The following is a 121,896-nucleotide window of genomic DNA, read 5'->3' on the forward strand; positions in this document are numbered from 1 at the left end:
GCTTGACTTAAATAGGCTGAGAGTTTGGATGGTTGGTTGAAGGTGACAAAACAAGAACTTTTAATTCTGAATTTCTCATTTTTTGAGACGGGTCTTGCTGTATTTCCCAGGCTGGCCTCATACTCTCCATTCTCCTGCATCAGCATCTCAGTAGCTGAGATTATAGGCATTTGCCACCACCATGCCCTGCTAAATCTAGTTTTCTGGCTCCTGGTACATCACATATTTAAAACAAGACAATGCTATTCTAGATGTTTTTAAAATTCTAAATCCAGTTTGCCATCTTGAGTTTGTTAACATGTTTAGAAATTACTTTAGGAAACTTGACTAAGTTATACTAATTTGCTTACATATTAAAGTCCAGGATATCAAAATGTACCCATGTATTATGCCATGTATCTCTTCTCCCCATTACTTTGTATTTTAAGGTTCATAAAGTAGACTCTGATATAGCAGTAGTCATATTTTAAAAGTTCAAAGAATTTGTTGAATTAAAAGATGGTTCCAATGGAAATATTTTTGTTTGCCATTATATTCACATCAAAAAAATGACACATTTAGACATAGAGGATTTAGTCTTTCTCTACCTTTTTTTTTTTAAACCTGTTTACTGAACTGCTTGATAATTGGAAGACACAAAAATTATTTTAGGTGATAATCACAACCTTTTAAAGATTTTTTTTCCTCTTTATAAAAGCTTTTTTTTTTTTTGGTTGTAGATGGACACAATACTTATTATTATTGTTGTTATCATTATTATTTATGTGGTGCTGAGGATCAAACCCAGTGACCCATATGTGCAAGGCAAGAGTTCTACCACTGAGCCACAACCTCAGCCCAATAAGAGCTTTTTAAGACCAAAATGCTTCTCCCTTTTGACTATAAAAAAGCATGTCCTTCTTTTTAATTGTATTAGGTTTGTTTTTTAATGGTTCTATTTAATCTGTTTTTTATTGTGCTTACAAACCTGAGGTCCTCTGTTTAAGCTAACTTATGTTTTCTTCCTTAGATATCTGCAGCGATTATATTTGGAAATACTGTATATCTGAACACTTAAATGTGTGTGAGTGCAAGCAGTTTTACCTTTAGCTCTTGTTTTCCTGTTTAGATAACAAATCTCACTTTCCTTGTGTGCTTGCACTATAGGTTTGGGACTGACAATAGCTGACTAACATGTCCTGAGCTGTGAGAGGGCATAGCAAGAAGGCCTTCATGCGGTAATGACCCTTTTCAGAGACAATGGTCATCATGGATTATGCGTTTCCAATTATTTGTTCATTTATTTATTTTCTACATAACTAAATTAGAAACCTCACTGCTTCATGGCAGTTGGTTTGCTATTGCTTCCAGTTTTATTAGGGCTTCATTTTTATATTACAGCTGTTAAAAAGATAACCTTTAGACAGAAATTGTCTGAAATAGTTCATATGTAGCTAGGTTACAGTGCTAGGTATGATGTGTGCAAATGTATCCACAGAAATATGTACTTAGTAGGTATGTGGAATGTAAATTAAGTCCTTTGTTCCACATAGTTTAGTAGTATAAGGTGCTTTTTCATATTATTACCTGAGTGAGATCAGTTCCCTTTATGCCCGTGAGGCTGCAGGATTTGTTCTCACCTGCATGTATACACTAAGCCCAAATATTTTGCAATGTGTCATTCATTACCAGGTTAGGATACAAAATTGAAAGTTTTCTGTTAGAATTTTTTTGTATTTGATTCCAAAGATGGTAATGTGTTTTTTTAGTATTCATGTTTGTGTTGAAATGCCTTTTTTTTCTTTTTGCTTTTTTATTTTTTATTTTTTGACCATTAGGGTATCTTTTGTGTTTCATAGGACCTAGATGTGAAGGCTGGTGGAGGCTGTGTGATGACCATTGGAGAAATGCTGCGGTCTTTTCTCACAAAACTGGAGTGGTTTTCTACCCTGTTTCCAAGAATTCCAGTTCCAGTTCAGAAGAATATTGATCAACAGATTAAAACGCGACCTAGAAAAATCAAGAAAGATGGAAAGGAAGGTGCTGAGGAGATAGACAGACATGTTGAACGCAGACGTTCAAGGTAGACGTAACAAATTGTAAATTTATTCCTTTTTATTAGGGATTGAATCCAGGGATGCTCTACTACTAAGCTACATCCCCAGCTTTTGGTATTTTTTTATTTTTAAGTTGCCACGGCTGGCTTGAACTTTTAGTCTTCCTGCCTTAGCTTCCCAAGAAGCTGGGATTGTTGTAGACGTATATCACTACACCCAGAGTTTTGTTTTGTTTTTACGCAGTCTTGGGAATTAAACCTAGGATCTTGACTATGCTAGACAGTGCTGTCCCACTGAATTACATTCTCAGTCCTTATAATACGTTTTATTCATTGGAATTTCCTTCTTCCTTCTCCATTTCTTAGATCTCCAAGGAGATCACTGAGTCCACGGAGGTCCCCAAGAAGATCAAGAAGTAGAAGTCATCATCGTGAGGGCCATGGGTCTTCTAGTTTTGACAGAGAATTAGAAAGAGAAAAAGAGCGCCAACGACTAGAGCGTGAAGCCAAAGAAAGAGAGAAAGAAAGGCGAAGATCCCGAAGTATTGATCGGGGGTTAGATCGAAGGCGTAGTAGTAGGAGTAGGGAAAGACACAGAAGTCGCAGTCGAAGTCGTGATAGAAAAGGGGATAGAAGGGACAGGGATCGGGAAAGAGAGAAAGAAAATGAGAGGGGTAGAAGACGAGATCGAGACTATGATAAGGAAAGAGGGAATGACAGAGAAAAGGAGAGGGAAAGATCAAGAGAACGGTCCAAGGAACAGAGAAGTAGGGGTGAGGTAGAAGAGAAGAAACATAAAGAAGACAAAGATGATAGGCGGCATAGAGATGACAAAAAAGATTCCAAGAAAGAGAAAAAACATAGTAGAAGTAGAAGCAGAGAAAGGAAACATAGAAGTAGAAGTAGAAGTAGAAATGCAGGGAAACGAAGTAGAAGCAGAAGCAAAGAGAAATCAAGTAAACATAAAAATGAAAGTAAAGAAAAATCAAACAAACGAAGTAGAAGTGGCAGTCAAGGAAGAACTGAAAGTGTTGAAAAATCAAAAAAACGGGAACATAGCCCCAGCAAAGAAAAACCTAGAAAACGTAGCAGAAGCAAAGAACGTTCTCACAAACGGGATCATGGCGATAGTAAGGACCAGTCAGAAAAACATGATCATCAGAGGAGCCAAAGTGTAGAACAAGAGAGCCAAGAAAAACAACATAAAAACAAAGATGAGACTGTGTGAAAAATTTTGTAAAAGTGGATCACATTGAATCCTATAAATGTTTGATTAAATCTGCTTTTTTTCCCCCCCGAGTTCAGATTGTGCAGTAGTTATGCACTCTTCAAGCTCCCTGTAGGCTGCATTTTCATTTCTTCTTTTGTGTAGGGAAGTGCCTTTGTAATCCCATTTATTGCATTGATGTTTTCACCCAGTTGTTGAGTTTGATACATGATGCACAAGATTGTTCTTGCATTTTTATTGTTTGTTTTTAAAATGTACAGTCTGTACATATGTCCTAAAAATGTTTTAATTCCTTTGGCATGGTTGCCATGTTGGTTAAATTTGTATAAGGCAATAAACTGCCACTAATTCTATTTTTGTTTTGTAGGTGTGGGATTATGGTTTGTGTACTGAAGTTAGCATGGCTGTGCTTTTCGTAATAGGATGCTAAAGACTTTGGGAATGGATCTTGGATATCTTATAGGAGAATTGTGTGCTTTCAATGTACATGAAGGCAGCAGTTGTAGGATTAACATTCTTGTCCACTGTACATTATCTTGGAAGACTTGTTAATATGTTATACTTAATTATTCTCCACAGTTAACTTTAGAGAGAATTTATGAGAGGTTAGTTTCTGATGCAGAGGTTTAAATTAGGCTGTGATTTGATCAAAAGTCCTTTTAGCATTCTACCTCAAAGGGACACTGTTAGTATGCCTAAAATTTATTCACTTAATTTTCCTTTTTTATTTGGGGGGAAAAAAAACAACATGACATGTAATCTTTTTTCCTTGAATTCTTTCTCAGATTTTTAAAGTACTATATTAAAGAAAAAATTAATGTCTAAAGCCTAGCATTCTTGCAGCAACCCTATACTAACTTGTAATTGGGAGAGGGTGGGGCAGATGAGTAGAGAAACAGATTCAAGCTCAAGCTTCCAAAGCATTTTTATAAGTGGAAAAATACTTAAGTTATGAAACAGCTTGATATAGTGTCCTTTTTTAAAAATTTAAAACTTTTTTTATCAATAATGAAGATTGCTATTTGAGTTTTTAAACAATCTAGAACGGAGAAGTATTAAAAGTAATGCTGTGCTGCATTATTTAAGACTATCAGCAAATTATTTGATAGATTGTTCTTATGACTTGTATTCTGATTACAAAGAACATCACGAGTGGAATAAATACTGGATTAAATCCTTTATCCTGGGTGTTGGCTTTTCCCCCATTTGTTAACATTTTTTAAAGGTATTTTTGTTGTGGAAATTGATAAAATGTCAATAGAGTTACACTTTGTGCAGAGAGAGATCTTAGTGCCCAGACAACAAGTGGATTTTAAAGAAACTCAGGGACATGTGATAGTTATCCTCAAAGTAACGGCAGTTCCCTTTCAGTGGATGTTATGTGTCACTGAGATGATCTTTTGATTGATTAATTTGTTCCACATAAAGTGTTTATTGAAATAATTTCATTTGGATTTTAAGTATCACTTTAAAATATGAACTTAAAGGACATTTTTATAAGACAGCCCATCTACTTCTTTTTAGAACAGAAAATAGAGGCCCAAAGTGATAGGCTTCATCAGTGCCAGGACTAAGAGTATTCCTGACAAGTCTAGTGATCTTTCTGTACACATACCAACATTTTTTATAACCCACTGGTTATATTGGCTAACTGAAGGGTGCTCAGAGCCACCTTGTGATAGTGTTAAGTTGAACGAACAAGTCCGCTTGGAAGAGCCTTCCCTAGCCAGGCATGGTAGTGTTCATATACTTTGGAAGCAGAGGTCAGAGGATCTCTAGTTCAAGGCCGGTTTTGGCAATTATAGGGAAACCCTATCAAAAATGACTGGGGATGTAACTTTGAGAGCACCAATGGGTTCAGTCCCCAGTATTGTGAAACAGAAAAGATGTTCCATATGTGGGTTTGTGCCTAATTTAAGAAAACTAAATGAAGGAATTAGCTATAAAAATCCTGTTTGGGGTCAGGGGTTGGTACTGGAGACTGAACCCAGAGGCATTCTACCTCTGGATCTACATCCCCAGTCAGTTTTGGAGACAAAAAGAGTTTCACCAAGTTGTGATCCTCCTGAGTAGCTGGGAATATAGGTGTGTGCCACCACTTCCAGCTTTCCCCCTTCCCCCAAGAGTATCAAACATACTAGTATAGATAACCTAGAAATTAGAAAAACCTACTTTTGAGTAATGAAAGCCATTAGGGTTACCTTAAATTGAAAATTGGTTTTCTAGTATACCTAAATTCCAGTGCTATTCCTTTGGATATAATTTCACTTGAAGTGTTCAGTGGTATATTTTAAGTAAGTAAAACGTGAAAAGTATTTCAAATGAAGATGAAAGTACTACCATAACCTGCATTTTTTATTTTGATTTTTAATGTAATTTTGCTTTTGAGGAACATTTTGGTACGTGTAAGATCATCTAAGTACTAGTTAATGCCAAGCATATGCGTGTTTTGTTTGGAGAGTGGCTTCCTAAGACTGTGAGAGAGCTCCATCATTTCTTGCAACATGAGATCAAGTTTGAAAAGATTTTAAAGCTTAGTATAACTAGAAGCCTCCATCCAGTTTTTGTATACACCTGAAATGATTTTACCTTTCCATGTATTAATCTTGGCATCTGTTTTTTAGTGTTCCATTTGCAATTAAGCCCTATACATGGGTTAGAATATTATCAATCAAAATTTTAATATAAAGTGTCCATTTTAATGCCATTTAATTTATAACCATTTGAGTCTGGTTTAGTTTTAGTTTGTTGTAAGGCAATGATTGTGTGTGTGTGTGGGGGGGGGTTGGGATCAAACTCAGGACCTTGCTGGGCCAGTACTTTCCAACTGAGCTGTATCTCAGCTCCAATTACAGGACCTCTTAATTGGAGCTGATTTTATGGGGAAGGAAATGCTTCCCGAAAGTCTCTGCAATTTCTCCTCCTGGTATTCCATCTTTAAAAATTCCACAGAGCTTTGCAAATACTTCCAAAATGACATTTTTCACTTTAGGATCATTGTCTATCAACATTTGTTATAGTTGGGAACATGACAGCATGAATATAATCAACTGAAAATGTTAGCATTGTAGCTAACTTAAAATCCATTTCATTCCTCGGCATCTAGTCACATTGTGGGTCTGGGGTTGTTACTAGGGATTGAATTCGCGTGTCTCACAGTTAAGGCAAATTCTCTTCTATTGAGCCACATACCCAGCTTTTTATTTTCTGGGATGGTCTTCCTAAATTGCCCAGACTAGCCTTGAATTTGTAATGCTCCTGCCTCAGCTTCATAAGTACTGAGAATATAGCCATGCACCACCACTCCTAGCAAGAGAAAATCTCCATTAAGTAATATTTACTGTTAAGTAATAATTAAGTTCACAGGTAAAATGTATTTAGATGTATAGGGGAGTGCTATTTCAGCCTATTGCAAAAGTGAGTTGAAAGCATTTTATGTGTCTTAGAAGCTGTGAGATTTTGTCACAAGGATTGAGACACACACATATATACATACATGTATGTATATATTGTAAGGTAATCCTCACATAAACTTCCCTGATCCGTAGTTGCCTTTAAATTGTACCAATCTTCAAGTTGATTTTCCATGGTTTGTGTTCTGGCCATCTCCCCCCCCGCCCCGACCCCCAACTCTTTCTTTTTAAGTACTGACAATTGAACCCAGGGGTACTTCACCACTGAGCTATATCACCAGCCCTTTATTTTTTGAGACTGTCTTGCTAAGTTGCTTAGGGCCTTGCTAAATTGCTGAGGCTGGCTTTGAACTTGCAATAGCTCTTTCTGCCTCAGTTTCCTGAGCCACTGGGATTACAGGCATTTGCAACTGCATTTAACCTGGCTGACCATATGAGTGCCACCTCATTAGGCTGGATGGTGACCTCTGATTTAGTCGAATAAAGGGATCAACCAAAAAAGTTTGCTGAGAATTATATAAGAGAATCAGTCTGTTCCCTCCAGTTTTTTTAAATTCAATATTTATTATTTATTTTTAAATATTTACTTTTTAGTTTTTTTTTAAGGTGGATACAATATTTTATTTTTATGTGGTGCTGAGGAGTGAACCCAGTGCCTCACGCATGCCAGGAAAGCATGCTACCACTTGAGCCACATCCCTAACCCCTATGTATTTATTGAGATGCCAAGGATCAAACCCAGTAGCTCACCTGTGCTAGGGAAGCGCTTTATCATTGAGCTTCATTCTAAAGCCGAATTATTTATTTCTTGGGTCATTGGAATTAGTCATTTCTACCCCCCACTCCCCCCACACACACAAATGGCATCAGCCCTGACCCCTAATATCTGAAATATAACTAAATGAAAACAATGTTTCAAGTCACCAGTATCCTGAATTTTCAACTACCAATAGAAGATATTTCTGAAGTGCTTGACTTATCCAATCAGTCCAGATAATACTGGTTTGGTGAACTTATTTTTTTCTGAAGTATTCCATATCTGATCCAAGTCCTGGGAATGGAGTTATGCTACAGCTTATTCAGGAACAGTCAGTTATTGGTTTGTGCACAAGTGTTATACTGTTGTATTTTTTATTTTCCTCAGTACTAGGGATTGAACCAACGGCCTCACATACTAGGCAAGCACTCTACCACTGAACTATCAATTTTTATTGGCTTCACCCAAAAAATTTATATCTACTCTTCATGACCCTGCTTTGTGATTCTGGGGCTGAGCCTTTTAAATATTTCTCCTTTGCTAGCTGGCATAATGTTAGGCTTGTTGGCAGAGGATGCTTGAGGGATGCTGCAAAAGGAAGGAGCTCTGGTTCCATGGTTTTATTGCATCTGCATTGTGTAGCGACCAGTATGTCATCCAGTGGTACTCATCCAACAAATTTCAGTGGCATTTCATTGAAGGAAGCAAGGGGAGTTCCTAGCAAATCTACAGGTTGTCCTGCTGGTGCTCCAGCAAGTATCTTCCCAGTGAATCTAAAGCAGCATTCCAATGGGAAGTGTCGTGTCTAGTTTTATTGACATTCCTGTATCTCTAGTCCCAGCCTTCAGTATCTCAGCAAATGGAAGGCCACAGCTGCACTCTCTCCAGAATTTTCTTTACTCTTAGTAATAAATCTGTTACTGATTAAGAATTCATTATGTCAAATGTCCCTTGTTGGAATTACTGTATTTTCTGAATACTGATCGAACCCTAAAATATATTATTAAGATGATTGGTATTAAGATGATACCAATAATATGAGTACCACCTCATGAGGTTGGATGGTGACCCCTGATTTAGTCTAATATAAAGGGATCAACCAAGAAAGTTTGCTGAGAATTATATAAGAGAATCAGTCTGTTCCCTCCAGTTTTTTAAAATTAATTAATTAGTTAATTAATTTAATGAGGTGCCAAGGATCGAACCCAGTAGCTCACCTTTGCTAGGGAAGCACTCTATCACTGAACTATAATCCAAGCCCTCCCCTTCTGTTTTGACTAAGAATAAGTAAGAATTGACTGGTCCTTAGAAGCCCAAACCAGACTTGCATAGTTGTGGTTTAAGGATGGCCATGTGAAAGAGATACCATGATGCTTAAGTCACTGTACTTGAAGCTGCCTGGCTTCCTGATGGTTTTCTAGTTTAGTCTAGTTTTGTTTTGTTTTCCAGTCTGGTTAAGTGAAAATTCTTACAATTTCTTTATTTTCCTTAAGATGACCTGAGTTTCTCTTCCTTGGAACTAGGAGCCAAACTCTAATTTCTCTATTATAATCATCAGGAATACCTGATCAGTGAGATTCTTCCTGATATTTTCCTGAGACTGAAGGGGCTTTTTGTTGTTGATTGTTTGTTATTGTTTGTTTTTAATTTTCAGACAGGATCTGACAAGGTTGGTCTCCCACTTGTGACCCTCCTGCTTCAGCCGCCCAAGTCACTGTAATTATAGGCATGAACCATGTGACTCTGAGATTGAAATTTTATCTATCTTCAGCACCAGTATCATCCACTTGATTTGACTTAACAAGTCAAAAACAACTTTAGCTGCAATTCCTTTTCCTTGGCAGAAATGATCTGCCCATGGGCAGAAGAGAGATGCAGGAGTGTGATGGAAGACAACAGTATGAATCAGGGCCACTAAAAATCATGTAGTTTTCCATTTTTTTCTTGGACAATCAATCCTACTCCACATTCCTTCTGTATTTTTAACACACACACACACACACACACACGCCCCCAACTACCACCATTAGTACTGGGAATCAAATTCAGGGTCTCTAGAATGCAAGGCAAGCACTCTACCACTGAGCTACACCTCCAGCCCCTCTGCATTTGGGTGTGGAGGGGTGGTTCTGGGGACTGAACCATATCCCTGGTCCTTTTCATTTTTAAATCAGGTCTTGCTGAGTTGCTGAAGCTGGCCTCAAACTTATGATTCTCCTGCCTCAGCCTCCCAAACTGGTGAGAATACAGGCATGTGCTGCTGCACCCAGCTGCCATAATTCTCAATGATTTCAATCTCTCTAATACTCAGGCCTCTCAAAGTTTTTTCTGGTGCGAGGGATTGAACCCAGGAGCACTCAACACCTGAGCCACATCCTCAGCTCTTTTTCTATTTTAAGACAGAGTCTCACTAGGTTGCTTATAGCCTCGCTAAGTTGCTGAGTCTGGCTTCAAAACTTCATGCCCCCCAAGCCGCTGGGATTACAGGTGTGTGCCACAGCAGTACCCACATGCCTCTGAATTTCTTGATCCTCTGTCCTCCAGTGGTATTTTTTCCTCCACCAACCCTCAGCTGCCAATTCCTATGGTATCATCACAGAATCGGCCATTTTCAATAACTGAAACTTTTCCATATTTTCCATTTTAAACATCCCATTCTCTTATCACCAACTCCTATTTTTCCTGCTTACAATATCTTGTCCAACAATTTTTGGGGTCTTTCAGTCTACTGCCCCTGCTGCTCTCCACTGCAACCCCCTCAGCCTCCACTTACAAGTCTCACTTCCTTGCTAGTTTAGTTTCCACTGTCCAATATTATAAATCACTTCCTTGTAAACATTCTCAACTCCCTCATTGCATTCTCTCTCTATCACACTTGTCTAATAATATCCCCAATCCAACTTACATATGACTCTTAGCCTACTCTGTGCTTGCACACAAATGAACATGACTAGAGAAAGGACAATCATGCAGACTGGCATCTTTTTAAATTCTTGACCATAACCTCCATGGTGACCTGTTGAAGGTGCAGCAAAGGTAGCAATGGGAGAGAATACAATGAGTCTAGGATTCTGTCTTTCAGGTTACAGTATATACTATAAGTCAATAAGCATTATGTGGTGTTGTCTCCCTCAAAAAGGGTCCTGGAACAAAGGGTGAATGTGAATGCAGAGGTGGCCCTGTTTACCATCATTCCCAATGACCCACTTAAGAGACCTGAGCTCCCACCTCTCTAACTCTGGACTCCGTGAACAGACAGTGAAGTGTTCCTTGAATCTTGTATCCTAAGTGTGTTTCTGGCATTTCCTTCATCTCAGCCCTATGGGTACCATGGTACATCACCCAGATATCTCTTCCAGAGTTATCCTGAACTTAGGCAAGGAGCACTGGTATTCTTTCACCCATTAACCACTGGATGTGACTGCCCCAGAGGGGTGTGATTTTGAGCAAGGACCCTCTCATCAGCCAAGGGCAAGTTAGAGAGAGACATTGGCAGTCACCAATGTTCCCTGCAGTTGGGGTGATGAGTGCTCATACTGTTCTAACCTTTCCCTTTGCCCTTCCTCTTCCCTCTACCTGTCATACTCCTTCCTAGATTTTCCAAAGGACTCCCTCCCTCCCTTCCTTAGGGCCTATGTCCTGCTTGCCAGAGAGGTCTTCCCTGCTGATGTATGTAAATTAGCGCACTCTCCCTCCATATTCTCTCCTGTCTTTCTGCTCTATTTTTCTTCATGTCTTTCTACTCTATTTTTCTTCATGACACTTAGCAACACCTGATAAATTGTATTACTGCAGCTGCTTACTTTGGTCTTCCTCTACTAAAGTTTATGCTCCATTGAGTGTAGGACTCTGGTTTGTTTATTTATTTATTTTTTTTAAAGAGAGAGAGAGAATTTTTAATATTTACTTTTTAGTTTTTTAGTTTTCGGCGGACACAACATCTTTGTTTGTATGTGGTGCTGAGGATCGAACCCAGGCCGCACGCATGCCAGGCGAGCGCGCTAACGTTTGAGCCACATCCCCAGCCCATATCTTCCATTCTTAAGAGTTTTCTCTTGCACTTCTACATTCCCTTCTTCCCACCCTTTTCCATTTCCAGGCAACCATTGATTTGCTTTCTGATTCTGAATAGTTTGCATTTTCTAGAAATGTATATAAGTATATCAAGCCATCTGTATTCTTTTTTTGTTTGGCTTCTTTCATTCAGTATAATAGTGCTTTATTTTATTTATTTATTTATTTATTTTTTGTACTGTGATTGAGCTCAGGGATGCTTTTTCACTGAGCTACATCCACAGCCCTTTTTATTTATTTATTTATTTGGGGGGATTGAACTCAGGGGCACTCGGCTACTGAGCCACATCCCCAGCCCTATTTTGTATTTTAAGTAGAGATGGTCTCACTGAGTTGCTTAGTGCCTTGCTTTTGCTGAGGCTGGCTTTGAACTCAGCAATCCTCCTGCCTTAGCCTCCCAAGCCAATGGGATTACAGGCATGCACACCATGCCCCATAATTTTTTAAGATAAGATCTCTCTAAGTTGCTTAGGGCTTTTCTAAATTGATGGGCTGGCCTCAAATTTAGAACCTCCTGCCTTGGGCTCCTAAATCGCTGGGATTACAGGTGTTCACCACCACAGCTTAGTTCATACCTCCTCCTCCTCCTCCTCCTCTTTCTTCTCCTCCTCCTCCTCCTCCTCCTCCTTCTTTTTTTTTTTTTTTTTTTTTTGACAAATATTCCATTTGTTGATCATTTATCTTGATTGTCAAACATTTGGTTTGGTTTTGGTTTGCTTGTAGTTTGGGACTGTTAAAAATAATACTGCTGTGAATATACATGGTTTTCCATTTTGTTTTGTTTTTGCCGATTGAATCTAGGGCCTCAGGCATGCTAGGCAAGTGCTATACCACTTAGCTACACTTCAGCCCTTTTTGTGTTTGTTTTTTTTTTTTTTTTTGAGTCAGGATCTCACCTCTTTGTTCAGGCTAGCCTTGAACTTGTGATCCTCCTGCTTTAGCCTCCTGAGTCACTGGCTTTACATGTGTGCACCACACCTGGCTCAATTTATCAATTTTTAAAGTGAATCAATGCTTTCAGTGTTGTATTTAGGAAATCACTGCTTAACCTGAAGTCACAAAGATTTTCTTCTATTTTTTCTTCCACATTTCATAGTTTTTAGCATTATATTTAGGTTTATGATACACTTTGATTAATTTTTTTTTTTTTTTTTTTTTGAGACAGGGTTTTCCCTATATTCAGGCTGGTCTCAACTTGTGGGCTCAAATGATCCTGCTCCAGCTGGTACCACAGCATACACGACTACGCCCAACAGTTAATTTTATTTATTTATTTATTAATATTTATTTATTTATTTTAGTTTTTGTCGGACACAACATCCCTGTTTGTATGTGGTGCTGAGGATCGAACCCGAGTGGTACACATGCCAGGCGAGTGCGCCACCACTTGAGTCACATCCCCGCCCATGAGTTAATTTTATAATATGGGGTGATGTATGGATCAAAATCCATGTTTTGTTTTGTTTTTGTTTTTGTTTCTGGTGATTGAACTCAAGTACTTGAGAATGAAACACCACTATGAGTCAGCCTCCTTATATCAGAGAAAATATTCGGCATTTGTTTTTTTGGGATTGGTTAACTTCACATAGCATTATCTTCTCTAACGCCATCCATTTACCTGCAAATGCTATGATTTTATTCTCTTCTAATGCTGAGTAAAATTCCATTGTGTATATGTGCCACATTTTTTTTTATCCATTCATCCACTGAAGGGCATTTAGGTTGGCTCCACAGTTTAGCTATTGTGAATTGTGCTGCTATAAACATTGATGAGGGGGAATATGGTAGGAATAGATAAATTCTAGATAGGGAAGAGGGGTGGGAGGGAAAGGGAGGGGGCAGGAGATTAGCAAAGGTGGTGGAATGTGATGGACATCATTATCCAAAATACATGTATGAAGAATCGAATTGGGTGTCAACATACTTTATATATAAACAGAGATATGAAAAATTGTGGTATATATGTGTAATAAGAATTGTAATGCAAAAAAATAAAGTACATGTATTGGCATGAACATCCTCTATATACAAAGATATGAAAAATTGTACTCTATATGTGTAATAAGAATTGTAATGCATTCCGCTGTCATGTATTTAAAAAAATAAAATCAATAAAACTAAAAAAAAAATGGTTGTCCAATTTTTCCAGCACCATTTGTTGAAAAAGTGTATATTTCTCCTTTCATTTATGAAGAAAACCAAAATAAACCCTCTAGTTTCACTTGCTCTTTTCTGGGGGGTGGGGGTGGGTGTGGGGGTGGTATTGGGATTGAATCTAGGGACACTTTACCACTGAGCTACATCCCCACCCCTTTTAAGATTGGGTTTCACTAAGTTGCTTAGGGCCTTGCTAAGTTGCTGAGGTTGGCCTCAAATTTGCAATCCTCCTGCCTCAGCCTCCTGATCCGCTGTGATTACAGGCATTTGCCACTGTGCCCAGCTTCACTTGTTTTTAATTGACTTAAAAATCAGTAATTTTGGAGGTCACATAGCTGGCAGTACATTATTAGTCTCCCACTAACTCTGCTGTAGATAACCCTTCTGATGTGGGTGTTATGGTAATAACAGTTGCCTAGGTTACTCTCCAGGGACATGAGACTTCTTTTACTGAAAACATGGATCCTTCACTTGGGCCTACAGATATCCCATGTGCGACTGACATGAGGTGGAAAGGCTTGGCATCTCAGTCTTCATATGGAGTCTATCTCCTTTGTTTCTTAAACTTTTGGATCAGATTCTACTCAGTTCTGCCTGTGGACCTGTTGAACATATGAAAAATGTTTTGTCCAAAATTATAATACAGGGTTAACTTGACCTCAGCTTGTCTAGCTCCTCTCAACTACCATAAGCAAAACCACCAGACCGTGAAAGGAGTAAGAAAATGTGGCGCTCCAGTTCCTAGAAGGTCACCATCCTAACTGAGAAGACGAGAATATTTCTTCCTTTTATTAGTCCGTCCCTCTGATTAGTCCGACCCTATATCTATCTGTAACTCCCTCAGTCCCCTGAAGTCAGGAAAATGATTTATGAACAAAGTTCCCTCTCTCCATTCTTAGGTTACTGAATAAAGACTTTCTCCCAAAGACATCATCCCTTAGACATTGTTTTTTTCCGTGGGATGAATGAACCTCCAAACCTGAGTTCTGGAACATTTTTGGAATGACTTTGCACCTCTGTTGAAAGTCAGTGTATGGGTCTATTATTGGATTCTCTGTTCCACTGACCAATTTGTCTATCTTAATGCCAATACCATCTTGTCTTAATTACTGGAGCTTTATAATACATCTTGAGGTTAAAGAGGATAAATCCAGTCCCTTTCAACCTATCTTTGTTAGAAGCAGAGATCAGACAGATTACTTTTTGGTTTGTTAGGCATGTGTGGTGCTGAGGATTGAACTCAGGGCTTGTATGTGCTAGGTGAACAAAAGCACTGAGCAACTCTCCCAGTGACGATGAATTTTAATCCCAGCCCAACAATTTAATACTTGTGTGACAGGAAACTCAGTTAATGATGCTTATTATTTATTCATGCACTTGTCTTTTGCTAGAATTAAAAATTACAGTACTTAGATTTAATGCTAATTATTATTAAAAACCCAAATTGAGCTGGTGTTGTAGCTCAGTGGTAGAGTGCTTGCCTGGCACGTGTGAGGCACTGGGTTTGATCCTCAGCACCATATAAAAATAAATAAAATAAAGGTATTGTGTCCATCTACAACTGGAAAGTATTTTAAAAAAAAATTTTTTTAAACTAGTTAGAGTTATTAATGGAATAATGACTTATGTGAAATGATTTTTATTTATTTTTTAGTTATCGGTGGACACAACATCTTTGTATGTGGTGCTGAGGATCGAACCCGGGCCGCACGCATTCCGGGCAAGCGCGCTACCGCTTGAGCCACATCCCAGCCCTTTTTTAAAAAATTTAACTGGGAAGATGGCTTTGGAAATAAAAGGTACTAGGATGGCAGGATGGCACTGGAGATGGGAAAATTTAATATGCTCAGCCGAGTCCTTTCACTATCTTTTCCAGGACATGCTCCTGCCCTTTCATCTTCTTATTTTATTATTATTATTAAAAAAATTTTGAGACAGGATCTCACTAAGTTGCTGACTTTGAACTTGAGATCCTTCTGTTTCATATTCCTGAGATTACAGGCATGGGTAACCACACCCAGCTATTATTTTATTTTATATTTATTTATTTATATTGATTTTTTAAAAATACACAACAGCAGAATGCATTACAATTCTTATTACACATATATACCACAATTTTTCATATCTCTGTTTGTATATAAAGTAGGTTGACACCCAATCTGTGTCTTCATACATGTACTTTGGATAATGGTGTCCATCACATTCCACCATCCTTGCTAATCCCCTGCCCCCTCCCACCCCTCTGCTCTATCTAGAATTCCTCTATTCCTCCCATGCTCCCCCTCCTTACCCCACTAGAGTCAGCCTCCTTGTATCAGAGAAAACATTTGGCATTTGATTTTGGGGATTGGCTAACTTCACTTACTATTATCTTCTCCAATGCCATCCATTTACCTGCAAATGCCATGATTTTATTCTTTTTTATTGCTGAGTAAAATTCCATTGTGTATATATACCCCATTTTTTTTTAATCCATTAATCCACTGAAGGGCATCTAGTTCGGCTCCACAGTTTAGCTATTGTGAATTGTGCTGCTGTAAACATTGATGTGGGTGTGTCCCTGTAGTATGCTGTTTTTAAGTCCTTTGGGTATAGTCCGAGAAGAGGAATAGCTGGGTCAAATGGTGGTTCCATTCCCAGATTTCCAAGGAAATTCTATGCTGCTTTCCATATTGGCTGGACCAATTTGCAGTCCCACCAGCAATGTATGAGTGTTCCTTTTCCCCCACATCCTCACCAACACTTATTGTTGTTTGTCTTCATATTTATTTATTTATTATTTATTTATTTTGGTGGTACTAGAGCTTGAACCCAGGGGTGCTATATCTACTGAGCTAGATCCCCGTCCCTTTTTATTTATTTATTTATTTTTAATTTTTGAGACACTGTCCCACTCAATTTTCCCAAGTTTCCTTGAATTTGTGTCAGCATGGTGGCACACACCTATAATCCCAGCTACTCAGGAGTCTGAGGCAGGAAGATCACAAATTTCAGGCCACCCTGGGCAATTTTGCGAGACCTACAAAATAAAAAGACAAAAAAAAAAAAAAAAGTAAAAGGTCTGGAGGTGTAGTTTAGTGGTAGAGTACCCATGGCTGAGTTCAATCCCCAGTTTAAAATAAAAATAAAATGATCATTCCACCATATCAGTAATTTTCTGTACAATTTGTAAACTTTTACTTAGAAAAAAAATTTTTTTTGAAGAAAAAGGACAGCATTCTACATATTACCTTGAAACTAAGGTTACAAAAGCTATTCAGTCTGCTTGGTGTGGCTTTTTCCAACACTCTTTTTTCAGTCTTTGCAATACTTGTCCCTGCCAGTCTCCAACTGTCCCTGGTTACAGGTGAGTGCCACACTGAAGGGGAGGGGCAGCTTCCCAGGGTCTATTCCCAGCATCACAGCCCCACATCGGAGTGCCTTACTGTGGTGCTGCCCTCCTGGGGGCCAAAAAGGACCCTGATTACTGTGTTTTGTGTCATGTGAGTGCTATGCCCAACAGGATGGCTGGTGGATGGAAGAAATGTTTGTTTTTGATTGGATTCAGTCTCATCTGTCTTAAACCGGTGAGTTCACCTTCCGACTACCTGCAGCTATTTAGAGAAAACAGAAACACATTCATTATCTTTCTCTTTCTTTGAAGGGCCAGGGATTGGGGGAGACAGAAATTGAAACACTTAAGGATCATTCCAAGATTGTATATGTTTGTATATTGGAAACTTAATGTGATACATTGGAGAAAATAAACAAGATTATCATTTTATTTTAAGAACAAAGATTTTTGAAAAATCTGTCATTGACTTCTGACTCAGTTCAATAGGCAGATTCAATGGAAAAAATGAAATAGTAATGCGATATGCTCCCAGCCTCGAAATTCTACTCAGGATTGCTTTGTGGTAGGTTTGAGCGCTGGGAAGAGTTGCGCAGATAAATACTTATGTGGATTGAAAAATGCTCACGTGATGTATAGAAATATGATTAATTTATTTCTGATTTATGTTTTTCATTTCCCAAAATGATGTTTTTTCTTCATGGTTCTAATTTTCTAAAATTTCCTTTTCAGGTTGTTTCAGCCAAAACAGGTAAAATTTTCTGACATGCAAATTTCCCTCCTCATGTTTGATTTTTATTGTCATTATTGATTCGTGGGCTACCCTGAAGTATAAAGGTTATGCTGACAAAAGAATCCAACGTTTTCTGAACATTACATTGGGTGAAAACTATCTCTCAGGTGCTGGGGAGACAATAACTGGTAAGACAAATAAATGGATCAAACTTAAAAGACAAGACCTTATAAGGTATTCTTTTTTGAGTACTGTACTGTGTACAGGCATGTAGCAAAATGCATTTTCTCATAAACAGCCATGAGCAAAATATTACAGTGATCATCATTCTAGCCAAAGAAATAAAAATCTACAATAGAGAAGATCTAATTTATGTACGTTTCTTATTTGTCTTCTGGGAAATTAGAAAAGAAAATTAGAAATGTTGTACTTGATTAAAATTTCAAGATCCCCTACTTTAATCAAAAGGAACTTTATACTTCTAAAATTGCATGTTTAAATATAGACAATGGTAACTCAAAGCTGAAAAAGGGATTTCTTTTGAAAAGATTACATCAAGCTGGTGTGATGGGCCTGCGCCGGAAATCCCAGTGACTTGAGAGTCTGAGGTAGGAGCAAGTTTGAGGCCAGTCTGGGCAACTTGGTGAGACTCTGTCTCAAAAAAATAAAATAAAATAAAAATATTTAATCACCATTTTTCTTAATATTTATTTTTTAGTTTTCGGCGGACACAACATCTTTGTTTGTATGTGGTGCTGAGGATCGAACTCGGGCCACACGCATGCCAGGCGAGCGCGCTACCGCTTGAGCCACATCCCCAGCCCAAATAAAAAGATTTAATCACCATTTTTCTTGAATAATTGACTGACGGCAAAAATAATTTCTCTAAAAGCATATCTTGGCTTATCCATTCCAGAAATCTAAGTCCCCAGGGTGGAAACTTACGTTTAGTAAGAGTTAGCTTATCTGTAGGAACAATATAACATCAACTATATGAGCAGTAAATTCTCATAGTGAGGTCCTTAACAACTTAGCAAGACCCTGTCTCAAAATGAAAAATAAAAAGGGATGATGGGCTGGGGTTGTGGCTCCAGAGGGAGAGCACTTGCCTAGCATGAGTGAGGCACTGAGTTCGATCCTCAGTACCACATAAAGAAAAATAAAGACATTGTGTCCACCTATAACTAAAAAATAAATATTAAAAAAAGGGATGAGAGTGTAGCTCAGCAGTAGAGCTACACTCTACTGGGTTCTACCCTGGGTTCACTCCCAGTACCGTTTAAAAAAATTATTATGGCCTGATTTATTATTTCTTACTCACCTTATACTTGAGAAGCATTTAAGATTGATCAGGAAGCCATGGGAAAGACCGGCCACATTCAAAATGATTTTTAAATTTTTTCTACTTATTTCTTTATTTTGTTTGTGGTGAGATCTCACAGTATTGTCCAGGCTGGCCTTGAGTTCCTGGTCTCAAGTTATCCCCCTGACTCTGCCTCCTAGGTAACTGGGACTATAGGCATGTGCCACTGGGCTTAGCTTATACGCGAATTTTTTTTTTTTTTTAAAGAAAAACTGGTCTTGTGGATAACAAAATCTAGCTTTGCTGTCTCTTACAAGGTCCCAGCACACCTAGGACATACTGAGTCGTAAGAAATGGCTCACTTTTAGTCATCAAGTATCCACCCTATTCAAGAGAAACAGCGACTCAGACTAAGATACTCATGGTGCTGTTAATCGATCGATTCTGGCTTTTCAATAGATGGGATATGTTTGATTTGTACTGTACAAAAGGCTTCATCTTGGGTATGTGTGTTCTGATTTCATTTGGGTTCTAGGATCAGCTATTTATTTATGTGTGTCTGGGGCCTCTGGGCTAATTTAGATTTCTGAGTTGGTAGAATGAACAGATGATGAGAATCAAAGGGTTTCATTTCTGACTGATCAGAGTGGTTAGATGCACATCCAGGGAACAGAGTTTTCTCTTTCATCCATCCAGTAAAGTAGGCTAAACATAAAAGCAAGAAAGAGCGAGGATTGTTGCTACTTTATAGAGCCCAACAGCTGTCACTCAAGCTCCTCAGCCACCCCACTTAGAATGTGGAAAGGGTTGAAGAGTGGAACTCTCATAATTTCTATCAGCAGTCTTTAATAATAATAAGAATATGAACCTTTTCTCAATCACATGGAAAGTACTCTTAAAAAGGCAGCTTCAATACCATCTCCCTGCTGGGCTGGAGGTGTGACTCAGGAGTCGAGTCCTTACCTAGCATGTGTCAGGCCCTGGGTTCCATCATGAACTCTAGAAATCTAAAATCCAGGCTGGAAATTTATGTTTAGTGGGATTTAACTTATCTGGAGAACAATATTTATCAACTATATCAGCAATGAGCTCTCAGAGTGACTCAACATAAACTAGAACAGTGCTTACTATTTTTATTATGACATAGAAAAGGAAGTAGAATTAAGACAATTGTAAAATTTGATATGAGACTAGAGCTAAGCCATAAAATTTTACAAAGTCCATGCATATAGGTTTTAAAAAAGTATTACCTCCTGATATTATAATTATATAAGCCATGAACTCTGGGACTACAGGCATGTGCCACTTTTCTCAGCTTATAAATGATTTTTTAAAATATCTGTTCTTTGGGTAACAAAGTCTAGCCCTGTTGTCTCTTATAGAAAAAAAGAAAGAAAGAAAAGACTAGATCTATACAACTGGAATGCCCCCCCCCCAGAGACCCCATCCCTTCTGCCAAACAAATGTCCCCAGAGGCTGGACCCATCTCACCAGGACTTGCCACACCAGGACTGGGCACTCAGACTCATTCCCTCCACAGCTGGTGTTCTCTCCACTTGCTCCTTGCGTCAGGCGAACCAACCACTGAGATACTTGAGTTCTCCCACTCAGATTGTTTAAAAATTTTTTTTTAATTGTAGATGGCACAATGCCATTTTTTTTTTAATATGATGCTGAGGGTCAAACCTAGTGCCTCACATGTGGTAGGCAAGAGCTCTACCACTGAGCCACAACCTCACCCCCAGGTTCAGAGTTGTTTTTTTTGTTGTTGTTGTTGTTGTTTTTTGGGCGGGGTTCAGAAGTTTTGATCTGCTTTCATGGACAGTGCTGCTCAGAGTCTGTTGAGCACCAACTGTAAAACAGGCAACCAATGTCCAGCCTTTGCTTGTCCCAGACTCCCTAGAATCTCAGTGTCTATGGCACCCTCACTGTGTGTCAGTGTCATGGTCTGGCTTTTCCAAATGCATCACAACATCCCTAATCTTTTTATTATTATTATTATTATTTATTTATTTATTTTGAGACAAAATCTCCCTAAATTGCTGAGGGTCTTTCTCTGTTGCAGAGGCTGACCTCATACTTGTGATCCTCCTGCCTCAACCTCCTAAATCACTTGGATTACAGGTGTGCGCAACCGCACCCAGTTCTTAATTTAACAGGGCGAGTTGTGTAGAGTCCTCAGATCCCACAGTAGTCTCTGACATGCTAGCCTTTTATATCCACTCTATGAATTCACTGTCAGGCCTCCTATGTCTGCGGCTGGTTTGATCATCATTTCCCCAGGAAATTGAGTCCATTCCAATGGGCAGGACTGGCTGCCATAAGAGAGAAGATAAACTGTGGGGACAGGGGCAACAAGAATTAAGAGACACCAGAAAATCAGAGAAAAGGAGGCACAGACCACAGGAAAAATGACTGGAGGAGGAGAAGTGGGATGTGTGGGGGATTGAGTGAAAGGAGGACCCCCTAATGGGGCTTCTTACTTTTCAGGATTGGGAGGGGACAGAGGTCCTTCCTACAGAATCAGCTTCTACTGGCAAATGGCTACGAGGTCTCCATCTTCTGCCAGCATATTTAACTGTCATGATTTTCTTTCAATGGCAGAAGAGACAGCCCTGGGTGATGTCCCAGGAATGTCTGGCTAGTGCACAGTGGAGACTTTGTTCGTTTTCAACATGGTTATTTCTGAGGTGCTGCCAAAACCGACTCTGGGTCATTGGTAAAGAAAGAAAGGTTGTCTGTATCATGCACATAGAGATTTGGCTGGAGGGAAAGGGGAAGAGTTGATACCGGCTATCACTTGTCTGTATTTATTCTTTCTCCTTGCCCTTTAGTTTTGCTTGTTTATTTTGCCATTTGGTTTTGAATTTGACATATTGTGACGTTGTATATCAAATGGGGTATATTAAACATAAAGAGCCAAGATTCGGCTTCAAATGGAAAGCCCAGCTATGGCCAGGTATAATGGCATACACCTGTAATCCCAGCAACAGGTGAGGCTGAGGCAAGTTAGAGTCTAGCCTGGACCACTTAGTGAGACTGTCTCAAAAAGAAAAAGGAGGAGGAGGAGGAGGAAGAGGAGGAGGAGGAGAAAGAGGAGGAAGGGGGACTGGGCACTCTGTGGTAGAGTGGCCCTGGGTTCAACCCTCAATACTACAATTAACTAGTTAATTAAAATCCAGTTAATGTTCTTATTTATGACTTTATTTCCACTTGGATCTCCTACATCCCAAACGTTTTTGCGTCTGTGGATTTGGTAAAGGGGTAAGTATGGTTACTGTTCTATGTCTCCTATCCCATACCCAAAATATAGGAATGCCTTGTGTAAGCTCAGGATGCAAACATTTACATCCCATGGCAAACCATGGCCAGGCCCACAGAAGAAGGGACCACAGCATCACATTTTTATGCTGAGACAGATTTTTTTTTAATTAATTAATTAATTTTATGGTGCTGAAGATTGAACCCAGTGCCTCACACATGCTAGGCAAGCGCTGTACCATGGAGCCACTACCCCAGCCCAAGACAAATGTTTTGATAGAGAAAAGGAGAATAAAGTTTTCTATTTTACGTAAAAGAATCTGGAAATGGTTATACTCCTGTGTTAGGAACATACTATGAAGTTACCATAACAAAGGACTCAATACTCCCTCTTTCCTCCGTGAGAATGAATGCCAGTGGGGACATGGGCAGAGTGCATAAGTGACACGACAGCCACCAGAGAGCTGGAGACGGAGGTGGTTCCAGCTGGAAGCAGTGGAGCCAGTTTCAGGACTGGGAGGGAACATCAATGGCCAAGCATCCTGGGAAAGTCTCCTTTCAGAGCTCTACCCACAATCACTTCCCATGCTTATTTAACTTATTTAAAAGGGCAAGTGGTACATGTCTGTAATCCCAGTGACTCTGGAGGCTGAAGCCGGAGGACTGCAAATTTGAGGCCAGCCTTATCAATTTAGCTAGGCCCTAAGCAATGTAGAGAGAGATATGTCTCAAAATAAAAAAATAAATAAATAAATAAAAAGGATTGGGGTTGTAGCTCAGTGGTGAAGTGCTCCCAGGTTCAATCCTCAGTACAAAAAATGAAATAAAAAATAAGTACAACTGGGGGTGGGGGTGGGGGGACTCTGAAATTTCGTCCCTGAGTGAGAGGTTTGAGCTTCTGCTCTCTTCTGGCGAACAACCGTAGCTTTCTTTCTCTCTGTCTTATCATGATCTGGAAAATGAGAGCAAAGCTTATGTATAAAGGATGGCATAAGAATGATTTAGTTTGAAGAGGAAAATGATGAAAGAAGTGACCCTTCCAGATATCCTGGCTAATGTACAACTTAAAAATCTCTTTCAGCTCCCCAAATACCCACTATTGATCAAGCATATTCAAAAATCAGCAACAGTATCACTGTGGAATGGGCTACAGTGCCAGGGGCCACCAGTTACCTGCTCACAGCTGAAGATGGGGACACAGTCATTGAAACCATGGTGGCCAATTCCCCAGGCACTGTAACAGGCCTGAAGGCTGCGACCTTGTACCAAATCACCATCAGATCCATCAGTGCTGCTGGCAGAAGCCAGGCATCACCTCCAAAGCAGGCAAAGACAGGTAGCTGATGCTCATCCTCTGTGACCTGTGACCTGGATCAATTATAATGATGCTGCAAATGCACAAGGCAGTTTGGTGTCACATGGGTGCCACAATTCAGGGCCCAGAAGTGAAAATCACCAAATGATATTTTCTGGCAACTCAGGTGTCTGTGGAGGAGGTGGTATTTAAATGCCTCATGTTTTTGCTTTGAACATAAAGCCCTTCTGGACATCTTTAAATGTATCCCTGCTTTTACATATCTGAAAAGAAGTTCTATTTTTAACTGTACTGAATAAAGGATACATACAAGGCAAAGAGAGATCAGTAGAGGAAAGGGATTGGGGGACTGGAGGAGGGAAAGGTGGGTGGAAGTGCCAGGAAGTGATTGGCCAGTTTATATTGTTTTGTAGTATGCATGCATGAAAATGTAACAAGTTCCATCATTACTGTACATCAATTAAATTTGCGCAACTATAATGCACCAAATTAAAAAAAAAAGAATACGTAGAAGGGTTTTTCCACATTTTAACCACATGGTATACCTGTTAACAAAAACAGTTGAAGTTTGCCATCAGCATTATTTACACTTATTTGATAAAGTTGTTCCTAGGCATATTTCTAAAAAGTTGTGTGCACATTGAAATGGTATAAATCATCATTTTTATAATTGATTTATATTATGATTATAGGAATATTTGTCTAATTTCTGGCCAACTTCCCGCTGAAAGTAGTGTCTAATATTTAAAGTTTTCCTTTGTCTCTGCCACATCATTTATGATTAATACACACTTAGATAGTGATTATTTAAGGGAACTCTATAATTAATAACTTTATAAATCAAATAATTATAAGATGAAAATCAATCTCAATAGATAATCAACCTGAACTTACTTATTCCTAAATAATTTGAATTATCCTCTATTGGACTTTTAAACACAAATGCAGTTTTTCATTTTGCTTTTGTCTCCTTAGTGTTGGCTGCACCAATTCTGGAAGTAAGCTCTCCAAGTCCAGACTCTATCCTTGTGCAGTGGGAAGCTGTATATATGGCAATCGGATTCTCTGTGTCCATTATGCAAGCCAATGGCTTAGGTAGAATTTGGAAGGAGAATACTACAAATACCTCCTTGACCTTCAGCAGTCTAGATGCCGGGACTCTCTACACCATAAAAGCCTATGCATGGAACGCTAATGGAATCCCTGGGGATGACTCCACCTGCAATCAGAGAACAAGTAAGGACTTCTCAGCTCAGCCTCAAACAATCTCATTTTTGATTAATGAGGGGGGCTGTGAATTGCAACCATCAAGAGCAATGTTAAGTGATAAGTACAGAGCAGCTGGCAGCAGCTGTTTAAATTTATTATGAAGTTATTTATAGTGCCTTGACTATTCCTCCGTGGCAGTTTAAATGCTTACTGCATGGATAAAGAAATGCTGCAGAGAATACAAGGAGCATGGCAGCTTCCCCTCTGAAATCCAACTCAGTTGCTGCATATGCATTTGATATCACGATTTTTGTTAGGTTTACCAATCGCCCCTTGTCTCTTCCTGAGTTCAGCGATAGTCTAGACAAAAAGAATTGGGCCAAACAGGAATTCATTTCTTCAACAGACATTCAGTGAGCATATGCTGGCTTCAGTGCAGAGATACAGCAGCAAACAAGACAGAGTTCCTGCTGTCCTGGTGCTTCATGCTGTGACAGATGTGTTTCCCAAAGGCCTCCACCTAGGCCTGAGGCTAACACGTGCTTCCCACCACCTCTCCTCTAGTTGTAGGCAGAGAAGCTGCATTGCCGGGTGCAGGTTGTGTTCTCTCACCATCCCCACCCCAGGGACACCTGGCTGGGGGAATGCAGTTTAATAACTGCAAATCCAAACGGAACTGCTGGGATGAGCCAGAAGAATGAGAGGGTGGGAGGGGGGAGGGGGAGAGAGGGAGAGAGAATATGACAGTTGAATATGACAGTTTTCTTCTCTTGAGTAAGCTATCTGCTGGCAATATGACCTAAATAGATGCCAGACTCGCACCAACCAGATTAACAGGATTAGCTGTTATATCCCTTGGGGGAGGACCAGGAAAGATTAGGAAGAAACCAGAAATGTTCTCTTTAGTTTTTGGAGGGGAATGATCTATGGCCAAGACAGAAATGTAGAGAGAAGAATTTGCCTTGCATACTACTTCTCTAGGAGAAACCATAGCAAGTAGCCCCAAGGTGATTTGTGATGGGCTTGGTGAGTCAGGATATTTGTGACAAACAGCCTAGGCTAGCTGGTTTGCTTGCTTGCTTCCTTGCCCCCCACACCGCATCCCCCCCACCGCACCACCCACCCTCATCTTCCCACAAAAAATTATTGAGGGTTCACTCTGAGCTGGGCAGAACCTAGCTGATGGGAATACAACATCAAATAAAGCATGCTCCCACTCAAAGATATGATTATATCTAAAGATGCATAAATCCACAGTCATGGTTCTGTGTAACAAGTGCTTTGATGGAGTCACACAAACACAGTGTGGCACAGGAGAGAGCATCTGTATCAGGTTGGGGGACTGAGAGAGCCATCTGGTTTCTTTCAGGCCTTCTCCTTTACTTGTTTCCCCATGTTTTGAAAAGTCTTAGAGCCCAGCGAGGTGGTGCACTCCTATAATCCCAGAGGCTCTTCAGGCTGAGGAGGAGGATCACGAGTTCAAAAGCCAGTCTCAGCAACTTAGCGAGGCACTTAGCAACTCAACAAGACCCTGTCTCTAATAAAATATTTTTTAAAAAGGGCTGAGGATGTGGCTCAATGTTTAAGTTCCCTTGTGTTCAATCCCTAGTACCAAAAATAAATAAAGTTTTAAGAGTTTGAATTTAGCCTCTGTATTAGATTGCTAGGGCTGCTGTCACCAAGTGCCTCAAATAAGCTGGCTTAAACAATAGAAATTGATTGTTTCACAATTGTGGAAGCAAAGTCTGAAGTCTAGGTGTTGGCAGGGTTGGTTTTTTTTTTTTTTTTTTCTTAAACCAAGGATTGAACGCAGGGGTTCAATTGAATCACTGAGCCACATTCCTAGCCATTTTTATTGTTATTTTGAGATAGTGAGGCCCTAAGTTGCTGAGACTGGCTTTGAATTTGCGATATTCCTGCCTCAGCCTCACTGGGATAACAGGCAAGTGCTATCCTGCCCAGTTAGGGTTGGTTCCTTTTGAGGGCTATGAGGGAAGAATCTGCTCAGAACATTTTCCTTGGCCTGTGAGTGTGCATGTCTTTGTCTGGATCTCTTTTCATAAGAACATCAGCCATATGTGGGCACCTTGGCACACTTATAATTCCAGTGACTCAGGAGGCTGAAGCAGGAAGATCACAAGTTTGAGGCCAGCCTGGGCAACTTATCGAGACCCTCTCTCAAAATAAAAACTGTTGGGGATGTGGCTTAATGGTAAAGTGTCCCTGGGTTCAATTCCTAGTACTAAAAAATAAACATAGAGATATAAATATACCTGAAGAGCTGGGGACATGGTTCAGTGGTACAGTATCACATAGCATACTAGGCCCTGGGTTTGAGGTAGTAGTGGGGGAAACATTGATCCTATTGAATTAGATCCTATCCTATGACCCTATTTCCAAATAAGGTCACAGTCTTGATGGCACTAGGGATTAGGATTTTGACGTACATGTTTTGGGAGGAATGACTTCAACCCGTAACAGTTTCCCACTATCCTACCTATTTTTCCTAGTTCTCCCATATCCCTTATGGGAACTACATTGTCCTAAACTTCTGTAGGGTACAGTTAACAGCCTTTGGCCTAGCACTACCTACCCCAAAGCAGACCTTCCTTTGTAGATGAGTTGACCCTGCAGTGGGGGAAAGGGACCTGTGGAGATGACCTATAAGGGAAACACAGCAGGTACCTGTCTTGTGGAGAACGAGTTGGGTCCCCATGTCCTCAAATAGGGTCTTTCCTGTACTCCAGATGTGACCAGAGGATGCTATCCCTGCTCAAGTTCTGCTGGGTGGTCTTCATTACAGTACAGATTCCAAAGGTGATCCGAAGCCAGTTTCTCTCCCCACTTGGCCCAGTGGACATATGTCCCCCAACTTTTTTAACAGGATAGCCCAGAAGAAAAGGAGGCATATTTATAATATAGGGGAAAGTACTTGGGAGACACTGAGAGTGTGTAAGGTGTCATCGCTCTCTATATTTTCCTTCCTTCCCTTTAATTTACAAAGGAGGGGCTGGGGATGTGGCTCAAGCGGTAGTGTGCTCGCCTGGCATGCGTGCGGCCCGGGTTCGATCCTCAGCACCACATACAAAGATGTTGTGTCCGCTGAAAACTAAATATAAATAAATAAATATTAAAAAAAAAAAAGATACAAAGGAAATGTTTGCTCCTCCAGAAACAATTGTGACTAGCACGGGTCAAAAATAATGAAGGGATATGTTTGCTTCATCAATCAGTAACAAAATATATGGCCTATCATGTAATGATAACATACTCATATGGCACTTTTAATTCTTCATATTTATTTTTGGGGTGCTTGGGATTGAACCCAGAACCTTACAGTGCTAAGCGCATACTCTATCACCAAGCTATATCCACAGTGCCCCCATTTATAATCTCATTTTATTCTATAATCACTTGCAGTTTTTGTTTGTTTTTGAAGTCCTGGGGATTGAACCCAGGGCCTCATACATGCTCGGCAGATGCTCTACCACATCCTGAGACCCCTTTCCCCACCATATTTATTATTGGTGCATTACAATTTTACATAACGGTGGGAATCATTACATATCTGTTTATGCATACAATATAACAATACAATTTGGCCAAAGTCATTCCCCAGTATTTCTCTTTTTCTTCCTCTTCTTCTTCCTTCTGCTTCCTTCCCTCTATTCTACAGGTCTCCCTTCAATTTCCATGAGAACCCCTGCCATTGTTCTTCTCTTTTTTCTACTCTAGCTTCCACAAATGAGAGAACACAAAAGACCCTTGGTTTTCTGAGTTTGGCTTTTTTTGCATAACATAATGTTCTCAAGTTTCATCCATTTTCCTGCAAAATGACTTAATTTCATTCTTCTTATGGCTGAATAAAACTTCATTTTGTGTATATATCACATTTTCTTTATCTAATCATCACTGATGAACACCTAGTCCATCCCCTTCTTAAATTTTGTTTTCTGACAGGGTTTTGATAAGTTGCCCAGGCTGGTCTAGAACTTGAGAGCCTCCTGCCTCAGCCTCTCAAGTAGCTGGGATTACAGGCCTGTGCTGCCACACCTGGCTACTTGTTAAATAGTATATTCATATATGCATGCATGCATGAAAGTATATTTTTTGCACCTGTATAGACACTGATCTTATTATATCCATTTTGTAGATGTGAAAAAAAATTAACAAATAGTTGAAATAATATGGCCAGGGTCACATAGATATATGAGTTCACATAGTTAATGGCAGATGTGTTACCAGTTCCCAGGTATCCAAAATCCCAATTTTACGCTTTAATGCTTGTATTTATCCAACTATTGGTGTACTTTATTATCCACTGAGCTCCTTAACATTGTTAGGCTACGTCTCATTTGGCTTAAGGTGGTTATAAAATCTTAATTGTTTTTCAAAAACATAGGTCCTCGTGCTCCTGCCAACATTCAAGTCTCTTTTGACAGTGGGGCTCTGAAGGCATCTGTTTCATGGACACCGACAGAAGGAGCCTTCAACTATACTGTGATGGCTTTGAGTGGTTCTTCTGAGCGGAGCTGCAGTACAACTTTCAGTTCCTGCAGCATCTCTTCCCTCCAGTGTGGAACTGAGTACCTGATTTCCGTTTTAGCAAGTAATGATGCTGGATCTAGCAAGTCCTCTTCAGCAGGGACCCTGAAGACAGGTATGTAAACAAGAGTGAGAACCCTGCAGGGCTGGCAAGTCAAAGTCCCTGACAATATTCCAGAACACTCTGGAAGCAGTCAAAACCAAAGCCTGGTCTAAATGAAAGCATTGAGTTGGACATTCTCATGAGTTTGAATAACGTGGATAGGGAAACCCGATTTTGTGAATTTTGAAAAAGCACTGCTTTGAATATGTGGAGGCCTGGCTTTTATTCTAGATCTTCCATTAGTTAGTTTTTTTCATTTTTATTATTTTATTTTTGAGGCAGAATCTTGCTGTATTGCTCAGGCTGGCTGAATTCTTGGGCTCAAGTGACCATCCTGTCTCCGCTTTCTGGCTTCGTCTTCATTTTTAAAGAAGATCCAATTGGAGGGATTTTGTTTTTGTTTTTGTTTGGTACTGGAGATTACCCAGGAGTGTTTTGCCACTGAGCTACATTCTCACCCCTTTTTATTTTGAGACTTTTGAGACAAGATCTTGTTAAGTTGCCTAGAGCCTTATTAAGTTGCTTAGGCTGTCCTTAAACTTGAAATCCTCCTGCTCCAGCTTCCCAAATCATTGGGATTATAGGCATGTGTCACTGGGCCTGGACAGCTGGAGTTATACACATAGCTCTAAATGTGAAGTACAGACAACTGTCTCTTATTGACATTAAGTTTCATGACAGAGACTTGGTGGGAGATTTTTTTTTTCTTTTGGTACCAGAGATTAAACATTCAACCACGTTCAACCAGAGGCATTCAACCATTGAGCTACATCCCCACCTTTTTTTTTTTTATATTTTATTTCCCTGAGTTGCTTATGACCTTGATAAATTGCTAAGGCTGGCTTTGACCTTGTGGTCCTCCTGCCTCAGCCTCCCAAGGTGGGAGATATTTTTTTTTTAATGTTTTTTTTTTTTCTATATTTATTTTTTAGTTCTCGGCGGACACAACATCTTTGTTGGTATGTGGTGCTGAGGATCGAACCCGGGCCGCACGCATGCCAGGAGAGCGCGCTACCGCTTGAGCCACATCCCCAGCCCAAGGGGAGATATTTTTAAAGATGAAGATATTTCTAGTTCTGAACCCAAGTAGCTGGTTTATAGGCCTGGGTCACCATGCACAGCAAAATCCCCGTATTTTAAAATGACTACCAAACTCTGGTGGCCCATTATTTCTCTCATATAATGAGAGAATGTGAATAGGTCTTTGTGTCTTTGTGGTTTGCTGTAGCATAGACTTTTGTTCTCTAAGGAAAATCTTCTAATGTTTCTGGTACATAATTTTTCATATTGTACACCAAATTCAATCTATTACAAAACTTATAGTTGCTGATTTGGGTTGTCCTTGGATAATTGCAAAGATGCAAAAAAAAAAATCTCCTGCAATAGTCTTACAACTGGTTATTATTGATTACTTCTTAGTGGCTTGTGCACCTGGAAGAGTGATGATCCAAGAAGATCCCCCTGGCCATCTGTCTGTGGCTTGGTCCAATGTAGATCTGGGTGATTACTACGTGGCTTTTGTGAAGAGTGATGATGGCTGGGAAGTACACTGTAATACATCCACCACCCAGTGCAGCTTCTTATCTGAGTGTGGCTTCACTTACTTTATTAGTGTTTTTGCCTATAACAAGGCAGGGCAGAGTCCTTTGGGTGATGTATTCAATTATACAACAGGTAAGTCACATTTGATGTTTGTAAAGGGAGTCTGAGTTCACTAAACTCAGCAGCAGAGTAGGTCACCACCTGGGAGTCATTCTAGAGCCAGGAATGCAAAATGAATGTTTTGTTTCATTCTTCCCAGACTAGGAAAATTTTACTTTGTGAACCCAAACTTTACAAAAATGCAAGGTTAGCTAGGTGTAGCACTCCATGCCTGTAATCTCAGGGACTTAGATTGCAAGTTCTAGGCCAGACTTGCCTGGGCAACTTAGCCAGATCCTGAAAAGCATATAGCTCTAGCATGCTCTGAAAGTTGAATCGTCCACAAAGATCTAGTTACTGTTCAGGCCTGGATGCTGAAGAGGATGCAGCTCTCCATTTGAGGAGTTTACTCTGTTTCTGGGACCAGAGAGACAGATGTAATAGCCAAGATGCTACATGGTTTGGAGGGCTTTGGAGTACAACACCTGGTTTTAAGTTCTAACTCGACCATGCCAAGGGACGATGATGTCTACCTTGCTACTTCCTTAGTATCCTTCACTAAAAGTGGGACAAATAACAATAACATAAATGTGAAAAGGACTTTGTATGTAATAAAGCAGAATACAAATATTTTCATGATCATGATTATTACCATGACTACTCTCCTCCACTAGGCTTGGAATTTGTATTGGGCATAGATTATGTTTTATTTATCTGTCACCAGTGCTTATCATAGTGTGATCAGCATAGGGGAGATGCTCAATTTTTGAAGAATGAATGGAGTGACTTGGAATTAATTAACTATATTTACAAATAAGAATAATATAGTTATATAAAGTATTTGCTTGATTATAAAAAATTTTACCAGTTTGAGGGGTCCAAATAATTGGTGCTTTGGGAATTTGGAATTTGAAGTAAGCGGCTATCATTAAGGTTCAAGAACACAGGAGGGACTTCCAAAAGGAGTGGCCTTGAGCTGGAGTTTAGAATGGATGGAATGTAGGTGGGGCAAGAACTTCTCAGAGAAACCCCAATCCTAGTTAGACATTTGTTAGGCAGGCTTTTTAAGGTCTCTTCTAAGATTTACTAATACAATCATGCTCCGCTCTCCCACACCCCAGCTTTATCCGGTTTAGTGTCTGGAAAGAGTGATAGCATCTGAGAAGTTAGGATGATGACTTTGTTAGGCAGAAGAGGGAAAGGCTTTCTTGTAGGGGGTTCACAGTCTTCAAGGCTCTTGTAGTGAGAGCACAAAATAGACAGAGTATTGAGAGGTCTGATATGTGTGGAGGGGGGGACATCTGAATATTACAGCTTGTAATGACCTTCAATGTCATACTGAGAATTTATCCTATATGCAGTGAGAGTTAGGCCAAAGTTGGAACTGAATGCATAACTTATTATTATTATTATCATCATCATCAACCCATCATCATTATTAATTTATTTTTTGGTACCAGGAATCGAATCCAGTGGTGCTTAGCCACTGAGCCACAATTCCCAGCCCTTTTTATTTTTTTATTTTGAGACAAGATCTGACTAAGTTGCTTAGGGCCTTGCTATATTGTGGTAGCTGGCCTCAAACTTGTGATCCCCCTGCCTCAGCCTCCGAGTCACTGGGATTACAGGCATGTGCCACTGTGCCTGGCCATGTAACTGATTTTTTTTTTAAATATTATTTTTAGTTGTTGATAGATCTTTATTTTTATTTACTTATTTATATGTGGTGCTGAGAATCAAACCCAGTGCCTCACACATGCTAGGCAAGTACTCTACTGTTGAGCTACAACTCCAGCCCCCATGTAACTGATTTTTGAGCACACACACAAAAAAAATGGGTCTCTTTTCTCTCTTGAAATTATAGAACCCATAACAATATGGGGCACTGATTGAGCAGTGAAGGAGATTTTGTTCTTGGCCAGAAATAGAAGTGGGGGATAAACTCACAAATCAAGTTCTCATCCCTTGGGGGTCAGGAAGTTATAGGGTAAAAGAAATGAGGAGGAGGAATACTCGTGTCTTTTATTCTGAGGTTAGAGGTTGTCTAGTGGTCCCTCTGACAGCCAGCTTAGATGATCCAACTGGTGTTTCAGCCAGTCCTGCTGAAGAGGAATTTCTGGCCTTCAGAAAAGAAAGGCTAGAGCATGGTAAAAATTCTGTTAGGTCACCCAGCAGAACAGGACTGGGGTGGGGTAGATGACAAACATACCTGTCGGAGGATATTGCAGTAGTGTAGGAGTATGGTGACAAAGGCTGTGGCCTTGAGGAAGTCAGGCCACCCAGGACCCTCTCTGGTGGCATTGCTCCTGCATTGACCTCATTCCCTCTGGGCTCCTACTTTCAGCTCCCTGTTGTCCTAGTGACATTAACCCAGTGCTGGTGTCCAGCGAGAGAGTAGAGATGGTCTGGTCTCCTGTCCGTGGTGCCGAACTCTACGAAACCAAGGCTGTGGCTGGGTCCAACGTGGTAGAGTGCAACGACACTGCCCCTGCTTGCACTCTCTCAGCTCTGGAGTGTGACACCAAGTACAGCATCACAGTATATTCCTTCAGTGAAGTCCGGGGCATCAATATGTCATGCCGTTCACGCTTTATCACCACAGGTATGGGAGAGCTATACTTTCGTTCACTGCAGCTGTGTGCCTCAGAACAGCCACTCAGCAAGACCTAAAATCCCACTAACCACTATTTGTAGGGACCAGTAGAATTCCTAACTGTATTAAGGAGAGATGGAAGAGAAAGTGGAAGAGGAAGGTGGAGGAAAGGAAACAAAAGGAGACCACAGGGAGAGAAGGTTTTGCCAATGACTATCTCCGCCATTCAGTTCTTTCTGCCTTTGAGGGACGTGTCTGTCCATACACCCATGGTGTACAAGGGCTTGTCTTACTTTTGATTTCAGAATTAAAAATGCTCTTAAACCTCTTCCAGTTGATTCTACACTCTAAAAACCCAATACCTTATGTCAATGTCAACAGTTTTCCACACAAAGTCTCTAGAAATTTGGTCTATGTGAAAGATATTTTTGAAAACTATGATGATGTTGTTGTTGGTGGTGGTGGTAGTGGTGGTGGTGGTGGGGTATGTGTGTGTGGGGGGGGGGGGGATTGAATCCTGGGGTCTCTACCACTGAGCTACATCCCCAGCTCTTTTTATTCTTTATTTTGAGGTGTAGTCTCATTAAGTTGCTGAGGTTGGCCTTGAACTTGGGATCCTCCTGCCTCATCCCAAATCACTGGAATTACAGTGTGTGCTATGCTCAGCCTGTTAATTTTACTTGGGGTGGGGGGGAATCCTATTTTTTTTTTCTAGTACCAGGTATTGAACCCAGAAGAACTTAACCAATGAGCCACATCCCCAGCCTTCTTTATATTTTATCTTGAGACAGGGTCTCACTAAGTTTCTTAGAGCTTTGCTAAGTTGCTGGGGTTGGCCTTGAACTGTGATCCTCCTGCCTCAGCCTCCGGAGACACTGGGATCATAGGAGTGTTCCGCAGTGCCTGGCAAAAAATTAATTTTAGACTAAATAACACATGTATCCCCTTTTCATTCCCCCAACAGGGAGGCTGGAACCCAGGGGGCACTCTACCACTGAGCTACATCCCCAGCTCTTTTTATTTTTTATTTTGAGACTGAGTCTCATTAAGTTTCTTAGGCTGGCCTTGAACTTGTTGTTCTTCTGCCTCAGCCTCCCAAATCAATGGGATTATAGGCCTGTACCACCAGACCCAGTCCACTTGTGACACTTTTGACTCAAGCTGTTTCAGTTAATAATTTTAAATTTCTAGGTCCTTGCAGTCCTGAAATAATAAATATTTCCAAGGATGCCTTCTCCATGATTCATGTGCACTGGCGATCCACCAACGACGATGCCACTTACACAGTGACTGCCCAGGGGGAGAAGGGACTGTATCAATGCAGCAGCACAGGAGAGTCCTGTACCCTGGGAGACCTGCCCTGTGGCTCAGTGTTCTCCGTCACTGCTGTGGCGGAAACACAGGCAGGATGGAGTCTGCCCAGCTACAGCATGCCCCTGGAAACAGGTATGTAGCAACCACCAGCTCAAATGCTGACTTCAGGAGGTCTCTAGGACATGTTTTAAGACATGGACTTTATTTTCTACCCTACATGTGGTGTAAATGCAGTACACTTAGAACTCTTTTCAAGAGTCCCAGACTTTAAAAATCAAACTTTCAACATTTTATATGCTCTGTAAAAATATCATCAAAAGACTCTAGAATCATCTTACATTGGCATCAAAGGAGCAATGCATTGACTCTACAGAAACATTTATTAGAATTTATATTCTCTCCAGGTACAATCTGTCAAAACAGCTAACAAGTAACCAAATGAACTGATTTATTTTTTGTCTCTTTAGTTGGGCTCTTTTATATCTTTCTCTAAAAAATGCTTTCTGAGTTTCAGTTACCTTATCAGTAAGAGGGGGATAATAGCCTTAGATGGTTGTGTGAATTAAATTAATGGTGCAGAGCACTTAGCATATGACCTAATCAAAGTAAAATCTCCATAAAAGGAAAGTGCTATTGCTGGGCACAGCAGCACAGACCTGTAATCTCAGCAACTCAGTAGGCAGAGGCGGAAGGATCACAAGTTCAAGGTCAGCCTAAGTAACTTAGTGAGACCCTATCTCAAAATAAAATATAAAAAAGGCTGAAGACGTAACTCAGTAGTAAAGTGCCCCTGAATTCTATCCCAGTACAAAAGAAGAAAGTTTCTATGTCTTATATAAAGGGTCTCTGAAAAATTGAAAAATTGAGATGGCATGGTATCTTAGGAGGCTAAGAAATCAAGTTTTTTTTTTTTTTTTTTTTTTTTTTTAATTTCAGGGCATGGGGGGTGGTGTTTGTGCCTGGGATCAAATCTTAGGTAAGTGCTCTACCACGGAGCCATAACCCCAGTGCAGGAAATCAAGTTTTTATATCAGTAATGTACTACAAAGTGCTCAGGAAAAGCAAAATACATTTTCTTGCAAATGCTATAAGATGTTATATTGGGAGAAGAGGTGAATGGATCCGTTGCTTTGCAGTCTATATCTAGAATTTTTCATGTTGAGGAACAAAAAGGATTATTCTGAAAGAAAAGGGAAAACCTCACACTAATCACAGCCTGTTAGTGCTCTGCATTCTTGGGGAAAGTACTCATTACAAAGAATTGATGTTACAAGAGGTAACAGAGGGTGTGACCCATGGAAAATTTTGGTTAATAATAGTAAGCTTGAGAAATTTAAGATATTGAGTGAAATGCAGACAAAGTACAATTATTAGTTGTTTTTCACAAAATCATCTTCAGTGGAAATGAAACCTAATTCTTTCTCTCTTTCCCCACTTAAGTGCCATGCTGTCCAACTGGTATGACTGTAACTCAGGTCACCCAATCAGTAATCAATGTGAGCTGGGCTATTGGGATGGCAGCTCAAACCTACGTGACAGTTCTGGAATCACACATTGGACAGTCTAAGTGTCATACCCATCAAAGTCACTGCCTCCTGGGGTGCATCACATGTGGCATCAACTACACAGTAGCATTAAAAGCAATTAGTGCCACTGGGTTGACTGCAGACTGTGCCTACCAAAGTTATTCCTCTAGTAAGTGAATTCTTTTTTTAAAAAAATTTATACAATTTATATAAATCAATGGTGCTCAGCAAGATAAAATAAATATGTGTCTATGATGTATTAATGATTCATTGGCTATTCTGATTATTCAATTTCTACTTAAGTTTCCAGGGGTATTCATTATTGTTATAGAGAGGGAATATTTTTATACAAGAACTATGCTTGTAGTGCAGTTTACATTTTGTAAATTTCTGGGGGAAAATGAAATAAGAATCTCTTATTGACTGGGATTAATCTGAGTTTCTCTTCCCATTCTGCCTCTCTTCTTTATTTTGAATGATACACAGATATCAATGAACTCAAATACCACACTATAGTAAGTAAATAAATTCTCAATTCTACAACTGAAGTATCAGTGAGGACTCAGCACTTCCAGGGCCAGGCACAACCCTTCCTTCTCATTTAAAAAGATGCTGCATCCCCCCCCCCCCCGCCCCCGTTTGCATTATAAATGCAGATTACTTTCTAAAATGTTTATAGTTTCCCCTTGACCTCAGAGCTTCAGATGCTTCTGTGGGTAGTTGGTGAATCGCCTCTCCTGCTGACCACTTCAGGTGCATGTTTGCTGAAGGAATGACATATTTTTATGACACAAAGACTTGCAGCTGAAAGTAACTCAGGATGGCAGAGTTTTCAGAATGCAGTAGATCATACATTCTATTTGGTTTGCATTATTTTCTTATTTTCTATTATGCTACCACCTCTCTCTCTTCTAAACCACTCTAGCTCCTCCCAGGATTTTTTTATTTCGACAGGCTAAGAGAGCAAAGATATCTGTCTACTGACAATTTTGTTCCTTATCATCAGAAGGACCAAACCATCAGGGAATAACAGGGGGAAGTAAAAATGGGGCAGGACTAGCAAATTAAGATTCATAATTCACTTAAGTGGCTGCTTGGAAAGAAAACTCTTTGAAAAACTCCTGAGGATGCCTTCCTGGCCTGAGAAAAAAAAAGAGTACCATGATCAATTAGTTATGTCTGCCTGGGGCATGGGATAGGAAGGTTGAAATGTAATTTTTGCATCCCAGAGATAATAGAAAAAGTCTTCAACTTGGAGTCTACATTAAACATGATTTCTGATAAGCTGTGTTGGCCTTATCTTCCAGGCATCCTCACTGGTAAGAAAAAATAAAAATTAGCCAGGCACAGTGGCACACAACTGTAATCCCAGCTGTTCAGGAGTCTGAGGCAGGAAGATTGCAAGTTCGAGGCCAGCCTCAGCAACTTATGAGACCCTGTTTCTATAAAACAATAAAAAGGGATAGAGATGTGGCTCAGTGGTTAAGTGCCCCTGGGTTCAATCCCTGATAAATAATAATAATAATAATAATAATTATAATAATAATAATAATAGTATTATTCTAGCTTATTCCTCAAAGTTGTTTTGAGAATCAAATCATAATATGAAAGCATGTGCAGTATGCTTCAATTTATGTTAGCTGGATTATACTTTGTTTTGACCGTCTTCCATTAATTTCATTAATTAGTTTTGGAAATATGGCCCATTGCTTATCTTCACACCTGAAAAAAATCCTTTTGAAGAATAAATCAAATGAGACTGCTTATCTGTAACAACTTTTAAAAAACATACAATAGTCTCTTTATTTAGTTATTGAGGACTATCATCTAAGGTGTGGCCTGCTCAAGGATTTTAAGAAAAGATCAAAAAAGTACCTAATCAGCTTAGCATGGATAAAATGTGGACCAACCAACCTGGCTACCAGCCTGTCATGTAAGTGGCTGCTCCCAAAGTGTCATGCCACTCAGCTCAGCAAAATAGTGTTTTTCAACTAGAGATGAATGCACTGAATTATATTTAAACTTTGTCCCACTAAAATCAAATGAAACTGGGACCCATTATCTTGACAGGGATCTTAATAGGATTCTGTGCATTTGACTCATAGTTTGAGTCATGTACAATACAGCATATCTCTGCCAAGTGTGGAACTTTTTGAATCACCATTGTTCTATGTTAAAAATTTATACCCCATACCACCCTCACACACAGATTTCTGATCATGTGGCTCAGCATTAAAAGAACTTCGACATCCCTTCAAATCTTGCTCTATTCTAGTCAGTAACTAATCATATTATTTGGAATAGTTTACTTGCATTTTTTTCCCCTGAGTAATAAAGGCCATGTTTGTGTGTGAAGATAGAATAAGTGACTTTGTATTTAACTTTATCCTACAGATGCCTGCTGCCCTTTGGGGGTGAAATTATATAGGCTGGGGCCTAATGGCATCCGGATCTACTGGCAAGCCTCCAGGGGTTCTGCCAACTACAGCACTGACCTCTATGGCTCCAAAGGCATTTTCACATGCACCCCAAGTGCTGGCTTGAGTTTTTGTGATGTTACTGAAATACCCTGCGGGGATGTATATACTGTGGTGGTCTCACCGGTTGCTGAAACAGGACTGAAGCTTACTTTTTGCCCCAAAAAAATATATTCAGGTAAAGCAAGTTATGACCCCTTATTGAACCCTCAACTCAGATCTGTGAATCATTTGCTACCTGTGAAATTTCTACACGCTTCAAGGGACCCCCAAGCAATTTTTGGAATTGTGGTCTTATTATTATTCAATTTGAAGTGCTCTTCCCTTCTCAGTTCCTGCCTTACTCTTCAGGGAAAACACCAGATGCTTGTTGCTTAAATAGTAAAGAAAATTCAAAAAGATTTAAGATTAGGGGATAATTTTAACATGGTCTTAGAGATGAGGCTAGATACCCTGGTATGTTGAAAATTAAGAAACTTGAACTTTCAATTGCACAGATTGAGAATTATGACTGAGGAAAAGTTGGAAGATCAGGAAAAAAATGAATTTATAAGTTGTAAACTAGGTTTGGATATATGAGTGGGCAGACAATCTGATCACAAAATGTGGCAATCAGTGATGCCATCATTTCCACCCTCATTGGTGGAAAAACATTACAATTCTCCAGCTCTGTGTTCCAGCAAACTCTGCTACCTTGCCCAGGGCACAGTCATATATTTTTCACACATTTCTAGAAGAAAAGAAAAGAAATGATGAAGCCCAGGCTTCACAGGCAAAAACAAGACGAGGAATAAATGGTTCCCAAACCTTTACTGATACCCAGAATTCAAATTTTCCAATTAAAAGTAGGTGGTGACAAGAAGTCTGAGATGGCTCCTGGTGATGGAACAAGGCCAGCTCCTCCTGAAAGGGTGTTCTCACTGTCCTTGGATGTCACGCTCTGATTCCTTGTTTTTTCATTATCTTTTCCCCAAGACAAGCTGGCCCAAGGCAGGGAAGAGATAGGAACAGGTTCTTGGGGTAAGGGTGAGCTCTTAGGAAGAGGAGCCTACAGCTCAATAACAATACTTCATCGATTTGAATAATGATTTACAGTTTATCGAGTGTTTTCACATTCCATATCTCAGTGAATGATCAAAATGTTCCTAAGAGGTTCAATGGATTTTATTGTCTCCAATTATTAAACGAGGAAACCGGTGCACAGGCTACTGAAGCTTCATCTGCAACCCTTCTCTTTTCCTAATCTCTAAATCCATCTTCACATATTTTTAATTTGTTTAGGGTTTAACACCTTTTTTTATTCTGAGTCAGGGTCTCGTTCTGTTCCCTAAGTTGCCCTCAAATTCCTGGGCCCAACTGATCCTCCTGCTGAAGCCTTCTGAGTGCTGGGACTACAAGGATGTTCCTGGCCCAGTTGTCTTATGATTCACTATCTTAAAAAGGTTTTTCATTGCTCCGTGGGATGAAATCTGATCCTCTAAGCATGGTGTTCAAGATCTTTCATGCTCTTTTCCTTATCTGTCTATGTATCTTCATTGTCCAGTAGTAATTTAATGTGAATCATTAATGAAAATTTAAAATTTTCTAGTAGCCACATTGAGAAAGTAAAATGAAACAGGTAAAATTAATAATGCATTTTAGTTAAGCCAATGTGTCTGAAATATTCCAATATCTAATCAATGTGAAAATTAAGATATTTTACCTTTTTTATAAATCTGGTGTATATTTTATGCATATAGCACATCTCAGTTCAGATTAGCCACATTTCCAGTACTCAATAGCTATGTGGTAGGTAGCTACTATTTGGGTAGGCTCATTCCCCAGCACCCCTCCTGAGAGGATTCCCTTTTTTTTTTAAATGTTTTATTAGTTATTGATGGACCTTTATTTATTTATTTGTGGTGCTGAGAATCGAACCCAGTGTCTCACACATGCGAGGCAAGTGCTCTACCACTGAGCCACAACCCCCAGCCCCTCCTCCTGAGAGGATTCTAGTCTCTAGTCTTATGGCATGGAATCATTCACACATATGGACCATGCTATATCATGTTTCTGAGTAAATGCAGTACTCTTCTTTTTGTGCAGAAGAGCATTCTATTCCATCCCCATCCAGAAAACAGTCCAAATTTTCTGTTGACCTTCTCCACTTCTCCTAGGCCAAGTTAGTGTTGTCCCTTTCTCCTTTATGACCTCAAGACACCCTTTACCACAGCATATAACTGTGATTTGAATGTGTGTCATATCCCTTAATAAATGATCTCTCTGACTCTTAGTACTTACTTAGCATATAACTGTTGCTCAATATGTTTTAAATTAAAAAAAGAATGAACAAGCCAATTGATGCACCCATGATCACACAGCTAAGTGAATGAGTAATGAAAGCCTTTTGTTTTTTATTTTGTTTTCCTGATCCAGGCTTGCAAGTCAACCCTTAGAGACTCAACTCCTCTGATGGCTTGTTAGCTGCCAGAAGTCCTTGTTAGAACTCTTTGGTGGGGTGTCATCTCAAGCCTGCTGCCATTTCACCTTAATAAGGACCTAGACTCTGGTTAGGAAATTCACCTTTTCTCAGTCTTTCTGGAAAGAAAAAAAAAAACCAAAAAAACAAGTTTCCACGTTTATTGCAATATCAGTGATGCCTTATTCTGATAATCAGGACAGTATCATAAATGAAGTAATAAATACTGAGTGCTTTGTGCCAAGAACAATACTTTATGTGTATTAATTCCATTAACCCTTATAATAAACCTGTGAGGTTGGCATTCTTATTCTTATTCACTTTATTGATAAACTGAGACACTTGCACACACAAACTGAAGTGACTTGCCCAAGGTCATACTGCTAATAGGTGTCTCCTCTTATCATCCAAATTTCTTCTTATTCATTTTTTGGTTCACTTTCCTCTTATTTTTTCTTAACTTATATCTTTTTTAAAATTTACATCTTCTTAAATACACCAAGGAATGTATTTTCAGTGTTTGTGTTTTTATTTACAGTAACCTGCTCTGGAAGTACCCTTGGAATGGGTAAGTCATTTTTCTCATGGATAAAACAGAAAGAACTTGTTGTTATTGCATTTGGGTCACTTAATGAAATCAGGGTCAAAGGTGATGCTCCAATTAGTTAGGCAAACGATTTCTTTCTTTGATGCAAGAGTGTCCTGCCCTCCCCTCCCATCACATTTTCTTTCCCATTATACTGCCCTTCGGGTTCCACCAATTGAAATAAATTCCTTTGGATTCTGGACTCTGAAGTCTTCTGGGGTCCCCCAGAAAAACGCAAAAGTTTTTTGGAGGGTCTGCTCCTTAATCTCTCCTACTTTAAAAGATTGTTCTCTTCCCTGCTGTACATTGGAATCCTTGGAGGGCTTAACATTAACTGATGCCTGGGCTCTATTCCTAGAAAGTCTGATTCAATTGGTAGGAAGTGGAGGCTGGGCAGCAGGACTTTTTTCCTTCAGTACTGGGAGTTGAACCTAAGAGCACTTTACCTACTGAGCTGCATCCTCAGGCCTTTTTGTTATTTAAAAATTTTGAGGCAGGGTCTTGCTAAATTGCTGAGACTCTTGCTAAATTGCTGAGGTTGGCCTCAAACTTGTGATCCTGCTGCCTCAGCTTCCCAAATTGCTGGAGTTAAAGGCATGTATTATTGTGCCCAGCTGGATATCAGAATTTTTAAAAGCTTCTTAAGTGATTCTAAAGTGTAGTCAAGACTGAGAACTGCTGCTTTAGAGCAGTTTTTGTTTTTGTTTTTTGGTACTGGAGATGGAACCCAGGGGTGCTTTCTCACTGAGCTACATTCCCAGCCCTTGTTTTAATTGTTTTGAGACAGGGTCTTGCTAAGTTGCTTAGGGCCTTACCAAGTTGCTGAAACTGGTCTTGAATTTGCAACTTTCTTGCTTCGGCCTCCTGAGTTTGACGAGCATGCACCACTGTGCCCAGCTTTCTCAAACTTTTATGTATACAAATCACCTTGGCCTTGTTAAAGTCAGATTCTGGTTTGTTAGGTATGGAAGGGTGCAAGACTTTGCATTGCTAACAAAATTCAGGGCATTCTGGTGATACCCAAGCTAACTGTTCTGACAGCACTTTTAGTCATCAGATGGGAATTTGTTAATAGCCTGCAGAGAGCTAGGATGTTTTGCATGGGTGGTATCCCCAGTGGAGAAAAGGAGATGTTGAAAGGGAGTTGGAATAAAGACAACCCTCAGTGCCTTTACACTTTTGCTCAGGGCTGATGCTGTTTAGGACATTTTGGTTGCCCCCATGAAGTTACTCTTGGGTAGGACAGTGGAGATGATCACACACACACAGTCCTGGGCGCTGGCCTAGTAGGTAACCTAAACTGCTTCATGAGGAATCTTTGCCACACTCCTCTAGGGAACAGCTTGCCGTGGGACCTTAGGAAAACCCCTCAGGGAATATAATCAATTCCAAAATACAAATTCTCCTGATCCCAGTCAGATAGGGCTGGCTTCAGAGGGTGTAAGTGGAAATGAAGCCTCCCTGTCAACAAGCAACAAAGGACAGCTTCCCAGTGGTGGTCAACTCCCCACCCAACACCTTCCACTGCCAGGGCCTGGGTGGTCCAGAGTCTCTCTCCATTGCCTGTCCTCTGCCTGGCCTCCTTTTCTTCTCCCAGCCCATTGCTTCTCTGAGCACAGCAGTGCACATAGTTTCCAATTCCTGACCCACCTGCAGGTCTAAAATAAGCACAATCCCTATTAATTTTTCAAGACTTTTTGTTTCCCATAGTTAGAGAGAAACAGGCCTTGCTTAGTGAAAACAAATTGAGGAAACATCTAGTTATAAGAAATTGCTTTAGGGGTTGTGGATGTAGCTCATTAATAGAGCATGTGCTTACCATGTGCAAGGCCCTGGGTTCAATTCCTAGCGCATCCACAGGAAAAAAAAAAAAAAAAAAAAAAAAAGCTGGGCACAGTGGTACATACCTGTAATCCCAACCACTGGGAGGATGGCAAGTTCAAGGCCAGCCTGAACAATTTAGTAAGGCCCTAAGCAACTTAATAAGAACCTATCCCAAAATAAAAAATAAAAAGGGCTAGGGATGTAGCTCAGTGGTACTGGGGATTGGGTTCAATCCCCAGTGCAGCAAAATGCAAATCAAATTTCATTACACCTAAGCATTGCTACTCATCAGCATTCCCAGAGAGTTTGTCAAAAATATACATGCTCATGCCCCACTCTGACCTAACAAATCCTTAGGTTTTTGTATGTGTATTCAAGTCTGAGAAGGCCTACTTAGGTAGTAGTTCTTAAACTTTGGTGTGTATCAGAATCTCAAAAAAAAAAAAAAACAACTAATAAGAAATACAGGGGTCCAGGCCCTATGCCCATTGAAATGCTGCTGTATTTTATTTTCTTTTTGAACCTCATGATTTTACTGTCTTAATAAGAAAATGAAAAATGAAGCTTAGAACTGGATCACTTGGCCTTTCTCTTCTTATTTCCCACCAGTTCAAAATGCTTGACTCTCTCAATAACGATTGTTCTCTTAGATCTGCAGTTGGGCTCAACACACTCAGACTCCAGCACAATCTTCTCTGTAGTTTTAGTATTTGGGGTGGGAAATCGGTTTAGTCTGCCCACCATAGCCACTGTTTTCCCTTTTCATATGGAGAATTCTTGCTTTCTTGTTCTGTGTTGCTTTATGGTTTGGTGCTTGCCATACTTCCTACAGTACGTCTGGTGGTTTTAGGAATATTTAGGATGATCGCAAGAGCATTAGCATTGCAGAAAGCGTGCTGTATTTTCTAGCACATTCCTAGGTGATTCTGACCTACACAAAGTTTGAAAAGTGCTGCTGAAGATCACCGCTCTTTTCTTTTCTGTGTCTTTGGGCTGCGACTTATCCTTGCAAGTCTGTCATCAACCTGAAATAGGCCCTTCTCATGAAGTAAATCCTTGTAGAAATCCTGCAAGATCTTTAAAAACCTTTAAGCCAGGTCCTTTGAAGACCTCTATAATCATATGGAAATTGTTGTATATAGGAGGAAGTTCTAAATTGCTGTCTCCAGTTTTAGTATTCTCCCAGTACACAGGACAAGTCAAATCAGAACCCTGGCTTATGTGGAGCCTCTGGATATGATCTGGGGAGCCTTGGGAATGTTGTTGATCTAAGACTTTTGGTCTTTCTTGACTCCTGGATTATCCTAAAGCTTGTCACCTGCATGAATTGACTTTCTAAGAGACAGATCTAGATTCAAATTCTGCTGATATTATTTTATATTTACATATATATTATATCAAATTGCCTCAGTTCTCTCTAAGCCCATGTTTTCTCAACTGAAAATTGGAATAAATCATAATCATTTCATAAAACCTAATGAGAATTAAATGAAATGTAACTTACTAGATACAGTGCTCATCGTAAGTAATTAATAAATGGTAGTTACTAATTCAGAATCAATTTAATCTCGTATTATACTCTATTATAGTATGTGCCAGTTATTAAGATTTTAACATGCTACTCTTAACTAAGGTAATTATATTTTAACCTAAGCCCTCATAATATTTTTATAACACCTTAACTCATTTATTCTCAAAGTGTGGTCCTGGAGCCAACAACATCATCATCATCTGAAAAGCTTTCAGAAATGAAATTTCTGGGTCTCCACCAAAGACCTACTGAATCAAAAATTCTGGGGCTGGGCCCAGTCATCTTTGTTTTAACAAGTCCTTCAGGTGATTCTGATACAACTTAAAGTTTGAAAACCACAGCTCAGGTACTGAAAATTAGACGCATCTTGAAAGGAAGAGGAAAATAACCTATTTGAAGTAAAAAGTGGAGGGTTTGTGTCTGACATCACCCCATGGGGCATCCTTTATCCTCACCATGTGGGTGTCACCTGCACATACTGGGGAAACTTTGAGGAATATTTTTGTCCACAACTGCTTAGCAGTTGGACAGGTTTATGTTCCCCCTGCACAACTCCCTAAATGAATGAAATATTGGGGCTCCCTGTGGAACACAGCCATTTGGCCTGTGGATGGAAGAAAGTTCCTTGTCTTGAGCCAGTAGTCTGAGTTCAAAAAGACTCTTCAGATGCATTTATTTCATAAAGCCAGAGAGATAACCCTGGTTAGTCAGAAATTGCTGGTGAGTTTGAACACTTTGCCTTTTGAACAGTCAGATTGTCTCAGTTTCCTCCTTACTAGCTGTGAATTGCTGCATTTCAAATCAAAGCACAAATAAAACCTCAGGGACATTTGTGCTCTTTAGTTTAAAAAAATGTCTGCATATTTAATGTGTCTTACTGCTTCTTCCCTTCCTGTCCTTTCCAGTGATTTACAGAGGGAAAAGGAATGCAGAATGATACAGTAAGTCCCAGATAAAAACAGAGACTTGACCAAGTGAGTAATGTAAATTGATTTGGTGTGAATCCACAGCAAACTTTTGTGTTTATTTAAAAAATTCTTCCCATTTCTTTTTTGCAGCGTTGTTTCAACTGTTAGAGATGGAAAAGATCTATTAGAATATTAAATTCCTCTAGGATAGATAAAGCTCTTCTGGCCTTTACAAAAGTAACTCTGACTGCTTCCTGAGGGCAAGGTCAGGTGTGTCATCACCTGCAGAGGAATTCAATGTCAGCTGTGGAGAGGACTCTGAAGATAAAGATCCAGAAATTCCTCTGGAAGGCTGCCAGAGTGCACCAGAAGCATAAAAGAGCCCTGGAAGCATAAAAGCTCTATTTAGCAGAAATTCAGTGATTTCCTATCCAGACACACCATAGACTTCAATATGTCCACTTCAGTGTTTCATCAACACCAGCACTTGCCATGCAGCCCCCTAGCAATTCAGGGGCTAGAAACATTCACTTCCAGAGAAGTCAAGCCACCTATGCAAGGACAGCATTCATCCCAGAACAAACCTCCATCAGGACTTCAGCTTAGGTTGGATAGCAGCAGCTTTCAGGGCAAGCTGTGGTAACAAATGCCCTTATTGCAAGTTAGGGGAGAAGCTGAGCTGCTTACAGGGTTTGCTGAGCCAAACCGTCACGTGATTTGACATCTGCGGGAGCATCTGGGAAAGCAGAGCTCCTGGGCTGTTGCGAGAAGGATTTGCTCATGCTTTCTGAGTGAGCAAAGCTGTCAGATGGAGCAGCAGCCAACGGCAGAGACTCAAACTGTGGCAGAACGACACAGACATATCTTTTCGGGGGAGTAACATCAATCCTGTTGGCTGTGTTCCCCACTCACATTGTAACTGCTTTTTTTCATCTTTGGAGGAGAAAGTCTATGGTATAGAACATAAATCTGTTGTACCTAGAAAAATGTTTGTCCTTTTAATGTCTGTCATCTAATTGAAAAACAGTGTGAGTAGAACTTGTATAACACACATATGCACACAACTAATGTTTACTCCCCCAAAACATGGCTATGGTTGGGAAAGAATGTCTATGGTTGGGAACAACCATAAAACACTGCCCAGACCAGGCATGGTGGTGCACACCTGTAATCCCAGCGGCTTGGGAGACTGAGGCAGGAGGATCATGAGTTCAAAGCCGGCCTCAGCAACAGCGAGGCACTAAGCAACTCGGTGAGAACCTGTCTTTAAATGAAATACAAAAAAGAGCTGAGGATGTGTCTTAGTGGTTGAGTGTCCCTGAATCCAATCCCCTGTAACCTCCCCTCCCCACCCTACAAACACACACAAAAACTACCACTGCCCAGAGGGAGTTGGGAGTATGGAGTTAGCACTGAAGAAAGGTAAACTTCCTTTTCTATGTCTCCTTTCCCTTTCTTTTTGTTTTGGCGGAGGGGGGGGGGGGTTGGGGGCGGGAGGGGTACCAGGGGTTGAACTAAGGGTGCTCCACCACCGAGCCACATCCCCAGCCCTATTTTGTATTTTTTTTTTTAGAGACAAGGTCTCACTGAGTTCCTTAGCCCCTTGCCATTGCTGAGGCTGGCTTTGAACTCTTGATCCTCCTGCCTCAGCATCCAGAGCTGCTGGGATTACAGGCGCGCACCACTGTGCCCTATTCTCCTTTCCCTTTCTGAACTAACCTATCAAAACCAAGGGAGAAGGTGACATGCTTTTTCTGAAAGACTAGTTAGAGATATATAATGTGTCAATGATAAGAGATTGTCACTATTCTAGCTGGTGACCTAATGCTGGGTTTACAAAATCTGACTATTCCAGTAACTCAAGAAAATGACAAAGAAAGCATGCAACCACACAGAAATATCTTTTCAGTAATTCGGAGATGGCTCTTCGACCTTAAGTGTCCTTGGAAAGAGAGAGAGCCACTGGAATTCTTTATTCTTATATATAGGGAACACACAAGTTTCCATGGAACATTCTATCCCAAAAAGGGCAAAGGGGTCAGGGAGTTGAGTCTAGCTTCTTGACATCTGCTGTCAGCAGATTGGCTGACATCTAGGAAGGCCATGCCCATCTTATGAGCTGTGTGGGCATCATAGGCAGAGCCAGCGAAAAGACCAGAGTGAGGACTACCCAAACAGAGAGGTGATGTCAGTTCAGTCCACTTTGTGCTCTCACTGCTCATAGTTCACACACACACAGCCCATGGCTGGCTTGCGACATCTCCACATTCTCATCACTCAGGGCTAAGGGATGCTCTCAGTTGCTATGTGGCAGCCCCGACAAGAAATCTTTCCTAGAGTGTTTATTTGCACATTAAAGGGAAACAAGTCAAAGGCAATGACCCCTAAAAGTGGAGTTTGATGCATCGAAGAGCACACATAGAGGAGGATTGAGTTTAGTTCACTTTTATTCCTAAACACCAGTGAGTGAACAGGAGGTGGGTTGGGCTAGGTCCAAGAGCTCATTACTCATATAGATTCCTGGGAATCACCCCTGGAGGTTCAAATTCACTATATCTGGGATGTGGCCTGGGAATCCATACCTTTAAGGCCTGGGATTCCATATTTTTAACAAGTTCATCAAGTGATTCTGACTAGCCGGGTTTGGGAATTATTAGCTTTTCAGTGCTGGGAATCAAACCCCAGGCTTTAGGCATGCTAGGCAAGCAATCTATCATTGAGCTATTTTCCCAACTCCAGGTTTAGGAGCCGTCAGAAGTTTGCCATTGTAAGCTCTTCCTTGAAGCAAAATTTTAGCAATGGAAGGCTGGTAAAATAGAGGCATGTGCCCTGTGATGAAAGACTGGTGAGATCTGGAGGATTTGGAGAAGGCCCACACCCTGTGAGTGCAACCCTGATGGTATAGAACTGGGGCTTTGTGGTCCAGATCCCACTGAAACCATGTACTGAGCCAGTCACTAGCAAGGTATGCCTTCTGAATGGTGTTGTATTCTTGGCTGACTGAAGTAGCCAAAGAGCCCAGGCAAAGGCCAAAGAAGGCCAGAATCTCTGTCCCATATCCTGCAAATATCAGAGCACAGAAAATTAAATGGCCATCTAATGTTGAGCTACCTTGATCAGAATTCCATGGAAGATAATGTGGTCCACACTGAGCAAAGATAAAACTAGTTGACATGTTGGGGCTGAGGTTGTGGCTCAGTGGTAGAATGCTCATCTAGCATGTGTGAGGTCCAGGATTCGATCCTCAGTACCACATAAAAATAAATAAATAAAATAAATGTATTGTGTCCAACTACAACATATACATACACACATATATATATATATCCATATATATAACCATATATATAAATGTATATATATAAAATCATATATATAACCAAATATATATATAACCATATATATATAAATATATATAACCATATATATATATAAAACCATATATATAACCATATATATATATAACCATATATATATATATATAACCATATATATATATATATAACCATATATATAACCATATATATATAACCATATATAAAACCATATATAACCATATATATATAACCATATATATAAAACCATATATATATAACCATATATATATAAAACCATATATATATAACCATATATATATAACCATATATATATATAACCATATATATATAAAACCATCTATATCTATATCTATATATATCCATATATATATATATATATATATATATATATATATATAGTTGTTGGGGCTGGGATTGTGGCTCAGTGGTAGAGTGCTTGCCTAGCATGCATGAGGCACTGGGTTCGATCCTCAGCACCACCTAAAACTAAAAAATAAATATTTAAAAAAAACTAGTTAACATGTATATGGCCCAGATTATGTGCTCCTAAGTGATTTTTACAAACTTATTTCATTACTCTGTGAATTATATAAAGCAGCTTTTGCTCTGTGAATTATATAAAGCAGCTTTTCATCTTTGGCCAATGTTAGTGGATTTTACCTTCATTTTGCAGTGTCATGTTCAGGGAAACAAAATTCATTTTTTGATCTGCCCAGGAAAACCAACTAAGGGAGATTTAAAGAAACCACCTAAGGAGGTTATGCAAAATTGGAGGAGCATGGGAGGATAAGCAATAAGAGAAAGGGCGATTGTCTTGGAGCCAGATCCAGATTCTAGCTCATCTTAATATTTTACATGATGTAGTTAACCTTTCTTATCTTCAGTTTCCTCATTTGTGAAATGGCAACAAAGATTGTCATCTTGCTGGGTTGTTATGCTGTTTGAGATAATTTAGCACACAAGTGCCATGTAACTGAGGTGTTTGAAGTCACATTGCTAGTAAAAAGCAGAGCCAGGGCTGGGGATATAGCTCAGTTGGTAGAGTGCTTGCCTCACATGCATACGGCCCTGGGTTCAAACCCCAGTATCACTAAAAAAGAAAAAATCAGATATAGCTAAAGCCTATTCTTCCTTCATTATTTCACACTTCCATCCTGGAATCTGGCCTTTAGGAGCATAACCACAACTTTATCCCTTGTGTCCAAGTCAAACTTCCAACACCAACGAATTTTTGTGTGTGTGTGTGTATTTTTCCCTGACACTTAAGTTATTTTCCTCAAAATTGAGAGATGGAAGCGTCATACTTTCCTCTTGTTTTGACCTCTCAGGGCAAAGAGCTCCACTTTAGAAGAGTCAGTCTGCATTGTCCTGAAATTTTCTTATGGTTTTGGTTTTCACCCTCTTATACTAGCAGAATCTGATTTAAAATTGAAAAGGGAGGGGCAAATAATCTGTGCATTTATATAAAATTCTGAACTGAATCTATTTAAAGTAGGTTTAAGAGAGGCCAGAGCTCCACCTTCTATTCTCATATAAGCCTCAAACAGAAAAAAAATTCATGTCATAGGTTCATGTCATGTACCTGAATCCATATTATGGCTGTTTTTATTTTTCATTCTCCTTTTCTCTCTCCAAAATTATAAGTTATCCCACAAACTGCTCTATTGCTTTCTGATTCCCCCTAGCACTGGATGTGCGTCCTTGGCAATTAATTTAACTGCATTAAGCCTGTTTTTCTTTTTTTATCTGTAAGGATTGTTTTGAGGATCAATGAGATAATCCATTTTGCATGGTGCATGGCATATAGTGAGCACTTCCTAAATACTGGACATTATTAGCAGTAGTCTTCCCTAATCATTTCACTATGCGATCAACTTGAATCTTTAAAACTCTTGTTTCTTCGCTTATTCCTCTAGGAAGGCCTACTATCTGCCAATGTATACAATGGTTATATGATAGGGCTCTCAGCAATTTAATTGATCTAGTGCATATTTGCTTACTTTGATTTCAAGTTCTCAAAGAACTATCTCAGTAAATAAATCTTCAAAGTTGAGACTGGGGTTATGGCTCAGTGGCAGAGCACTTGCCTGGCATGTGTGAGTCGTTGGGTTCGATTCTCAATACCATATATAAATAAAATAAAGGTTCATCAGATATATATATATATATATATATATATATATATATATACACACACATATATATATATATACACACACACACATATATATATATATACACACACACACATATATATATATATACATATATATATACACACACATACACACACACACATACACACATACATATTTAAAAATCTTAAAAGTCTAAGGTCAAATCATCTCTGTTAATCAGCTTTCAACAACAATTTTGGGTCCTAAAGCATTGAGAGCCCCCTCCCATACATCTTTTGCACAAATTCATTGAATAAATGATTGTTTTATTGTTTCATTTACTTATATTGTATCCTTAAGGCATTCAGTTTTCAACCAACTTTTGACTATCTACTGCATGACAGAAATTGTGATCCTTGATTAGATTATAAAGTCTTCAGATAAACAGGTCTCTCATTCCTTTGAGTTTCCTGAAAGCCCAGCATAATTCTGGGCTCACTGGAGAATACCTCATAGTTCCACACAACCTCTTATGTCCTTGAAATGTGAATTAAAAAAAAAAACAACAACAAAAAACCTTTGAGGGGAGAGTGAATTATCCATTTGTAGTTGAGCTGGCTACTGAGTGACGTCTATTATGGATCGCTTTGCAAAGTGAAGAATCCTTTTGTAAGGCGAAGCGTTCCACCTTCTTCATGTATGTTCGCATTCATCATTTTGTAGATTAAGTTGGCTCAGAATCTTGCTCATCCTTGATATCCGTCGTCCGAACCCAATCTTGAGCTAAAGCGGCCTTCCGCAAGGAGGCGCCCGACAGCCTATTGACATTCAGCCCACAGTGCACTGCGCAGCCTCCGTCCAGGCAGGGGCGAGAATCCCCGCGCTGACGCGCCTGACGTCAGCGGAGGGCGCGGTCCGTGGAGGGGCGAGGCTTTCCCCGCAGTGAGGGGCGGGGCCATCCGGGCGCCTCTTACTGGGCTAAAGTGGGTTGCGAGTGTGAGGCGTCGGTGCAGCTCTGCGGCATTGGGAAGATGGCGCCACTGGTGACCGAGAGGGGGCTAAAGAGCGTCGTGTGGCAGAGTGAGTGGGATCGGGTAGGGGCTGAGAGAAAGGGAAGGCCAGGACGCCGTCGCGCCGGGCCTTTTTTTCCTGCCTCCGCCCAGCAGCCTAGTTTGGAGCCCCCACGGGCACTTGTTGCTTCGGACCTGCGTCCGGCTTCGGACTTCTTCCTGCTTTCATGCCCAGCCCGGTTTCTGGTTTGCACCCGGAATGGACAGGGTGCGATACTGCGCGGCCTTCGCGCTGGTCTTAGGCACCCACTTACCTTGGCGGGGTCTTGCCCCCAAGCCCCGCCCTGCTTAAGCAGCCCGGGGCCGCTTCACTCCAGCGGCTCCCGGCGTACTCGGCCGCGCTCCCCTCTCCTCCGCCTGCGCCGGGGCCCTACCAGTCGGGGATATCTCTCCACTGGGGACAATCTGGGCTCTGTTTTTCTATCCCGTCCCCTCTTGCCCGCACTTGAGTTTCCAGAGAATGCTTATTCTCCTTATTTGTGTTAGTATCAAGGAGGATTTTTATTACTGTACTTTCCAATGTCCTTTAAAAACAAAAACAAAAATTCACTGTTAAACAGATCCTTCTTCCACGATTCCTAGAGGAGCCTACTTGATAAGTTTTTGAGAAGGGACCATTGGAATAATTAAATCTCCACCCGTGACAGCGGCTTGCGTACCTGGGCAAAGATGCACCTTCACCTTTCCCTTTACACTCTGGGGCGACTCTCTGTTGTTAGAACTTTGCTACTTGTTGGTTATTGATGTTCTGCCCTATCATCCTTGGCTTTCATAAAAATTACTCCAAACCTAGGCCAGGCATTTTAGGGAAGGAATGAACCCACCAAACAGGAAGAACCATCATTGTTTGGCATCTTTGGGTTCAAAGTAATTATGGTCTAGTAGTGGAAAGGGAGTAACTTCTGATTAGTAGTTCTTACTCCAACTTGTTGAACAAAGAACAGAAATTGCTTGGCAAAAATCTGGGAGTTTTAAGTTCTTGTATAAAATGAAAAATCCAAATCAGTAACTGGGCTAGTGTTTCATATATAGCAGACGCTATGCGAGTGTGTAAAGAAGAAGTAAGAAATTATAGTTTTTTTAAAAAATTAGTTAATTTTAAGGTTGTCATTTTGTTTTTCAGGATTAACATGCTTAACATGGTAAGGATTTGGAAATGGTTAAAAACAATGGCATTTAAATACATTTGTATAAAAATGGGTAGTAAAGTGTGTTGTATAAAAATTTCCAAGATGTACATTTTGCTTTACATTAGCATTTATGAGAAAAGATTAGTGATGGTAATGCCAATCTTAATAGCATGAAACTAGGTAGGAGGGAGAGTGTAGGGATAATAAATTTCTAATTTGTGCTGTTAACTTAAGGTTAACACCAGACTTTCCAGATGGAGTGTAAGATAAAGACAGACAAAATGAAAGGAAAAAGATGTAGGGTTGTAAAGTAATTCTTTGAAACTTTTTGTAAATAGAAACATAACAAAAGACAATAGTCATTCAGCATTTATTGAGTAAAGTATATATATTGAGAAGAGGGAGCCTCTGAGTTCTGTTAGCAAAAGATGCAACTTGTTGGGTGTGGTGGTGCATGCCTATAATCCCAGTGGCTGGGGAGGTTGAGGCAGGATGGGAAGTTAGTTGAGGCTAGTCAACAATTTAGCAGCACTGTCTCAAAAATAAAGAAGGGGTGTGGCTCAGTGATAGAATACCCTGAGTTAATTCTCCAGTACCACGCCCTGCCCCCCCCCCATCCGGGTGTGGTGAAACATATCTGTAGTGTCAGCTATTGGAGAGGCTGAGTCAGGAGAATGATAAGTTCAAAGTCAGTCTGGGTGACTTAAAGATCCATGGCCCAAAATAAAAATTTTAGAAAAGGGAGGATTATAGCTCAGTGGTAGAGTACTTGCCTAGCATGTGCTAGGTCCTATGTTCATTCCACAGTACTGCAGAAAGGAAAAAAAAAAGAATCTGAGAGAAATGTTGAATGAATTTTTGAAGAGATAAGAGATTCAGGGGTTGCAGTAGTGGCTCAGTGGCAGAGCGCTTGCCGGGCATGTGTGAGACCCTGGGTTCAGTCCTTGACACTACATATAAAATAAATAAATAAAAGATCCATTGACAACTAAAAAATTTTAAAAAAGAGATAAGAGAATCAGAATCATATTTTTAGAGAAAATGTTTTATTAGGTTGATGATATAATAGGTGAGGGTAGAAAACTAAATAACCTTTAGTTTGACTAGACAGTGGTAAGTAAAGAGAATGGAACCACTATTTCCTTTTTCCCTTCTTTTTTTTTTTTTTTATTGTTGGTTTTGAGGATTGGACCCAGAACCTCATGCATGCTAAGCAAACACTGTACAGTTCAAATGTCCAGGGACTGATAGATGGATAAATAAAGGCAGTAAGAAAAAATGAAATACTGATATATTTTACAGTAGCACAAAATATTGAAAATGTTATTATGCTAAGAAACCAGTCACAAAGGGCCACATTCACACTATATGACTCCATATATATGAAATGCCCAGGACAAGCAAATCTATGGAGACAGAAAGTAGATTAAATGAATGCCTATTTGGAGGGATGGGTTTTCTTTTTGGAATAATGAAGATGTTCTCACGGTTGTGGTAATGCAGTGATAGATGCATGACTTTGTGAATATGCTGAAAACCATCGAATCACACATTTTTTAGTGGGTGAATTGTATGGTATACAAATTGTATCTCAATTATGCTGTTAAAATAAACCTTGATATGGGGCGTGGTACTGTATGCCTGTAATCCCAGTGATTTGGGAGGCTGAGACAGGAGGATTGCAAGTTGGTCAACTTAAGCAATTTAGTGAGACCTTTAGACCTATCTCAACATAAAAGAAATATAATGGTCTGGGGATGTAGCTTAGTGGTAAAGCACCACTGGGTTCAGTCCCCAGTACCAAAAAAATAAATAAATAAAAATTAAAAATAAATGCTGATAACAGCTGTGAAATCTAGACCTAGGATTTACGCTTAGTTGTTTTTTGTTTTTTTTTTTCACCCTGCAAAGTTAATGTTTGAGCTGTCCATGGTTTTCCATGTTTAAACCTTTAAAAAGGTCTTACTTTTTGCCCAGTCTATTGCAGGAGGCTCCTAACCAATCTCGTAACTAATCCTCTAAACTCTTACTTTTTCTCATTCTAGTTCATTCAGCAAGTAGCTTCCATATTAATTTTCCTGTAATAGTAAAATTAGTTGCTCTGTGCTTGTGTGTTTAGAGACCTGTTTAGAGACCTCCAGTTACCTAAAGTTCATTTCAGAGTCTACTTTTGAAGATCTGGCCCCAGTCTACCTGGTTATTCTTATTTTCTTTCACCTGTATACTTTGATTTTTCCATCTAGTCTATATTATTTACTCTTCTTGAAAAAAAATATTTTTTGGGGGTACTAGGGATTGAACCCAGGGGCATTTTACCACTGAGCTACATTCCCAGACCTTTTTTTATTTTTTGTTTTTTGAGACAGGGTCTTGCTAAGTGCTTACTAATTTTTGAAGCTGGCCTTCAACTTGTGATCCTCCTGCCTCAGTATCCCAGGTTGCTGGGACTATAGGCATGCACCATTGCATCTGGCTTATCTTGAAATCTTTTACTGCCATATCTTATTTTTAAAATTAATTTAAAGAGTTAGTTTGTTTGCCTGTTTATTTATTTACTTTTGGTACTGGGGATTGAACCCAAGGGTGTGCTACCACTGAATAGGTCCCCCAGCTCTTTTTATTTTTATTTTGAGACAGTGTCTTGCCAAGTTGCTGAAGCTTGAATTTGGAATCCTTTTACCTTAGCATCCCAAGTAACTAGGATGCCATCACACCCAGCTTCCCTTATTTTTATCCAAAATTTAGCCAGCCTTCAAGTTTCAGTTCAAATGAGCTACCACCTTCTTAGTGGCTTCTAACTTTTACCTGCCCTTTTAAGTTTCTGTAGCATTTAGTTTACCCTTCTTGAATGTCACATCTCACAACTGCCTTGATAGTCTTTTGTTAAGCTTCTTGAAGGTAGGTCCACTGTTGTGTTTTATAGGACTTTAAATTCCTAACAGGGCTGGGGTTGTGGCTCAGTGGTAGAGCATTGCCTAGCATGTGTGAGGCACTGGGTTCAATTCTTAGCACCACATATAAATAAATAAAATCAATGGTCCATTAATGACTAAAAAAAAAATTTTTTTTTAAAAATCCTAACAGATCCTAGCGGAAAGTGATGGGTAACAATGCTTTTTAAAAATAAATGACTCTGCTGGGCATGGTGGCACACACCTGTAATCCCAGCAACTCAAGAAGCTGAGGCAGGAGGACTGCAAGTTTGAGGCCAGCTTTAGCAGTTTAGCGAGATTCCCATCTCAATATTTAATATTAATGGGGATGTGATTCAGTGGTTAAACACCCTCTGTTCAATCCCTAGTAACAATAGATAGATAGATAGAGATCGATAGATTGATCTAGCTGGGCAGGTGGACTGCTATGGCTTTCTTCCTTTTAAACAACATTGACTCAACATTTTGCATGTCCTTTTTTTTTAATTTTTATTGTTGGTTGTTCAAAACATTACATAGTTCTTGATATATCATATTTCACATTTTGATTCAAGTGGGTTATGAACTCCCATTTTTACCCCGTATACAGATTGCAGAATCACATCGATTACACATCCACTGATTTACATATTGCCATACTAGTGTCTGTTGTATTCTGCTGCCTTTCCTATCCTCTACTATCCCCCCTCCCTTGCATGTCCTTCTTAATCTTTCTAATTAACTTTTTTGTGTGTGTATGTCGAATGTGAGCATCCATTTGTAATTAACATTTTAAACTATTTAAAATCTTGAGGCAGCAAAAAATTTTAAGAGGAAGAGTATAAAATAAAATTAATCTTCCTCCCAACCCAGATTTCCAGCTTTTCTCTCCAAAACAACCAGCTTTTAGGTTTCTTATAAATCTTAAAGTTTTCTGAAAATAAAGTCCACACAAAGAATTGTATTATTTTGTTTGTTTTTATCAGTATGTAATTGTTTTTAGGATGGGGAACCAAAAAAAGGGAACAGTTTTTTTTTTGTTGTTGTTGTTTTGCTTTTTGTTTGGGTACCGAGGATCTAATTCAGGGACACTTACCATTGAGATATTTCCCCAGCCCTTTTTATTTTTATTTTTTATTTTGAGACAGGGTCTTATAAAGTTACTGAGGGACTTGCTGAGGCTGGCCTTGAATTTGTGATCCATCTGTCTCAGCCTCCTGAGTTGTTGCTGTGCCACCATACTCTGCTGGAACAGTTTTTTTTTTTTTTTTGACCGAGTACGGGGGTATTTGTTGCAGGTGAAGGGGGATATAGACCTAAAGGTAGATTGGAGCCAATTAGGAAGGGTCCTGGATGAGCTGACACAATGGTATACACCTGTAATCCCAGTGACTCTGGAGGCTGAAAGAAGGATCTCAAATTTGAGACCAGCCTGAAGCAACTTAGTGAAACCCTTTCTCAAAATAAAAAGGGATAGGGATGTAGCTCAAGGGTAGAGCAACCCAAGATTTAATCCCCAGTATTAAAAAAAAAAAAATCCTGATGCTTTGCTAAGTAGTTTATTCTCTAGGCTATGGGGAACCAATAAAAACGATCCCCCTGACCCCTGAAAAGCAGTCACCAGCATTTTGGGTACTCAATTAAATATTGTCAAAAGTTTTTTTTTTGTACCAGGAATTGAACTCAGGGGCACTCGACTACTGAACCACACCCCTATCCCTTTTTTGTATTTTATTTAGAGACAGGATCTCACTGAGTTGCTTAGTACCTCCCCATTGCTGAGGCTGGCTTTGAACTCACGATCCTCCTGCCTCAGCCTCCCAAGCCGGTGGGATAACAGGCATGTGTCATTGCATCCGACCCTTTTCTTGTTCATTTTTGAAGGGCAATGACTCAAGATATATTATGGTGGTGAAGTACACTAACGCAAAAAGTACAGTGGATGTGCTGGGCGCAGTGGCGCACACCTGTGATCCTAGCAGCTGGGGAAGCTGAGACAGAAGGATCCAGTTAACAGCCACCCTCAGCAAAGGCGGGGCACTAAGCAACTCAGTGAGATGCTGTATCAAAAGGGCTGGGGATGTGGCTCAGTGGTTGACAGTGCCCCTGCATTCAGTCCCTGGTACCAATAAATAAATACAGTGGATGAAATTTTTGCTGGTGTAGCTTTCACCCAAATCAGTGTATACAATGTTTCCAGCACTGCATTACTCCTCCCAGTTCTAATATAACCCCACTTTCTTCCCCAGCATAACCACTATTCTGATTAATATCATCCCCAACCCATTTTGTAATAGTGACTTTTGCCTTCATGCTGTTATGCTAAGAGAGAAACCCTCCAGATCCTTTATTATTATAAAGTACAGTTGGAATAAATAAAAATAAATATAGTACAGTTGGCCTTCTGAACCCACAGCTTCCACCTCCATGGATTCAACCAAATGCAGATCAAAAATATAAGAAATTCTATCATTCAACATGTTTGTGCACACCTGTAATTCCAGCTAATTCAAGATCCTGAGGCAGGGAGATCAAAAATTCAAGGCCAGCCTTGGCAATTTAGTAAGACCCTGTCTTTAAAAAACAAACAAAAAGTAACTGTGGAATGAAATTGACCACACTGTGCTATGTGCATATGTGAGTATGTCACAATGAATGCCACTTTTATGTATAACAATAACCAATTAAAAAAAAAAGAAAACCAATAGAGTAGAGCAAAGGGATCAGAGAAGGAAGGAGGGAAGGGAAGGAAGTAGTACTGAGAATTGAAATGGAGTAAAATATCTCATGTGCACTTATGAATATGTTAAAAGAAAATAGGCCAGGTGCAGTGTGCATGCCTGTTTTGCCAGTGACTTGGGAGGCTAAAACAGGATCTCAAATCCCAGCAATTTAGGGAGACCCTGTCTCAAAGTAAAATATTAAAAGGGATAGGGATGTAACTTAGTGGTTAAAAGCACCTCTTTTTCCATCCCCTATGTCAAGTGTAAATAAATAAATAACATTTTTTAAATGGTTGTTTTATGAGAAAAAAAAGTAATGATACAGATATATGTTTAAGGATCCTTATTGCAGCACGGTGGCAAAATTGGAAACAGAATGACAATCTGTAGATGAATAAATTCTGTATTAAGGAATATTTTATAACTGTTAAAGGAGTTATTGTATGTTCATACTCTACATGGAGGTTATCCAAGATGTAAGTTTAGTGAAATAAAGTGAGTTATGTTGATTCACTTTTTGTAATAATTTGGTTATTAAACTCAGAGGTTAGAGGGAAGGGGGCATTTATTTGAAAGAGAAATGGGGAATGGGAGGCAAAGAGACTACATAGTCATTGGATTGGTCTAGAATAGAAGGCTGAACTGTCACAAGGGAGGTAAGGAGAAGATGAATGAGGAAAGGAGAAACTTAAACAGTAGACTCAATAAGATATAATCTAAGGGAGAGTCATCCTAGACGAAAATTCCAGTCTAGACTAGACAGTGTTGTTCCTGTTTATCAATGAGGGGGAAAAAAGGAACAGGCTTGAAGGGAAAAAATAGTTTAGAATTAGAACATAGTGAATTTTCAGTGCAAGTCAAAGTGTCCAGTAGCAGTTGGAGATAAGTAAATATACATTTACAGAAAAGGGAGCTGAATGAAGAGATCAGGATTTAGGCTACAGCATATGGTGGGAGTCATTTATTTAGGGAAGGTAGGGTAGATAAAAGAGAATAAGGTAACTTTTCCAGGTCAATATTGAAATTATCTTCTGATAGTGGTAATTTTTTCCCACTCATTTTCTTGATTATGATTTTCATATTTTCTGACTTTTAAATTTCTTTTAAAACTGATATTCATAGATTATTTTCTATTTTCCAGGCAAATCAGTTTCTATTGTATTATTATCAGGTTTATTAACAATTTCTCTGTGATTTAAGATAGTTGTGCAAATATACTTTCAGCTTTGCTCATATTGTTATGTACTATAGTAGTTCTCTTATTTCTCCTTTCAGTGTTTTCACTTCTTTGTTTTTTTTTTTTTAATAATTTTTTTTGTAGTTGTAGATGGACAAAATACCTTTATTTCATTTGTTAATTTTTATGTGGTGATGAGGATTGAACCCAGTGCCTCACGCATGCTGGGCAAGTGCTTTGCCACTGAGCTACAGCCCCAGCACTTTATAGTTTTAAATGTATTTCCTTTTGTGCTTCAGAAAAACAAAATGAGCAAAGATAGGATAGTTGGTATTGATAGGTAATTATTTGGGTAGTATTTGGACTAGTGGAAGATCAATATAGAGATTAGGTAGAAGCAGTTCATGGAGAATATTGAATAATAGATTTTTTTTATTCTGTAGGCAAGAGTGAACATTTGAGACTTGAGATATATAGTAATCTAAACAAGGAGTTGAGTTTCAGGAAGGTAATTGACAGCAGTGTGAAAAAATGAATTGGAAAGGTAAAGGGGTTGGAGGTGGAAAGCAGGAAATCTAGATAGGGGTCTGTTGCAGTAGTTCAGTGAGTGATAAGAATTAAGGTATTGCTGGTGCCAGTGGCAGTAAAACATAATGGTCAAATACCAGAAAGAACAATCAGTACTGCCTAATTATTGATTGTGGGGGAAGGAGGAAATAGTCAAAGAATAAGAAAACAACAAACTTATAGAAATAAAGTCTAGAGCAGTTTTTAGGAGGCATTAAACCTGCATTAAAGTGCTTAAACCTGTATTGTATAATTGAATGAAGTCTAGGAGAAATGAACTATAAGACGATTGGAAACTGAAGGATTGATCTGATAATCTGATAGATGACTAACTTTGGTGATATTTATCTTTGAGGAAGAGTAGATAGAGTAGGCAGAGCAAAGATAAAAGTGTTATGAGAAACCGCTTGAGAAAACACTCTAAGTCCGAATTAAAAAAATTTTTTATGTATATTTTTTAGTTGTAGATGAATCACAGTATCTTTATTTATTTTTATGTGGTGCTGAGGATCTAACCCAGGACCTCACACATGCTAGACATGTACTCTACCACTGAGCCACAAGCGCAGCCCAGGTGAAATTAATTTAATAATCAATATTTAGTTTAACTTGATATATTCAAAGTGTTATAATTTAAACATGTAATTTAAAAATTCACAGAATATTTAATATTCCTTTCTTTTTCTTTAAAGTCCCCCACCCCTTTTTTTTTGTTTTGGGGTTCAAACCCAGAGCCTCATACATGCTAAGCATGTGCTCTGGTACTTCACTACACTCCAGCCCCCTCATATGTATTTTGTTTGCAGGACATCACAGTGCAGACTAGCCACACTCCAAGTGCTTGAAAGCCTCATATGGCTAGTTTCTATTATCTAGAATGGTGTAGGTATAAAATTTCAAATATTGTAGAGATGACTTCTGTTCAGGGACCTCTTTTTTAAATAAAATCTATAATTATTAATATATATTATTTATACAGGTTAATGGTATGCACTGTGATATTTCCATACATGCATACATTGTGCATTGATCATGTCTACTTGCCTTCTACCCTCAAACCTCCTTATCCTGTACCCTTTCTAGTTTCAAAGTCGTCTTATTTTCTTCTATACCCCTAACCGTTACATTTTCCTATCACCAGTTACCACTATTCTGTTCCATACTTTACCATATTGGCTTACTGGTTTCTGTTTTAGTTAGCTTTGCATCATTGTGACCAAATTACCCAACAAGACCAACTCAAGAAGAGGAAACGTTTATTTTGGCTCAAGGGTTTCAGAGGTTCAGTCCATGGTCAACTAACTCCAGCACTTTGGGCCTGAAGTGAGGCAGAACACTATGGCAGAAGGGCAGCACTGGAAGAAAGTTACTCATCTCATGGTGGCTGGGAAGTAGAGAGAGAGAGGAGAAGCCAAGGGGACAAGATGAAATCCCCAAAGGCACACCTCCAGTGATCCAGCTCTTCCAGCCAACACCTCATTTGCCTGTAGTTACAATGCAGTTAATCCTTTCAAATTACTAATCCATCAAATAGATTAATCCAATGATTAGGTTATAGTTCTCATAATCATTTAATTTCTGATTTCCTGCATTAACATGGGAGCTTTTGGAGGGATACCTTGTATCCAAACCGTAACAATTTCTATAAATGAGTGAGAACTTGTGGTGTTTGTCTTTCTGTGTCTGGCTTATTTTACCCAAAAAATGTTCTCCAGTTCAATCCATGTTGCTACAAATAACAGAATTTCATTCTCTTTTATGACAAAGTGGTAAATATACTCATCCTGTGAGGGGCATTTAGGTTGATGCCATATTTTAGTTATTTATAAATAATGTTGCAGGGAACATGGGTCCCAAGTATCTTTTTGGTATTAAGATTTCATTTTTTGGTATTAAGATTTGGGTATATACCCAGGAGCAGAATTGCTGAACCATATAATAGTTGTACTTTTAGTTTTTTTGAGAATCTCCATACTGTTTTCCATAATAGCTGTACTAATTTGTATTGCTACCAAGTGTGTAAATGTTCACTTTTCCCAACATCCTCAGCATTCATTATTTCTTGTCTTTTTGATGATAGCCATTCTAACTGGAATGAGAGGACACCTTATTGTGATTTTTGATTTGCATTTTTCTGCTGAATAGTGAAGTTGAGCATTTTTATATATTTGTTGGATGTTTATGACTTCTTTTGAGAAGTGTCTGTTTAGTTTTTTAGCCCATTTTTTTATTTGGACTGTTTTTGGTGTTCATCTTTTTTAGTTTCTTACCATGTTTTGGTTTTCAGTCCCTTATCAGGCGTATCTTTTGCAAATATTATCTCCCTTTCTGTATGTAGGTTGTCACTTAATCTTGTCACTTCCTTTGATATACAAAAGCTTCTTAATTTAAGGTAAGCCTGTCTTTTGTTGTTGTTGTTGCCTGTGATTCTAGGGTCCTATGTGAAAAAAATCATTGCCTATACCATTGTCTTGAAGTGATTCTGGTATGTTTTTATACAGTAATTTCATAGTTTTAGGTTTAAGATTTAGGATTTTGATACATATTTTTGTCCGTTTTTGTGTATGAAAATAGATATCAGAGAAAGATATCTATTTTCATTCTGCAGATGTCTATCCAGTTTTGCCAGCATTATTAATTGAAGAGACTGTCCTTTCTCTACTCTATGTTCTTAGTGTCTTTGTTAAAAACCAATCCACTGTATGAGTGTGGATTGATTTCTGGCTTCTCTGTTCTGTTCCATTGGTCTATGTATCTGTTTTTTATACAGTACCATACTTTTTTTAGTAACTAGAGCTTTGTAGTATATTTTGAAGTCTGGTGCTGTGATGCTTCCAGCCTTGTGTGATTTGTGTGTGTGTGTGTGTGTGTGTATGTGTGTTTTCAGGATCTCTGGCTATTCTGGGTCTTTTGTGATTCCAAATGAATTTTAGGATTGGTTTTTCTATTTCTGTCAAGAAAGTCATTGGGATTTTGATGGGAATTAACATTGACTCTATTGATCACTTTGGATAGTGTGGTTATTTTAACAATATTGATTCTTCTGATTTATGAACATAGGCTATCTTCCCATTTTTTTGTGTGTGTATCATCTTACTTTCTTTTACCAGTGTTTTCACTTCCTAAATTTGTAGTATTGTGAATGGGATTGCTTTCTTAATTTCTTTTTCTGTAAGTTCATTATCTGTGTGTAGATATACTACTTTTTTATGTTGTTTTTTTTATTCTGCTACTTCACTGAATTTATTTGTAAGTTCTAACAGTTTTCTGATGGAGTAATTTATGGTTTTCTATGTGTAGGATCATGTCATCCTCAAACATGGATAATTTATCTTAATTTCTTTCAAAAGATGCTATTTTTGTCTTTTGCCTAATTGCCGTTGCTAAGACTTCCAATATTATATATTAAATCAGAGTGGTGAAAGTGGAAAGCCCTTCTGGTTTCCTGATTTTAAAGGAATTGCTTTCAGGTTTTCCCCATTTGGCCATGGATTTTTTAATATATAGCACTTATTATTTTGAGGATTGTTTTTTCTACACCTAATTTGTTGAGTTTTATCATGAAGGGATTTTAAAAAAAAAAATTTAAAATTGTAGATGGTCACAATACCTTTATTTATTTGTTTTTATGTGGTGCTGAGGATCGAACCCAGTGCCTGACATGTGCCAGGTAAGTGCTCTGCCACTGAGCCACAACTCTAGGCCCTTATGAAGGGATGTTAATTCTTTTTGTTGTTGTTTGTTCATTTGGTTTTGGTGGTATTGAGAATTGAATCCAAAGGCACTCTACCACTGAGCTGCATCCCCAGCCCTTTCTATTTTTTGAGACAGGATCTCGCCAAGTTGTCTAGCTAGGCTGGCTTCAAACTTGCGACCTTCCTGTCTCAGCCTCCCAAGTCACAGGTTATAGGCATGTACCACCATGCCCAACTTGTTGAACCTTTTTAAATCCTTTTTATGCATCTATTGAAATGATCATAAGAGTTTTGTCATTCATTCTGTTAATGTGTTGTATCATGGTTTTTGATTTGTGTATGTTGAACTGTCCTTGCATGCCTGGGATGAATCCCACCTGATCATGATATATGATAGTTTTGATATGTTATTGAATTTGGTTTGCTAGTTTTTGTTTGTTTGTTTTGTTGTTGTTGTTGAGAATTTTTGTATCTGTACTCTTGGGAATATGGGTCTGTAGTTTTCTTTTTTTAATTCTATCTTTGTCTGGTTTTGCTATAATGCTTGCCTCATAAAAAGAGTATCTTCTATTTCAGTGTTTTGGAACAGTTTAGAAAGAATTGGTATTAATTCTTTCTTAAATGTTTTGTAGAATTCAGTTGTAAAACTATCAGGTTACCCCTTCTCCAATCTGCTCTGTCATTAATTCCATTTTCATTTCTTAAGAGAAAGACAACAAGAAAATCTGCTAAGAATAAACAAAATGTCTTCAATTTGAGCTTATTTGAGGTATCAGGAAGGAAGCTAATTTAGAAAGGGAAGTGGCATAATATTTCAGTATCTGAGCTCTAACTGAGAAAATCCTTTGTTTATTTGCCTATAGGGTATTAGAAACTGGTGCTTTGGATTAAATTATAGTTATATATTTCTGTTTTTTTACTATAATTCTTCTCAGATAACGTTATAATCCTCCTAGCAAGCAATATATAATTGTCTTACCTAATTTTTCTCAGCAGTTTCTCAGTCACAGTAAAGCCTTCCACTTCACAATTCTTAATAGTAATTCAACTTTTTATTTACAATACTTCTGACACCAAATATGATACCCTGCCCTATATTAATTCTTTAACTTGTGAACACCAGTAGGGTATCCTGCTATTCAGTTTAATTCTGACTCTACCTAGTATTACTTAACTGTGTCAGACTGTAAGTTTAAGGGTTCAGTCCCACAAGACTGCTCTCACTTCAGATACTGTTAGCAAATACTAGGTCCTCAGGTTATCCATGCTTCTTCCTGGATTGGGTACAAATCAGAGGTTCCCACAATCCCTCTTCCCTTTCAGGTTCAATAATTTGCTGGAATGACTCACAAAACTTTAGAAAACACTTTACTTCCTATTATCAGTGTATTATAAAGGATACAAATAAAATAGCCAGATACAGAAATATATAAGGGTGAGATCCAGAAGGGTCTGGAGCATAGTTGGGGTACACCACTGTTCTTGTATGTAGATAAACATTCGATTGAAGCTCTCCAAGGTCTTCCTTTAAATTTTTTTTTTCCTAATGGAGATTTCCTTATGTAGGCCCAGTTGATTAAATCAAGTCATTGGTGATTTAATTCAATCTCCTGCCCCTCTCTCCTCCATGGAGGTCATGTCTTGGTCTTTTCTGTGACCAACCTGAGTCTCAAAGCTATCTAGGAGCCCTTTAGCCAAGAGTCATGTCATTAATATAGCATAGATCCTCTTTCACTCAGTAGATTTCAAGCACTCTAGAGGCTCTATGCCAGGAATTAGGAACAAAGACCTAATTTTTAAAAATTATACCATAGTAACCCTTATTAGTTATATCCCATCCGTTAGAGAAGCTATTGTTTTTTAACATGGTATGAAGAACTTGATGGTAAATTTTCCAAAAGGATTAGCTTAAAACAATTTTAAATTATGAAATAGAAAAATTTAAATGAATTGTATAACTATCTCATTTATAAGAATTAGTGAAAGACAGAAGACTTACCATAATTTACATTTTAGTTATATTTTATGCATTAGGTACAATATTACTACAGTTTTCAAATTTAATTGACTATCAATAAAAACATTAAATATAGGAGATTGTCTTATTATAAAATAGAATTTGTATGTATTACCTACATGTATTCTTTATTATGTAAGGGATTTTGTAAATCCATGAACTAGTTTATAAAATATTTAATTTTGAAAATTATTTAAAAGATCATATAATATTTCTTGATAAATCAAGGCAAAGTTTTTATCCTAATTTAATTATATATGGGCGGGAAGAGAAGGGGAGGGAGGGAGGGAGGGATGCAAAACATAATGTCAGTCAGGATGAAAAATGTTTATGCAGATTCAATTGTTGAATATAATTTATGAGTAAATTATTTTAGGATAAATTATAAATTAGGATTGTCCTATGGATTTTTTTGTTTTCATCTTATTTACTTAAGATTTAAGTAGAACAGAAAAAACCAAATTAGATAAAATTTTCAGAAATATTTTCATGTACTTATATGTTTATATACTTAAAAATATTAGCCCTTTTTATAATTGTTATCTCAGTTTAAAAATATAGTTGAAATGTACTTATATGTTAGGTATTAAATATGTTGGATTTTTTACTTAGGGTACAACAAATATGTATGCTTTTAATGTAGTTTTTCTTATTTTCAAATTGGAATTTTCCAAGTCATTTTGGACCTCTTGAGTAGTTGCTATTATTATTTTTACAAACTGTTGATTTAGATTCCTAAATAATCCCCCCCTTTTTTTAAACAGAGATAAAAGCAACAGTGTTTGATGACTGCAAGAAAGAAGGTGAATGGAAGGTAAAATTGTATACTTTGCTCTTATATTGAGGACTTCAGTATGTTGTACTTAGGATACTTCTGTAAGGAAATAGGATCTGGATTTACACTGTTTGCCTTCAAATCCTAACTTCACATCGTAATGGTTGTTTCTGCCTCTTGTTTTCTTGTCTATAAAATAAGGATGGTAGTAACTCAAGTGCTACTTGTAAATATTAAGTGAACTAAGTGTCATATTTCAGTAAGTGATGATTTGTGATTTGAAGAAAATCTTATGTTAAATATAAGACATTTAAAATGAACAAACTCCTGCATCAAAATAGAAATATTTCTATTCCTGTGCTTATATATAATACTGTGTGTATGTCTAGTGATAAAATTAATTTTCAGATCATGTAAGTTAAAACATGAGTTGAGATCATTTTGCTAACTGTCCTGATATTTTAATTTTATGCTATAAATGATCTATAAATCTAAGTAGAGTTAAGGGCCAAAATTCTGTCTTTTGTGAATTTTTGGTGTTCAGATACTTATAATATATTAATTTGTATTTCTTTTAAGATAATGCTTTTAGATGAATTTACCACTAGGCTTTTGGCATCATGTTGCAAAATGACAGATCTTCTAGAAGAAAGTATAACCGGTAAGTGTTACAAATTTTTCCCATGAATGCTTTCTTATACTGATTGGGAAGGTCTGAAGTATTGAGAAATTTTAGTGCTGGGAGCCTGACACAGTGGGCATACCTGTAATTCCAGTAATTTCAGAGTCTGAGGCAGAGGATTACAAATATGAAACTAGCCTTGGCAATTTAGTGAGTCCCTGTCTCAAAAGAAAATTTAAAAAGGGGCCAGAAAGGGTTGGGGTTGTGGCTCAGTGGTAGAGCACTTGCCTAGCATGTTTGAAGCACTGGATTCAATTCTCAGCACCATGTATAAATAAATAAAATAAAGATCCATCAACAACTAAAAAATATATATATACATATATATGTGTATATATATTAAAGGGAAGTGCAGTTATGTAGCTCAGTAGTAGAGCACCTCTGGATTTAAATTCCCAATACCACCAAAAAAAGAAGAAAGAAAGAAATTTGAGTGCTAGGGTTATAGCTCTGGTAGCTCATGTGCTTTAAATGTGTGAGTGAGGCCCTGGGTTCAATCCTCAGCACTATAAAAAAATTATTGTAATTTTATTTTTGAGGACATTATGTTTCATTATGACTCTACCAATAAATAACCTCTCTAAATTTTTACCTTGGAGACATATAATTAAGTGCCCTGACCAAGACTTAAGTCAATTACTTTGTTGAGGTGGTTCTTTAATTTTTTTTCCTCTTACATATTTAGTAGTTTAGTTTATTGCTACACTAGGTTTACCTCAGTGGTTTCATTAATGTTTCTGGGGTTTTTGTTTTTAGTGTTTTGTTTTGTAGTGCTGGGTATTGAACCCAGAGCTTCACATGTGCTAGGTAAGCACTCTACCACTGAGCAACACCTCCTGCCCTTGTCATTTATTTGTATTGTTTTTCAATGACTATTAAGATGTCATAAAATCAACCTTTGTGCATATTTTAAAATACATAATGTTGATTCGAAGTTATGTTGTATTAATCTGTATTACCTTCTGGAGGAAGTACCAACATCTTATAACATTCATGATCATGTTATTTTTAACTCATCATCCATTAACTCATTTATTTATAAGTTTGATCTTCATAATTCCCCTGTAGAGAGAGATTAAATACCCCCATCTGCAATGAAGAAACAGACTCAAAGTCAAATACAGTTCTTTTATATTTTGCTCCTAAGTATATACTCAATATTTTTTAGAAAGCCTGACCATAAAATATTTATGGGCTTTTTTGTTTGGTTTTTGGTTTGGTTTGGGGGCATTAGGGATTGAATCTATAGACACTCTACTACTGAGCTACAATCCCAGCCCTTTTTTATTTTGAGTTAGGATCTTGCTAAATTGTCCAGACTGACCTCAAATTTGCAATCCTTCTGCCTTAGCCTCCAGAGTAGATGGGATTACAGGTATATGCCACCACATCCAGCTAATATTTGTGTGTTGATAGTCACATATAAATTAATCTTTATCATTGATTATATTATATATTCAATTTATGATCTTTATGGAAAAAGTTGTAAACTAGAAATTAGATTAAAGCTTTAATTTCTTTTACTATTAAAAAAGTAAATTGTTGATTAAGGCTATGTAAGTTTTTCAAGTTCCCAGAGGATATTTTGGTCTGAAACTAGGATGAGCACCATTTTATAAATGTGTGAAAGCACAATGAAACTGTAGAGCACTATAAAGAGTTTTTAATTACCTTTTTCTGTAGACCATTGTTTTTCTTACTGTGGCCTGGTCTTGTAGACCAACACATATATAGATCCCCTGGGTAAAATATTAGTATTCCTTTTTTAAGCTTATTTGACTACAGCTTTGCTTTTCTTTTCCTTCCTTCCTTCCTTCCTTCCTTCCTTCCTTCCTTCCCTCCCTCCCTCCCTCCCTCCCTCCTTTTCTCCTTCTCTCCTTCTCCTTCTCCTCCTCCTCCTCCTCCTGGGACTATATCTTAGAGCACAGTGCTATGGAATGTTCTCAATATCTTCCAGAGTCATGTAGGTTTAATCACAGTCATTATCTATTAGTTTAAACTTATGGTCCTTTCAAATTTTATATTAGCCCTTCTAAAAACCTTTATATGAGACTTGGCATTGGCATATTCACTGGTCAGACTTTATTTTGTCATGCAGGTCATTTTGAAAATGTTCAGTAGTGTCTTGTTATTTATCTGTTTATTTATTTATTTATGGTACAGGGGATTGAACTCTAGGATACTCAACCACTGAGCCACATTCCCAGCCCTATTTTGTATTTTATTTAGAGACAGAGTCCTACTGAGTTTTTAGCACCTTGCTTTTGCCAAGGCTGGGTTTGAACTCAGAATCCTCCTGCCTCAGCCTCCCAAGCAGCTGAGATTACAGGCATGTGCCACTGTGCCCAGCATGGGTCTTGTTATTCTTTAAAAATCAATGAGGGAAGAGGCTCAGGCTGTGGCTCAGTGGTAGAGCACTTGCCTAGCATGCGTGAGGCACTGGGTTCGATCCCCAGCACCACATTAAAAAAAAAAAAAACCTAAACAAAATAAAGGTATTGTGTCCATCAACAACTAAAATATATATATATATATATATATATATATGTATATATATGAAAAAATTTTACTTCAGTGCAGATAAAGTAATATAAAAACCTTAAAAAATAGATTTGGAATTAGACTTTTGCATTATTGAAGACCTTTCTTTTTTTTTTTTTTTAAATATTTTTTAGTTGCAGTTGGACACAATATCTTTATTTTTTATTTATTTTTATGTGGAACTGAGGATCGAACCCGGGGCCTCACATGTGCCAGGCAAGCTCTGTACCACTGAGCCACAACCCCAGCCCCCCCCCCCCCCCAGACCTTTCTTTATCATTTAATAGATATACACTTTCAGTGAATTGGAGAAGTAATACTTTTCTGCTCTTGTTAAACAGATATTTCATTTTTGCAATGTTGTACCTGTACATTATTCACCAAATTATAATAGTATGTACAGCACAGGATGATTGTTAGATACTTCATTTTGAGTATTAACTACTAGAAGTAATTTACATTGAATCTTAATCATTTTGGGGGGAACTGTGGGGATGGAACCCAGAACCTCAGGCATGCTAATAATTAGTATGTGCTCAACTAGCAAAATTTACCCCAACCCCCCTGAACCTTAATCTTTTAAAAGTAAAAATCATGGTTGTTGGAATTGTATAAAAATTACAATTTCCTACCTAAAGTATTTGAAATTTTCTTTAGAAATTTTATTTGATATCTAATAACAAACTGTACATTAGTAATATTAATTTAAGAAAATGAAATTTAATTTGAGAAAATGAAATCACCATATTTAAGAGAGAAGTCCAGGGTGTGTAGGGTTGTAGCTCAGTGGTAAAGCACTTGTCTAGCATGCACAAAACCCCAAATTCAATCTCCACTACTGGGGGAAAATAAAGTCCAACAGTAGCCTTCATTGCATGTCACATATGTTGATTCTTAATAGTCCTTTGCCAACACAAGTCTTGAAATATGGTTCTTTTGATTTGTAGGATACTTTTAATTGTGTTTTTTTTTAAGAGCTTTAAGTAATTTGACAATTAGAATTTGTTACATTCACTTTGTTTTATTGTTGAAAAAATATAAATGTTAGTATGTGGTTTTAAAAGATTAGTGTCCTCAATTTTAAAATACTCTTTCAAAATAAACAGGTATGGTGCCCCATGCCTATTATTCTAGCTACTCCAGAGGCTGAGGCAGGAGGATTAAAAGTTTGAGGACAGTCTGAGCAACTTAGCAAGATCCTGTCTCAAAATAAAAAATAGAAAGTTAAAAAGGCATGGGGTTGTAGTTCAGTGATAAGAGCACCATTGAATTTAATCCCCAATACCGAGGGAAAGTACTCATAGTGTGGTTATAAGGTTTCATAAATAATATATGTAAAGTCTTTAGTGTAGTATAACTGGTATCATATTTGCTATTATAATAGAATATTTTTAAAGAAATATATTTTTAATTTTTAATGCATTTTCTTTTTTTTCATGGCATATTCTTTGCTTATTAAACCTACCTATGAAATCACTGTTTTATCTTTTTTTCTCACAATGAGAAAGCAGTGCAGCCTATGATTTAGACTCAGGGAAGACACACTTTTATGATTTTTAAAATTTATCAAATGAAAAAAAAAAACGTAAACCAAGTGTGTATAAATGTGTTTCTCTATTATTGTAAATGGAAAGTACAGTAAAATTTATTTAAAATTTGTTTCAAATGCATAAATATTTGCTTATATAAAGTGACCTTTTTGTTATTGTTGTTAGTTGTGGAGAATATTTATAAGAATCGTGAACCTGTCAGACAAATGAAAGCTCTTTATTTTATCACACCAACATCAAAAGTGAGTATATTGTCTTTAAAAAGTGGATTCCTGGGCCCTGGGTATATCTCAGTGGAACAGTGAGTTCTTAATATGTATAAGGTACTGGGTTCAATCCCCAGCATAAAAAATGTAAAATGAAAAGTATATTCTTTAGTATATAAAATTAAAAAGTATATTTTTCAGTATTGTTATGATTTGCTGTTAGAAAATTAAAAGTAATGAAATACTCCTCTTTAGAAAAATATTTCCATAAATTATTTTATTTAGTAACCTTCTGTTAGAAGGTTGTTTTATTTGTTCTTTTCCCAATGGAAACAAAAATGAAAGCTTTCCTTTCTCCTATATATATATATGAAAGCAAAATTTAATTGTATAAAGTGGTAGAGTTTCTTTGCATAATTTGTTGTTCATGCAGTTTTTATTGATCCATAATTTTGAGGAAAATGGAAATATAGGTAAAAGAAATAAATCTTGGATTAATCCTTTATTTATCATTGTGACTTTCCTGTACTGTATGTATGTGTATATGTGCATATGGATATGTCTGTGTGTTTTTGTATTTTATTTCAAAATAACTTTTTCCATTTACAGTCTGACTATATGATTTAACCCATACTTTAAACCAAACTTAGAGCCAAATAAAGTTCCTTCCTTTATTCGGAAAGTATCTGAGAATGTATTTTCCAACACCTCCTCTCACTCATTTATACCTAGAATATTCATCATTTGGGGATCCCAATTTCATTTCACTTCTAACTCTAGCAGATGATAGGGAAAAAAATCAGATAGTCAATATTTAGCCTCTACATATTACTACTGGTACAGAAGAGGTTTTAATGGCAGTTTATAATTTATCCATGATATAATTCCACAGAAGAAAATTCATGATTAGAGAAAAATGCAAGTTAAAAACCACTGTTGTTTCTGATGTACTGGTGCACACACACCTGTAATCTCAGCTACTTTTAGAAGGTTGAGGCAGGAGAATTCCATGTTTGAGGCCAGCATGGGCAACTTAGCCAGAGACCATATCTCAAAATAAAATTTTTAAATGCTGGGAATGTAGTTCAGTGCAAGGCTCTGGGTTTAATCAATCCCCAGTACTACAAAAAGCAAACCATTCTTTACGTAGCAAATCAGTCAGTCATTCAGTCAATCCATCCGTCCATCCATCCATCCATCCATTCATCCATTCATCCATTCATTCATTCATACATTCATACACACACATTATACATACAGGCAATATCTGTGTACATATGTATGTTACATTTTAGCTATTTTATCTGTTAGTAATGAAGCAGAAACTGCCATATACTGTTAGTGGAAATACAGATTGAAATAGCCTTTTTCAAAAACAATTTGCCATTCTTTCTTAAGAATCTTATAAGGGTGCTCTATATTTTAGAATTAATAGTAAGAAAATAATCATATAAATGGTCAAATAAAGTTCCTGTGAATAAATAAGACCAGTTAAATTATTAGAATTAATAAAACATGGAATGAGTAATTATTAAAAATGAGGTTGTGGGAATTTTTCATGACCTAGGAATTCACTTTTAATATTAAATGATAAAATCAGGATATAAGATTGTATATTCAATAAAGGATTAAAGGATTCAGAGAAGATGGTGCTTGGATGTGCCTCCCCTCCCTATCACAGCCAACTGAAGTTTCTCCTCTTGTCCTGAAACAAATTCCTGCTGGGTTCTATAGACCTCTGGGTATGTGAGGCATTGGGGTTCTTGGGAGCTCTGGTAAAGAAACATAGTATGAGACTTGCATCCTCATGAACTGGGAGTACTTGGAGACCAACACAAGAGTTCCCAGACAAGGATCCTAATGTGACAGATTTCAGAAAGAGTTTGCTGTAAGAGATCTGTAAACTCCAGGGGAAAAGTCAATTGAATGTCTCAGAAAATCCCTAGTGGTCTATATACTTTGCTTTGGTGGTTTTGCTGTGGGATGAGAAACCTCTTTGTCTTCCTTCTGTTGTGGAACTGTCTCTATTTAGAATTTTTCAACAACTAAGTCTAAGCCACAACTGAGTTGACAAAAGAAAAGTTGGCAACTAAGTTGTCTAGATACCAAAGAGAGGAAATTCAGTGAAATGAAGAAAACACACAGCTAGCAAAATCTAGCTGCTTGAAGAGAATGCTAATCTAAACAGAAAAAATAGTCTACATAAAGAGAGTCTAGTATAGCGCCTTAAATAGTTTCTAAAGCTCAGAGTGTGATTTCTTTAAATTTTTTTAAAATATTTTTTTTAGTTGTAGATGGACACCATGACTTTATTTTATTTATTTTTCTGTGTGTTGCTGAGAATCAAACCCAGTGCCTCACACGTGCTAGGCAAGTGCTCTATCACTGAGCCACACCCCAGCTCCTTAGAATGTGACTTCTTAAACAGTCTGTTGCACTTTTGAAATATGGATTAATGAGCTGTAAGATCAAAATGGAATGTCTTTAAGAGAAAAAAAGTCGGGGAGATCATGAGGAAAAGATAAAGATCCATGTGATCTAACAGAAGTACATTTTTGGGATCTCCAGAAGTAGAAAAAGGAACAGAGAGATAATAAATTCATCCAGATGATTTTCTTTTTTAAAATGACTACATACTACCAACCACATAACTACTGCCTATATTATCTGCTGTTCCTCCTCAAAGTCATCTAACAAGCTCTGAGCTTTTATTTTAATCACATGACAATTTTAGCTCCTACCTCACCATCATGTTCTTTAATACTTTTGTCATAAGTCTTGGTGGTTTCATTATCCATGTAGATGATACTTCTAGTACCTTGGCTTTTCATTTCCTTGGTCTGTTATCTTTCAATAATATTGTCTCCTGTGTTGCTTCAAGCTTAGTTCCTAGACTTCTACATTGCCAATAAAAGCACCTTGTTCATGCATATTACCTTACTCTTTGTTGCCTATTAGCTGTCACTGGCTAGAGAACTTCGCATCTGTAAAAATCAGTTTATAAATTAAACTTTTAGCCAATAAAGTTTTATTTTATCATTGAAATAATTTTAGTTATTTCAAAAGCTAGCATACTTTTTTAAAAAAAGCTATCATATTTAAATTAATATTAATAAAATGTGTATTAACATCTAACCTGTTTTAAGTCTGTAGATTGTTTCTTACGAGATTTTTCAAGTAAATCAGAGAACAAATACAAAGCAGCATATTTATACTTCACTGACTGTAAGTATCTTTTTAAAAGTTACTACTTCATTGTTTAAGATCCTGTTAATTTTAAAGTGTCTGCTTTTTATACTGTTTAGGTACTAGTGATTTTTTTTATCATTAATCAGTTTCAATTGAGAATTTGATTACACTATGAAAAATAAGAACCTTTGGGAAAAACAGCCATCCATTTCTCCCAGTAAGAGAGAAAGTCTGTTACATTTATGTTCAAATAAAGGAAGCCAAAGTATTGTAAGAAGTTCAGACACGTTTCCGTTTTATGTTATGTTATATAACTATATTTTCAAAATAAAAATACCATGAATTCAGTTAAGTCTTGGTCTCTACTATTAGAGATTGCTTACTTTAAGGAGCATATAATTTTCCTTGACCAGTAGTAGTGTTTTTTTTTTTAAAGTCATATCATAAATATTTGTTATTTAAGTAACTTTATTATACAGAACTACAGATATGGAATTCATAAAATTTAATGAATGTGAACCTTCTTCTAACTTAAGGAATCCATCTTTCTCCTCCTCCCTCCTTTCCCCATCCTTGTTGATGCATTTCTAACCCAGGGCCTTATACATGCTAGGCATTGTTCTACCACTGAGCTCTATCCTTAGCCTAAACTTAAGGATCTTGAGACTGAAACATATATTAAAAGGCATTAGGAAGCCAGGCATGGTGGCACATACCTGTAATTCCAGCTACTCAGGAGGCTGAGGCAGTGGGATCATAAGTTCAAGGCCAGCCTGGGCATTATAGTAAGACCCCCATCTTAAAAAAGATATTAAGAGCCAATGATTTTTATCTCTTATCAATCTTAACAGTTTATTATTGATATTGCAACCTAGATCTAATGGTAAAATTATGGCCTCTAAGTTTTAGAACTGACTAGTTAGAATCTTAGAATTTCTGGACATTAGGAAAGTTTCTTTAATTCAAGGAATAATTAACAGTTTGTGTGGCATTGTATTTCACTTACTGGTTGGTCAACCTGGAAAAGTAAAGTTATAAGCAGTTCTGAAAATACCAATTTTATTAAGTCATGAGTTTGGATGTAATTTTCCTTTCTAACAATTTTAGTTTGCTCTGTTAACAGATCTCTAGTAGAGATTATGGTGAGTGTGAATGGGAGAAAATGGAATTTCTGTTACAGTTCTTTTGACTTGAATATACTTGTCTGTAAAGAACACTTACAGTAAATTACTTTGTGAAAGCCATTAATTATATATAAAAATATTCTTAAATGTTGGGATGATTTATTCAAAAGTAATAAAGAGTTAGATGGAGTTATGTGCTTTAATTTTTTTTCTTCTCAGTTTGCCCTGATAGTCTCTTTAATAAAATTAAGACATCTTGTCCCCCCAAGTCAATAAGAAGATGTAAAGAAATAAATATTTCCTTCATTCCACATGAATCTCAGGTACTTTCTCTTTTTTTTTAAGTTCATAATGGATTATAAATTTGATTTTATGAGCTTAATAATAAAGCGTATTCTAAAGATTTTTTTTTATTATTTGTGAATTTTGTGCCTAATCCATAAATAAGGACTCCCCTTGATAAAGGGAAAAAAACATGAGCAAAAATTGGAATATGACATTAATAATGAACAAAGGAGACTTAAGTTTCATATCTGCCACAAAGTCAAATTACAGCCTTCCTGGATTATGAAATCAAGAGATTTCTAAGCATAAATTTTTGTTAGATAAGACCAGAAAAACATTTGTAGCCATTGTGGTATTCAAACAAATGCTGCTGCTTTTTTGGGGGGTGGGTACTGGGGATTGAACCCAAGGACCTTTACCACTGAGCCACAGCCCTTTTTTAATTTTTTTATTTTGAGACAGGGTTTCTCTGAGTAGCTTAGGGACTCGGCCTCCCCATTTGCTGGAATTATAGGCATGTGCCACCACACCTGGCAAAATCAAATGTTCTCTAATAAATTTTTAATTTATACAATAAAGGTTTTCTATTCATTTTGCCTTTGGAATAGTTAATGAACTTTTGATTAATAATAGTAATGGTGAGCTGAGTGTGTTGGTATACATCTATAATCACATCTACTCAGGAGGCTGAGGCAGGAGGATCACAAGTTTGAGGCTAGTCTGGGCAACTCAGTGAAGCTGTATCTCAAAATAAAAAGGACAGGTGATGTAGCTCAGTGGTAGCGCCCTTTTCTAGCATGTGTGAGGTCCTGAGTTCAATCCCCAATACTGCAAAATAAATAAATAAATAGAATAATAGTAAAGATGATAATAATAATAAATTTTGTATAATACTGTGTGTCCAGTACTTTCTTGGATGCTTTAATAAATTTAATCATTTAATTCTTACAGTAGTTTTATGAAACTATTTTAAAGATCAGAGATCAAAGAGGATAATTTATTTAAACAAGTCACACAGCTAATGAATTATTCAGGTTTGTTGTGCTCTGTTCTTTGTGTTTGGATTCTAGCATTTTACAGAATTGAAATTGTTAGTTCAATTTTATTTGGAGCTGAGAGGTTCATTATTGAGGTATAGAAAGGATCCTAGATAAGGGATTTCTCTTTGAAGCAATTGCTTTTTTCAACAAAGATCATGATCCAAATTGAAAACTGTTCAGATATCTGCTTAGCATTAAACTGTTTTTGAGAAGTTAGCTTTATGCTTACTTCTTTAATATGACATGTAAATTTTAGTATAGAATAAAAATAGGTTTCCTAAAATCATGTGGGATATAAGCAGTAGCATAAGCATTATAAATGTTTCCAGAACATCTTGTTTCACAGCAGATAAATATAGTTTTAGCCCCACAATTCATTAAAAATTCTGCAATTGCTATATTTGAAGGAGGGATTTATGTAGATATCTGACTAATTTGATAGTTTATGGCAATAACCTATCTGCATGTATACAGAGAAATCTCATGAGATGTTTTTACTCAACCAGTATTTGTGAAATGTTATGATTTTATAAAGTCTTTTTAATTTACTTCCTTGATAAAAATCTTAAGAGAATTTGCTTAATAAGTTTAACTATTTTGGAGAAATGACAGAATATATGGGATTTTTGTTTGTTTGAAATAAAGATATAAACGAAATATTGCTAAGTGCTTTGCACTATAAGCAGAGACCTCTGTGAGCATTTATCAATATCATGTTCAGTGGACATAATTTGCTAGATTCAAAGCAGTCTGCTATGAAATGATAAGCAAAATATGTGACTTACCCTCATTTGAATACTACAAAAGAGATACAAATTATTATGTAGCTTCAAAAAACTATCAATTATGATTATGTTCAACTGCATACAACAGAAAATCTAAACAACAAGAAAATGTGTTAGTTTAAACAACAAGAGAATGTAGTTTTTGCTAATACTAAAGAAAGTGGGAAATAAGCTATATAAAGCTTATATGCTGACTATACAGAATTGTCAGGAACCTGGTCTCGTAGGCATGGCCCTCATGATCCAAGATGACTATAGAATTATTTTTTTTTAAAGATAGAGAGAGAATTTTTAATATTTATTTTTCAGTGGCCACAACATCTTTATTTTACTTTTATGTGGTGCTGAGGATCGAACCCAGCACCCTGCACATGCCAGGCGAGCGAATTACCGCTTGAGCCACATCCCCAGCCCGACTATAGAATTATTATATTCTCATTTGAGGAAGCAGGATGAAAGGGAGAATGAAGGAAGAGTTTTCATTTATATTTAATTAGCCAAAGTTTAATCACATATCTAAGTTCATGGAAATGTAGTCTTGCCTGAACATATATTGCTGTTCCTCCTAATGAATTGGAGTATAGTTACTGAAAGGGAGAATATGTTTGTGGGGGAGGAATCTCACAGTTTGCCACAGAAAGAGAGATTGGGAAAACATCTGAAGAATGGATAGCATTTCATAAAGTAGTAATGAAAAGGTAACATTCTCTAAGATGGGAATCTGAATGCAAAGATATGGAAGCAGAAAATTGTAGGGGAGCAGCAACAATACGGATTATGAGGAGCAAGAGTATGAAGGCTCTCTCTAGTTAGGTTGGGACTATATAATAGGAGGCTCCCACCAAGTTTAATGACAAAAAATGTTGGGGGACTGGTCCTAAAGTTTTTAAGGAGAAGTAGAATCCTAGAAGTCAGACAAGATCAGGTATGTTTAGGGTGAGATGGCCATAGACAAGAGGCCCAGAAGTCAAAAGATTATTGAGGAGCAGTTGATAATGTCAGATATGATAGTGCCTCAAAGAAGTAAAATTGAACATGTAACACATTTAGAAGTTAAACCAAGGAGGTCCATATAATTTAATGAGTCAAGGGATCAAAGAAAGATCTCTTTCCCCTTCAGAAGGTTTAAGGTAAGTAATGCTCTCACATATACATTAAGGCAAGTAGATGGAAAGCACTCAAGAAAATGGGAGAGGGCTAAAAGATATCTAGATAGAAAGTCAACTAGCTGAAGAGTAGAGAAAGGCAGGGGATCTATAATTAAGAAACTAGTTGTGAGTCATAAAGATAAAGAAATATGGTAGTGGTCTAAAGGAACTTTTAATGATGATGCTAGAAAGTGGAAAGGAAGAAGAGAGTGAGGGATAAAGAAGAAATGTGAGTATAGAATGAAAACCAGCCCCTAAATCCTTTTTGATGCACTGAAATATTAAATGGCTTGATTTAAACAGTATAAGATCCTCCTCTGCAATCTCAGTGCGTTATAGCAAAGATTTATTTCTCATTCATGTTATTGTCCATTGTAGTTTGCCTGGACTTCTGCATTTTCTACATTCTGGGACTAAAACTGAAGGGATGCTCTGGGACATAGCAGAGGGCAAAGAGGAAATATTGGAACCACACAGTGGGGTTCTGTTGTTGTTGTTGTCATGGGTTTTGTTTTAAGGTTTTAATTATTTGTTTTGCAGTGCTGGGGATCAGACCTAGGGCCTTACACATGTCAGGCAGGTGCTCTGTCATTGAGCTATATCCCCAACCCCACACAATATTTCTTAAAGCTTTTTGTCTCTATATTCACATTCCAATGATTATAGCCAAACCTGCCATCAGTGGGTAAGAAATAGGGAGAAGCCTTCTAAGGCAGGGCAATAAATACTTTTGAACAAATAATATTTACTGCAGTGGGATAATATACTATGAGAAAGTTACAGTTCAAGTGTAGGGTGCTTGTTGATAAATTAATACAGCAATATAACCTTTGGGCAGCACAAAAAGAAGTGGATTGGCCATAGCTGAATCTCAGTCCATGTTCATTCAGTCTGCTGCTGCTGTTGGTCATGGTTATGTTCAGAGAAATGAATGGTTTCCAGAAGGAAATGAATGATGTGGAAGGAAATGCAAGGTAGATTATTCATAATACATTATTTAATTTATACTATTTATTACTTTCCTGCTCTTACACCTGGTATCTTATTATTATTTATTAATCCCACCGTGTAGTTTAATGGGGAATTCTCAGTACTGATAGGGAGCTGCTGCCTTTGTATCTTCAAATAGTATAATAATAACAAGCCTCCAATCCATTTTTTTTCTATATCAGTAAATGCTTTAGTTAGTCAAATGGATGAATGTATCTGTAAGGATTCATTGCATTATGGTAAGACTTGTTTCTGGCACAGTGGCATGTCGTTTTGGAAAATATTTATCTTGAAGACATGAAGAGTCTAAAGAACTGAAGACATATGTCAACTGTGGGAAATTTCTAGGTTTTTCTCTAATGGGCTAAGATTTTAAATCTTTGATATGTAGGCAAATTTTGGCTTTGTTGTATTTCTTTCTACCAGGTATTAGATTTTTATTTTAGTTTGACTACCTCAGATTCCTTCATCTGTTGCACAGGTAGTGAAAAGCAAACTGTACAATCTCTTTATGAAACAAGAATTGAAGGAGAGAGGTAGTCTAAGCAGGAAAGGAGAGTGAGAAAAGAAATAAAGGATGAAATCAAGATGACAGAATGATTTGATTGAGGTAAAGACACAGTTGTTTCAGGAAATAGCATGGTTAGTGCAAGTATTTTTTTCTTTAATGTCTCAAATCACAATTGCGTTTCTCTTTTTTTCTTCTTTTGTATTTTTCTTGATACATTTTAAAAGTCAAGTCTCTAGATTGACAGTATAACTTTTTTTGGCTTAACTTAGGTGTATACTCTTGATGTACCAGATGCATTCTATTACTGTTATAGTCCAGACCCTGGCAATGCCAATGGAAAAGATGCCATTATGGAAGCAATGGCTGAGCAGATAGTTACAGTATGTGCCACTTTGGATGAAAATCCTGGAGTAAGATATAAAAGGTAAGACATAATGGTGTTTGTACATTTTATGCTTCTCTTTGCTGTCCAATGTAGAGGCAAGGGATATCTCTTGTGACTTTTTTTTTTATTATTTTGCAAAATGTATTTTTCTTATATATTTACCATGCTCTGCATATAGGAAATCTAAAATTTAAGGCTTAAATTTCAAATTACCTATTTAGTAATAACCTCTGCTACTGAATTTTAAAGCTTAAACGTGGTACTATTTATAGACATGGTTTTTCATTGGTTTAAGGAATACTTGAGGAAATGTCTTTATTTCATATAGGGAATAGACTTACATTTTTTATGTCTTATCATTTTTACTCTTTTGGAAATTTTTTTTTTAAGAGAAGGCCTAAGTTTCATGCTATATAACTTTATTTTCTTCTTTATGAAAATGAGTTTACTGTAAAATGTTGTAATTATATGTATATGGCTTGATAGTTCATCCAAAATGATTGTACCCATTTAACCCCCTACCAAGATAAAACATACAACATTAATAGCATCATAGAAGCCCTTCTCATGACCCCTCCCAGTCACTCATCCCTGTTCTTCCTAGAGATAACCTCTATCCAACTGCTAACATATAGTTTAGTGTTTCCTGATTTAGAACTCATATAAATGGAATCATGATTTGTTTTTTTAGCTCTTCACTCAACATTGTTTTCTAACTCATCCATGTTGCTGAGTGTCACCAGACAGCTTGGGTTTTATTTCTGTATTTGTTGTTGTTTGTACTGAGGATTGAACCTACAGGTACTTAACCATTGAGCCACATCCCCAGCCCTTTTTATTTTTTATTTTGAGACAGGGTCTTGCTAAATTTCTCACAACCTAAGTTGTTTAGGTTGGCTTTGAATTTATAATCCTCCTGCCTCAGCCTCCCAAGCTGCTGGGATTACAGGCATATACCACTGCACATGGCATAAATCACTTTTTATACAGGCTGCTTTGCTTATTTAATAAGTATAAAACCTAAAGTTTCAGTCGAATGCAGTGATGCATGCTTGTAATCCCAGCAACTCAAAAAGCTTAGAGAGGAGGATGGTATGTTAAAGGCCAGCCTGAGCAACTTAGCAAGACCTTGTCTTGAAAAATAAACAAGACTGGGGAGGTAGCTCAGTGGTAGAGCAGCTGTGGGTTTAATCCTCAGTGCCAAAAATAAAGTAAAATAAATAAAATAAAAAATGAGCTTGATTGGGGGCTGGGGTTGTGGCTCAGCGGTAGAGCACTTGCCTAGCATATGCGAGGTGCAGGTTTGATCCTCAGTACCACATAAAAATAAATAAATAAAGGTATTGTATCCAACTACAACTAAAAAAAATATTTAAAAAATAAAATATTGGGGGGCACATGGGAGGATTAGATGAACTCTAGATGGGGCAAAGGGGAAACAGGGAAAGAGAAGGGGGTATGGGGGTAGAAAAGACAGTGGAATGAAACGGACATCATTACCCTGAGTACATGTATGAAGACATGAATGGTGTGACTCTACTTTGTGTACAACCAGAGATATGAAAAATTCGGCTCTATATGTGTAATATGAATTGTCTCAAATGCATTCTGCTGCCATGTATAACAAATTAAAATTTTTTAAAGTTGTAAAAAGAAGAAAAAATGCTTATCTTAAATAGTTCTTTTTAAAATTTAATTTCCTATTTGATATTAGGATGATAATATAGATTTATAATTGTATTTTATAAATTTGTATTTTACTTCATGTTATAATTTTGGAGTTTTATATTGGAAATGGATTAAGTATTTAGTTTCATTAATTTGTGATATAAATGTGAACATTGTGACTTACTATTATAATTCAATAACTATCTTCAAAAATAAAATAAAAAGAGCTTGGGGTGCTGGAGTTGTAGCTCTGTGATAGAGCGCTTGCCTAGCATGTGTGAGACACTGGGTTTGATTCTTAGCACCTCATATAAATAAACAAAACAAAGGTCCATTGACAACTAAAAAAATATATAAAAAAAAAACTGGGAATGCAGGTCAGAGATAGAGTGCTCTTGTGTTCAATCTTCAGTACCCCAATAAAAAATTAAAAATTGAGAATGAATTATGAAATAAATGTCCATCTTTTTTAGATGTTAATGGACCTTTATTTTATTCATTTATTCATATTTGGTGCTGAGAATCGAACCCAGTGCCTCACACATGCTAGGCATGTGCTATACCACTGAGCCACAAACCCAGTCCCTTAAATGTCCATCTTTAGGGAAATGAATATATAGAATCCAGTGTAATCATATGATGGGATACTAAATGATATAAAATGAACAGATGTTGTATATGTGTCAATAGATGTTGCACATGCGTGCGCACATGCACACACATACACAAATAACAGAAATGACAAAGGATACATCGAAATTTGTGGTAATGATGCCCTTGAGTATTGGGATAGAGACAAGAGAGAGAACTGATCAGGACTTGGGTGGGGGATAAAGGGAACTGCAACTTATATGTAATATTTTTTCCCTGTATATTGAAAAAATCTGAGACACAGATGATAAGATTTGCATTTGTAAATTCTGGATACATTATGTAACATTTGATTTATTATCTGAATTTTCCCATGCTTATAAAATTTTTCATTTTATAAATAGTTTGGTTTCATTTTTAGAATTCAACTTTAAAAAAAATTTTTTTAGTTATAGTCAGACATAATATCTTTATTTATTTTTATGTGGTGCTGAGGATTGAACCCAGTGCTTCATATGTGCTAGGCAAGTGCTCTACCACTGAGCCACAACCCCAGCCCAGAATTCAACTTTTTGATATGTAAAGTATGTCTTGAAAGAAAAATAATTGTTTGAATATTCTTTTCCAATTCTAGTAAGCCTCTAGATAATGCCAGTAAACTTGCACAGCTGGTTGAAAAAAAACTTGAAGACTACTACAAGATTGATGAAAAGAGACTAATAAAGGTAATGTATAAAAGGCAAATAGTGACTATACATAAAATCTGTATTATTTCTTTATAAGCCGAAGCAGCTTGTTCATTCATTTTCTAGTATTGTTTTGGGAATCATTAACATAGACTTCCAATACTGATTAAAGAATCATTAACAGAAAGAGTAGTGCTCAGGGTGGTTTAGAGGGGAAGATATGGGCTTTGAAGTCAGCATTGTGTCCACAGCTTGGCTCTGCCATTTAGTTCATAGTTATATTAATTTGGGCAAATTATGTAACTTCTCTGTACCTAAGTTTTCTTTTCTAGAAAATAAAAGCTAAGAGAATACCTGTTTTTTAAAATATTTTTTAGTTGTAGATGGACACAGTAATTGTATTTATTTATTTTTGTGAGGTGCAGAGGATCGAACCCAGTGCCTCATATGTGCTAGGCAAGTACTCTACCACAGAGCCATAACCCCAGCCTCAGAGAGAATACCTATTTTTTTAAATTAGTGAGAGAATTAAATAAGGTAATACATGTAAATTTCTTAGAATAATGTTTGCCATTGAGTTAATATTTAATAAATATAAAATTTCTGCTGTTATGGGCTATGTGACCTTGAGTTTTTTTTTTTTAAATCTATTAAATGGATGAGATAATAAGTACCTTGCTTGATTGGTATAAGGATTAAGTTAACATGTAAGTATTCAGCACATATGGGAGGTTAATAAATAATAACTATTGTAATAAAGATAACATAATGTAATCAAGGCTAAGGATATAGGTCAGTTGGGAGTCTCCTGCCTATCATGCATGCGGCCCTAGATTTGAGTCCCCAGCATTGAAAAAAAAATGCAATTAAAGATTAAAGTTGGAACCTGGGGAATACCAGCATATAGGTGTGGTTAAAGAATGAAGAGCTTGCGGAAACTGACAGAGGAGGTGCTAGAGAGAGGCCATATTTAATAGCTACAGAAAGAAAGAAAGGAATATATAGAGTACAATGGGAGTATGGATTGGGACTTACTTTATTCTCAACTGGAAGCTTGGAAGGCATTCTAGATGAAGAGGCCCTTGAGGTTCAAGCATGAATACACTAGGCTGGGGCTATAGCTCAGTGGCAGAGCACTCCCCTAGAACAGGTGAGGCACTGGGTTCAATCCTCAGAACCACATACAAACAAATAAGTAAAGTTTAAATTCTTAAAAAAAGGAAAAACAACATCAACAAAACTCTTAGAAAAAAAAATAAGAATGAGTACACCATAATAAAGTAGGAAGTCTGTTGCATGATTTTCTTGCAAGGAACAGGATTCCTTAGGTTGAGGCATAGAGAAAAAGGCAAAATTAACAACTAAACAACTTGCCTGGAATGGAGGATGTAAGTTTAGGTATGGTGTTAGTTGCTTTTATAAGTTTTTGGTTTGGAGGTCCAGTGAAAGCTGTTATTCTGGTTGTTATGAAGATAGAATGACTTCGTATAAACAGTATACTAAAACTTGTTGAATGAAGAGATACACAAACAGTATATTAGTAAATCTGTTTAATCTTTGATAATTTCAGTGAAAAAGTGGCAACATCCACAAAAAACAAATTTGTGCTTTCTATTCTAAGTAATTACATACTCTTCAAATGCTTGATACCTTTTATTCAAGAACCTGATAAATGTTACCTCTTTTTGGAAATCTTTCCTGACTTTTCATGCCAAGCAATACTTCCCCCTACATACTGTCATAAGTCCTAAGCCCTGATATAGCACTTAGATTGTATTTTTTCTGATTGACCTTTCCAAGGACTTGTAGCTCATATATATTGAGAACTTAATAATTGCCAGGCAATGTGCTAAGTGTTTCATGGTATAAATGTATTTGATCTGCACAACAATCTTATAAGGAAGATGTTATGTGATAATATTTTGTTTTATGAAGAGAGAACTGATATATAACAGGCTAAGAAATTTATTCAAGGTCGTACATCAAGAAACTGATCAAGAGCTGGGGCTGTAGCTCAATGGCAGAGCACTTTCCTAGCATATATGAGGCACTGGGTTCGATCCTCGGCACCACATAAAAATAGACAAATAAAGTAAAGGCATTCTGTCCATCAACAACTACAAAAAATAAAAATAAAATAAGAAGAAAAGTGACCAAAGATAAATTCAAACCCAGATCTGATTCCAAATGCTGTGCTCTTAAATATTGTACATTACCATCTCAAAGTTTATTAAGAGTGATTTAGTCATCTTTTTGTCGCTGTGACCAAAATATCTGACAAGAACAACTTAGAGGAGGAAAAGGTTATTTTGGCCCACAGTTTCAGAGGTCTCAGTTTATGGTCATATTGCTTTGGGCCTGAAGTAAGGTGAAGAAAAGCAAAAGGGCATGAAGAAGATAACTTCTCAGCTGGTAGCAGCCAGGAATCAGAGAGAGAGGTAGGGGCCAGGGACTAGATAAATCCCAAAAACTGCACCAGTGACCCTACTTTCTCCAACTAAGTCCCATCTCCCAGTAGTTCATTTAGCTGTCAGTGGATTAATTCATCAAATTTTGGAGCCCCTGGACCATTCATTGCCTAAAAGCCCTATCTCTGAAACTTTCTGCCTTAGGGATCATGTTTTCAACACCTGAGTTTTGGAGGGGACATTCCAGATGATAAGCCATAACAAGGAGTGAATTTAATTTAAGTACATTTATTAAAGTTTAACCTATATGATTTACTTCTGCCTGATATATGTAAATAAATAGAAAATGTTTATCTTATCTTTTTTTTGCTTTGAATAATAAGCCAAAGAATTTACTACTTTTGAAAATGACATAAAAGCAATACTAACAGTGAATTTTCCCAATACTTGTTTGCCATTGAGTGATTAGTGCTGTTTGTGAATTAACAATAAGTCTTTGTGATTTATCATCTTAGCTGGCACCAATGTATTTTAAATATCATAATGATTAAAAGCACAATCATTGGAATAGAACCAACTTGGATTTTAAACTCCATTGTGTGATTTGGACAAATTATTTAACTTTAAGCCTTAATGCCACATTGTCAAGTGGAGATAACAGTATCTGTCTTACAGGGTTGCTACAAGAACCTGAAATATTTTGAATAGTAAATGAAATAATGTATGTATTTCTTACTTAGCAAAATGTCTAATACAAGAGCTTAAATAGTAACAACTCTTCATAATTTACATCAGTTTTAGTGTTTATCAAGTTGAATTCTTAATAGATTTAGTGCAAGCTAAATATTACTTTTTTAAAAGAAATTTTGAAAATATTAAATGTAGTATTTTAATCTAAATATGAATATGTATTTTTTCCATAGTGTACCACTCAGATTTTTCTTGTCTTACTATAACTTCACTCTTTGAGGAAATTAACCATTTGTTTTGTTTTGTTTTATTGTATATTTTTGGTGGGGAGGATCAGAACTTAGGAAAAGTCTGCTTTTATTTTCTAAGTATATTAAAAATATGTTCCCCCCAAAATTAAAATTTCTTAAGATAAATTTATCTTGTTATTCTAGGGTAAAACTCATTCCCAGCTCTTAATAATCGATCGTGGCTTTGATCCTGTGTCCACTGTCCTGCATGAACTGACCTTTCAGGCAATGGCATATGATCTACTACCAATTGAGAATGATACATACAAGCAAGTATAACTTGAAGGGCATATAAAGGGCATATACAAACAGGATAGCATATGAGCATTTAATAATTTATGAAGGATCAGAAATTTGAAAAACTTGTAAACTTTCTTATTCAGAGACTACTTTTATACCTATAATCATAATCTTTAAAAAAACATATTGACTTTGTCAGCTTTTTGAATGTGTTTGCCTCCTTAACTAGTCTACAGCAAAGCTACATTTAAACAGATAGAATTTGGACTTTTTCATTTATGTTAAAAGTAAACATCAGGGCTGGGGATGTGGTTCAAGCGGTAGCGCACTTGCCTGGCATGCGTGCGGCCCGGGTTCGATTCTCAGCACCACATACAAACAAAGATGTTGTGTCCGCCGAAAACTAAAAATAAATAAATAAATAAAATTTTTTTTAAAAAGTAAACATCAGGCTCACTGTTATATTTTTGGAAGCAGAAATGCTATTCAGAATGGTTTGGCAGTGATTATTCTGAATCATACACCCAAAAGTGTCTTGTCAATGAAATGTATTTTAAAAAATTAAGATATTAGAAAACAAAGTAGGATGGCTATTAATAATAGGCACAGTTTTTTACCTACTTACTCTTAAACTTAATTTACTTAACCCTTGATATAGCATATTTACCTTAAAAGTAATATCAGTTAAAAAAGCCAATGAAATATGAATAGCTTTTCTATCATGCAACCATTTCACTTATTCTTGTATATCATTTATGGGTATGTGTATGTATACATTAAATGTGTTTTTTCTAATTGGCATTTTCAGCTAAGATTTACTACTTGAGTATAATAGTAAAAATGAAAATTAGTCTTCTGAAATTTTATGTTTAATTTTGTAGTTTTATTAAAAAGATACAAACAGCTTTCCTCCCAGTACCGAGGGTTGAACCCAGGGCCTTGTGCATGCAAGGCAAGCACTTCACTAAACTACATCCCCAACCCTTTACAGTCTTTGATAATTATAGTATTTAATAATTTTTCTCAAACAAATATTGGTAAAATAATTTTGTATTTTCTATTGTATTTTTAATTTGCATTCTGGTCACTCATATTTCTGAATTTTTCTGTGTGATTTGCGTTAATGTTAGTTAACAGAAAAAGCAATATTTTTCTAATATGAAAGTCATTTTTAGCTGTTTACTTAGAATTTTCTGAAGGAGTATTATTTACCTTGGTTTTTCATTTAAGTCTATAAAACTGTACTCAAGAGATTTAAAAATGAATTAATAAGCTGATGGATAATAAAGAATTTTGACATATGTAAATAATATAGATATAAATTCTAACCTTGCTTTTAAAATATATATCTCTATAGGTTTGCTGGCAAGCACGGCAAGGTTTAGTTTATATTTTTTGTTGTTTTGTTTTTGTTTTTTTAAAGACACATGGCCTTTCCCAGAATTAAAAAAATTCACAGATTAGCATAAACTCCAGGTGCTCTGTCACAATTTGATTGATTGATTGACTGGAATACTGGGTATTGAACCCAGGGGCACTCAACCACTGAGCTATAGCGCCAGTCCTTATTTTTTATTTTAAGACAGGGTCTTACTAAGTTCCTAGACTGGCCTCGAATTTATGATCTTCCTTTCTTAGTCCCCTGCAGACCTGGGTTTACAGGTGTGTGCCATTGCACCAGCTGATCCTGCCCTTTTATTTTGTATTTTTTATTTTTGAGACAGGGTCTTGCTGAGTTGCTGAGGCTGTTCTTGAACTTGATATCCTCCTGCCTCAGCCTCCCTGAGTAGCTGGGATTACAGGTGGGTGCCACTGTTCCCAGCAGTTTTCTTTCTTTCTTCTTCTTTTTTTTTTTTTTTTAAATATAGGACATGATTTATTACTAAAAATAAAAAATATTTTAGTTACCTCTGTGTTGCTAAATCCAGAAGTCAGTTTTCATAGCCTCCTTTCTCAGTATTATAACGTTCTAGTGTTCAGTTTTTGGAACTTATCCCTGTTTATATTCTTTCAGAAGCACACTCATTCCCAAGATTTTTCTGTTCTTGGATCTCAAATTTATGTCTATTCTAAACCTTCCTGAACTTGAGATTTATATATCCAACTGCCTTATTGAATATCTCATACTTGGAATGTCTAATAAATATCTTAAACTTGTATGTCCAAACCTGAGCTTCTGATATTCCACTTCATACTACTTTAACCAGTTTTCCCAATCTTAGTAAATGGTGGGTCCAGTCTTATAGTTACTTAAGCCAAAAATTTCAGTCATCTCTCTCACATTTTAACAGCCAATCAAGTTCAAAAACATTGGATTCATTGGCAAATCTTTATGGCTACATTTTCAAAACGTATCCAGAATTAAAGCTAGTTCTAGTCCATATAATTTTTCCTATTGTTTATTGCGGTGTGCTTCTAAATGGTGTCTATTGCTTCTTTAGCCCATCTTCAGTTTCCCTTCAACACAGTGTTTTAAAAAAAAATCTTGGTAATACCTAGGTCAGTTTGTATGAAATCACTTCTCAAAACTTTTAAATAGCTTCCCATTTTCTTTCTTTCTTTCTTTTTTTTTTTTTTTAGTTGTAGATGGACTCAATCCTTCATTTATTTATTTATTTATTTTTATGTGGTACTAAGGATTGAACCCAGTACCTCATACGTGTGAGGCAAGCACTCTGTCACTGAGCCACAATCCCAGCCCAAGCTTCCCATTTTCCTCATAGTAAAAGCTAGAGCCCTTGCAGTGGTCTTCAAGGCCATCATTTATGCTCTCCCTCCATTATTATTTGACCTTATTGGCTTTTACTTTCCCCCGTGCTCACTTCATTGTAGCTAGATTCACCTCCTTGCTGATCCCCCACCCAAATTTTAACAGAATCAGAATAATCAGTAAATTCTGAATATCCAGATTCTTTTGTTGTTCTTAGTCACCTCTTTAAATTTACTCTTAAGGGATTGTCATTATCTTTGAGTATTGAGGCTTGCTGATAGATTAATCTTTGTAAATCACTTAAAAGTCAAAGGTATTATTTAACATTTCTATATGTCATGTCATGCATACATTGGAAAAAAAAGTAGACAGATGTGTCTTAGGATATATGTGTATTAATGTGCATACATATAAATAAAGATGTGGGCATAAAAAAGGGTATTATTTAAGTACAAAGTGGCATTTTAAATGACAAAAGTGCCCCCTGTCCTAAGTGCTGTCTTGTAATAAAGCACAGCCATTTTATCTTTGGGCATCTATAATTAAGACCACACAGGTGAATGATTTTATAGGTTGGACCTATAATTTTTTTGAGCTACAGAAAGTATTGTATTCACATAGCAGACAACTACAGGTATTGTCTGCCGTCTGAGCTAGGAAAGCTTAATGCAGTCCTTTCTAATTTTGGCTGAGGAAATTGGCAATCCCAAGGACAATGGATTCTTCCCAAGGGTGACTAGAATTAAAAGGGAGAAATTCCATTAGGAGAAGCTGTTTTGAATCTCATTTTGAGTGCTTTATGAACCCCTTGAGTTGCTGGTCACTTAAATAGAACTCATTAAAGCTATCATAGTGTTTTTATGACTATTTTATCTTTCACTTCTTTTCCCATTCATTAAAGAAGATATAAGTTACAGGATTGTGGAAGAATAAAGAAACAGATGTTAGATGTTTGTGAATTTTGTGTCAACTCTGAAATACCTTCCATAGGATTACATTGGGGTGACATTTCTGTTCTTAATGAATATTTGATAATTGTGCTATGATCTATTAACACATTGCAGTTGTGTTTTAAGCAGTTAGAACACAAATGGTGAGTATATTCAGTCTTGTTCTTAAAGTTGTTTGTAGGACATTGAATTTTTGCTTTGTAAATTTTATAAAATTTTGCCAAACTTTATAAACCTAACATTTAAGAATAAAAATATCTTGTTAGGTACAGCAGTCTGATTTTTAATGAAAGGAGAGCAGTATGGCTATACGTGGTGGCACACCTGTAATCGCAGTGACTCAAAAGGCTGAGGCAGGAAGATCACAAGTTTGAGGCCAGCCTCAGCAACTTAGTGAGGCCCTGTCTCAGAATAAAAAACAGAAAGAACTGGAGATGTTACTCCATGGAATTACCCCTGCGTTTAATCCCTGGTCAAAAAAAAATAGCAATGTGCCTTAGTTTTGAGTAGGTATTCATCTTGAGTAGGTATTCATTTTCCTCCTTTAGTAATAGTCTGAGTATATTTACTTTTCAGTTTTTCAAAAGTATTTTTCATGAAAGTGTTTCTCCCACTTTTATGGGAAAAAAAAAAATCCAAAAGTTTTTTGCATTTGTGTTCTTGTAGATACAAAACAGATGGAAAAGAAAAGGAGGCAATCCTTGAAGAAGATGATGATCTCTGGGTGAAAATTCGACATCGGCATATTGCAGTTGTACTAGAGTATGTGAACCCATTTTAATTTTTATTTCATATTTCTTAGGTATTCAATATGTTGTAGTACATTTTATAAATTTAAAATAGTTCTGTAAAAATATTCCACCTTAGAAGTTACAGAATTTCTTCACAATTTTACAGGGAAATTCCAAAGCTTATGAAGGAAATTTCATCAACAAAGAAAGCAACAGAAGGAAAGGTAAGCTCTTATTTAACTTTCAAAATAATGGTAAAGGTGAATTTTAAACTTTGTTGAATTTTTGTTTTATTTATTTAAATTTCCATTTGGGGAACATTCTAACACAGAAGTCAAGAAAATAAACACCTATGTACCTAAGTCTCACCAAAAGTTAGCATTTTGGGGCTGGGGATGGGGCTCAGCAGTAGCACACTTGCCTGGCATATGTGAGGCACTGGGTTTGAGTCTCAGCACCGCATATAAATAAATGAAAGAAACATCTATCAACAACTAAAAAAAAATTTTTTTTAAATTACCATTTTGTGGGGCTGGGGTTGTGGCTCAGTGGCAGAGCACTTGCCTCACACATTTGAAGCACTGGGTTCCATCCTCAGCACCACATAAAAATAAATAAACAAAATAAAGATATGTTCACGTATAGTTAAAAAAAAATTTTAAAATACATTTTGTTTGTCTTGCTTCATTAAAGTTGATTTTTAAAAGGTGATTTAGTCAATTTCAGTTTACTGTTGGGATTTTTATACTGGAGTATAATTTACAGAAGCAAAGCAAACAATTTTTTTTTTTTTTTTAATTTTTGGTATCGAAGACTAAACCTAGGGATGCTTAACCACTGAGCCATATCCCCAGCCCTGTTTATAGTTTATTTTGAGACAGGGTGTCAATAAGTTGCTTAGGGGCTGGGGATGTGGCTCAAGCGGTAGTGCACTCGCCTGGCATGCGTGTGGCCTGGGTTCGATCCTCAGCACCACATACAAACAAAGATGTGTGTCCACCGAAAAAAAAAATATTAAAAAAAATTCTCTCTCTCTTTAAAAAAAAATATATATATATATTAAAAATAAATAAATAAGTTGCTTAGCGCCATGTTAAGTGGTGAGGCTGGCTTTGAACTCATGGTCCTCCTGTCTCAACCTTCCTGGGATTACCAGTGTGTGCCACTGTGCCCAACAAGTATACAAATCAATGTACACTGGATAACTTTTTACTGATGTATATACCTATGAAACTACTACCTAAATCAAGATTAAAAACATTTCAAAAAGTTCCCTCTGCCTTTTCCCAGTCAGCAATCTGCCAGAGGTAAACTATTCTGATTTCTATCACCATAGATTAGTTTTGCCTTTACATAAATTTCACATATATGGAATCTTATGGTATATGATCTTTCTGTTTGGCTTTCATTTAACATGATGTTTTTGTGATTTACACATTACATCTTTCAATAGTTATTTCATTTTTGTGTGATAGTAATACCATTTTTATAAATATACAGATATGCTTTGCTTAACAACAGGGGTACATTCTTTGTGATACTGAGGCTTGAACCCCAGGGCACTCTACCTCTGAGCTACATCCCTACCCCTTTTTCACTTTTTATTCAAATGAGGTCTTGCTAAATTGCCCACAGTGGGCTGAGGTGAACTTGAGATCCTCCTGCCTTAACCCCCACCCCTCAGTAGCTGGAATTATGGGGTGTGTCATGGCACCTGACTATAGGGATACATTCTGAGAAATGTGTCATTGGGTGATTTTGTCACAATGGGAATATCATAGAGTGTAGTTATGCAGACTAAGATGGCTGCATAAGTAGATAATATAAATCTTCTGAGACCACCATTGTATGTGTGGTCTATCATTGACCAGAACATTTTATACAGTACATGACTGTACTGCACTTTGTTTATGTGTTTGTATTTCTCCTTTTGATGGATATTTGGACTGTTTCCAATTCAGGCAAATTTTGAACAAAGCTTCTCCGGATATTTTTTTTCATATTTTTTAGAGAATAGATGTCCTCTTTTTGTGGGATATGTTAAGAGCAGAATTATTGAATTATAGGGAATATACTTAGCTTAATAAATGACAAAAGATAATGCCAAACGTTTATAAAGTATTTGAACCAATTTACACTCCTGTCAGCAACATATAAGTGTTCCAGCTGCTCTGTATTCTCACTATTCCACAATATTTTCAGGGTTTTTCTCCTCGCCCAGTTAAAATTTTCAACACTCAGGAGGCTAAGCAGGAGGAGTGCAAGTTCAAGGCCAGTCTCAGCAAATTAGCAAGGCCCTAAGCAACTTAGCAAGACTCTGTCTCAAAATAAAAAGGGCTAGGGATGTAGTTTAGTGATAAAGTTTAATCCCCAGTACAAAAAAAAATTATTTGTGAGGTGGTATCTTTTTATATATATCTTTATTTTATTTTTATGTGGTACTGAGGATTGAACCAAGGATCTCACACATGAGAGGCAAGCGCTCTACTACAGAGCTACAATCCCAGCCCTATGAGGTGGTATCTTATTGTATTTTTAATGGATTTTTTAAAATAAATGATAGCGGAATGCATTACACATATAAAGCACAATTTTTCATACCTCTGGTATATTCACACCAATTCGTTTCTTCATACATGTACACATTCCACCATCATTGCTAACCCCCTGCCCCTTCCCTTCCCTTCCCTTCCCTTCCCACTCCTCTCTCCTTTCTAGAGTTCATCTATTCCTCCCATGCTCCCACTCCCTATCCTACTATGAGTCAGTAACCTTATATCCAAGAAAACATTTGGCATTTGGTTTTTTGAGATTGGCTAACTTTACTTAGCATTATCTTCTCCAACTCCATCCATTTACCTGCAAATGCCATGATTTTATTCTCTTTTATTGCTGAGTAATATTCCATTGTGTATGTATACCACATCTTTTTTTTTTTATCCATTCATCTATTGAAGGGCATCTAGGTTGGTTCCACAGTTTAGCTATTGTGAATTGTGCTGCTTTAAACATTGATGTGGCTGTGTCCCCGTAATATGCTGTTTTTAAGTCCTTTGGGTGTAGACTGAGGAGAGGGATAGTTGGGCCAAATGGTGGTTCCATTCCCATTTTCCAAGGAATCTCCTTACTGCTTTCCATATTGGCTGTACCAATTTGCAGTCCCACCAGCAATGTATGAGTGTATCCCTTTCCCCACATCCTTGCCAACATTTATTGTTGTTTGTCTTCATAATAGCTGGCATTCTGATAGGAATGAATTGTAATCTTAGTTTTGATTTGCATTTCTCTAATTGCTAGAGATGATGGACATTCTTTCATATATTTGTTGATTGATTGTATATCCTTTTCTGAGAAGTGTCTGTTCAGGTCCTTGGCCCATTTATTGATTGGGTTATTTGTTTTTTTGGTGTTTAGCTTTTTGAGTTCTTTATATACCCTAGAGATTAGTGCTTTATCTGATGTGTGAGGGATAAAAATTTGCTCCCAAGATGTAGGCTTTCTATTCACCTCACAGATTGTCTCTTTTGCTGAGAAGAAACCTTTTAGTTTGAGTTCATCCCATTTATTGATTCTTGCTTTTAATTCTTGCGCTATAGGAGTTTTATTAAGGAAGTTGGGGCCTAATCCCACATGATGAAGATTAGGGCCTACTTTTTCTTCTATTAGATGCAGTCTCTGGTTTAATTCCTAGTTTCTTGATCCACTTTGAGTTGAGAGATAGGGGTTTAATTTCATTTTGTTGCATATGGATTTCCAGTTTTCCCAGCACCATTTGTTGAAGAGGCTATCTTTTCTCCTACGGAGGTTTTTGGCACCTTTGTCTAATATAAGATAATTGTAATTTTGTGGGTTAGTCTCTATATCCTCTATTCTTTACCATTGGTCCACCAGTCTGTTTTGGTGCCAATACCATGCTATTTTTGTTACTATTGCTCTGTAGAATAGTAGAACGTCTGATATAGTGATGCTACCTGTTTTACTCTTCCTGCTAAGGATTGCTTTAGCTATTCTGGGTTCTTACTGTATTTTTAATTTATATTTCCCTTATGTTTTTAAGCTTATTAGCTGTTTGGATCTCCTATTTTAAGAAGTGCCTGTTTAAGTATTATTTCCATTTTTAATTGAGTTGTCTGTTTTTCCTACCAATCTGTAGAAGATATTTTCTGGATGAAGTCCTATATATAAGTCTTTTCATAAACAGAAGTTCTTAATTTTTATCAGTTTTTCATAGTGCTTTTGTGTTTTGATTAAGAAGTCTTTGCTTATCACAAAATCATTAATATATTCTTCTGTGTTTTCTTTTAGAAGGTTGATTAACTTTTACAAATCTATAATTTACTCAGTAATTTTGTTGTATATGTGAAGTAAGCATCTAAGTTCATTTTATTTCTATATAAAAAACCCAGTTACTCAAGCACTATTTATTGAAAAGACTGTGACCATAAATGCCTAGGTATATTTCTGATCTCCAGTTCTTTTCCTTGTTCAGTGTGTCTGTCTTTGTGACAATACTGCCTGTCTTAATGTACTTTGTATTAGTTTTAAAACTTGATATTGAAAATCTTTCAACTTTTTCAGGATCATCTTAACTTTTTGTAACTTCAGCATTTTTATGTATATTTTAGATTCTGCTTGACAATGTCCACAAAAACATTTCACTGAAATTTTTATTAAGTTACATGAATTTGTACACCAATTTGGGAAGAACTAATTCTAATGCTTATTTATAGATTGAATTTAAAAAAATTTTTTATAGTTGTACACAATAACTTTTATTTATTTTTATGTGGTGCTGAGGATCGAACCCAGGGCATTGCACATGTGAGGCAAGCACTCTACTGCTGAGCCATAACCCCAGCCCCTGAATTTTTAATATGTACAATAATGTCATCTATGAATAAAGAAAATTGAGTTTATTCCTTTCCAGATAATCTTTATATACATTAAACTATTTTTCTTAGTAGTTAATATCTCCTGCCTCTGGCTCATACCTCCAGTATGAAGTGGAATAGAACTGGTAGTAAATATCCTGTCTCATTCCCAACCGTAGAGGACATGTGATCCATGTTTCATTATTGAATATTATGTTAGTTTTAGGTGATTTTAGTTGTATCCTATACGAGACTAGAGTAGTTCCTTTTTATTCTTAGCTTGCCAGCAGGCTTCTTTTTAAATTTTTCTGTGTTTGGTGTTTTTTTTTTTTTTTTTTTTTTTTGACTGGTGCATTATAGTTGTTCATAAGAGTGGAATTTGTTACATATTAGTACATGCGTATCATATAACAATATAATTTCATTTCACCAATACCCCTCTTTGCTTTTCATGAGATCACTATCCACCTTTCTTTTCCTTTTTCCTCTCTAGCTTCTACATATGAGAGAAAACCCTTGACCTTATAAATTTGGCTTATTTTGCTTAATATAATGGTTTCAAATTCTATCCATTTTCTGCTTACAGGTTTTTAAATGTGTGTGTATGTTTGTGTGTGTTTTGCTGGGGGTAGAACTCAAGATCTCTCACATTCTAGGCAAGCACTCTACCACTGAGCCACATCTCCTATACCTGTTGTTTTTCTTTTAATAAGGAAACATTGTTGGGATGATTCAAACCTTCTTCTTCTTTCTTTTTTTTTTAATTTGTACTGGGGATTGAACTCAGCAGTGCTCAACCACTGAGCTACATCCCCAACCCCCCTTTTTTAATATTTATTTTTTAGTTATAGGTGGACACAATGTCTTTATCTTACTTTATGTGGTGCTAAGAATAGAACCCAGTGCCTCACGCATGCTAGATGAGTGCTCTACCTCTGAGCCACAACCCCAGCGCTCCCAACCCTGTTTTTACATTTTTTAATTTAGAGAGAGGGTCTCACTGAGTTGCTTAGTGCTTTGCTAAGTTGCTGAGACTGGCTTTGAACTTGCAATTCTCCTGCTTCAGCCTCCCAAGCAGCTGGGATTACCAGTGTGCATACTACACACAGCTCAAGTGCTTTTTCAATATTGTATTTTTTCTTCTTTGTTCTATTAATGGGGATGAATTACACTTAAATATTTTCTAACATTAAACCATCTGTGCTTTACTAAAATAAACTTTACTTGGTCACAATGCATTATCCTTTTTCTGTATTGCTGGATTCTACTTACTAATATTTTGCTTAAAATGTCTGTCTCCATGTTTATTTTTCCCTGGCTGGGCGCCATAGCGCATGCCTGTAATCCCAGTGTTTCAGGAGGCTGAGGCAGGAGGAACATAGGTTCTTTTTTTATGAAATTTTTTATTACTGTGTCATGTTATCTCCAATATACCTTTGAGTATCCTTTTTTGTTGTTATTATTTTTGTTTTTGTACTGGGGGTTGAATCTAGGGACACATAACCACCAAGCCACATCCTGTCCCTTTTTATTTTGAGACAGGGTCTCTCACTAAATTGCTGAGGCTGGCATTGAACTTGTGATCTTCCTGCCTCAGCCTCCTGAAACACTGGGATTACAGGCATGTACTACCATGCCTGGCTAATATACTTCTTTTAGTTATTGTACTATGTATTTTTAATGTATGGCTATTTTATAAAGTGTATTACCTTATAGTACACTTTTTGCATGTCATACATAATTCAGAAACCTTATAATAGTTTGGCTCCATTTTCTCCTTCCTTTTTTGTGCTTTTGTTTCATGTGTTTTACTTCAGTGTGTGTTTGTTTTAAACACTCAGTGGACTTATATTGCCCACATATGTATCTAGACTTGTGTTGTTTATTCTCTATTGCTCTCTAGTTTTTTCTTCTTCTGGGCTGGGTTAAATTCTCTCAACATTCTTTTTGTCTAAGGACATCTTTGTTTTGTAAGTTTTTCACATACTTTTGCTGGATTTAGAATTTATAGTTGGGAAGTTTGTCCCCCTTCCCTCTTTTTATCAATTTAAAGATTTCAGTATATTACTTTCTAACTAACGTAATTTCTGTTAAAGAAGCCAGCTGTCATGTATCATTTTTTCTCTGAGTGCCTTTAGTAATATTTTCTTTGATTATTAGCAGTTTGACCATGATAATGCCTTTCTTTCTATGTACAGTTTTCTTGGCATTTATCCTCCCTGGGGTTTGCTGAGTTTCTGTAATTACTGGGTTGACAACTTTACTCATATTTGTAAAATTCATGGCCATTAGTTTCTCACATCTTGATTTGTTCTATGGCACTGAGGTTTGAATTCTGGACCTTCTATAGCTAAGCATACACTTTCCCTCTGCACTCTATCCCCAGTACCACATCCTGTGTGATTGAATATTGTCTGTTAATCTATTTTTTTGTTAACCTCAATAATTCCCTACTTCTGTCTTCTCATGTCCAGTCTGCTATTAATAAACCCAAATAATATAAAATTTATCCTTATAATACTATAAGGATATACACAGTTTTGACAAATGCATACTCTCGTGTAACTTCCACCACAGTCAAGATACTAGAATAGCTCCATCACCCCCCAGAATTCCCTCATGCCCTTTGTAGACAGTCTTTGAACTCTACTTCCCCATCCCCTGGCAACCACTGATCTGTTTCTTATCTCTGTAATTTTACCATTCCCAGGTTGTCATATAACTGAAATAACCTACTATGATTTTTTTCATTTAGTATAATGCACTTAATATTTATCTATGTTACATGTATAGGAGAGTCTATTACTTTTTATTCCTGATTAGTATTCTATTTGCATGGATGTTTATTACCAGTTTTAGAGTATTTGAGTTTTTTTCCCCTGAGTTTTTGGAATTCATGAATAAAACTGCTTTAAACATTGTTTTTTCCTACAGTGGACATTCACATCTATGAACAGATATTTTCATCCTCTTAGGGAAATACTTAGGAGTAGGGTTGCTTAGTCATACGGTATACATATACTGGGATTCATAAGAAACTTCCAAGGTGTTTTCCAAAGATGGGGTACCATTTTGGAGTCCAACCAGCATGGTATGACTGTCATTCATTGTTTTCGATTTAAAGTCTTATAATTAGTTTTAGGATATTCATTGAATTTTTAAGAAATAAATTCTAATTCTCTGTTGAAATATTCCATTTTTGGATCTATGTAGTCCATCTTTTCTTTTGCTTTCTTCAGTATTAACATGTTACTTTTAAATCTTCGCTAACTCCAATGTCTAGATCTTCTTGGGACTACTTTTGATTGTGTGGTAGTTTCCAAGTCATTTTATTGTGAATTTGATGATTGTTTCTTGAAATAGTAAATGCTATCCAAAATAATATTAAAATAGCTACCATTTTTCCTCTCTCAATCTTACCTCCCTCCTTTCTGCTTCCTCCCTCCTTCTCCTCCCAAGAGACAGTCCACTGAGCAACCTCACTTAGGGATTCTCCCTGCAGATTTGAGTCATTTCCAAGGAATTCTGCTGGAGTGGGGAAAGCCTCTGGAATCTCAGGATGACTAGGTTAAGGAAATGGTATAGTGTCTGTGGGGGAGAGACAGCACCTGGGGCAAGAGTTTACCCCAAAGAAAAGGTTGTCTGAAATGTTCACAGTTCATTCTTTAGCCTCAAATTATGACATTTATTCCAAGAAAAAAAATTACAAAATATCCATCCCTTGGTTTCTTTCCGTTCCCCCTTCCAGGATTGAATGCTGGCTGAGGCTATGTGGTAGGGCAGCCCTCACATGTGAGGTCATCAACAACACTCAGATGCATCTTCTCAACAGAGGTATCTTAAAAGGTCATGATGTCCCAAAGAGTCCTCTTGTTGTTAATAGCCACATCCTTACTGCCAAAATCTTATAGCAAAACCAATTCTGTGTCTGTAGTTTTCCCTGTTGGTGGGAAAGTCATAGTTGATGACTAAAGAAAACTGTTGCATGTCAGCTTCTCTGGCCAGCATGTCACTGGTAACCAGTATTCTTCTAGAGCCTGAATGGAAATCCCTCATGATCACATCTCATTCTTGGTCTTTATCTCCATTCATGGCAGAGACAGTGAAGTTTTGGGCATGTATCTTCTTAGTGAGCAATCAACCTTCGTTCAGGTGTTGATGAAGATGCCTGCCTGGGTGATAGTCAGTTTCATAAAGTCACAGAGTGTGTTCAGCTTCCACTTCTCTCATTCTGTGTTGATGGAGAATTGGCAGACACCCTCCAGGATAAACTTTTCCTTTCGACGGGAATCGGGAATGGGGTCTCTCATGAACTTCTTGGTTACCCCAAGTACCTCAGAAGGCATTGTAGCTGGACACCCCAAAATTACTTAGGTATTGCTGTTGAGCTTTGGGAATTTGTCATAAATCTGCTCCTTGAATCTATAGCTTTTAACATTTCAACAGCTTCATCCAATATAAACATATTAGTATTGGGGAGCCAGGTATCTCTGATTATAATAGCATATCACATAGTCAGGGGTACCCATAATGATATGGTCACCTTCCATCTGTAGCTTCTGCACCTCAATACATATATTGATTCCTCCAATAAGGATGTGATCAGAGGTATAGCCACCTGAGTTTTCTCATCCAATTCTTGAGTGGATTCCAGTACCAAGGCCTGTGTAGCCTTTAGATCTAATTCAGTCTGTTACAGAATCAAGATGGTAAATGTTGTCATTTTTCCAGAATGAGTTTGAACGTTCATGTTAAACATCATGGTAAAACTCTTAATACGAGGAATAATGACTTGCTATTGCATTTCAGAGAACTTTTCAAGGCCATTGGTATAGATGCAATGAATGAGGGACTCTTGAGAGATTTATGTCATCAAAGTTGTCAGCAGTCTTCATTCCAGTTACTTTTCTTTTTTTAAATTATTATTATTATTTTTTGCATTACAATTCTTAATACACCTCCAGTTACTTTTTTTTATTAGTTGTTCAAGACAATACAGCAATCTTGACATATCATACATTTGATTCAAATAGGGTATGAATTCTCATTTTTCCATGTGTACAGATTGCAGGATCACATTGGTTATGCATCTAGCAATCCTAGAGTCAGTTGTATTCTGCTGCCCTCCCTATCCTCCCCTCCCCTCCCCTCCCCTCCCCTCCCCTCCCTATTCTCTACCCATTCTACTGTGACACTTATCTCTCTCTCTTTTTTTTTTTTTCCCTTCACTTCCAGGTACATTTGATGATGCCTTCAGCCTCTCATAAGGCTAATGTTTCTGGATTAGGAATCCTGATTTGCAGACATGATTCTTAGAAACTTATTGACTATTTTATCACTTGGATATTGACCTCTTTCCTGTTCTACTTACTAATTTTTAATTGTGTGTTAGACATAGTGTATTATACATTGCAGAGACTCCAGATAACGTTCTCTCTGCATTAAGTGTTAAGTTTCATCTGGCAAGTAGTTAAATTGCTAAAGAATAACCTTGACTATGTTGAGACTTCATGTTAGGTGGTGTTTATGATGAGTATATTTCACTTTTGCACTTAAGTCCTAGGTCATAGTCCTAGGACTAAATGTTTAGGGTGTTCAATTAGGTCTCTACTTTGAATCTGAGAATGTTAATATTTTCTTAGCACTAAGACCCCTTCAAATCTCTGTGTAGTAATTAACCCAATAGTTGTCCACTAGGCCTCTGAGAGTTCTGCCCTGTATGTGTGCAGATTAGGGGCCCAAGGACACCATGCTACACATTTTGGGTTATATTCTACCTGGTTCCTTTCTCTCTGGCACCCTGCTCCCCAAATCCTACCTTAGCAGTTTCAAATGCTAATCTTTTTTTTTTTTTCTTTTCCCAGAGAGATAATTGTTTTCTTCTTCTCAGACTTTACTTTCAGTGTGGTTTGGAAAACATCTCCAGGGAGAAGTCAGGGTGAATGCAAGAATCACCTTCTGTACTTTCCTTCACTCATAACTGTTTTTTATCCGTTGCCTAAAAATTCTTGTTTTATTTATTTGTCCATTCAATTTTGTTTGTAGGGGGAGAGTAATTTTGATATCATCTATTTTGTCTTGACTAAAATTAAAAGCTTCATAAAGTTTTCTTTTAAAAATTTGCCAAATGTAGCCAGATATGGTGGTGCATGCCTGGAATCCCAGCAACTTGGGAAGCTGAGGCAGGAGGATGGCAAGTTCAAGGCCAGCCTCAGCAACTTAGCAGGACCCTAAGCAACTTAGTGAGGCCCTGTGTCAAAAATAAGAAAGGCTGGGGATGTGACTCAGTGGTAAAGCACCCCTGTGTTATCCTCAGTACCCAAATATAAATGAATAAATAAAATTTTGCCAAATGTTTAGTAAATTAACTAAATTTAGTAGCTTAACTAATACTTCAGAATTTAAAAGTTGTAGCATAGAGTAAATTAATCATAGGTTTACTCAAAATATTTTTATTTTTCTTAGACATCACTTAGTGCTCTTACCCAGCTGATGAAAAAGATGCCCCATTTCCGTAAACAGATTACCAAGGTAAGCAATATTGTCTGTAAGGTATTGTATTGTTATTAGTTATTTGATCTAGCCAGTCCTGTAGTTAAGATTAGCAGTGACTTTCATGGAATATTTTTTGTGCATTGTCCTCTAAAACTCTTAAGATTGAAATATCCCAATATCTAAGCTTTCCAATAACATTTCTACATATGTCATTTAGATTTATTCAAATCCAGCATAGACTTTTTTGTCTTTATCTTGAACTGCTAAGCAGAATAATTTTAGTATTTATCAACCTCATAGGAATTCAGCAGTATATTGACCAGTGGTTGTCATTCTACATGTTACTTTATATTAGTAGTTATGTATTAATAGATTAAGGAGGTTTTAAGCTGGTGGGGGCAGGGGGCTCTGGTAAACTTTTTTTTCCTCTGTTATTCCAGGTCTTTTTCCATATCACTGTCAGAATAACTTTTATATACTTTTATCATGTTGTACTCCAGTCAGAACCAATGAAACCTTTTCTGTTGGTCTTTAGGAGCTCACTGTTTTGGGGGGTTTTGTTTTTGTTTTTGTTTTTGTTTTTGTTGTAAATGGACACAATATCTTTTTATTTATTTTTTTATGTGGTGCTGAGGATCGAACCCAGTGCCTCACACATGCAAGGCAAGTGCTTAGCCACTGAGCTACAGCCCTAGCCCCTCACTGTATTTTTTTGTCACCTTATTTTTATTCTCAAACTCATCACAAATTCAGCACTTCCATTCTGGTTTTTGTTGATTATCTCCCTTTATTCCCCCAGACATCTAGTTATTAATCTTGCCTTCATCTTCTGTGTAAAATCATAATATGAGGTAGCTAGGCGAACATTATCCCCATTGTGCAGACAGGGAAACTGAGGCTAAGAAGATGTGGTGGCAGTGGGCTATGAGGTGGAGGTGTTTGGCTTGAAGCCAAAACAGTCTGATGGCAAGGTGCTTTACCTCCCTGAGCCATAGTGGACCTCACAGGCACTGGCAAGCACCGGGGCTGGTTGGGGATCCTGGCCTCAATGTGCTTTGCACAAAAGGCCAGGTGCTGGCAGGCGGTATACAGAAGGTACACAGGTGACACACTGCTTGCACATTGCAGCAGAAGTTCACATGCAGCACTTGTAGCATGTGCCAGCGTGCCACCATAGCCTGCTTGTTCCCATTGATCACATCAATTTTCACTTCCTTTCTTGAGCTGTTTCCCTTACTTGTAGTTTACCTTCTTTCACAATGGTTTTCTCCATTGTTCTTTTAATATTATCATTTGCATAAAAATAATTAAAATGCTTTAAATGATTGATTTCTTCTGTTTTTCAGCAAGTTGTTCATCTTAATTTAGCAGAAGATTGCATGAATAAGTTCAAGCTTAATATAGAAAAGCTCTGTAAAACTGAACAGGTATGAGCAAAGTCAGAAATACTTATGTTTATAGATTTCCATAATGAACTTTGTAAGTTAAAATGTAATACTTTGCTGAATACAATGGTTGATTTTCTCAAAATCACAGACTCTTAGAAGGAGACCAACTTAGACAAGCATGTTAATACATATAAATCATTTCCCAATAGTGTTAGTCAACTTGCTGTTCCTGTAAGAAATACCTGAGACAATCACCTTATAAGGAGAAAAAGGTTATTTTGCTTCAGTTTTGGTTTGTTGATCAAAACTCAGTTTTTTAAAAATATTTTAGTTGTAAATGGACACATACCTTTATTTTGTTTATTTGGGGTTTTTAAATATTTATTTTTTAGTTGTAGTTGGATACAGTACCTTTATTTTATTTATTTTTATGTGGTGCTGAGGATCAAACCCAGGACTTCACACATGCTAGGCAAAGCCCTACTGCTGAGCCAAGACCCCAGTCCTGTTTATTTAGTTTTTTTTTTATGTGATGCTAGAGAGCAAACCCAGTGCCTCACACATGCAAGGCAAGCGCTCTACCACTGAGCCACAACCCTAGCCCCTCAAAACTCAGTTTTGTAGGTTTCAGTACATGATCAGTTGGCCTTGTTTCTTTTTAGTCCTATGGTGAGGCAGCACATGGCATCAGTACATGTCAGAGCAAAACTGCTTGTATTGCAGCCAGAAATCAAAGAGGAAGAAAGAACGGGTATGAGTTCTACTATCCTTTTCAAGGGCATACCCCCCCAGTGACCTAAAGATCTCCCAGGAGGCCCCACTTCTTAAAATTTCTACTACCTCCCAATAGTGCCATGTTGGTGGAGGTATCTTAGTAAAGAGTCCTTTCTAATCTATGATTATGTATTTTGGTTGAATGGAGTGATTTAGGTTTGGGGAGCATTATTTGAGTACAGGATTAAATATAACACCCTGTAGAGAACTGCATAGGCACATTATATTTGTTTTAAGAAGCTTTATGTATAATGTTTCAACCAATTAGATCATTGTACTCTTCACAGAAACAGAATGCAAGTTGTATATAATATTAACTATTCTAGTAGCCACATTAAAAAGGGAAAAAGAAAGTACAATTAATTTTCACAATATGTTTGACTTGGGGCAGGGGTTATGGCTTAGTGGTAGAGTGCTCACCTAGCTACGTGAGGCACTGGGTTCGATGCTCAGCACCACATAAAAATGAAATAAAGATATTATGTCCACCTACAACTAAAAAATAAATATATTTAAAAAATGTTTCACATAACTTGATACACCCAAAATATTTCAACTTATAAACATAAAATTATTAATGAAATATTTTACTTTTTTCACACCAATTATTCAAAATCTGGTATTTTACACCCAGAGCATATCTTAATTCAGATTGACTACATTTCAAGTGCTTACTAGCCACGTGTGGCTGGTGGCTACCATATTGGATAGCATAGGTTTAGATTAATGATTTTCTTCTCTGATTTACTTTTTGACCTTTTGCGTTTTGTACAACAATAGTTTACAAATGATGTCCACATTTTCCTGTGAAATGTGTGTTCTGGGGGCTGGGATTGTAGCTCAGTGGTAGAGTACTTGCCTTGTACTTGTGAGGCCCTGGGTTTGATCCTCAGCACCACATAAAAATAAACAAATAAAAATAAAGTTAAAAAAAGAAAGAAATGTGTGTTTTGTTAAAATTTGATGACTTCATAATAGGTATTTTTAAATAAAAAATGAATTTGGTATATATTTTTTTTAGTTGTAGTAGGACACAATACCTTTATTTTATTTATTTTTATGTGGTGCTGAGGATTGAACTCAGGGCCTTGCACGTGCTAGGCGAGTGTTCTACTGCTGAGCCACATCCCCAGCTCAAGACCACTGACTTTTATTTTCATTAAGGACCTGGCACTTGGAACTGATGCAGAAGGACAGAAGGTGAAAGATGCTATGAGAGTACTTCTTCCAGTTCTACTCAACAAAAATCATGATAATTGTGATAAAATAAGAGCAATCCTACTTTATATCTTCAGTACTAATGGTAATTGATATTTTGTTTATTTTCATTAACACATTAAAGTACCCAGTTCTACAGTGATTTTTTAATAAATAGTTTTCTACTAATCATAAGAGAATCTTTGGAAACTCAAAGGTAGTGGCTTAAGTTGGTTAAGATAAATACAAGGGAAAATAGGAATTAGAAGACTGAAGGGGACATAAATGGACTGTTTGATTTTTTTTGTTTTGTGTTTTTTTTTTTTTTTTGGACTGTTTGGTTTTTCAAAAGCTTTATTTGTGGTGTATGTAACCTAGAATTGATTGCAGTAGCAATTATGTAAATTGAGTACACACTAATATTTTTTTAACGTATCTAAGGAACTACGGAAGAAAATTTGGACAGGTTGATCCAGAATGTAAAGATAGAAAATGAGAGTGACATGATTCGTAACTGGAGTTACCTTGGTGTTCCCATTGTTCCCCAAGTAAGAAATCTTACATTGTGTATATATATATATATATTCTTACATATATGTATGTGTGGAGTTTTTGAGTTAATCATGTTGGGTTTTTTTAAATGTGGGAATTCATATAGACAGTCTTCTTAATTTCATACTATAGATTTTGACTAAGCAATTAAAACTTAAAAATCCTGATTTCTTGTCATTTCCATATGAGAGTAATTTGGACAGATAACGATTTTCTAGTGAATTTGTATTCTATGGGTTCTGTTATAATTTGTTCTTTATTTCTTTTCTCTTTAATGATTCATTTATAGCAATTGTCATTTTAGTTATACATTTGAATTGGAATATAGCACAAAAAATAATTATATTCTCTTGCTTTAAAAATCTAGGCTCAAAGTTAAGTTTGGAAGAACTTCTATTTAGAATCCCATTCTTGGGCTGGGGTTATAGCTCAGTGGTAGAGCACTTACCTAACACATTTGAGGTACTGGGTTCAATCCTTAGTACCACATAAAAATAAATAAATAAAGTAAAGGTATTGTGTTCACTTACAACTACAAAAATTTGTTTTAAAGATTCCCATTCTTTCCAGAATCCCATTCTTTCCTATTATTTTGATACTTTTATTTGAATAAATGTATTTCCTTATGCTCTCATAAATTTTAGCACTACAGCTCAAATATTTTTTTACATTTTTTTATTAGTTGCTCATGACAATACAATGATCTTGACATATCATACATTTGAAATCATAAATTTCTCATTTTTCCAAGTGTACAGGTTGCAGAATCACATTGGTTATATGGCCACGTATATACATACAGCAATACTAGTGTCTATTTTATTCTACTGCCCTTCCTATCCCCCCTTCCCCTCGCCTCCCCTCGCATCACCTCTCTCTACCCAATCTAATGTGACACATTTCTCTCTTTTTTTTTCCTTCCCCCTCACATCATCATACATGTATTTTGTATAACGATGAGGGTCTCCTTCCATCTTCTGTGCAATTCCCCTTCTCCCTCCCATTCCCTCCCACCTCTCTTCCCTATTTAGTGGTAATCTTCTTCTCATGCTTTTCCTCCCTGCACAGCTCAAATATTGTTCAGTGAAGTTATGTGACTATACCTACTTCATTTTTTTTTAAGGAAGTACTTCCACTCTTGATTTTTTGTTCATTTGTGTTACTGGGGATTGAATACAGGGTTTAGTCCTGTACCACTGAGCTATATCCCCAGCCCACTCTTAGTTTTAAGTCAAATGCAATATAGTATTTTCTGATAAATTAAATATCTTTGTTAGGAAGCATAAGATTATTATATTACTGAATAATATTACTGGGTTTTTAAAAATATTTTTTAGTGTTGATGGACATTTATTTTATTCATTTATTTATATGCGGTGCTGAGAATTGAACCTAGTGACTCACACATGTGAGTGACTACCACTGAGCCACAACACCAGCCCCAAATTACTGGTTTTTAATTTTTTTTTCCTCTATTGATATTAGTCTCAACAAGGCAAACCATTAAGAAAGGATCGGTCTGCAGAAGAAACTTTTCAACTTTCTCGATGGACACCTTTTATCAAAGATATTATGGAGGTAAATATCATTAAGTTTCTACTTACTTCTGAATGCCTTCTGTAGAGCACTCTTGAACACTTTTTATGTTTAGCTGTCATTGGAGTATGTCTAATGGGGCAGGAATTTTCTGCAATGCTTGGTGGATTCACCAAAAAAGGCTACATCTGGGTCAAAGGAGGAGAGGATGATCTTGAAGATTCTTAACTAAGAAAAACACACCACTGTATGTCTCAAAATAAATAAGTAAATAAAAATAAGCACACATCTGCTTTATGAAAAGCAATATCATTGTTTTAAATAACTATAGGTAGTATAAGTGGAATTATGTGAATGAAAATTCAACAGAACAACATTCACATATATACCACTGTTAGAAACCATTAAATGCCAGTACTCTTAGTAGTATATTAGTGATTAAAATATAAACTTCATATAGTTGCTATTAGATCTAACATATGAATAATGCATTTAGAACTGTTTTTTTCCTAGAAAATAGTATTCAATTATAGGAAATTGTAAAATGAACTAATTTAAAAATTACCTTATGAGGGGGCTGGGATTGTGGTTCAGGGGTAGAGTGCTCCCCTAGCATGGGTGGGACCCAGGTTCAATCCTCAGCACCACATAAAAATAAAGGCATTGTGTTGTGTTCATTAAAAAAAAAAAAAAATGCTCTGTGCAAAGCAGAGAATTACGAAGTGAACACAGTAGGTATTTAAAAAAAAATTACCTTATGAGCTCAATAAAATAGGAATTTATTCCAGCTTTCCTTTGACTTAAACTTCAATTTATACTTTCCTCTGAGTGCTAATTTGGTGCATATTACTATGATTTTTTTTTTGTTTTGCTAGATTAATTCATACATGTGTAAACATACATGAAAAATCTAAAGAACTTAGTTTTCTGCAATGTAACTTTTTTCCCCTTCAGCAATTACAGAAAACTAAGTGATTTATCTTAAGCTAGTATTTTAAAAATAAATATTTAAAAATCACTTTAACAGTAATTTGCTTATTAAATCAGTGACAATCTTGGGCTTGTAGGATTTCTCCTGAAACACAATTTCTTCCTCTCTTATGATCTTATTGAAATAGTCTTGACTACTTTGTGTTCACTTCTTGTGCCTGCTTGTCTGTACCATTTGTATTGTTTGTAATACAGTGATGTCCAAAAAAATTATTATTATTTTTTGTACCAGAGGATGAACCCAGGGGTGCTTAACCACTGAGCTACATCCCTAGCCCTTTTTAATTTTTATTTTGAGACAGAGTCTTGGTAAATTGCTGAAAGCCTGCTAAGTTGTTGAGCCTGCCTTGAACTTGGAATCCTCCTTCCTTAGCCTCCCGAGTCACTGGGATTATAGGCATGTACCACTATACCCAGCTCCAAAATTTTGATCATATAGACCTAATTATAAAAAATGTGAACATGAATCTTTTTATAAGTGATAGATTAACATACTAATAAAGCATATATAATCTCTGTATAAAATATATTCATTATACTTAAGTATATCGTAAAATACACCACTGAACAAAGGGAAAATTCTAGCAAATAAAGTGAAAAGGAAAACTTTCTTCATGTCATTGGATTGTTTTGAGTATCTCTAAGCCGGGTGTGTACAACCTACTTTAGGGTCATTGCTGTTAATGACAAAGTATTGAAGGTATGTCAGAACTGGGATAGTATTTAGAACCCCTAGCACTCTGTAGTTAAAAAAGGTCCTTGTGCCAATGCAGGGACCTTCCTAATGAAGAAAGATAGGTCTGCAATAAATAGTAGTTGAATAAGTAAGTAAATGATAGTGTTAGTTTTTGAAGCAACTGAGTTTCAGAAAGGACCAATCTTGGGGATGGGGTAGTGGCTCAGTGGTAGTGCGCTTGCTTAGCATGTGTGAGGCACTGGGTTTGATTCTCAGCACCGCATACAAGTAAATAAAAATAAAGGTTCATCAACAACTAAAAAATATTTTAAAAAAAGAAAGAACTAATCTTGTTATCTGTTTATATTCTTAATGTTTTGTTATCTGTTTATGTTCTTAATGTTTATTTATTATAAATACAAATTTTGTCCTTCACTCAAAACAAACAGAAATCTTCAACTTAAAATATCTTTTTAATGGTGTTAACTCTTTTCTTCTCTAGGATGCCATTGATAATAGATTAGATTCAAAGGAGTGGCCGTATTGTTCTCAGTGTCCAGCAGTTTGGAACGGCTCTGGAGCTGTAAGGTAAAACTTATAAATGAAAGTCAGTGAAATTTTCAGTGTGATGCTACAGACTAATAATTGAAAGTAGTAAATAGGTACTCTCGTATTTGGCAACTCTCTTTGAAGCATATAGTCACATCAGAGGTAGTTTTTCTTTAGCTGTAACCTATTTTAAATGAGTTCAGGTAAGCAATATGAAAACATAGTTTATTTAAAAAAATATTTTAATAAATATTTCATTTATTTAATAAATAAAAAGTCCCCCACCTTTCTTTTCAAATAGCAGAGGCCTTTTTGACAATTTTTATGATGGAATATTTGAAACATTCAGAAAGATATAGAAAATATTATAATGTATTCCCTTATACTCAAGTACCCAGCTTAACAAATAAATCATTATAAATATAATTCACATTTCCTATATATTACTCTCTACTTTTATTATTTTTCCTTTCTTCCCTATCCTTAATTTTGTGTTTTTAATCTGTCTTTATGCTTTTCCTATCTATATTTGTATCCTAAACAATATTTTGAGTTATGTTTTACAATAATTTTTTTTTTTTTTAAATCTTTGGCTTTCAGCAGTTTAATTATTTTGTGTCTAGGTGCAGTTCTTTGTGTTTATTCTACCTGCAGTTTGTTGAGTTTCTTGGATTTGCAAGTTAATTGTTTTTTAGATTTTTTAAAAATGTTTTTTATTAGTGCATTACAGTTATACATAACATATTTTTGATTGTGTCTTTATGATGATAAATTCAGGAAGGTTTCAGGCATGATTTCTTCGACTTTCAAAACTCTTATTATGCAAAACATTGGAGGACTTGACACTGCCCCTAGGATCACAGAAACTCTGTTTTCTTTTCTTTTTCTTTCTTTCTTTTTTCTTTTTTTGTTGTTGCTATTCTTGTGATATGTAATACCTACTTGTCTATATTTAGGTTCACGAATTTTTCGGATATGTCAAATCTGCTTTTGAGACCATCTGCTGATTTTTTCATTGCATTTAACATACTTTTCACATTTGGTTCTTTTTTATTTTTATCTCTTTCTTTTTCCCCTTCTTATTTGGAATGCTGGGGAATCAAACCCAGGGCCTCACTAATGTTAGGCAAGTATTCTACCACTGAGCTTCATTTCAAATCCTAGTTCCATTTCTGTTGAAAAACCCTATTGGTTAGTGATTTTTTTTTTTTTTTTTTTTTTGCGTTTTTGTAATAACTGCTTTGAAGTCTTTGCTAGATCCAACATATGGGTCTACTTATAGTCAGTTTCTGTTGACTTCTTTCCCCAAAACATGAATCACACTTCCCTATTTTTTTTTGCATAGCTACAAATTTTTGGTTGAAAATTGGACCTTATAGATAATATATTGAAGCAACTCTGAGTTGCTTTTTGTTGTAATTTGTGTAGACTTAAACTATGGACTCTTTCTCTTTTGTTTATATAGCCACTGATATCATTGCTGCATTTTTTAACCCTTTAGCTTGGCTCTTAATGGTTAGTTCTGTGTGATTTAGAGGTCAGCAATTTATCTGTGCAGAAGTTGTGCTTGAGCACTTTAAGCATGTACAGTCTCCATCCTCTGCTAATCAAGCTAAGGGTGCATTAAGGAATACATTCCATATAGCCAGTTCTTCAATCCCCACTTTTTTTTTTCCATCTCACTTTTTTCCCTAAGTGTTCTCAGGATTCTCTTGCATGCAGAGTTTTAGCAGTCAGTTAATGATGTCTAGAGAGCTTTATCCTTGCCTTCCTTAGATTTCTCATTTTCAAGATTTTCAAGGTTTACATATTAAATTTCTGACTGATTTGCTGCCAAGCTCAAATTGAGACTACAGTATTAGGCTACCAAAGCTGTAGGTCTTCTTCCTCTGAAACAGTTCTGCCAGTTTAAATTATCAAAGCTACAGGGTTTTGTGTACTTTGTTTTTTTGTTTGTTTTTTATTGTTGTTTTTGTTTGTTTTTTTCAGTTGTAGATGGACATGATACCTTTTTTATTTATTTATTTTTATGTGGTGCTGAGGGTCCTAACCCAGTGCCTCACGTGTGCTAGGTAAGCCCAGTCCAGGATTTTGTACTCCTGCTACTACCACCCCACATTACTGGTTTTCACAGGCAGTTTTAAATCAGTAAAGCTGTATTTTTTTCTCATCTGAGAAGGCAGAGCAATAGAAGTAGGTTGCAGTCCTGGGCTAGAAGACCATTCATAATGACTACCACCTTCTTTACCTGGTAATTTAGGAAATATTCAAGAATAAATGCTTCTCAGTTTGTTGTCTGCCTGTCAACAATTTCCAGTTGACCTGAAATGTTTGGGTTCCCCACACACATACACAATGTCATCTAGGTTTATATACTTGTTTTCTCACAGGGAAATCTCCTGCCCACTTTGTTTCACCATGACTGCAAGTCCTTTCTACGTTTTGTTCTTTTTATTTGGGTTTTTTGTTTTGTTTTGTTTTTTAGTACTGGGATTGAACCAGGGGGTGCTCTACCACTGAGTTACATACCCAGTTCTTTTTATTTTTTAAGACAAGAGTCTTGCTAATTTGCCCAGGCTGTCCTTGAATTTACATCCTCCTTCCTCAGCCTCCTGAGTTGCTAGGATTACAAGTGTGCACCACTGCTCTCAGCTTTTTTTTTTTTTTTTTTTTTTTAAGTGGGGGAGGATACTGGGAATTGAATCCAGAGGTGCTTTACCACTGAACTGATCAACAAAGTCTGAAATTAGTGTTTCTACTCTCCTCTTGAACAATAAAAGAACCTTAAAACAATTTAATGCAAACCACATACCCTTAAATGTTATATACTTTTTTTTTTCCTCCAGTACTAAGGATTGAACCCAGGAGTTCTTCGCCACTCATCACCAGCCGTTTTTATTTTTTAAGACAGAGACAAGCTGTCCTTAAACTAATAATTCTCTTGCCTTAGCCTTATAAGTAGCTGGGATTGTAGGTGCCTAGCTCATATACTTTGTTTAAGTTTACCTTATATCTTTTTTACCCCTCATATAAATGCCCAGCATTATTTTTTATTCAGTTCTATTTGAATGTTAACCAGTTACTTGCTCAGTGCTTTCTTGCATCCTCAGTTGTCTTCTTTCCAAACTATTTCCTGTTAGTTGTTTCAGTGGAGGTCTGTTAGTGGTAGAGTATTCATGGTTTTATTTGTCAGGAAATATTTTCATTTGGCCTTGTTCTTACATAGCAGCCTTAGATGGCTATGAATATTTAGGTGCACAGTTCTGTTTACCCAACACTTGTAGATAATATTTTGCTGTTTTAGGTCTTGAGATAGTTGTGAAGGAGGGTGTGTTTTCTCTCAGCCTTGTTACACTATTGTGGGTAATTTGCCTTTTCCTGATTGTTTTTTGTCTTTGGTATCCTATACGTGCCCTATACTAAGTCTATCTAAAGATTTATTTTTCTTTCCTTATATTTGTTTTCCTGAATTTGGGGATTCACATCTTTCATAAATGCTTCCAGTATTGCCATTTCTTTAGTCTTGGTTTTGTTTGAACTCCTCATTCTATCTAAATATCTCTTAATTTATTTCTGTGTTTCATTCTGGAAATTGTTCTTTGAATTTAGTTTTCTTTCAAATTTAGTTTTCAGGTCTTTAGTTATCTCTTAAATTTGTGCCTAATCTATTTAAACCATCTCTACAGTTTTATTTTTTTGTTTTAGAAGTTCTTATTAATTTTTCAAATATACTTGTCACATAATTATTGTGAGCAGTATTATCTTCTTTTCTTTTGCTTTCTTAACTATTCCTCTCCCTTGAAAAATTTCATAAGTCAGCCTTATTGTGTGTTGAGAGCTAAGAGTGTGTCTTGTTCCAATTTTCATTTTTCAAATCCAACTACCGATTTTTTTCCCTTAATTTACTACCGTCATTCTTGCCAAAGGCTAGGCAAAAAACATTATTAAAAGTTTACTGTGGGATCCCATATTCCAGGGCCTTACAGGTCATCTGGAACAGTGACCCCCAAAGTGGTCTATTGGTTATTTATATTTATATATATATATATATATTTTTTTTTTTAAATATTTATTTTTTAGTTTTAGGTGGAAACAATATATTTATTTTATTTTTTTATGTGGTGTTGAGGATTGAACCCAGCGCCCCATGCATGCTAGGCTACCTCCAAAAGGAGAAATTAAGCTTTTTGTTAATATATACTAGTATACACATATAATTTATGAATTAATGTTTATAAATGTATGTAAATGTTTATTTTTGAAATATGTACCTTTCAAATAGAAGCTCAGAATTTTTCTTTTCCATATTTTTTATTGGTGCATTGTAGTTGTACATAATAATGGAATTTTTTGGTTACATATTCGTACATGTACACAATATAACAGTATAATTAGAAGCTCGTTTTTTCATTTTAATTTTTTTATATACATGACAGGATAGTATATTTTGACATATTATACATGCGTGGAATATAACTTAGTCTAATTAGGATCCCATTCTTGTAGTTTTACATGACGTGGAGTTTCACTGGTCATGTATTCATATATGAACACAGGAAAGTTATGTCAGATTCATTCTACTCTCTTTCCTAGTCCCATCCCCACTTTCTTCCCTTCATTCCCCTTTGTCTAATCTACTGAACATCTATTCTTCCCTCCTTCCCGCTTGTTGTGTGTAAGAATCTGCATATCAGAGAGAACTTTGGCCTTTGATTTTTTGGGATTGCACCCAAGGGCAGGCAACCACTGAGCCATATCCCCAGCCCTATTTTGTGTTTTATTTAGAGACAGGGTCTCACAGAGTTGCTTAGGGCCTCACTAAGTTGCTAAGGCTGACTTTGAACTTGCTTTCCTCCTGCCTCAGCCTCCCGAGCCACCGTGCCCTGTGGGACTGCTTATTTCACTTAGCACAATAGTTTCCATTAAGTGGCAAAGAGTCATAAAGTCATTCTTCTTTATGGCTGAGTGATACTACGTCATGTATATACCACATTTTCTTTATCCATTCATCTGTTGAAGGGCATGTAGGTTGGTTTCATAGCTTAGCTATTGTGAATTGAGCTGCTATAAATATTGATGTGATTGTGTCACTGTAGTATGCTGATTTAAGTCCTTTGGGTATATACTGAGGAGTGGGATAATTGGGTCAAATGATGGTTTTATTCCAAGCTTTCCAGAGTGGTTGCACCAACTTGGAGTTCTACCAGCAATGTATAAGTGTACCTTTTTCCCCACATTCTTGTATTCTTGATATTACTTGTATTCTTGATAATTGCCATTCTAACTGGGGTGAAATGGAATCTCAGTGTAGTTTTAATTTGCATTTCTCTAATTATTAGAGATGTTGAACATACTGTTGACCATTCATATTTCTTCTTCAGTGAAGTACATGTTCCAGTTCCTTTGCCCATTTATTGATTAGCTTATTTGGTTTTTTGTTTAATTTTTTGTAGAAGCTCAAAATTTTTACCAGTAGAAGATGTAAACAAAAAAATTAGTTCTTATACTCTAGAGCAGTCCTATCCACTAGAACTTTCTGCAGTGTTGGAAATGTTCTCTGTTTCACTGTCTAGCATAATAGTCACTAGCCATAGTGGATTTGGGTTACTTGATATGAGTGAGTGAGGAACTGAATTTTTTATGCTGTTTAATTTTTCATTAATCTCTTTGTGGTTAGTAGCTACTATACTGAACAGTGCAGATCTAGAAAAATCTGGGAGAAGAAATGACCAAAATAAGAGTTATTATTTATTCACTGCTTACTCAGTACCTGATTATATACTTCCTGTGTCCTATACAATACTTCATTTAGTTCTTAAGCAAATTTCAGGGTTTAAAGAGAGGCTTAGAAATTTGCTGAATATAATAGCTAGTCAAAAATAAACAAAATAAGGATAGAAACCTGTGCCTAACTTTACAACCCAGCCTCCTACCATCATATTTGCTGAATTCCAGGAATATATCAGCTCCAAATCCGTATGTGCCCCACTTCCCTTTCATATCTTCAAAACCTTACTGTTTCAATGCCAGTTACCAATTTTTCTTTTTAATTTCAGTAAGCTGCAGACTTTTCAGGTACATTATTTCTTCGTATCAAATAAATACGGGAGGATGTTAGTTCTACTTTAATGCTAAGCTAGACAGGGCTATCCTAGCTAACTCTGGGTGCTCTAGTCATACTGTAGTTAGGTCATTTCCTTAAAATTAATATATTTGGGTCAGGCAAGATATATGCCTATAATCCCAGCAACCCAGGAGGCCAAAGCAGGAGAATCTTAAGTTTGAAACCATTCCAGGCAACTTAGTGAGACCCTGTCCCCAAAATTAAAAAGGCTGGATAGGTGGCTCAGTGTTAGAGTGCTCCTGGGATCAATCTCCAGTACTGCAAAAATAAGTAAAATAAATATTTTAAAAATCAATATAATTGGTATCATAGTTGAATTTGATTAAATTGGGCTTTTTAAAAGTCTTTAGAGTATAGGTTTGGAAATGTTTTTAACATGTTCACTTTTTCCTTTACTTTTAAGTGCTCGCCAGAAACCTAGAACCAATTATTTAGAACTGGACCGAAAAAATGGATCAAAGCTGATTATTTTTGTAATTGGAGGAATTACATATTCTGAAATGCGTTGTGCTTATGAAGTTTCTCAGGCACATAAATCCTGTGAAGTTATTATTGGTAAGATTTTTGTTTCCCTTTTTTTTGTATTTTAAAACAAATACTATATACAAAAATGAATATGCAAAATTGTGTCAGTTTTCATCAATTAAGACTAAATTGATGGGCTGGGGATGTGGCTCAAGTGGTAGCGCGCTCGCCTGGCACGCACGGGGCGCTGGGTTCAATCCTCAGCACCACATAAAAATAAAATAAAGATGCTGTGTCCACCAAAAACTAAAAAATAAATATTAAAAAATTCTCTCTCTGTCTCTCTCTGTCTCTCTCTCTCTTTAAAAAAAGACTAAATTGATGAATGCAAAAATAAATTTTCAACCATAAAATGTGTTTTATATGATTTGATATTTTTGATTATTTTATTTTGTTTATAGGCTTGGGGATTGAACTCAGACATCTCATGCATGCTGGGCAAGCACTCCAGTGAGCAACATCCCCACTTCTTTTACTTTGAGACAGTGTCTTGCTAAGTAGCCCAGGTTGGACTTCAATTTGTGATCCTCCTGCCTCGGCTCCTGAAGTAGCTGAGGAATTACATATTCTGAAATGCATTGTGTTTATGAAGTAGCTGGTCTTACAGGCTTGCACCACTGTGCCCAGCTTGATAATTTTATTTTTAAATATTCTGATTTGGGGGAAATAACCTTGTTCCTTTAAAATATTATATCCTATGATTCTGTTTGCTCTGATCACTAAGTAATTTTGGACACATAAATACATGTTTGCTTCAGAAATATTAACAAATTTTTGTGGACATGAATGTGACATTTTGTGGACATTAATGCCACATAGGTAAGGCCTATGAGGAATTCAGTTTAAAGAATTTCAGTTAAGCTGGGTGTGATGGTGCATGCCTATAATCCCAGCAATTCAACTAAAAGTTGCTAAGACAGGAGGATCTCAAGTTCAAAGCGAGCCTCAAACTTTGTGAGGCCCTAAGCAACTTAGCAAAACCCTGTCTCAAAATAAAATGTAAAAAGGGCTGGAGATGTGGCTCAGTGGTTAAGTGTCCTTGGGTTCAATCCCTGATACCAAAAAAAAAAAAAAAGAACTTCAGTCAAAGCCACTGATGGGTAAACTCTCCTGACCTGTGGAGGTTCAGGATTTATATGTCAGTATTGCTTAGACGTTCTGTTACTAAATGACAACTATTGGGGTTCTGTTATGAGGATAGAGAAAAATTCTCAGTTTTGCTCTTTAATATGTGGTACAGGGGCTAGGGTTGTGGCTCAGAGGTAGAGCACCCACCTTGCACATGTGGGGGCCCTGGGTTCAATCCTCAGCACCACATAAAAATAAGTAAAACAAAATGGATGTATTGTGCCCATCTACAACTAAAAAAATTTTTTTAAATGTGGTACAAAGTAGACAGAACACTAGGAATTGGCTGTGTTTCTGATGGATTACTGAGCATGTTCAGAGACAAGGAACAATTGAACTAGAGCAATATAGGCATATTTCAGGAAGATGTCTATAGAAATGTTGTTAATTTGCCCCAAAGCTATTGCACTTTGCGTATTTGAAGGATAAGACAAAATATTAAGCCAAGGAAAATCAATTTAATTGCTGGCCTCTGAAAATTTATCTTTTCTCTTTTCTTCTATCAGGTTCTACACATATTTTAACACCCAAAAAGCTGTTGGATGATATAAAGATGCTGAATAAACCCAAGGATAAAGTCTCCTTTACTAAAGAAGAGTAGCTTCAGGGGAAGTGGTTTAGAGGTTTTTTAATTAATATGTTCAATTAAAAAAAGAAAATGTTACTATCATGTAATTTAAACAATGTAAATATTTTATGGAACAATGACTTTCAAATACATTTCTTAAAGGACTGTTTATGATTATGTATTGTTGGATTTGCCACCTTTAATAATTTAAATATTGTTGCTGCTTTATAGGTGATAAGATATTAAAATGCTTTCTAAACTTTTGTTTTAACCTCTGGAACAGAATTTCTTAAAGTTATGGGTAATTTTTCACAGCCCCTTGTGTATATATATTAATCATGTATTAAATACTTATCTATCTTATGCTGAAGTATAGTTTTTTTTGGGAAAAATGATTTTTAAATGAAGATATAAAAGTAAAAACTGTAAATGTGTATGTATGATAGAATTATTTCCTATTAATGTAGTTTTTCTTTCAACTGAAATTCACAGTTTTATTTGTAAAATAATTGAGTCACTGAGTGATTTCATAGTGTACTGTCTTGCTAGATACTTCTAAAAAACACAATTTTATGTAATTTTTAAATGATGTATGTTTAAACTAGAAAACCAAAAATAATCATGAATATTCTGAGAGAAAATAAAATATATAATTACAAAAATTATGGGTTTTTTTCCTGAGAAAGAAGGGGAAAGTTGGAAAGTTTAAAAATTCTAAATTACAATTACAAAAAGAAAAAGAAGGTACCATAAAATCCTACCAAGATAACTCCCAATGACCTTTTTAAAAAACGATGTGATAACTGCATAAGGTTACATCACATAAGAATATGTTTGCAAATGTGTTTGTGTTATTCAAAGGTAACGTCTTCATTTTAAATCTCTCCTTTTACTTGACCTAAGAGTGTTCTGTCATTTGATGGACCATAATTTTATGTAGTACTCATGTTCAGAGTTTTGCTCTTAGAAATAAAGCTTTTAAACGAAGCATTACTCTGTGTGTGTGTGTGTGTGTGTGTGTGTGTGTGTGTGTGTTGCTGAGTTTTGAACCCAGGACCTCACACATGCTAAGCAAGTGTTTTATCACTGTGCTACACCCATAGCCCTATTTTTTCATTTTTATGCAGATAGATCCATTTGTTTTCCTTTTTGGTTTCAGAATTTCATATTCTTATTCTAAGATAATAAACTCACTCATGGTTACTTCTAGAACATTTTGATAGATTCATGTTTTTTTATAAATAATTTTCATCTATCTGAAATTTATTTTAATATAA

General features: G+C 36.8%; 3 protein-coding genes, 1 non-coding gene and 1 pseudogene across 4 annotated transcripts in view; 4 read left to right on the top strand and 1 right to left on the bottom strand.

The window, feature by feature from the left end:
• The window catches only part of Prpf38b (pre-mRNA processing factor 38B), a 9,010-nt gene extending 4,566 nt beyond the window's left edge, over positions 1-4,444 (top strand). Inside the window, exons 5-6 of the mRNA XM_027922018.2 lie at positions 1,839-2,062; positions 2,402-4,444. Coding sequence (XP_027777819.1) covers positions 1,839-2,062; positions 2,402-3,263 — 1,086 coding nt within the window. The 3' untranslated portion in view covers positions 3,264-4,444. The remainder of the gene's footprint in view (positions 1-1,838; positions 2,063-2,401) is intronic.
• Positions 4,445-17,170: 12,726 nt separating this feature from the next.
• Positions 17,171-46,354, top strand: Fndc7 (fibronectin type III domain containing 7). Its single transcript, XM_027922060.2, has 12 exons — positions 17,171-17,233; positions 17,731-17,749; positions 23,377-23,631; positions 24,586-24,846; positions 29,222-29,479; positions 30,887-31,141; positions 33,453-33,710; positions 34,893-35,147; positions 36,456-36,710; positions 38,936-39,196; positions 42,015-42,044; positions 46,323-46,354. The coding sequence occupies exons 1-12, from the start codon at positions 17,171-17,173 to the stop codon at positions 46,352-46,354; spliced, it is 2,202 nt and encodes a 733-aa protein (XP_027777861.2).
• Positions 46,355-50,683: 4,329 nt separating this feature from the next.
• On the top strand, positions 50,684-50,756 carry Trnav-cac (transfer RNA valine (anticodon CAC)). The gene has a single exon. It is a non-coding gene; the product is annotated as a tRNA-Val (tRNA).
• A 1,985-nt stretch (positions 50,757-52,741) lies between these two features.
• Positions 52,742-121,606, top strand: Stxbp3 (syntaxin binding protein 3). The gene is made up of 19 exons (XM_027922056.2): positions 52,742-52,860; positions 67,836-67,885; positions 68,426-68,507; positions 72,785-72,861; positions 75,972-76,050; positions 77,358-77,461; positions 82,167-82,321; positions 85,176-85,266; positions 88,760-88,884; positions 93,182-93,277; positions 93,413-93,470; positions 104,583-104,648; positions 105,959-106,039; positions 107,939-108,077; positions 108,413-108,519; positions 110,009-110,101; positions 112,228-112,313; positions 118,802-118,953; positions 120,558-121,606. Exons 1-19 carry the CDS (start codon positions 52,812-52,814, stop codon positions 120,650-120,652), a joined length of 1,785 nt encoding a protein of 594 aa, XP_027777857.1. The 5' UTR covers positions 52,742-52,811; the 3' UTR covers positions 120,653-121,606.
• Positions 101,885-103,012, bottom strand: LOC114080415 (eukaryotic initiation factor 4A-I-like; annotated as a pseudogene).
• Positions 121,607-121,896: the final 290 nt, after the last annotated feature.

The sequence above is a fragment of the Marmota flaviventris genome, chromosome 10, assembly GCF_047511675.1.
Source record: "Marmota flaviventris isolate mMarFla1 chromosome 10, mMarFla1.hap1, whole genome shotgun sequence".
Classification (NCBI taxonomy): Eukaryota; Metazoa; Chordata; class Mammalia; order Rodentia; family Sciuridae; genus Marmota; species Marmota flaviventris.

What these genes read in the sequence shown, in the direction of transcription:
- Stxbp3 (XM_027922056.2), top strand. Translation starts at nt 52,812, where the DNA reads ATGGCGCCACTGGTGACCGAGAGGGGGCTAAAGAGCGTCGTGTGGCAG. An exon ending in ATGAAAAGAGACTAATAAAG is followed by an intron (nt 85,267 to 88,759) that starts GTAATGTATAAA and finishes TTGTTATTCTAG; the next exon opens with GGTAAAACTCATTCCCAGCT. An exon ending in GTGTTCCCATTGTTCCCCAA is followed by an intron (nt 108,520 to 110,008) that starts GTAAGAAATCTT and finishes TATTGATATTAG; the next exon opens with TCTCAACAAGGCAAACCATT.
- Fndc7 (XM_027922060.2), top strand. Translation starts at nt 17,171, where the DNA reads ATGGCTGGTGGATGGAAGAAATGTTTGTTTTTGATTGGATTCAGTCTC. An exon ending in CACCTGCAATCAGAGAACAA is followed by an intron (nt 24,847 to 29,221) that starts GTAAGGACTTCT and finishes TCAAAAACATAG; the next exon opens with GTCCTCGTGCTCCTGCCAAC. An exon ending in AGCAGGGACCCTGAAGACAG is followed by an intron (nt 29,480 to 30,886) that starts GTATGTAAACAA and finishes ATTACTTCTTAG; the next exon opens with TGGCTTGTGCACCTGGAAGA.